The following is a 144,179-nucleotide window of genomic DNA, read 5'->3' as shown; positions in this document are numbered from 1 at the left end:
ACATATTAAAATAGGCCACAGGGGCGCCTGGGTGGCTCAGTCGGTTGAGCGTCCGGCTTCGGCTCAGGTCATGATCTCACAGTCTGTGAGTTCGAGCCCCGCGTCAGGCTCTGGGCTGACAGCTCAGAGCCTGGAGCCTGCTTCTGATTCTGTGTCTCCCTCTCTCTCTGCCTCTCCCCTGCTCATGCTCTGCCTCTCTCTGTCTCAAAAATAAATTAAAAAACATTAAAAAAAATTTAAAAAAAAATAGGCCACAAAACTAAAAGATTGAAAACAATGTGGTATGGTAGAGAAACAGACCAACAAATCAGCAAAACAGGATAGACAGTCCAGAAACATACCCAAGTACCTACAAATGTTAGATAGATATGTCATCATAAATCACCTCAAGCAAATGGTAGGAGGCACCTGAATAAAACTTTCGAGCAGAGGGAAGAACTTTATCCCTACCTTATACCATATATCAGCATAAATCTTAGACAAAGATGTAAATGTGTAAAATGAATTTATGAAATAAAAAGTAAACACACCTTATCTTGGTGAAAAGAAAAGCTTTATTAGCATGATGCCAAAGGCAAAAACCATAAAAGGAAGAAGACTGATCAAATATGATTAACATCTAAAGTATTTTTAAAATCTCTTCATAGGGAGAAAACAAACCTTAACCCAAGTTAAAAGATACATAAAAACTGGGTAAAATATTTCCAACATATATGGCAGTCCATCTATAAAATGTTTATACCAGGGGCGCCTGGGTGGCTCAGTCGGTTGAGCGTCCGACTTCAGCTCAGGTCACGATCTCGCGGTCCGTGAGTTCGAGCCCCACGTCGGGCTCTGGGCTGATGGCTCAGAGCCTGGAGCCTGCTTCCGATTCTGTCTCCCTCTCTCTCTGCCCCTCCCCCATTCATGCTCTGTCTCTCTCTGTCTCAAAAATAAATAAAACGTTAAAAAATAAAAAATAAATAAAATGTTTATACCAGTCATTAAAAAAAAATAGAAAGGGAGCATAAACATGTAACTGACAAAAGAAAACCATGCCAATGGTCAATAAATGGCATTCAACTTCATAAATAATGAAAGAGATGTGCTTTAGAGCCGTGACCAGGACTGATACACAACAGGTGTTGCTGGTAAAGCCATACTCTCTAGCCACACGGCATAATCCCTCCAGACTGCTTAATAAAGAGCTGCTGCCCAGAGCCCTGTGTTCCCCCACCACACTGGCTGCCCTGGCACCCTGTGTCACACCCCCATGACCCAGCAACTAAAGAGTTAAATGTGTGACCAACAGGAGACTCCACAACACTGCACCTTGTCACGGCTGACCTGACGTCTGCTCCTGATATCCCACCTCTAGTTCTGACATATTGCATAACTGAATTTGTAAATACATAATAGTGATAATAGCAATAATAATACCAGATGTTGGTTAGAGTTTGGGGAAGTGAGTATTCCCCTACTCTACTGAGGAAATGTAATTTGGCACCATAATAAAAGCCATAAAAATAGGTGTTTCCTTTGACTCAGAAATTTCACATCTAAGAATCGTCCTGAGGAAATAATGTAGGGCGTATATGAAAATATAACTGCAAAATGAGGTGCGCCTGGGTGGCTCGGTTAAGCATCCGACTTCAGCTCAGATCATGACCTCACGGTTCATGGGCTCAAGTCCCGCATCAGGCTCTGTTGCTGACAGCTCAGGGCCTGGAGCCTGCTTTGGATTCTGTCTCCCTCTCTCTCTCTGCCCCTCCCCCACTTGCACTCGGTCTCTCTCTCTCAAAAATAAATAAACATTAAAAAAAAAATTTTAGGGGTGCCTGGGTGGCTCCGTCGGTTAAGCGTCTGACTTCAGCTCAGGTCACGATCTCACAGTCCGTGAGTTCGAGCCCCACGTCAGGCTCTGTGCTGACAGCTCAGAGCCTGGAGCCTGCTTCAGATTCTGTGCCTCCCTCTCTCTCTGCCTCTCCCCTGCTCATGCTCTGTCTCTGTCTCAAAAATAAATAAAAACATTAAAAAAATTTTTTTTTAATTTTAAGAAAAACAAAAGAAAATATAACTGCAAAATGAAAACCAAACCCAATTGATTTGAAGATCAATCTCCAAAAGCTGAAGAAATGTATGTTAATATGACAGGGAGACACTGATTTTCCACTATCAAACTGTCAATTTTAGGCAGAAGGCCACCCATGGTGAGTGAGTGGGGAGCACAGAGCCTCTTACCTGAGCTGCTAGTAGAAATATGGATGGACACAAGTTGCCTAAAGAGCATAGGACATTGTTTTAAATGCATATTCAGGGGCCCCTGGGTGGCTCAGTCGGTTAAGCGTCCGACTTCAGCTCAGGTCAGGATCTCGCGGTCCGCACGTTTGAGCCCCGCGTCGGGCTCTGGGCTGACAGCTCAGAGCCTGGAGCCTGTTTCAGATTCTGTGTCTCCCTCTCTCTGACCCTCCCCCATTCATGCTCTGTCTCTCTGTGTCTCAAAAATAAATAAACGTTAAAAAAAAAAAATTAAAAAAAATGCATATCCAGCTATTCCTCTTCTAGACAATTATACTGAGGAAATCATGATGGATGTAGGAGAAATTTCACCTCGGAGGTTGTTCATCAAAGTGTTTCTAATAGATAAAAGCTAGAAACTACATCCAAAGGGAATTGGTTGAATAAATTATAATACATGAATATTATGGCTTTCTGTGAAGTCACTAAAATTGTGAGAGAGAAGAATACTTAATGACACAGACAAAATGTCCCAGTTATTTTGTTAAATGAAAAAGCAACTTACAAAGTAATATGTACTATGCAAATTTACCTTCATAAAATATTTATTTACACATTCCTGTATACAGCTTTTTATTTTTTTAATGTTTATTTATTTATTTTGAGAGAGAAAGAGAGTGGGGGAGGAGCAGAGAGAGAGGGAGATAGAGAGAATCCCAGGCAGGATCCTCATGATCAGTGCAGAGCTCAACTTGGGACTCGAACTCGAGAACCGTGAGATCATAACCTGAGCCAAAATCAAGAATCTGACTCTCAACCGACTGAGCCACCCAGGCATCCCATGTATTCAGATTTTTTAAATGAGATCATTACGTTAAAAAAAATTTTTTAAGGGGCACCTGGGTGGCTCAGTCAGTTAAGTGTCCAACTTTGGCTCAGGTCATGACCTCACGGTTCATGAGTTTGAGCCCCGCATTGGGCTCTGGCTGACAGCTCAGAGCCTGGAACCTGTTTGGGATTCTGTGTCTCCCTCTCTCTCTGCCCCTCCCCCACTCACACTCTGTCTCTCTCAAAAATAAGCATTAAAAAAAATTTTTTAGTAAAATAAAATAAAATGAGGTCATCATGTAAAGGAGTTAGAATAATAACTGGCATGTGGTAAGAATTCAATAAATTCAATAAATGGTAGCCATTATGTTTTAATCCTCACATCCACCCTATAGGAGAGATGCTATTACTACCCCCATTTTACAGATGTGGAAACAGAGGCCCAGGTTGATGAAGTCCTTGCTCAGCATCACACAACTTGAAAGGGTGGAGAATTAACATATGTGATGCACCAAGAAGAATGACCATAACATACAAAGTACCCCATTACTTTATAAATATTGCTGGAATCCTTTAAAAAAAAAAATACACATGTAACTGGGTATTACCTTTTTGTGAGAATTTATGAAAATATTTTTTAAAAAAGAGCATTCCTAGGGGCGCCTGGGTGGCTCGGTCGGTTAAGTGTCCGACTTCGGCTCAGGTCATGATCTCACGGTCCGTGGGTTCGAGCCCCGCGTCAGGCTCTGTGCTGACCGCTCAGAGCCTGGAGCCTGTTTCAGATTCTGTGTCTCCCTCTCTCTCTGCCCCTCCCCTGTTCATGCTCTGTCTCTCTGTGTCTCCAAAATAAATAAACGTTAAAAAAAATTTTTTTTTTAAAAATAAAAAAGAGCATTCCTACGCTTGACCACGGAGAAACCTACCTTTAATTCCTTTGTTTATTCCTGAGCCCTATATTCCTTTCTCTAAACTCTCCCCAGGACTAAGGTGACCTTTATTTTTCACAGAACAGAACCTCGTAAGAGTTATCTTTGAGAGCCCAGAGCCAGGGACTGGCTGACTCCAGTGAATGGTTATCTTCCCCTCCACTACCTATTGCTTGGCTCAGAGCCCAGTGTTGCTTTCTAGGGACAGTTAACTTTTCCCATAGGGTCCAAGCTAAATGAAAACCTGCCCACTGGTGTTTCTTTACACTCACTGATGCCTCTTTAAGGAACATTTTATGGGAATAGGATCTTAGAAGTTTGTCAACCATCAAAAGTCTCCTTCATATTTAAAAAGCAAATATAGATGGTTTAAATAGGAAGGCAGTTAGGAACATTCAAATGAAATAAACCAAATTAGAATATTTAAGAGAGAAGGCTTATTCAACATGAACCAGTGTATAAGTTTTATAATTAGGTCTTAAAAGTTGAAGACTGGGGAGAGACACTTGGAAACTTTGGATTTCTCACATTAATGCTAAGTTCTTTCAGGCCAGACCTGAAAGACCAAAACCCTGCAATCTTCTAATGGAATGTGCAGGATGATAAGCCAGGTTGCACAAGACTCCTCGCCACCTTCTCTCTCCCTATAGCTAAAGCACAGGATGTTGCTAGCACGCTGTCGCCCAGGGCTTTCCCTGCACTCAGAAAGAAAAGACACAGAATTATGTATATCAGCTATATGCATTTATACAAGTCAACAAATACTATATACATATAATGTAACATAGTCCATGGATCTCAGGCCATCCTAGCTTGAGATCACAGTAATGGAGACAACCCACCCCTACCTAGACAATCACTTAACCCTCCTCAGTTTCCTTTCTGGTTTGAGACGAGCCTTTCCTCGTACACTGCTCTCAGTGGTCACCTATCCCCCAGTGTCTCTCACTGTCCCTAAGGGGGCATCACTCCTGTTCTTTTGAGTTCCTTGGTATCAGCCATCTTGACTGAAAATGATTGTTGTCCCATTTTGATGATACCCAAGTGTGTGAGGGCCTGCATTCCAACCTATCAGAGCATTCATAGTGCCAAAATCCAGCAAAACCCCCTCCTGTCCTCTGGGTCAGACTCTGGGTGACCTTGGACTCCAGTCTATGGCAGCTCTAACCTGATCTTCCTGTTTCAGGCCTTTATTCCCAGGGCTCTAGCCTTTGACTCTCCCATTAGGTGAGATTTATCAGGCCTTCACAGTGACTAGCTCTGCCAGTCTTAAAATTATACATACTTTCAAATTCAGCTTAGGCCCTAGTTTAGGGATACTTGCTATTCAACACATCCTAAACAATTCCCATTACTTCTGGGCCAGATATTGGCTTCCAGGACCTCCTAGACATGACTTACTCTTCCATTTAGCTGAACCCAAGCATCAATATTTCTTGAGACTAATTAGGTCTTCCACATCAAGTTGCTCTATTCAGCATTTTTACCTTTAGGAATTTACTCTCCATCTATTCTGTTCGGGGTTTTTTTTTTTTCCTTTTTTTAACTTGAATTTTAGTTAATATATAGTGCAATACTGGTTTCATGAGTAGAATTCAGCGATTCATCACTTACATACAACACCCAGTGCTCATCATAACAAGTGCCCTCCTTAGTACCCACAACTCCCACCCACCTCTTTCCATCAACCCATAGTTTGTTCACTATCATTAAGAGTCTCTTGTGGTTTGTTTCCCTCTATTCTCTTTCCCACCCCCCCTTCCCAAATGTTCATCTGTTTTGTTTCTTAAATTCCACATATGAGTGAAATCATATGGTATTTGTCTTTCTCTGATTTACTTATTTCACTTAGCAAAATACATTCTAGCTCCATCCACATCATTGCAAATGGCAAGATGTCATTCTTTTTGATGACTAATATTCCATCATATATATATATATGTATATGTATATATACACACACATACATATGTGTGTGTATATATACATATAAATGTACATATATATATATATATATATATATATATATATATATATATATATCACATCTTCTTTATCCATTCATCAGTGGATGGACATTTAGGCTCTCTCCATAGTTGGGCTATTGTTGATAATGCTACTATAAACATTGGGGTGCATGTACCCCTGTGAATCTGTGTTTTTATATCCTTCAGGTAAATACCTAACAGTGCAATTGCTGGATCATAGGGTAGTTCTATTTTTAGTTTCTTGAGGAACCTCCATACTGTTCTCCAGAGTGGCTGCACCAGTTTGCATTCCCACCAACAGTGCAAGACAGTTCCCCTTTCTCCACATCCTCACCAACACCTGTTGTTTTTTTGTGTTGTTCATTTTAGCCATTCTGACACGTGTGAGGTGGTATCTCAATGTGGTTTTGATTTATATTTCCCTGATAATGAGTGATGCTGAGCATCTTTTCATGTGTCTGTTAGCCATCTGGATGTCTTCTTTGAAAAAGTATCTATTCATGTCTTCTGCCCATTTCTTACCTGGGTTATTTGTTTTTTGGGTGTTTAGTCTGATAGGTTCTTTATAGATTTTGGGTACTAACCTTTTTCAGATATGTCATTTACAAATATTTTCTCCCATTCCATAGGCTGCCTTTTAGTTTTGTTGATTGTTTCCTTTGCTGTGCAGAAGCCTTTATCTTGATGGAGTCCCAGTAGTTCGTGTTTGCTTTTGTTTCCCTTACCTCTGGAGATATGTCAAGTAAGAAGGTGCTGTGGCCAAGGTCAAAGAGGTTTCTGCCTGTGTTTTCCTGTAGGAGTTTGATGGTTTCCTATCTCACATTTAGGTCTTTCATCCATTCTGAATTTATATTTGTAAGGTGTAAGAATGTGGTCCAGTTTCATTCTTCTACATGTCGCCTTCCGGTTTTCCCAACACCATTTGTTGAAGAGACATTTTTTCCGTTGGATATTCTTTCCTGCTTCGTTGAAGATTAGTTGACCATATAGTTGTGGGTCTATTTCTGGGTTTTCTGTCCTGTTCCATTGATCTATGTGTCTGTTTTTGTGCCAGTACCATACTGTCTTGAGGATTACAGTGACCACAGCTTGAAATCTGGAATCGTGACGCCTCCAGTTCTGTGTTTCTTTTTCAGGATTGCTTTGGCTATTCGGGTTCTTTTGTGGTTCCGTACAAATTTTAGGATTGTTTGTTCTAGCTCTGCAAAAAAAATGCTGGTGGTATTTTGATAGGGATTGCGTTAAATGTGTAAATTGCTTCGGGTAGCATAGACATTTTAACAATATTCTTCCAATGGATGAGCATGGGATGTTTTTTTATTTCTTTGTGTCCTCTTCAATTTCTTTCACAAGTGTTCTATAGTTTTCAGAGTATAGATCTTTTATCTCTGTAGTTAGGCTTATTCCTAGGTATCTTATTGTTTTGGTACAATTGCAAATGGGATCATTTCCTTGATTTGTTTTTCTGCTTCTTCATTATTGGTGTATACAAATGCAACAGATTTCTGCACATTGATTTTATATCCTGCAACTTTGCTGAATTCATGTATTAATTCTAGCAATTTTTTGGTGGAGTCTTTTGGGTTTTTTAATACAGTATCATGTCATCTGCAAATAGTGAAAGTTTGACTTCTTCCTTGCTGATTTGCCTTTTATTTCTTTTTGTTGTCTGATTGCAGAGGCTAAGACTTCCAGTACTATGTTAAATAGTATCTTATTTTCAATACTGTTACCTAGGTGACGTGAAAAAGTTTCTTGTCACCAGTATGGTGATGTTAGTTTCACTGCAGCAATGCTTAAGTTATAGGAAATGATTTGGGTTCATTGTGTTTAAAGGGATGCTGATGAAAGGGACATTCCTTTTCCTCCTCATTCAAGACACAGAGATTTTTCTCTCTAGCATCATTGTTTTGAGTTGGGCGTAATCTGTTTGCATTTCTGCTCTCTGCTCCCCAGGGGAAGCAGAGTCAGGCGCTGCACCCGCCTCCTAAAAGTGCACTGGGACATCGCCCTGCCTCCTCCACCAGCCTCACCCCTCCCCCACACCAGCCCCACCCTCACCCCTCTGGCCCACCACCACTCAGCTTTCTCTACCTGGCAGTTTCCTCTTCCTTTCATCTCTGTGTTTCCAGTAACTGATTGTTTGCTTACTGGGCTGAAATGAACTTCAAATGCTTGTTTAAAATGATCTGTCAATAAAACATGTAGCTTGAAGCGCTTCATAAACTCTAAAAATTCATGCACAGGCAGCATCAGCCTTTTGATTCGTTTTTTTGGCCTCTTAACAACCACTCAAATCTGTGGCAACAGCTGAAAGAAGATTCCAGTTACCAAGCACCAGGGCTTCCTCTGGATTTGACTTCAGCCTGAGCTCTCTTGAAACGCAGATCTGCATCCCTTTTTCTGAGACAGGAAGGAACCTGAAGGAACTCTCTCAGTAAATTATTAATAACTCATCCAAGCTCCGCTGGGAACAAACCACTCTGAGAGCAGGCACTATTGTTATATGGGTGCAGACCGGCAGAGGTGTCAGCTGCAGGGCATTCCTACCTCATATTTCTTTGCCTCCACATCCTGGAATCCCCACAGGCCCTGGAGAAATGGTGAATGTCCAGGATGGAGCACGAACCAGTTCATATCCCATCCCACATAGCCTTCTTACAATGTAATATAACGTTGACACTCCTCCATCAAGAAATGGAGTCTCTGTTCCCTCCTCTTGAACTTAAGCAGAACTTTGTACTCCTTGAGCAATAGAATGGAGTGGATTGATGCTACACAACTTTTGGGACAAGGTCATAAAAGTTACCATGGTTTCCATCTTGCTCTCTTTCTCCAGACCTGCACTTTGGAGTCTGAGCTGACATGTAAGAAGTCCAACTACCCTGAAACTGCCCTACTGGAGAGACCAGATAGAGAGACACATGGAGAGAGAGGTTAGAGGAGCCCTCAGATCTTGAATCTTCCCAGCATCGACAAGCAAGCCTGTGAGTGGGTGAGCACGTGATGTTTCTTTCTTTTTTTTAATGTTTATTTATTTTTGAGAGACGGAGAGTGAGCAGGGGAGGAGCAGAGAGAGAGGGAGACACAGAATCCGAAGCAGGCTCCAGGCTCCAGGCTCCAAGCTGTCAGCTCAGAGCCTGACACAGGGCCTGAACTCATGAAGTATGAGATCATGACCTGAGCCAAAGTCGTACACTTAACCAACTGGGCCACCAAGGCACCCCGAGTGATATTTCAAATGATTCTAGCACCGGGCTTCAAGCTGCCCCACCAAGGTGAGTCTCCCCACTGTGCCCTGTCTGAATTCCTGACTCACAAAATCTGTGATCATTATAAATGGTAGTTTATATCACTAAATTTTGGAATAATTTGTTAAGCAGCCAAAGCAATTAGAATTCAGTTTGATCTCAAACTATAAAGTAGAACCTACTGTTACCAAGGTGACTGCAAATATCCAATTGATTCGTTATGAGCTGATTTTATTAATCCTTCTCTCAGAGTTATGGGACTCTCAAAAGATGCTGAATTCACCAACAAAGCCTTGGTTACCAGCTTGGGTCAGTTCATGATCTATATGCTCTTCACCTGAAAGGGGTTTCAGGCCTCCTAATTATTGTTATATATCACTAAGACTTCAAGCAAAATAAATAGGAGATGGCTATCCTGCCAGAGATGCTGGAAGAAGGCAACCCTTTTACAGAGGGACTTCCTTATAAAAAATTGTTTTGCTAGGTAATAATTGGATGCATGCATTTTAAATTTTTCCCTTAATCAATCAACTAGGAACCCATCATGTGCCCAGTATTGGGTGCTGTGAAGAACCTATCATTCCAGACCTCTGTATGAGGCTTAATGTTTTCAGTTATAAGAAATAGAAAACGCTATTACAAATGACTTTAAGCAAGAGGAAAATTTAACTTACACGACAAGAAGTCCAGAGGAGGGCAGCTCCAGAGTAGATTCATTCAGTGGCACAATGATGTCATCAAAGACCAACGTTACTTCCACCTTTCTGCTCTACTATCCTCGGTGGGTCCTGCTCAGGCTAACTTGCCTCATGGTCCCAATATAGCTGCCACAGTTCCAGGCATCAACAGGCATACAAGACAATGACCAGAAGGAGAAAAGGGACTATTTCTTTGGTATCTATTTCTTGACTTAAACTACTTATGGTTTACCCTGTGGAGCTGGACATGGGACCTCTCTGAAGACGTGGAAGGTGGACAGCAGGAAGTAGGACATAGGCCTCATCCAACAGTGTCTGTTCCAAACTCAATCTGGTTAGGGAAGATAGGACTAACAAATGAGACACCTAGACTCTAGTTACACTCTCTCACAGTACTTGAAGTTTCTCTCTGGCTGCTTCCTCCTTCCTGAGGATACCATAAGAGTGTCCATTCATAGTTCTTGCTACAATGTCCTCAGCTCCTTAGAGAAAATCCATGACTCAAAGAGCTCAAAATCTAAGTATCTTTCCTAACAATCACCTGCTGGAGTACATGAGCACCTTTTGTTCAGGACAAAATGCCTGGGGAAATAAAGTAGGATTCCTATCTTGATTGACACTCCTTGCGGGAAGAGCTGGTTTGCAGACCATTGCCTGTGGAGAAATGGGAAAGGCCAGGAAGGGGAAGTTGGGAAGGCGTCTGCCATTTCTCAAGCTGTGGAGAGAGGCTGCCACTCGTCTCTTGGAGGAGGGAACTGGAAGGCCAAATCCAGGCCACCACACTCTTGCATATGATGCACAAACGAAGAATGGTTTTTACATTTTTTTATCGCTGGAAAAAACCAAAAGAAGACTATTTCATGACAAGTGAAAATTGTGTAAAATTCCAATTTCAGTGGCCATAAATGAAGTTTTTTGGAACACAGCTGTTCCTGTGTATTTACATATTGCATATGGCTATTTTCCCACTACAACAGCAAAATTAAGTAGCTATGACTCAGACCAAATGGCCCCTGGAACATTAACATATTTACTGTCTGGCCCTTTGCATTAAAAGTGTGCTGTCCCCTAGGGCACCTGGGTGGCTCAATCAGTTAAGCATCCAACTTCAGCTCAGGTGGTGATCTTGCAGTTCGTGGGTTCAAGCTCTGCATGGAGCTCTCTGTGGTCAGTGTGGAGCCCGCTTTGGATCGTCGGTCTCCTTCTCTATCTGCCCCTCCCCTGCCTGCTCGCGCGCGCTCTCTCTCTCTCTCTCTCTCTCTCAAAAATAAATAAACATTTTTTAAAAAGTGTGCTCACCCCTGACTTGGAGTAAAAGTCCTGATGAGGCCCCCAGATGTGGGGGGGGGGGGGGGGGGGGGGTGGGGGCAGGGGAGAAGGGGTATGCCTAGAGCCTCCAGAGCTACCAGCCCTCTGCCCCTTTGCAGGCAAGGCTCTTTCTTCCCATTTGAGCAAGAAAGGAACATTCCATCTAATCCATTTAGAACAAGGTTCTCAGACTGGCTGCACATTAGAATCACCAAGGAGCTTTTTTTTTTAATGTTTATTTGTTTACTTTGTTTTTTTAAAAAAAAAAATTTAAATATTTGTTTATTTTTGAGAAAGAGAGAGAGAGAGAGTGAGAGCAGGAGAGGGGTGGAGAGAGGGAGACACAGAATCTGAAGCAGGCTCCAGGCTCTGAGTTGTCAGCACAGAGCCCGACATGGGGCTTAAACTCACGAGCTGTGAGATCATGACCTGAGACAAAGTCAGACGTTTAACCGACTGAGCCACCCAGGCACCCCTATTTATTTTGAAGGAAAGAGAGAGCACGGAGGAAGGGCAGAGAGAGAGGAGAGACAGAATCCCAAGCATGCTCTATGCTGTCAGTGCACAGCCTGATGCAGGGCTCGGTCTCATGAACTGCGAGGTCATGACCTGAACTGAAATCAAGTCGGACGCTTAACCGAGTGAGCCACCCAGGTGCCCCTCACCTAGAAGCCTTTTAAAAATACCAATCATGGTGCCCCCCTCCAAAACCAATTAAAGCAAAATCTCTGGGGATGGGCCCAGGTATCCATGTCTTTCAAAAAACTCCCACATGATTGCAAAGTGCAGTCAAGTTCGAGAACCATGGCTAGAGGCTTGTTTACCAAAATCAGGCCTAGTCTCTGGAGTTTTGTCCAAGCGCACCCGTCACCCACCCTTAGGCAGATGTTTTGGAAACAGCACAGGCCGCCATGCTAGGGTGAAGCAAGGCAATAAGACAAGGCAAAGCAAGCCGTGGTTAACCCCGTTTTTACAGGTGCACTGTCAAATGACCTCACCTGTGTACAGGTGAGTTCCACAGGTTTCCTGGGAGGAGGAGCCCTTGCCACCAGAGATCCCCACATATGACAGAAGACATACAGTGTCTTACCCTAACTGCCACTCACTGGTTTACTTTCCTCCACCTAAGAGGGGGCAAACAAGAGCCTGGTATCTGCCTCACCCAGGGACAGTGTGGATGCACGTCTTTCTCCATGACACCAGAGACCTCCCTTCTCCTTGGCATGTAGCTGAAGATGAACCACATGCCTTCTTTCCTTCATTCCCTCACTCAACAGCTATTTACAAGCACCAACACTTACTACACACTGAGGATTTTTCAAATACAGTGACGAATAAGCACCCCAAAAGAGCTCATAGACCAGGGGAAGAGAATCAGCCAAATTAACCCAAAGTAGGAAACGCTGGAAAAGAATCAGTTTGGGGAGGAGTCCTTAGTTCTGTTCTGGAAAGTTAACGTTTGAGATGGCTTATGGATATCCTGGTGAAGATGTCTCGTTTGTTTGTATGTTTGAATCTGGAGTTCAACGAAAAAGTCAAAGCTGAAGATATTAATTAGGGAGTCATCAGCATATTGGTGGCACTTGGTAATATGCAGATGAGACCAAGGGGACAGGGAAGGGGCTGCCAGAAGGTTTAAAAGCAAACCAGAAGAGGGCATATCAGGGAAGCTAAAAGGGGTGGTTATTTCCAGCAGGAGGAGGGAGGTAACCCTGTTGGATGCTGATAAACAGTCCAGTAAGAGGACAAACAGAAGAGTGACCACTGTGTTGGCAGCATGGACGTTATTGCCAACCCAGACACAGCTGCTTCAGTGAAACAGTAGAGGCAGAAGCCAGACAGAGGTGGGCTGAAGAGCAAATGTGAGGTGACCCAGCGAAGGCAGGGAGTATAGACAACTCCCTAGAAGGTTTTCACCAAGAGGGAGCAAAGAACTAGATGGCAGGAGGATGCATGGTCAAAATGAATATATTTTGTTTTGTTTTAAGGTGAGCTATATTAGAGGATGTTTATACTTTGGGAAACGGATCCAGGAGAAAGAAGACTGATGTGTTGAAAGAAGGTGAGTCAAGCACAGGAGTGAAGTTGCTGAGAAAGGGAGGAATCCAGGCAAAAATGGGTAGACTCCCCTCTGTGGTGAGAGGGAAGATGGATAATGTGAGTACGGGTCCGAAGAGGCCGGTAGATCAGATGGCAGAAAGATGTAGGAGTTTCTGTCCAAGTCCTTCAATTCTCTTTGAATTAAGAGGTAAGGTTCATCAGCAGAGGCAGTCAGGGGAAGACACAGAGGAGTTTTAAGAAAAGAGAAGAGACTATTCACCACCTTGGTGAATTTAAAAGCCACCATACTAGGGCAACATAATGGGGTATCTAGACTGCGGTGAATGCTCATTTAAGGTAAGGGGTCATGACATTGAAATGGGGGGAAAAATAACCCCATTGTATGATTCACCTACACGTTGCACTACATTCAGCTGCAACGAGGTGAATAGTTGGGTTCAACTACAGCTGTGATTGTGCAAGGAAAATGTAAGAGAAGAGAAGGAGTGGTTATGATCAACTGCTGATTCTAGAGTAGACAAGAAAGGAAGTGAGGCCAAAGGGAGAGAGGAATAATGACAGAACCATAGGGGCAATGGACGGGTGGTCCTGAGGGGATCAGGGAATTCTTCAGTGTGGGTGCCAGAGAGCCAGAGGAAGACTAGATCATTCTCAGAGAAGAGAATCCTTGAAACCAAATTTTAGACTAAGAGCAGTTCCTGGTGACGGTGTGATCTAGGTAACCAAGACAGTGGAAGGCGAAGCTGGGTTGCAGAAAGATTTTTGGAGGTGAGGTCAAGGAATGAAGAAGCCAGGGTGTTGGATGGATCATGCAAATAGATGCATTACCTTATTTTACCCCCACAACAACTCTCGAATTGTCCCAGTTGACAGATGAGGAAACAGCCCCAGAGATATGCAGCAATTTGCCCAATGTAACATGACTAATAACTTCCAGAGAACCTGGGCTCCCTTGACCTCTAGTTCAGGGCCCGCTCAGCTTCCTGTGTCACAGATCCAAAGCTCAGCAGAGCCAGCTCCCTAATTTTCACTTTGGATGAAAATCCAACTTTAAAGCTTTGGCAGGTATCGCTTTTCCTGACTCCTGGGCATTTGGCATTGGTTAGTGTATGTTTCCAGAGATACTTTTCTGCATGGAGGCTAAAAATGGGGAATATATTTCTGTTTGACTAAGAAACATGTAATCCCAAGGCCTCTATGCATTTTTTTAAGCTTCCAAATAACTGCGATCTATGCAAGTGGGAGAGACAGGAAAGCACTGAGTTGTTTGAAAACATGATCCCAAGAGGAGGAAAAAAGGATTTTCCAAGGCTCTCCCACACTGAGTGGAGCTCTGTATTTCAGAGGACCTGGGGGCCCTTATGTCTCACAAGTCAGAAGCTTTGCCCTGGAGTCCTGTGTGTGCACAGATAGGCACAGTGGAATCAGCCCTGGTGACCTTGAAAGCCACATTCAACATCAGCAGGGGTCTTTGCTGTGGCAAAGCCTTCAACACATGACTCTGGAGGAAAAGAAGATGTTCCATAGCCCTCATCACTATCAGAAATGACTTTGTTAATTGCTTACATGTAGGTACTTCTATGTATGTTCCATGGAGTCAAGGACATTGGTTACTGCTGGATCCCCAACTCTTACAACAGTGTCTGGCACACAGAAGGAGGTCAGTAAATATTCTTTGAGTGGATATAGTACAGTTTCCAAGTCAGACCTATTATGTTAGCTAGCAGCAAGACAAAGGGTACTGTCCTCTCATTGGTCATGGGGTAAGGAAAGCCAGGTAGCCAGCTTTAGTCAGCTACCCAGTGGCCAAAGGTTATTGCCATGTGGTCATAGAGGAGGTCAAGGGCATCTGCCCTATTCATATCTCTCCCCAGGGTTTTTGACATTTATTTGTTTGTTGTTAGTAATGAGTACTATAAAGAACTTCTTTGACAAATGGCCCATTTCATTAAAGTCACCAAATATCTTTTCTATCCAAATCTTATATAAGCAATAATTATTAGTAACGGCTATTATTTACTGATTGACCACAATGTGCCACACATATATTATCTCATCAAGTTCTTAAAACAACTTTTAGATCTGTACTATTATCCCTGTTTTACTGGTAAAGAAACTGAGGCTTGGAGAAGGTAAGAAACTTGGCCTAGGGCATATAGCTCTTAAGCAATGGACACAAGATGTGAGTCAAGTGAGCCCAAAGCCCATGCCCTTAACCACCATGCTGTACTGTCTCTCACAAGGTAACAAAATCAGTGAATTGCCTTTTTTTCCTCCTTATATCAACATTCCACAAGGAGGGACATCTAGCTCAAATCCTGTCATACCTGGATTACTCAGTTATTTGCTGGTAGGCAGCAAAACTGCCTTTCTGGGTTGACTGGGCCACAAAGGTCATCTCTTCCTGGTGTGCTAGTACATCAGACCGGAACTAAAGTGGTGACCAGCCATGGGAACACTTAACTGCCCAAGAATAACGCAGATGGAAGCAGCAGGGTGAAAGGAAATGTGTTTTCTATCCATTTGTGGTCTTCCCTCTATGGGTCTGCCTCCCCTTCTCGCACTTGTCTTGGAAGGAGATGGGCATAGGTGAATTAATTCACAGGAACGTTCCAGTGCTCTAGGAAGGTACTTTTCCAAGGCCTCTAAAACAATCATCTAAATCATCTTAATGACACCCTCATTAGGTCATGTGTCCATTCCACCACCTAAGAAAGACCAAGGCCCACCCAAATTCTTCTTGATGATATTTTCAGTAACAAAGTTACCTGTTACCAATGGCTCCTGGCATTCTCTAAGGAAGTGATTCTCCTGTCAGGGTAAAGAAGAAAAATCTGTTCTCTCCTGTTAAATTGCTGGTTTCCTATGATAGTTTGGTAGCTGTTGCCACATCCGGCATCCCTCTCTTCCCTTGAACCCTCAGACCTTACCAGGTAAACCAGCACATTAACTCCTACCAGTGCCATCCCTGTCCCACTGGAGGGCAATGAACTCTGGAATTCCCATCTGAAGGGAGTCAGAGTTCAGACTGATTTAGAAAGGATGAGGGTCTTTCAGTGTCCATTTTTTAGAAAAGGCTTTTGCAAATTCCACCCTCTCAGAAGACCCATCCCACACTGCTTTTTTAGTGGCCACCTCAGAGGAAGCCATGGAGTGGCCCTCCGCTTTCTGTCAGGGTTGACAGTCCAAAATCAATCTCTCATCTGCTCCACTGGCAGTGCACACAATTTTGGGTGCCAACAAAGTGGTAGTTTAGCTGAAGGGGTTCGAGCGGAAAGGAAAAGATACATAACTGCAGCTGTGCTGAGTCATGACATCAGGGTCTGGAAAGTGAAAAAGGTATGGAATGGAGAAAGGGGAAGGGTGTTTATTTGGAAACCATCTCACACAGTCCAAATTAAACAGGCTGCTTTTTCAAGTCCACTTTCCTTCTCTGGCCCTTCTCTCTGCTAGTTCTTACCTCTCCTAAGATCCCTCTCTCTTAATTCAACATCTCACTTTCATGAGTCCAGGGGGTTCTTCTGATCCTCCAAGGCCTGAGATGTCCGCATAAACTACTATCACTTGTCTCCTAAAATACCAAGAACAGATCAAGGCTCACATTTGCTCTTTGAAGTCTTTCCTAAAATTGCCGTCATCTCTAATTTCTCCCCTTTCTCCCCAGTCCTGAAACTTACTGACTCAATTATCAATTTGAGCACTTGAGCCTCTATTCAGCCTAACAGAGACTATTGCTCTTTTCATCTTGACCATTCTCAGATTGTTTCACGTATGTATCTTATCTTCCTGGGAAAACTGTAAGCTCTCTGGGGTCTAGGACTGCGTCATGTAGTCCTTTTGTATGTGACACTGTGTATCCTTGTGGTTCTCAATACATAGGAAGAACTTAAATTTATGAAGCTGCATTGAGCTAAACAGAATTAAAGAGGGGCACATTAGCAAAACAAGAAGCCACTGGACATTCATCAGGAAAATGGTTAGTGGCCTCCAATTTCAGGTGAATAAATCCTAGAATGAGCTCAAAGTGTGTGCCACAATGACACATGGGCCAGTACCTGTTATAACGGGTACAATAGGTAAGCTGATAAAGAGTTCCAAGGCTGGATTCAGTGGCTGCACACGGAATGGGGAAAAGGAGGAAGATCCATACTTCATTTGGACCAAGGCTCAACACCAAACCGTAGGCCAAGCCATACTGCCAAAATGGCAGAGCTTCCCTGGAGTAGGTGCTGGGTTCACAGGACTTGCTGCTCACAAATTGATTTTTGCACTATTTTAGATCTCCATGATCATCCAGTTTTCAAGGAACATTTAACCTCAACCATTGCCTATGTTGAAGAAAAAGTAATTCATCAATTTGTCTAATTGGGAATTTAACTGACAGCTCTAAGATTTGGGGTCTCCTCCCAGGAATTGGAACTATGACTCCTGGTTCTCTCACTAGCATATATGAGCTCTGAAAGGACCTTCTTTCTACTGGCCTCCCTTACAGATATTAGCAAGAAGGAATTTTCTAGCTACTTTATGATGGGAAGAAATCAGCAACCTGAGAAAAGGCAGAGCTCTCTAGAGTATCCAGTGAGGTTAATGGAAGACTTGGGAGTATCTTTCAGAGCTAGGGAAGGACTTTAGCAAGCACCGGCTCCACCACTGGTTTATAGGCCAGGAGTCTGAGGCCCTGGCACTTCTGTGACCTCCCCAAGGTCATAGCTTGACAACAATGTTCTTGGCTTCAGTCTTTTAACCTCCAGTCCCAGGTTTTCCCAGAACATCAGGAGGAAAAGAATGCGAAGAATAAAAAAGTGAGGTAAAACTCTGTGGCAAAATTTGATTGGCGAGATATGATTTCACTTAGATGTGGAATCTAAAAAGACAAAACAAACAAAAAACAACAACAAAAATGGACATGTAAACAAAGAACAAACAGATGGTTGCCAGAGGGGAAGGGTGGGCAGAGGAGGGAATGAGTGAAATAGATAAAGGGGATTAAGAGGTACAAACTTCCAGTTATGAAATAAATAAGTTATAGAGATGAAAAGAGCAGCATAGGGAATATAGTTAATAATATTGTAATAATGTTGTCTGGTGACAGATGGTGACTATACATGGCATGGTGGCATTGAGTAATATATAGAATTGTCGAATCAATACCTTGTACATCTGAAACTAATATAACATTGTATATCAATTATACTTCTATAATTAAAGAAAATAAAAACCGATGGGCGAGAAGAGCAATGTCCTTTGAGAGCTCACTGAGAACTGCAAAAGGAAACTTCCACAGAGCACCTAGAATTGGCTGAGAAGCTCATAGTAGCCAGAAAAAGGAGGAGCACTGGACCCAGTATGTTCGTTTTCTAGGGCTGTGCTATCAGCAATACCACAGGCTAGGTGTCTTAAACGAGAGAAATGTTATTTCCTTGCAGTTCTCGAGGCCAGAAGTCTGAGACTGAGGTGTCAGCAAAGTTGGTTTCTTCTGAGGCCTCTCTCCTCAGCTTGTGGATGGCCACATGCTCCCTGGGCCTTCACAAAGTCTTCCCCCTTGTGTGCAGCTGTGTCCTAATTTCCTCTTCTTATAAGGATACCAGTCACATTGGATTAGGACTCACTAAATCTCCTCATTTAAACTAAACTACTTCTGGGGCTCCTGGGTGGCTCAGTCGGTTAAGCACCCAACTTCAGCTCAGGTCATGATCTCGCGGTTCATGGGTTCAAGCCCCGTGTTGGGCTCTGTGCTGACAGCTTGAAGCCTGGAGCCTTCTTTGGATTCTGTGTCTCCTTCTCTCTCTCTCTGCCCGTCTCCTGCTTGTGCTCTATCTCTCTCTCTCTCTCAAAAACAAATTAAAAAAAAAAAAATTAAAAAAACTAAATAAACTGAACTACTTCTTTAAAGGTCCTGTCTCCAAATATAGTCACATTCTGAGGTACTAGGGGTTAGGACTTCAACAAAAGAATGGGGGGTGGGGAGGACACAATTCGGCCCATAACACCCAGTACGTTTTTTTCTGAATATACTAGTGGGGAGTTGTCTAAATTCTACAAAGGGAATTTGGGTGAGTCTGGTGGACATTGGCCTACAAGCCATAGTGGGGCTGGAGTCCCTTGAGTCCAGCAACCAGAGCAGGACTCCCCGAAGAGTCACAGGTCACCCTGCTCTGAACCATGCCACACAATCTTGTCAGATTCTCTTCACCAATCTCCACGATCTCCACGATCTCCACGTGCAAGTACAGAAGAAACAGAAGACTTTCTGAGGTCTCCCTCTAGTCCATCTACGTGGAACACAACTTCTGGGTTAAAGAGGAAGAGGCAGATACTAACAAGATGAAGGTTCTGCTGCAACCCTGGCCTGGGCCCAAATGAGCAGTGTGCCCTCAGGCCTTGAGGCTGTCAGGCCGCTGCCAACCCAACCAGCCTCTACCGAGCAGGCGAGGGGTGGGGGGGCCTCACTCCTCCTCCGGCTTCACACTTTCTTCATATTCTTCCCACATCTGCAGCAGCTTCCTGCAGACAACTCTGTCAGTGCCTGCCTGGGTTTGGAAAACCACAAAAGCAAAAAGCAAAACAGTATTCTAATTAGTAAGAAATACTGTTTTAAGTCTTGAAAACAGTCAATCTTGGGATGCCTGGGTGGCCCAGTTGGTTGAGCATCTGACCTCCGCTCAGGTCATGATCTCTTGGTTTGTGAGTTCGAGCCCCGTGTCCAGCTCTGTACTGACCACTCAGAGCCTGGAGCCTGCTTCCAATTCTGTGTTTCCTTCTCTGCCCCTCCCCCACTTGTGCATGCGTTTTCTCTCTCTCTCTCTCTCTCTCTCTCTCTCTCTCTCTCTCTCTCTCAAAAATAAATAAATAAACATTAAAAAATGTTTACAAAAAAAGAAAATCTTAAAGAATCTTATAATTCTATAAGAATTATATTATATTATATTATATAATTCTATAAGAATCTTAAATTCTATAAGAAACCAGCCATAAAGATAGCACAGAAATTATATCACACAGGGCAAAGTGCATGTTGATTTAAAAAAAAAAAAACATGCAGGCAGTAGGAACTATGTTATGAATTATGCCCCATATTTGGGGCACTGGGACAACAAAGTTCAAAGAAACACCAAAAATGCTACTCTAACCTTGCCTGGACTCACCTGACCATTCACAAGTGAGCCTGTCCACCTACAAATGTGCAGGTCACTATTAGATGAAACTTTGGTTACTTGTTTACCTAAAATCACACAGCCCTTTGGCCCACACTTGTCAGAAGGAATACATAATATTGGACACAAAGCAAAATGCCAAAAGCCACCCAAACCTTTTGTATTCACACTCCCTTAAAGTTACAGTGCTTTCCTTAACAAAGTCAGTGGGGCAGGCCAGTCACATGAGATATCCCCAAATTAGTTAAGGTGACTTCCCACTCACAGCTTCATGGCCCCTTTGCTTCCCACTGATAATTCAGCATTAGCCAGTCCCAGGGGGGTTTTATGGGCCTGGCACAAAGCACTGCCTTTATGGAAAACATGACATGTTCAAGGAATAGGAAACGGTTCCTCGTGCCTAGTAGCACCTCGGATGTGTTTTGCTTTGTAGAAAGTGAATTTTTCCTCTCAATGTCCAACTACACATGAATTCTAAGGAAGACCGGTTAACCAGGTGTGTGCTATATAGGAATTTAAAAATTAGAAAATCCAAAGTCCAGGGCGCCCTGGGTGGCTCTGCCGGTCAAGCATCTGACTCTTGATTTCGGCTCAGGTCATGATCTCACTGTCAGGATCAAGCTCCGTATCAGGCTCCATGCTAGGCATGGAACCTGCTTAAGATTCTCTCTCTCCCCCTCTCTCTGCCCCTCCCTCATTTGCTCTCTCAAAAAATAGTAATAATAAAATATGTATGTGTGTATATACATATGTATATATGCATATGTATGTATATGTATATGTGTGTATATATGTGTGTATATATATGTATACATATATATACACACATATATATGTATATATATATAAAAGATATACTATATATATATGTATATATAAAAGATATATCATACTATATATATATATATATATATATATATATATATATATATATATATATATGAAAATCCAAACTCCATGTGTGGAAAACAAATCATACCGATGGAAAATGTTGTCTTCTCATTTGTTAGTACTTAGCAGATGCACAAGAAAAAGTGAATGAATGAAGGATCCTGACCGTTTGGTCCCACACTGGTTCCCATCCTCAGTGAGAAAGAGAAATGTCCATGGGACCTTCATTCCCTTGCAGCTGGGTTCCCAGAGGCCACTCCATAAGCTGCCAGGGAGAGTGTAGGAAGTGAACACCCTATTTCTTAAATGTGTATTTTTTCTGCTGGAACATCAATGATAATAATTAATATCCACATTGGTTTAAAAAAAAGTGTTCATTTCCCCCCCCCATATAATCAAAATAAAAGTTGACACCAAAATAAAGAGCATCAAAAAGAGCTCCAGTATGTAAATGTAATTAGACATCCCCATGACATTCATGGCTTTCATAGCAACAGAATGTTAATTATTCTGCAAAAAGAGAACAAGGCAGGTAAGCATTCATTTGTGGTGATAATACAGTTTGGTTTTTTTATTCACTAGGGAAAGGCTGCCACTAGCCAAACTCTGACGTTATCCTAATCAGGGAAAAGGTCCAGCCCTGACATACTACAGCCTTAAGGAGAGCACAGGGCAGGATGAATCAACCCACCTATTAGGATAACAAATCGAAAAAGAGATTGGACGTAGGATAGGTTTAAATGTAGCCTCCAGAGCCTGGATGAGATGGGAAGTCCCAGCTCTGTACAGGAACTGGCTGTGGGCAGATGAGGAGAACAGTCTACCATGACCCCACCTCCTACTGTGCCTGGTGCCAGCCCAAACCCCCAGGGCATGCAGATGAGGTAGACAGTACAGCCCTGCCCTACCGTTGTGGAAGTGACAGTCCTTCTGGGAAGAGGAGACCGATGCCCATGGAATTATCAGGAAACAATCCAGTCCAGGTGCAAGGTGCTGGGTAGAGGCTCCAACCACGCAGAAAAGGGAGGGACGGATGGCCTGGGTTAGCCAGAGTAGGTTCTCAAAGGAGAAGGACTTAAACTGGGTGCCTAGGGAGACGAATGAGGGAAAGCATCTGGAATGGGGGGAAGAAAAAAAAAAGGTAGAAAGAGATTTCTTAATAAAATGGAGTCACATCTAAAGAGTTGTTGGGAGTTTTCTACATCATGGGTTATTAATTATGGAAAACTCATGAGAGCCTGGTTCTCTCTTTCTCTCTCTGTTTCTCTCTGTGTGTCTCTCTCCCTGTCTCTGTGTCTCTCTATCTGTTAATGTGCATTTTCTCCAGTTATGAAATCAGAAGACAGCATTCTGTAATCTGTACTTTCAAGAAAGTAGAGGCAGACCTCTGAGGTGGCTCAGAGTCATTTAAAAATTATCATTAGCTACTAAGGGTGACTCTCCACAACGCCCTGTAAGCGGGTAGATCAGGTAGGAGTGGGTCATGATTCATTCTTCCTCACACCAGAAACCAGGCACCCTGGTGGGGTAGGACGTGGCCCCTGACTTCTCTAGAGCCACTGACAGAGACTTTCTGGAGGGTTGGATGAGCTTGCTCAGCCCGCCTCTCCTGAAGGCTGCTGGGACTTACTGGAAAGGGCGCAGCTCAGGAAGGGAACACCACATCAAATCTGGGGAATTCAAGAATGAGGCATCATAGCCTGAATCCACTGCACCCTTCACCCACAGAACTTCTTTCCCTAAGCATCTCATAGGTTCAAAACATAGGTCCCAGAAGTTTGACCACAAGGATGGGCCTTATACATCATCTGCTTGCTTCACAAGCAAGGACATTAATCCTGAAGAGTTGAGAGATCTACCAGAAGTCACAGAGTTCATGCCTATCAGACTGGAGCCCAGGCTTCCTGGCTCTGAGTCAGGACTCCCTTGACAGTACTTGGTAATATTAACAACCAGAAGCCAGCAAACTATTTCTATAAAGGACTAGAAAATACTTTAGGCTTTGCAGCTATCACAGCTACTCAACTCTGCCTTTATAACTTGAAAGAACTCATATAAAATGTGTGAACACATGGATGTGGCTGTGTTCCAATAAAACTTTATTTATAATAACAGGAGGCTGACTGGATTTGGCCCACTATCCGCAATTTGCTGACATCTGAACAAGAGTATTGATCATTTATTGATTCCTTACAATGTTCCAGAGCCTGTGCCAAACATTTTGCAGGCATTCTCTCAATTCTCAACAGTCCTGTGAGATTGTTATTCCTACAGTTCCACAGATGTGAAAAGCAAGGCTCAGAATGATAGATAACTGGCCCAAAGTCTGGAAACTGTAACTAACAGAGTCAAAAGTCTCCCTAGGCCAAAAGTCTCCCTAGGTCTTAAACTCCAGGGTCTTAATTAATCATCAATAGACCATAGTACCTCCCAGATGCATTAAAACCTTTGGCTTCAGATATATAATGAAACTCCTTTGAAGATTGCTCCTATGTAGACATACTGAGAGAGTAAGCAACCCATTCCAGTTTGCCTGGGGCTAAGGGGCTTCCCAGGATGCAGGATTTTCCATGTAAAACTGGGATACTCTCAGGCAAACCAGCATGGTTGGCCACCCTACAGTCAGGCATTTTGAGGGTGCATTTGTGGCCTGCTCAACAGAACAAAGTAAACATTTGTGGCTACCTGAGGCAGGATTTGAACTGAGGCCCATTGCCCTGGGTAGAGCAGAATGCCATAGAATAAAGTCACATGACAGACCAAGGGAAGAGGGTTTCTGGGAAGAGAAGGATGACAAGGATGAGTAATTTCTCTCAAGAAGCCATGAGGAAGTCATATTTATGCTTCCTGGTTGGACTGAACCATTCTTTCTATTTCTCCTTAGACTTACTCAGTCCTCCAGGACCCTTGAAGGACTCCTGCTAGAGGTCTACACACTCCTATTTGCACAATAATCAAATAGGGAAGGAGAAATCACTGGAGCACTGGTCCTAGTAGAGGGCCAGTTGGGGCTTTGTATGTATCTGAAACACACTTGGGTCCCCTACCTACTTTCCAAGATGTCACAATCCAATCTGCTTCCTTTGAGAATCCTTTCCCCCTTTTGCTCTCCCAGTTTCCTCTCTGCTGTGTTCCTATATCACTCTGTACATCCCTCCCATAAACTGTGTTGCTGTCATGAGTGTATAATTATCAGTTTGGCTTGTCTATCTCCCTGATTAGACCTTGAGCACAGTGCTGGCCACTCCCATTCAGCACCATGTACCGGCTGCCTAGAAAAGAATATGTCAGAAAGAAGTTCTCAATAAGTGTCCATTGAAAAAGAAATGTATTAGTCCAAGGGAAGAACATTCCCATTAGACTTTTAGGATACCATAAATGCTCCACATTTGTTTTGTTTTTGATAAATGGATACATGTATGGTCACCAACTAGGACGCTGAGCACACAGTGCGTATCCTTTCAAGCTTCTCTCCAGAGGTTGGTCCAGTAAATTTTAGTCTTTCCAATCTCTTAACACACCATTTCTCAGGACAAAGGATAAGAAAAAGAAATTAAAAGTATCCGGATTGAAAGGAAGAAGTAAAACTATCTCTAGTCACAGATGATCTGATCTTGTATGTAAAAAATCCTAAGAAATCCACTAAAAATACTATTAGACCTGATAAACTAGATCAGCAAGATTGCAGGATACAAGATCAAAATACAAAAAATCAATTATATTTCTATGCATTTGCAATGAATAATCTGAAAATGAAATTAAGAAAACAAATCAAATGAGAAAGAAAGAAAAGAAAACAAATCCATTCACAATAGTATCAAAAAGTAAAATATTTAGGAATAAATTTAACAAAAGAAGTGCAAAATTTTATACTCTATTCTAAAGACTACAAAATGGTCTTGAAAGAAATTAAAGAATTTAAATAAATGGAAAACCATCCCATGTTCATGGATCAGTAGACTTAAAATTGGTAAGATGGCAAAGCTCCCCAAACTTACCTACAGATTCAACCAAAATACCTATCAGAATTCAGCTAACTTCCGTATAGAAATTGATCAGATAATTGTAAAATTCATATGGAATTTCAAGGGACCAGAATAATCAAACAGTCCTGTAAAAGAACAAAGTAGGATTCACACTTCCCAACTTCAAAATTTACTACAAACAACAGTAATCAAGACAGTGTGATACTTGCATAAGGATATACATATAAACCAATGGAATAAAAATAAGAGTCCAGAGGCGCGCCTGGATGGCTCAGGTGGTTAAGTGTCCGACTTCGGCTCAGGTCATGATCTCACAGCTCGTGGGTTCAAGCCCTCCGTCAGACTCTGTGCTGACAGCTCAGAGCCTGGAGCCTGCGTCAGATTCTGTGTCTCCCTCTCTCTCTGCCCCTCCCCCGTTCATGCTCTATCTCTCTCTCAAAAATAAAATAAAAACATTTAAAAAATTAAAAATATTAATAAGAGTCCAGAAATAAACCCATACATATATGGTCAATTGTTTTTCAACAAAGGGTGCCCAAACCATTAGATGGAGAACACTCTTTTCAACAAACGATGCTGGATAACCACATGCAAAAGAATAAAGTGGGAACCTTACCCCATACCATATTCAAAAATTAACTCAACGAGTCGTTAAGGAAATGCAAATCAAAATTACAATGAGATACCACTTAATAACCACAAGGATGGCTACTACAATATTAAAAAAAAAAATAACAAGTTTTTATGAGGATGTGGAGAAGTTGGAACTCTTCTGCATTGCTGGTAAGGATGTAAAATGATACAGCTGCTGTGGAAAATTGTTCCTCAAAGAGATAAACATAGAATTACCATATGACCCAGCAATTCCACTCCTGGATATTTACTCGAGAACTGAAAACATATGCCCACATAGAAACTTTTACATGGTTGTTTATAGCAGCATTATTTATAATCACCAAAAGGTAGAAACAACCTAAATGTCCATAAACTGATGAATGTGTAAACAAAAGCACCACATCCATACAATGGGATATTATTTAACCATAAAAAGGAATGAAATATTGAAACATGCTACAACATGGATGAACGTTGAAAACATTATGCTAAGTGAAAGAAGCCAATTACTAAGGACCACATATTATATGATTCCATTTATATGAAAGTCCAGAATAGGGAAATCTATAGAGGCAGAAAGTACATGGTTGTTTAGGCCTAGGGTGGGGTGGTAAGTTGGAGGTGGGAGGGTTGCTAAAAGGCACAGAGCTTCTTTTTCAAGTGATAAATGTTCTAAAATTAATTTTGGTGATGGTTGCACAATTCTGTGTGTATACTAAAGAGCAGGGAATTGTACACTTTAAATGGGTAAATTGTATGGTATGTGAATTATATCTCAATAAAGCTGTTCTTAAAAAAATGAAACTCTATTCCTCCCCCACACTTCCATACACCCACACAAAGCCATGCTGTCTCCAGATCTGTTCCTGGAACTTTTTAAAACTGGGTCAGCTCATTCCCTGACTTTAGGAAACTGATCCTTACTTGAGACTTCTGGGCCCTTTTGACAGTTTGAGATAATTGGCCATTTACGCACAAGGGCAAAGTAGTACCTGGATAATTACTAAAGCCACAGTCCTGAATCACAGGAGTTTGGAGTTTGGAAAAACACATCAACCAACTCAACAGCCAGGTTTCCATGAAAGGAGGCCTCAGCTTCTGATAACTCTCAAGTACATTCCTAACACACTCCACCCTTCTCTAGCTCCTCCTTTACCATTTTGGCAAATTTCCCTCTCCCTTCCCCCTTTCCCCACCCCAACAAACTCTTGACTGAGGAAAAGCAAGAACATTCCTGCCATCCCCTTTCCAACCGAACTCAACCGCCTCCAGCCCCCGGCTCACAGGCTCACACGTAAAGGCCAACTGAACTCTCTGATCTGAGTTAAAAGCTTTGTGTTGTGTGTGCTAACAAGCTGTGTGTGTGTGGGGGGGGGGGGGGGGGGTGCCTTTTTCCTCTAGCTTGGATTACCTAGCTTCCAAGTGGGCCAACTCTGGGAGAAACCCTCCCAATCAATGCCTTCAGTTGAGGTCTAAATGTCCATGCCTCTTACTCCAGAGGAATAAGAAACAGACCAGAGGAAAAACATGTTGCAACACAATTATTGCATTATTTCTCTATAACCAAGGTCTCCAGGTGGGGGGTGGGTGGGGGATGAAAGGTTTTCATACTTAATGAATAAATGCCTTGTAGTTCTCTTGGCTTTTCTTTAAAGAACTCCAAACACATCGCAAATGTTCTCTCAGTCTTCTGTATACCACCCCCTCATCAAGGAGAGAGCTGGAGAAATAAAGCCCATTTCACAGATCCAGAAATGAAGGCAGCAAATAACCTGATAACTTTACTGATCGCCAAACAAGTTCTCAGGCTACAACTCTCATCCTCAAATTAATTTCCCACATTCCTTCGAATGTTCCTCCTAGAGTCCCACTAGGCCAAACTCCCTTCTTCCATGATGTCACCACCAAAACCCAGTCCACGCTGATCCTTGCTTTTCTAGAGCACACAGTCACTAGTTATACTGTATCATATTCGCTAGTCTTTTTCATGTGGATGGGGTATCCTAGCAGAGTGGTGCCCTGCAAGAGATTAAATTTGTGGGGTTTTTTGTTTGTTTCTTCATTTTCTTTTTTGTAAAAGGAGAATTCCCTGCTTCTTCGAGGCATTGGCCATGATAGGAGATAAAATGGCCTAGAAAATTTTTATCTGAAAGAAACAAATATATAAGATTTTTAGGACATGACAAAGGAAGAACATCTGTTGAACTAAAAAATAAACTGAACTGAAACCCAATTCAATGGAAATGGAAAGGAATAACCAATATAGAGTGTTGGGATGGTTGGTTGGTTATTTATAAAATAATTTAGGGGTGCCTGGGTGGCTCCGTTGGTTAAGCGTCCAACTTCAGCTCAGGTCATGATCTCACTGTCTGTGGGTTCGAGCCCTGCGTCGGGCTCTGTACCATCATAACAGCTCAAAGCCTGGAGCCTATTTGGGATTCTGTGTCTCCCTCTCTCTCTGCCCCTCCCCAGCTCACGCTCTGTCTCTCTCAAAAATAAGCGTTAAAAAAATATTTTTAAAAATAAAATAAATTAATTTAGATTTTGACCTTACACTGTATATCAAAATCAATTCCAGGATAATTGAAAAGCTAAATGGAAAAAAAAAAAAAAAAACAGATCATAGCTGCTGTGATGGTTAGTTTTAGGTGTCAACTTGCCTGGGCCACAGGATGCCCAGATATTTGGTCAAATATCACTCTGGTTGTTTCCGTGAGGATGTTTTTAGATAGATTCTCATTTAAATTCATAGACTGAGTAAAACAGATTGCCCTTCATAATGTATCTGGGCCACACTTAATCAGTCAAAGACCTGACTAGAAGAAAAGATTGACCCTTTCTTGAGCAAATGGGAATTCTCCTGCCTGATGGATCTTTGACTTGGAACATTGTCTTTTCCGGGTTCTACAGTAGCCTGCACCCTTCAGACTCAAACTGGAACACCAGGTCTGAAGATCTGGGGCTTACCAGCCTCCATAATCACATGAGTCAATTCCTTATAATAAACCTCTTTATACACACACTCACACACACACATACACACACACACACGCGCACACACACACACACACACACACCCTGTTGGTTCTGTTTCTCTGGAGAACCCTGACTCATACACTGAGGGGGAAAAAAAAGTAGATTATAAACCTTGGATTTAGACAGGAATTTCTACTCTTAAAAATGATGATAGGAAGATTCTACTCCTGAAATTATTAATGCACTGTATGCTAACTAACTTGGATATAAATTTAAAAAGTAAGTAATAATAAAAGTTTTTAAAATGATAGGAAGGACCATATGGCAGAAATCCTCAAACCTCACCTCAATCTGTGCCTCAGAATTATCGAGGGTCCTGAGCCACTCCCAGGAGTCTAGTGGAATTCGTCTGGGACAACACTATGGCACTGGTATTTTGTTAATGCCTCTCAGTGATTCTAATACACAACCAGGCTGACAATCACTGCCTTAAGGAAAAAGACTAACATGTTTGACTGCATAAAATGTAATGCCTAGCAGGCTTCCAGATTTAAAGTCATGCACTAAAGGTATGCCTTCCTCCTTCTCGCAGAAATCATTTTTAAACAGTAAAAACGAGAACCAGAAATATAAACTCCACTTTTGATGAAATTAAGAGCCATCTAGAACCCATATCATAATCGTGCAAGTAGAAGAAGAGAAATGATGAGGCAGAGGAGAAACATAAGTACCTAAAGAAAGAGTACCAATGAGAAGCAAGATATTGCTAAGCAGAACTCCTAAGCCACTCAGAAACTGGAGGCACCCAGAAACACAGAAGAGAGAATAAGGTGTGGGGCTAAAACAGAATGATTGGTTGAAAGCCCATAAATGGAAACCTTTAAACCTACGGTGATCCCTTCCTCAGGCAAGCGAACAGGTGACAGCATTTTCCCCATCTCCAGGAAGTTTAGTCTCTGGAGAAAGTGAACCAGATAGACTCCAAATCCCAGGCACCACCAGGAAGGAGTGGATGAAATGCAGACCCCAAACCAGGAGCTAAACCAAAGTCTGCACGTTGAACCATAGTGAGAACCTTAGCCCCTTTTGCTTGAATGGCTACCAGAATGCTTACTACCTGATTTATAACCCCAGGCAGGGGGGTGATGGCTTGACCAAGTGTCTAACTTGGGGTATTAAAGGTAAGGGTGGGGAGCACGAGCTCTTCAATAGAAATGTCATTTGCGAGAAAGACAAGAGTCTGTACAACTTGCCCCATGAAGCTTCAGGTGCAGCAGGAGGAGCCCCTTTCCTTGCATGATGAGAAGTTACTAGAAGTGAGAGCCTCCACTGACTGGTGGCTTCAGAGCTATCTCAACTCCATTGAGCAGACTTCTAGAGGAGTGGGTTTATCCTCTGGGACAACTGTCAACACAGACAAAACTGGCCTTTACAGGAAAAAATGACTTCTTAAATGTTCCTGTATCAAGAAAGGAAAAATGAGGCTCGCTTCGGTCATAGGATAAAGTACTGAGAGCCTCAAAGCCCCTCCATGGTTTGACCCTGCAGCCCACCTCATTCCAGGGACCCTCACAGACTCCAACACTAGCCAGGTGGAGATCCTCTTAGCAACCCCCACATGCCAAGCTCTCCCCTGCCTCCCAGCTTTCATCAGCTCTTCTCTGTCCCTGGAACCCTCTCTCTACCCCCAGCTCCTACTTGCTCCAAATGGTCCAGAAGCAAAGATGCACTGCTTCCTCCATGATAAGATGTAGAGAAAGTTTAAGCAATGGTTCTTAGAAAACAGAACTTTGCGCGTCTAACTTCTGCACATCTTTCAGGTCTCACCCACTGAGAAGCTTTCACTGTCCTCTCTCCCTTACCCCTCAGAGCTTCTTTTTTTTTTTTAATATATTTTTTTAACATTTATTTATTTGTGAGACAGAGAGAGACAGAGCATGAACAGGGGAGGGGCAGAGAGAGAGAGGGAGACACAGAATCTGAAACAAGCTCCAGGCGGTCAGCACAGAGCCCAACGCTGGGCTCGAACTCACGGACCGTGAGATCATGACCTGAGCCGAAGTCGGACACTTAACCGACCGAGCCACCCAGGCGCCCCTACCCCTCAGAGCTTCTTTGAGGTACCACCAAGCAACTACTCCTCGTGTTAGAAAAGGAGCTCCTCCTACTGCCCCTGAAGCTTCATGGGGGAAGTTCCATAGGCTCTTGTCTTCCTCTCAGTTATGAATACCTATGTCCTCTAATGTACATGTAAGGAGATGTCCTGTAAGATGATGGGGAAAGGTTGGGGCAGATGGCATGAGCCACTTCACAGCCTTCTGGACACTGCAGAAACATTGGTGGAGCGCCTGGGTGGCTCAGTCAGTTAAGCATCTGACTTCGACTCAGGTCATGATGTCATAGTTGGTGAGTTAGAGCCCCGCTTCGGGCTCTCAGTGCAGAGCCCACTTTGGATCCTCTGTCTCCCTCTCTCTTTTCCCCTCCCCCACTTGTTCGCAAGCCCGCCCTGTCTCTCTCTCTCAAAAATAAATAAACATTTAAAAAGAAACATTGGTAAAGGACCTGAGAGACCAATTGCCCATCCCATTGGTTCCCATGGATGCAGAGAAATAGTTCCAAGGATGGAAGTGGCCCTGTAAAGGAAGGAGGAAGGACCTTTGGGTGTCCAATTGTCTTTCAGCCCCACTATTAAGCCCTTGGGTTCAGTAAGACAAAAAACAACAGAAAGTAAGTGGCAAGCTCTGATCACTAAGGAACTCAAGACTCCATCACTAATATTGCCTCACTTCCTCTTTTTTTTACAATTCAGAGTTTTCTAAAATTTTCAACAAATATTAGTTTGGGGGAGGCTATTTATCTATTTTTATTGTGGTAAAATACACGTAATGTATAATTTACCATTTTAACCATTTCACATCATACATCTCAATGGCATTTCATACATTCATCACCCCAATTCGTCAACATTTTCATCACCCCAAAAGGAAACCTCATACTTACTACACAGTCACTTCTCATTCGCCCCTCCTACTAGCCCCTGGAAATCATTCATCTACTTTCTATCTCAGTGAATTTGCCTATTCTGCATTTAAACTTTGTAAAAATGGAATCACCCAAAATTTGTCCTTCTGTATCTGGCTTCTTTCACTTGGCATGTTTTCTAGGTTCACGGTGCAGCATTTTTCAGTACTTCATTCCTTTTTATAGTTCAGCAATATTCCATTTTATGGATATACCTCATTTTATTTATCCATCCATCAGCTGAGTTTCCTCTAACAAGTATTACTTTTGCAATCAGGAAAAAAAAATAATACAGTTTTGGATTGTTGTTTGTTTTGTTTTACTTGGGTTACCAAATCCCTTCTGTTCATGAGGCAGGAGGAGATTCATGCTTTAGTTTTTCTCCAGCCACTGAACAAAGGCAAATACCATATTTTCTCAATTCTAAGGCTCATGGTGTGTGTTTTTGTTTTTTTGTTTTGAGAAAGACAGCGAGTGTAAGCAGAAGAGAAGCAGAAAGAGAGGGTGAGAGAGAATCCCAAGCACACTCAGCATGGAGCCTGATGCAGGGCTCAATCTCATGACCATGAGATCATGACCCACGCCAAAATCAAGAGTCGAATGCTTAACCAACTGAGCCACCCAGGAGCCCCCTAAGACTCATGGTTTTTGTTTGTTTCTCGGTTTTGATTTTTTTTTAATGTTTCTGAAATGTGAGTGCATCTTGTAATCTATTTACTTTTACCGGGGTGTCTCTTTCTCCTTTCTGTAAGGGTACTATGTTTAGACAATTTTAAAACACCATCAATAGTAAGAAGCACCATTTTTTTATGTACCAAAAAAGCAAAAACAATGGCAATTTATTACACAATGCTTTGCTACTCTTATAATGTATCTGAACTTATTAAAAGAAGAGTTCTTTTTATTGAACATGGATTTTTATCTTATTCCATCCTTGGGCTTACATTCAAAAGGAAAATTAACAATCAATTAAGATTTTCCTAGGGGCGCCTGGGTGGCTCAGTCGATTAAGCATGCAACTTTGCCTCAGTTCATGATCTTGCGGTTCACAAGTTCGAGCCCCGTATCAGGCTGTGTGCTAATGGCTCAGAGCCTGGAACCTGCTTCGGATTCTGTATCTCCCTCTATCTTTACCCCTCCCCCACTCGTGCCTCTCTCTCTCTCTCTCTCTCTCTCTCTCTCTCAAAAATAAATAAAAACATTAAAAAATTAATTTAAAAAAAGATTTTCCTAAACTTTCTACACATTCAGAGTCCAATCCTTCAGAATCACTTTTCAACTCAGAGTCCTCGATGTTCTCTTATTGGTTACGTACATACTCTCTTCTGTGGTCCCAAAGCTGTTGGTGACACAAACCTTCTACAAGGAGAGTTTCATCATCTTCCAAGCCACTGCCACCCATTCTTCATGGATTAAAACTGACATTTCCAGAAGTTAATAGAAGGTTTTCAGATAATAACCAAAGAGTCTTATTCCTTCCTTAAATGATTTGCTGACTAAAAGGTCTAAGAGTGGAAGCTGCCCATTCAAGCCAACAGGAATAACAATCAAATGAACATGTGTGCGTGCATGCACCATGAACACCACATCATGATTACCACCTGCTCAAAAGCCCTCCTAAGGCATCATCTTTTGCAAGAAAACCCCCAATTAAAGAGTTGTTTAAAAATTGTTTCAGGGGCACCTGGGTGGCTCAGCTGGTTAAGCGGCCAACTCTTGATCTCAGCTCAGGTCTTGATCTCAGGGTCATGAGTTCGAGCCCCACTCTGGGCTCTGCAATAGGTGTGAAACCTACTTAAAAAAATTTTTTTTAATTGTTTTAATTTTAGAATCCATGGAATGTGATGTTAAATCTATGAGGCTCTAGAATCAAATTCATTCCAGCCTGTATGATCTTGCTGAAAAGACTAAGAATAGAAATACACAAAGAAATAGCTATGCATCCCACGTGGACCTTTACCTTGAAGTAATTGGGGGAGCTGTGGACATCAGAGCTTCAGAAAAGACTTTCAGAAACCATCCAAGCTATCCTCTCGCTACAGATGAAAACCCTGAGGGCCCCAAGAGGCTCAACGGCTCGCTGCATCTGTCTCAGATGGAAGAAAGCCAGTCCTCCTGTCATACATGCCAACATATAGGCGCACCACACACAGTCCTAACGGCTAAGTAAACTCATATTACATCTTGCCGGGAAAAATTGTAGGAGGCTTTCAGAGGGCCAAAAAAGATTATGAGGGCCTTTCATTGTCTGTGAATAAGGTGTAGAAACAGATAAAAATGGGAATTCCTTGTATCCTTAGAAATGCAAATGAATTATATCTAGTGGAATGTGTATCACCCTCCGGATAGTCCGGTTTAGCATCTACTTGTAAATTCATTCCAGCATCCCTTATTGTCTGTATCTCTGTAGTTCTTTCAATTCCCCTTTGAACGAGTTGCAGCATTTTCTGGGTCCCTTATTCATTAATGATTTAAATAAAATCTCTGGTGTGCTCATTTTACACTTGTATGAGAGTCGTACTTTTACCTTTGAAAAATTATCCAATAACTGTCTCTAAGACAGAATGTCAGTCAGCCACTAAAAATTATGTTTACAGAGTTTTTAGCTTGAATGACAACAAAACTGTATAAGAAATAATGTCAGGTGAAGAAAACAAGATATAATATTGAAAAATACAATGTGATTCAACTATGGCAAAAATATAAAGAAAATCAAATGGAAAGAAATAAGACAAACTATAAATAGGAATTGCCAATACTTAGTACTTAGGTACTAGGAGCATGAGTGGGGTTTTTGTTCCTACTTCATTTTTTTAAGTTTATTTATTTATTTTGAGACAGAGAGAAAGAGAGAGAGAATGAGCAGGAGAGGGGCAGAAAGAGAGAAAAAGAGTCCTAAGCAGGCTCTGAGTTGCCAGTGTAGAGCCCAACAGGGGGCTCAATCTCACAAACCACAGGATTTTGACCTGAGCCAAAATCAAGAGTCAGATGCTTAACCGACTGAGCTATCCAGATGCCCCTGTTCCTGCTTCTTTTTTTTTTTTTTTTTTTAAGTTTATTTGTTTATTTTGAGAGAGAGAGAGTAAGAAAGCACAAGTGGGGTAGGGGCAAAGAGGAGAGAGAGAGAAAATTCCAAGCAGGCTCAGCACCATCAGCACAGAGTCCAATGTGGGGCTCAAACTCTCAAACCATACATCATGACCTAAGCGGAGATCAAGAGTTGGATACTTAACTGACTGAGCCACTCAGGCACCCCTGTTCCCGCTTCTTTATATCATTCTGCACTTGACACATTTTTACAGTGAACATGAATTCATGAATTGCTTTTACAGTCTCTCTCTCTCTCTCTCTCTGTCTCTGTCTCTGTCTCTCTCTCACACACACACACATACACACACACACACACACACACACACACACACACACACATCTTTGAAGAGGAAAAAATAAAACATATTCTATACTCAAAGCAATACCTAAGACACTGAGAAACAGGTAGAGCAGGGATTAGGAAACAAACGGCACCTGCAAGACAACAAATGACCAAGTGCCTCCACAGGGGAGATGGAACTGGCACTTTGCCAAGAACTGGAAGGGCCTCTTGCATTTCATGGATATTTTATTTTTCCTTTTAACAATGGAAATATGCATGGTTCAGTGTTTGCTCCTAAGAAAACAACTTCTAGACTAATCAGTGTAAAATAAATAAAGATTTAAATTTAAATTATATGTATAGCCTGGAAAAAACACCTACTCAGACTTTAATCTCCACCAAGATGCTCATTAGGCAGTTTAGTGAATGCTTATTACCTGTCCCTGTCAGAGATAGTACCAGGGCCTTTTCTTTTCATCAGGAGACCTACCAGAACCACATTCTGGACCCTTCCAGAATTACATAAACCAGAAAAACACTCCAAAACTTTGTGCTTAACAGAGTCCAGTTACTGGTGCAAAAAGACACATGCCACATAAGGATGAAGTTCAATGCTCAAATACGGTAATGAGTTTGTTTATAACCATTTTTATATCTTCCTTTATAATAGCAGTGTATTTGTATGTTCATCAGATGCCTTTCTTAGGCCAAAGCTCAGCTCCCTCCCACCCCCCCCCCCCCACTTTCCCTGGGTCTGATTCTCTGACAGTTGCTACCACATTAAGAAAGGAGAAAAGGCATGGTGACCCTGTGTAGTTAACTGGTAGCTCAAGCCCTCCATTAACCCCCCAAGTTCTCCTCCCTCTGGGAAGGGAGAGGAGGGTTAGCCATGGAATCCATCATGATCCATTTGTGGACAATGAAAGTGACTCCTTCCTCACTCTTGCCTGAGTAAAAATAAATTCACAGAGGGGCACCTGGGTGGCTCAGTTGGTTGGGCATCTGACTTCGGCTCAGGTCATGATCTCACGGTCCGTGAGTTCAAGCCCCACATCGGGCTCTGTGCTGACAGCTCAGAGCCTGAAACCTGTTTCAGATTCTGTGTCTCCCTCTCTCTCTGACCCTCCCCCATTCATGCTCTGTCTCTCTGTGTCTCAAAAATAAATAAACGTTAAAAAGAAATTTTTTTTTAATAAAAATAAATACATAAATAAATAAATAAATAAATAAATAAATTCACAGAGAGATGGAGAGGACCCGAAGTGGGGTGTGCAGTAAGAAGGCTTAGAGAAGAAGAGATTTGCAAGAATCGGCAGTTCTGAGCAAAGCCCCCAGCTGCTGAGAGAAAGGGCTCGTTTCTCTGACCATTTCTCATCTGGGGCTACACTTGGGATATTCATGTTTATTATTTGCACCACCTGCTATGGACTAAATTGTGTCCCCCCAAAATTCATATGTCGAAGCCCTGACCCCCAATGTGACTGTGGAGATGGGGCCTTTAGGAGGTAATTAAGGTTGAATGAGGTCACAAGGATGGGGCCCTGATTCTACAGGATTAGTGTTCTTATAAGAAAAGACACTGGAGAAGTCACTTTCTTTCTCCTTGTAAATACTCAGAGGGAAGGCCTTGTGAGGACAAAACAGCCATCTACCACCGGTAAGAGAGGCCTCATCAGAAACCCACCATCCTAGACCTTGATCTTGAAATTCTCAACCCCCAGAACAGTGAGAAAATTAACTTCTGTCATATTTTGTGATGGTGGCCTGAGTAGACTAAGATATCACCCCTTATGTTCTTAAAGAACCTGTGACTTTTTCTTAAAAAATTGTACATCTATCCTTATTTCATTTAAAAACATTATGTGGGTTGGGGCGGCTGGGTGGCTGGGTTGGTTAAGTGTCTGACTCTTGGTTTCAGCTCAGGTCATGATCTCACGGTTTGTGAGTTCAAGCCCCACATCAGGCTCTGTGCTGACAGTGCGGAGCCTGCTTGGGATTCTCTCTCTCCCTCTCCCTCTCTGCCCCTCCCTGACTCACTCTCTCTGTCTCTCTCCCAAAAATAAATAAATTTTAAAACATTTTTTAAATAAAAATAAAAACTTTATATGGGTCCTTTCAAGAGCAACAGTTTTTAATTATTTGATTTTATAAAATCAAATAAACTAAGACATTTTTTTAAGCACTTACTATGTGCCAGATACATTATGTGAAGCTCTGGAGGCATAAAGATAAATAAGACACAGCCTCTGGCTCAGACAGCTTATCATCTGGTGCTGGGAGGACCAGTGTTCTCAAATAGGGGCTAATGCCTGAGCTAGGTCCTAGGCTGACCCAGCCAAAGTCTGGGGAGCTGAGGCTCAGCAAAATGAGCCTTGATTTAGAACAGTCTGGAAATTCAGTTTCTGATAATTCTGCTCCTAGAAATGTCAGGGCTGCCCTGGGAGCCTCTATTGGCAGGTTTGGGAAATGTGGAGCCCAGGAAGAGAGGAGAGGGCAGTCAGTGGCCATCAAAGATTTAGAAAACCTTTCTGCTTCTCACACATCCATTCACTCTGTGCCCCAGCAGGTGAGTAGGACCACCCACACCAAACCCACACCCTCTTGGCCACCCAGCGCCTTCCTCTGGCTCCCTCTGTTCTGCCCACCTCCAGAAACCATCTGTGCCCAGAAGCACGTTCCCTGGGATTTTTAAACCTAGTTTGCATTTCAAGAGGAAGTTAAGTTGCATTCCTCGATTGACTTTATATTTACCTCTTCCACTGGCTGGCGCCAAGCTGCTGGAGCCCTCTGGACAATAAGCCTCTTCTCTTTGAAACAGGAAGTGTCATTTGACCCAGCCTAAAAGAGTGGTCCTTCTTGGAGCCTCCTGGAGGAGTGCCACCCAGGATTGGCTCTGGTGCCTCCGTCTGCCTCCTCCACCCCCTCCTTGGGCTGAGGGGGCCATAGGGTGGGATCAGGTAGTCTCTGAGGAAGCAGGGGATGGGGACCCAGGAGTAATCCTTACTTAAAACTTTCCTATAGCTAGAAATGGAAAAACTGGGTCATGTTTGCTAGAGAAAGACCAGTGTTTTGGTCTCTACCACTTTTAATCTAAAATAAAGTAAATGATAATGGGGCACCTCTGTGGCTCAGTTGGTGAAGTGTCCAACTTTTAAATTCGGTTCAGGTCATGATCTCACAGTTTGTAAGTTCAAGCCTCACATCCAGGCTCTGCGCTGATGGCATGGAGCCTGCTTGGGTCTCTCTCTCTCTCTCTCTCTCTCTCTCTCCCTCTCCCTCTCTCCCTCTCTCCCTCCCTCTCTCCCTCTCTCCCTCTCTCCCTCTCTCCCTCTCTCTCTGCCCCTCCTCCACTCACACTCTCTCTTGCTCTCTCTCTTAAAATAAATAATAATTTTTTAACTTAAAAAAAAATAAAACAAATGATAAAATTATTGTAATGTAATTATAGATTGTCTGTTCCCCAAGCTGTGAGTTTTTCCAGGACAGCAACCAGGTCTTACTCATTTCGAATCTCCAAGGACAGAATTCTGAGTGCCCTGGAGAATGAATATATTAAGGCAGGAAGGAAAGATGGAAGGAAGGGAGGAAGGGAGGGAGGAAAGATTCAGTGTGGCAACTTCTTTCCATTTCTCTAAATAATTTTAAGTTATGATAGACTGAGAATTTAGATGTTCTTCTATCCAGTCCAGGTTACACAATGCCCTGGGACATACATGCAAAGTTACTTGGCTAAAGTACAGAATATTTATATTATTTCCCCAGGGGTGCCCAAGGCAAGGTTGCAGAACTGAGATAAGAAAATTCAGAAAGACACCTCAAAGCTGTCAGTTCTCACCACTGTTAGTTTGCTCCTGAAATCAGATTGACAGGAAAAGATCAGTGAAGTTGGCTTTGTTTCATTGAACAGGTTGCTCAGTACAAACAGACTATTTCACATAAAATGGTCTAATTACATTTCAATGAACCTTCTATGACATATTCAAGCAGCCCAATTTGCCTTCTCTCTTGGGAAGGTATTATATATGAAAACAGTTTTGTCAGATTGTAATGCTCTATAAAAATGTCAGCTAATTAATTTTTCTTTTTAGTGTATTTTTTTTACATTGTAGACAAGGCTAGAGTCCATGTGCAATATAGAACAGTAGGTAGTTTCAAGTATCTTTGAAGTCACACAGATCTTAGGTTCAAATCCAGACTCTACCTTAATCGCCATGTGACCCTAAGCTAGTTAATTTCTATGAGCTTTAATTTCTTCTTCTGTAAAATGACGTCACAAGAGGTAGTGGGCAGCAGACATAACACATGTAAGTTCCCAACAGAGCACCTGGCCCAAAGTAACTGCTCAAAAACATCAGCTAATTAATAATAAATAATAACAATTAATAATAAAAACATAATAAGTATTAGCTATTACTAATCAGTTTATTACATGTAGGGAAGTTAAACTCTTTTGAGGAAGATAAGATGTCTGATCCTTTCACCCAGACAAGCTGGGGCCTGGGATATTGAACAAAGTTGTAGCTTTGTGTCCACCCCCCCCCCCATCCATCCCCCAACCCAGAAAATCTACTGCCAGGCAGCCTCTCCAGGAGATTCAGCAACCCAAAGACATTGTACAGAGAGGAGGAGACTCTGAGTTTGAGAAGGCTGAAGGGATACCATCAGAACCAGATGAACTCAAAAGCGTCCAAGTAGAAAGTAGAAGAAGAAGAAGAAGAAGAAGAAGAAGAAGAAGAAGAAGAAGAAGAAGAAGAAGAAGATGATTAAGGAAATTTGAGACCCCAGAAGAAAGGTTGCAACTTTCTCTTACTTCCTTTTACTACTAGAGTCTTCATTTACCTGTGGCTAGGAATTCATAAAAGCACCACCAGGGCCCAGATCTCTTCCCCATCTTTCTCTAACCCAGTGTTGTACTAGTAAGTGTTTAACAACCAGCTTGGGTGGGATGGCCTTTGGCATATAAATTTTACTGATATAAAGGATGTCTAGTACATAATTTACAAATAATAGTAAAATATACAATACTCTTGATTGTGAATACCATAGAGCCAAAGGCTTTCACTGATTTTTAACAACCTCTTGTATGGATAGACAACCTAAGATCACAGTTGGCAAATGAGTATAGATCTGAATAATTGTGGGTTCATATTTCATTTATAGTAACAAGTGAGTTGTTCATTATAATACTAGAAGAATATTTCCTCATTTGTGTGCCATTCCCAATATAACAGCTACAGATATGATACACTTGTAAATTCAATCTTTATCATTAATATTTTCTCCATCACCTCAAGTTCCAGAATCATTGTATTTGTATCTTCACTGAGAATATTCTTTCCTCAGATATCCACATGGCCAGCCCCCTCACTTCCTTTACACCTTTACTGAAAAGTAACTTTTTTAATATAGCCTTCACTGTCAACCCTACTAAGATTGCAATATCCCATATTCAAGCATACATAGATATGTTCAATCCTCCTTCTAGGCTTTATTGTTCTTCTTAGCATGTACCACTTCCTAACATTCTCTATATTTCACTTGCATATGTTAGTTATTCTGTCTCCTTTACTATACTATACTATAAGCTCCACAAGGATAAGGATTTTTGTCTGTTTTGTTCACTGTTGAGTCCCCAGTGCCTTGAACAGTGCCTGGTGCATAATAGGTGTCAGTAAATATTTGCCGAGCAAATGAAAGAATGTAAGAACTCACACATCTAATCAATCTAATGAATCATCTGGCCTCACTGGTTCTACCTTCTAATAACATTCTTATTCATCCTCTGGTCTCTATCTCACTGCCTCCACACCACTGCAGCGGGCTAGACATGGAGATGCACCACGTAGACCCCTCTTCAAGAAAGGACTTGTCCTGCCAACAGCTCCATATCAGCTGAAGAGAGCCACCATCCTAAGGCAGCCCAAACCCAAAGACTGACCAAGACAGGGGTGTAAATTCCTGGCTTTTCCATGCTAATGAAGGACATCTGTCAAGCCAAATATACTCCAGAGCTTCCAGTGGGGTTGGCCATGGCTTTGTCATGCTGTAGAGGGGAGGAAAACTTCTCCCTTCTTCCCTTCTAGAGTCTTTGGCTGATCTAATAATTAAATTGACATAAGACAGGTTAAGAAGAAAAAAATTGGGGGGCACCTGGGTGGCTCAGTCGGTTGGGCATCCAACTTCAGCTCAGGTCATGGTCTGACAGTTTGTGGGTTCAAGCCCCACATCAGGCTCTGTGCTGACAGCTCGGAGCCTGGAGCCTGCTTCAGATTCTGTCTCCCTCTCTCTCTGCCCCTCCCCTGCTCGTTCTCTGTCTCTCTCTGTCCCAAAAATAAATATACATTTTAAAAAAAACTAAAAAAAAAAAAGAAGAAAAAAATTTAATTTCATATGTACAGGAACCCCAAACATATGAGGCTAAAGACAGTCAGACGCTTGAGACTCATATGCTATCCTGAGCTAAAGAGAAGGGGGTGGGATTTGTGACTTCAGGTGAGACAGATCAGAAGCATTCGGGGTGTTATGGCCATAGTCAGGGAGGGTCTGGGACTTCAAAGGGGAGGAAGGCAATTCACAGGAAAATGGGAAGGGCAAAAGTTTGGTAAACAAATGTTTGCCATACCATGCAGATAAGTCTTTTTGATATAAAAGTTATCTCTGGTATTAGCCCTTTTCCTGGTACAGGCTCTCTATTTAAATTCCTTTAAGTGGTTAAGGGAGAAGTGAAAAAAAAATAACAAACTCTCCCTGAGTCAACTGGGCCTTGATAACCTTCAGCTTACAACATCCACGTGCCACCATGGCATGTTTTGGGTCACATATTTTGCTCCCCCTCACCTGCATTGCAGTTTGTCTTCTCTCTGCCCACTCCTGCTTTCTCTACTCTCCTCCTTATGAAAGAATAAATGCCCTGCCCACCAAACTCATCCTAGAGTTTTCTTCTGGGAACCCAAAAGGCAGCAAACAACTACTGTCTCTCACTAGCGTAGCCCATTAACTGCCTCTCTGGTCTCCCCAGTAAGTCTTCCCTTCCAACCAATCCCCCACCCCCACTGCAGCCAAAGAGATCTTTTTTAAACCCAACTCGACCCCATGCTTAAAACCTTCAGCAGTTTCCCATTGCTCTTAGCACACAGAAGCAAAACATAACCCAGAAGGCCAGGCATGGTCGAGCTCCTGCCCACCTCACCTGCCTCAGCCCCTGCCACTGTCCTGGCACTTGGTGCTCCATCCAGATAAGCCACTTTCTGATGTATCATAACCCTTCCCACTTCTGGATTTTACTCATGTGATTACCCCTGCCTAGGCCAAGTGTTCTCAACTCTGGCTTCACGTTAAATCCCCTGCATGCTAAATCTGCCTTTCTTTAAATCTCAATGCTCAGGCCACATCTAAGACCAAGCAGATCAGAATCTCTGAAGAAGCACCCAGGCTTCAGTATTTTTCAAACCTCCCAGATGATTTCACAAAGCAGCCAAGATTAAGAACCACTGGCATAGAACCCTGCTACTCAAAATGAGGTTCCCAGGCCAATAGCTTTGTCATGTGGGAGCTTTTTAGAAATGCAGAAATGTGGGCCCCATTCCAAAACCAAGATGTCTAAAAGACTGGGTGCACAGTAAAGTCAAGTGCTGGCCTAGAGCACAACCTCCCACCCTCACCTCACTTCACCTACTGACTCACACTCACCCTCTCAGTCTTACTTTCCCAGTGAAGCCTTCTCTCACTTTCCCATCCTGACACAGTCGAGTCCCTGGGTGCTTTCCTGGCGCCCTGTGCTGCTTCATGGCTTTTATCACCACTGAGCTGCAGTCATTATGTAATGATTCTATGGATGTCTGGGTCCCCTGGTAGAAGGTGAGTTCCATTAAAGCAGGAATCAGTTCCACTTTGTCCATTATTATGCCGCCAGCACCAAGAAAGGTGCCCGACACATAGTAAGTCTTCAGTAAACATTTGTTAAATCTTTAAGTAGCTTCCAAGTCAGCTGGAGATCTCCCAAGTATTGCCCACTGATGGAGGAGGAGGTGAAGAAGTGGCAGGGGTGAAAGCTTATTTGCTATGAAGAGAGGTGTTCTGAGGCTATGTGAGAAACTGCTTGGCAGCCCCTGGAGGCTGCGAATCTCACTGATAAATAGGTTGGTGCCAGACCTGAAGGACACAGGAGGTGTGAGGGATATAACGTATCATCTGGATGAGGCAGAATAGAAGTGGGTAAAGGAGGAAAGAGATGAAATCTAGAATAGTAGAGGATCAAGAGTGTTCACAGACCAAGAGAAGATGAAGCACAGACAAGTACTAGTAGATGTTAGACATACTGGACACTCCATCTTAGTATATTCATTAATCTCAGAATTTTATTCTCTCTCTCTCTCTCTCTCTCTCTCTCTCTCTCTCTCTCTCTCTCACACACACACACACACACACACACACACACACACCCTTTTGCACTGATAGAGTTCAGCATCCTCATCGCTCTCAGAATAGAAAGCTCTTGTTTTAGCAAAACCTGAGTCAAGCTGCAGAAATGTACCATCCTGAACCAGTGAAGACCCTGTGTTATAGTGGAGAAGTAGAACGTGACGTGCCACTTATCTCAGGCATGGATGGAAAACAGAGCTCCTGAGCATAGAGTTCCCAGCTCCTTGGATGTCAGCAAAGTGGTGGGTACAGGGAATGAGCCAAAGGGGTCTCTCAAGCCTCTGGTAAGAGTAGGCTATCAGTGGTGGCCTCGAGATGGTGGTAATGGGCCTCCAAATGAGCTTCCCTTCTCCAATAAGGATTATTAGTTTGGAAAAACTGAAGGGTTGGAAGCAGTCGGCTATATCAAGCAGGGCTTCTGAACACCATGTCCACTGATCAGTTCATCCCACGCAAACTTCTAGACAAGAGGCTGGAATCCCACAGCATAGTAGCCACTAACCTCATCTTTACCCTCCCAATCACCCTCAGGTTAAAGATTCACTCATGATTTATTCACTTATTTAGCAAATATTTGCTCAGTGTCTGTTATGCACACTGTGCTAACTCTGGGGACACAGTAGTGAAATTAAAGATCCTCCCCACTGTCTCAGAACTCAGAGAAAAGGGAGATGGTTTTCAGACATTATTGAGAAGAGCCATCAACCATATCATCATATATAGACATATAATTTTGGTTTGTTTTTATTTACATAGCTGTGATCATACCATATGTACAAATATATTATTATACTTACTATTATTATACCTTATAATATGCATGTCCTTTGTTATTTTGAATTTTTATGAACATCACTTTTACGACACATAATTTGCCACACAGTGGACTTTTTATTTGGTCATCCTCTGAGTACAAGACATTCTGTCAATTTCAACTTATAATATTATATATAATATTTATAAAATATCTTTTGAGGCACCTGGGTGGCTCAGTCAGTTAAGCGACTGATTCCTGATTTCAGCTCAAGTCATTATTTCACCATGGTGAGATCGAGCCCCATGTGGGGCTCTGTGCTGGGTGTGGAGCCTGCTCAAGATTCTCTCTGTCCCTCCACCCTTCTCCCCTGTTTGCACTCTCTCTCTCCCTCTCTCTCTCTGTCTCTCTCTGTCTCTCTCTGTCTCTCTCTCTCTGATTGATAAATAAACAAACAAACAAACAAACAAACAAATAAATAAATATCTTTGTGCATAAAACTTCACTTAGATTTCCAGATTCGGGTTTGGGGTCAAAGGAGGAGAAAGAAAAAAAGTAACACTTGGGGAAGCTCATGGTAGTCTTTTTTTTAAACATTTTTTAAATTTAAATTCTAGTTAATTAACATACAGGGCAATATTGGTTTCAGAAGTAGAATTCAGTGATTCATCACAATTACATATAACACCCAGTGCTCACCATAACAAGTGCCCTCCTTAATACCCATCACCCATCTAGCCCATCCCCCACCTCCCTCCTTCTATGAAAGTTCACGGTATTCTTAAATCTGCTGACATACTTTAGGACACAGCACAATTCCTCAAATTTTAGAAGACCACACCTTTGTAGGAGGCACATTTCATTCCCCAACCTGCCCCTGGAGTTTCTGGAGGAATTGCCACACCCACAGACAGTGGAAGGGGCAGATCCCCCCTCTGCCTCAAGCAGACAAGTTGATTGGATCAGGTTTGAACACATGACTCAAAATCAGCCAGTCCATTGGCTGGCTAGAAACCAAACATATTTTTATCCTCATAAATACTAAACTAGGAGACCCAGACATCATAGAAAATCAATGGTAGGTATTTATGGAAAAAAGACATTAAATTAAAGTTAAGATGGCCAGTCTAGACCAGATACGAGATATATGAGCAGAAGCACTTGGTCGGAACGAAAAGGGAGAAAAGAGGGAGATGAGCCTAGAAGAGCAGAGAGAATGAAGGAGAGAGAGTGACCTTTGTTTCTGCCAGCATTCCAGTTCTTATCCCAGCCCGGCTCTATTTTCCACCTTATGTTCTGGGAGATACCCCTGATCTCCCCCTCCACCCCCAAATAAATCCCACTTATCACTTGATCTAGCTTGAGTAGGTTTCTGTTCTTTTCAACCAAAAGATCATTGATTAAACAAACAACGTCAGTATTTCTTGCAGTCAGAGAGTATCAGAACTGGAAAGAGTCATACACAATAAACAAAGCCCTCCTCTACTCAGCAGTAGTCATGAGGACTGTGGGACTGACCCAGTCCCCAGATCCAAGAGCAGTCTGTAAGCCAGTCAGGCGAATCCCACTTACCTTCCCCGCAGTGGTAGATTCTCATATCTCCTAACAGTGATAGGCTCAGAAATGGGCATGTCACTTAAGATGGTCCAATGAAAGCAAATAGTCCTCCTCTATTTGCTTGGGCCTGCTTTAACAACAAGAAGAGGGAGGAAGAGTAAGAGAAGAAGAGAACACCCTTCAATATTATGAAAGTAGCACATGTTTCCTGAGGAAAAAATTAAGTTCAGGAAAGGATGAAGAAATAAATAAAAATAGCCTCACTGGTAATCGGGAAAAGGCCAAAGAAAACCAATGAGACATCACTTTTCATTCATCAGACCCGCAATTTTTTCCTTATGATCAAGTGTTAATAAAGTAGTGGAAAGCGGATACTTTAATACTGTAATGGGAATATCAATTATTACAGCCTGAATGGAGGGCAAGTTTCAAGTACCTAATGAAATTTAAGATCTTAGGACTCAGTGTTCTATATATCTGCCTAGAGGAGACTATTGTTCCTGTGCCCAAGGAGTTGTGTTTAAGGATGTTGACTAAAGCATTGTTTGCAATAGTGGAAAATTAGAAAAAAACCTACATATCCATGAAGAAGGGACTAGCTACATCAATATAATAAAGCCATACTATTGACTAGCATGCTGTAATTAAGAGTGAAGCAGATCAATGTGTCATAATAACCAAGACATGTTGTTGAGTGAAAAATACAAGTTGAGGAAAGAAATGTGCAGTCCAATGTCATTCATGTTTTTACATAAGCCACCAACACAAAACAACCTGATTCTCATCTGTGTGTTCCTATATGTGTATGAATGCACAAAAAAAGCCCTAAAAGGAGCAATGGCCAAAGGGGACTTTGTTACTCTTACCATAAAGTAGTAATTTTGTTCAAGAATGCAATAACATGTTAACTGTGTGATTTTACATTAATAAAATTAACGTTTTAAAAATCTGTGTGCATATACATATACACAAAAGAAAACCTGGAAAACACACAATGAACAAAGAAGCAAATAAAATAATCTCTAATCCCACTGTAACTGCTAACCCTCCGGAGCCCTTTTGGAAAGCGTCAGGGATCTGCTCAGTCCACTCAAAGCATGCCCAGCAGGCCATCAGCTGCCCTTCTGCCCACAAGGGAGCCTGGCACCATTCAATCCAGACTTCCTAATCCAAATAGCACCCTAGACTCTGCAAAGGTCACGGTGCCCACCCACCATTTGTAATTCAAATACACAGCACAAAATAAAATTCTGAATTTTCTCATGACTACTTCAGTGCTTTTTTTTTTTTAAGCAGTGAATATCAAAATGTCTCCAAACCAATGCTCTCCCCTCCCTTTCTTTGTTTGGGTATGTGTTTTGTGTCCCTGCTTCTTGGTGCCCTGAACCCACTCACAGTGGGCCTGTTGACTAATCCCACACTGCTCCTCTCCCCACCCCCAAGAAGGCTGTGTTTGCAAAGACACACCCAGGTTGCCTGCCCCCACCCCACCCCACATCTATCCCTCCTGTTTCAGTCTTGCCATTGTGTCCCAGGCAAGTTGCAGAACAATGAATTCTTAGCAGATGATGATGTTGCCCTGTCTCCACGTTCTGAGCCAACCCCAGTTATGCCTGGCATCTGGAAGTCAGCATTTTGTAGGCTTCTGTGACATTTGAGAGTTCACATCCCACTTCTTCCAGCATTTGGAGAAGAGAAGGAAGGACAGAGGGCTGCTCTTGTCACCACCAATGAGCTCATCCTTCTCGGAGAAGCAATTAGAAAGCTGAATTTCACCCTATGAATCAGGAAGCTTGAACTCAGGAAAAAGCACACATTCCCCAGCTGCCTGACCCACCCGGCTGACCTTTCTATAAAAAGGAGAACTAGACTGAGGCCTCCTCCCTAGAATGAGATAAGTGACTAAACAAGGAAAGACAGTTTTGACAGAAACAAACCCTTCATGCCATCCACCTGAATCCTTTGATTTCTGTGTTCCTTCCAACCTCATTCTTTGGGTTGTGGCTCAAGTCACATATCTCTAGGAATGTTCCAAACTTCAATGCTGGGGGCAATCTAACACTGCAGGGTTTCAGTTTCTCAACCTGCAAACTCTGTGATCCTAGGGCAAAATGTCCCTAAGCATTACCATCTCAAAAGCATGGCTATACAACTACTGCTAGATAAATGGCCCAAGGGGTCTGACTTGACCCCTCATCCATATTCACTCCAGACTGAAGCCATTGAGTTGCCATCCATAGTCTTACAGGATAGTGGCCTGGTTGTCCTACCACAGGCTCCTCAGAACGGAAAAGTCTCCATGTTGTTAGCCATCTGGTCTTTCAAACTCAGCTAACCATGACAAGCCTTCAGGGCAACTATCCTCCCATCCTTTAACAGGGCGAGACTGCTCCTGTTTTCTTACTAAATTATTGCTTTACATTTACTCAAGCATATCTCTGACTTTGCTTTTACTTTCCTCGGTGGGAATTTTGAAGACTTTGGCACCAGGTCTACAGGTTCTTCTCTCCCGGTTGGCCAGCAGCCATGGCCCTCCCCCTCTCTGCAAGGTGTCTGATTCATCCTTTGAGGCTTCATGAGACAGTTGTGAAGATTTTGCACTGATTCAGGTTCTGAGTTTGATTCAGGCTTAGAGTTTGCACCCCTGAGTGCAATAGCCTCTTTGCAGCTTTATAACAAATGGTCTGTGTTATTGTAAAGCACGGCATTGGCACACATTAATTCTAAATGATCCTCTGGCTCTTCTGTGGACTGGTGGTCGTTGTTCCATATATCCTCTTTTATGGTACTAAAATCACTAGTGTTTGATAATATTAGAATATTCAAAAATCACAAGGAACAAAAAGAAAGTTCTTGGGTTCTTGCTCTGTAATTGACTCTATTGATTTAAAGCTTGTGGAAGGAAAGGCAACACTATGAAGACAATAAAAAGGTCAGTGGTTGCCAGGGATGAAGAAGGGGGGAAGAGATGAATAAGCAGCACACAGAGAATTTTAAGGGCATTGAAAATACTCTGGATGATAATATAATGATAGGTATATATCATTATACATGTGTCCAAACCCATAGAATGTACAACACCATGAGTGAACCTTAATTCACTTGGGTGATTATGATGTGTCAAGGTAGACTTACCCTTGGTAAAAAATGTACTACTCAGATTAGTGATGTTGATAACAGGCAAGACTATCCCTGAGTAAAGACAGGAACATATGGGAAATCTCTACATTCCTCTCAATCCTATTGTAAACTTAAAACCACTCTAGAAATACTTGGGTGGCTCAGTCGGTTAAGCCACCAACTTCAGCTCCGATCATGATCTCACAGCTTGTGAGTTTGAGCCCCACATCGGGCTCTGTGCTGATAGCTCAGAGCCTGGAACCTGCTTCGGATTCTGTGTCTCCCTCTCTCTCTGCCCCTCCCCCATTCACACTCTGTCTCTCTCTCAAAAATAAATAAACATCAAAAAAATTTTTTAACTCTAAAAAAATTAAGGCTTAAAAAGAAAAAAGAAAGAAGAAAAAAAAAACTCTGGAAGAGATGTCTGCTGTCCATCTTGGCTTAGCTAAAGAGCTTCCAGGAGGCTGCTCAGAGGTATAAATTCCAAACTTCTAGGAACCTGACCTCAGAGGCATTCTCCTTCATTCTCCATAAGGTCTTCATTTTGCTTCTTTTAATCTCCCTTTACTCTTCTTTGATTACCTTCACCCCTTTTTCTTCACTGGGACCCACTTTTCTCCTTTCTTTCTCTTTTCATTTTTCTGCCCTTATTTGTCATGAACATTTTTGTCCTCAAAGAGGCTTAAATTATGTCCCAGCCTATATACTAGATTAGGATGGACCCTAAATCCAATGACTAATGTCCTTATGAGAAGAGGAGAGAACACACAGAGACACAGAAGAGAAGGGCATGTGAAGATGGAGGCACACCCAATGAAGACTGGAGTGATGCAGCCATGAGCCAAGGATACCAAGGATGGTCAGCAGCTACCAGAAGTAGGAGAGAGATATATAACAGATTTTTCCTCAGGGTTTCCAGAAGGAACCAACCCTGTCATCACCTTGATTTCTGACTTCTGGCTTCTCTAGAAAAGAATAAATTTCTGGGGCACCTGGGTGGCTCAGTTGGTTGAGTGCCCAACTCTTGATTTCAGCTCAAGTCATGATCGCACAGTGGTGAGATAAAGCCCTGTGTGGGGGTCAGGCACTGGGTGAGGAACCTGCTTAAGATTCTCCCTCTCTCTCTGCCCCTCCTCAACTCGTGTGCATGCACACATGCACGCTCACTCTCTCTCAAAAAAAAAAAAGAAAAAGAAAAAGAGAAAGAATAAATTTCCATTGTTTTAAGCCAAAAAAAAAATCAAATAAAGTCAACAGTGATTGATTAGGGTAATGGTTGCTCAACTTCGTGAATATACTAAAAAACATTGAAATGTATACTTCAAATGGATGAGTTATATAGTATGTGAACTATATCTCAATAAAGCTGCTATTGTTTTAGCTATTATTTTTTTTTAGTTTATTGATTTATTTTGAGAGAGACAGAAACAGTGCAAGTGAGGGAGGGGCAGAGAGAGAGAGAGACAAAGAATCCCAAGCAGGCTCCTCACTATCAGCATGGAGCCTGACATGGGGCTCAACCTCACAAAATCATGAGATCATGACCTAAGCCTAAACCAAGAGACGCTTAATGGATTGAGACAACCTGGTGCCCCATAGCTATTTTTTTAATGTGTCCTGACCCACCAGTAGCCTCCTTTTCTCCCACTTTCAGGACCAGTTTCAGAGGCTTCTGTATACATTCCTCATAGAGGTGTTTGCTCCACTCATGCTACTTGGGCTTCTACATCAATCCCAGTCCTAGGGCCTTCCCACCACATCCACTACCCCACCTACCCCAGCCAGGCAGAAAGAGAGAGAGAGAGAAGCAGAGACAGAGGAGGAGGAAGAAGAGGAGGAGGAAGAGGAGGAGGAGGCAGTGGATGGGGAAGAAACTGTTCAAAGAGAAAATACAGAAAATAATATAGCACATACCTACTGAGGAACATTTAGGTTGTTCCCACTTTTCCCCTCTACAAAGAAGCACAATGGCCACTCTTGTGCACTAATGTGAGAGTGTCTCTAGGGCATAGACTAGAGTGAAAATGTTGGGTTATAAGGTATACATTCAACTCCCCTAGACACTGATAAGTTATTCTTCAAAACAGTTGAAATAACTTACATTCCTACCAGCAATATGTAAGAATTCCCATTTACCCATATCCTCACCAGCCCTTAGTAGAGCAGACTTTTTTTTTCTCAGCATGATGATTATAAAATATTATTTTAGGGGGGCCTGGCTGCCTCGGGTAGAGAATGTGACTCTTGAGCTCAGGTTTGTGAGTTCGAGCTCCATGTTGGACATGGAGCCTACTTAAAAAAAAAATTTTTTTTAGGGGCACCTGGGTAGCTCAGTAGGTTAAGCATCCAACTTTGGCCCAGGTCGTGATCTCATGGTCCATGGGTTCGAGACCCACATCAGGCTCTGTGCTGATAGCTCAGAGCCTGGAGCCTGCTTCAGATTCTGTATCTCCCTCTCTCTCGGCCCCTCCCCTGCTTCCCCACTTGTTCTCTCTCTCTTTCTCTCTCTCTCAAAAATAAATAAATGTTAAAAAAATTTTCAAGGGTATAAAAATTTTTTTAATAAAATAAAATGTTATCTTATTCTAGTGGCTATTTCTATGATTACCAGTGGAGTTAAGCATCTGTTAAAAAGATTATGGATATTCAGGTTCTTTCTCTATGAATCACCCATTTATATCCACTGCCAATTTTCTGCTGCATTATCTGTCTTTTACTTACTCATTTACAAATCTCTATATATCCTGGTTACTTATTATGTGTCATTATATGCATTGCTGACATCTTCACTCAGTCTATAGCTTGTCTTTTAACTTTGGTTATGTTTCAGTATTTGCCAGGTTTTAATTTTAATATTATCAAATTGGTTCATGGGAGTTTTGGGATTTATTTGAGAAATCTATCTCTATTCTACAAAAGTATTCTTCTGTGTTTCTTTTTAAAGTTTTACACATTTCTTTTACATTGGTCTTTATATGGGATTTACCTTGTATGTGCTATGAGGAAGGGATTTAATTTTATTTTTCTCAACGGAGAACCATTATAGAGAGAATCTGAGCATATTTATTGAATAGTCCATTATTCCCTATAATTCATAATACTTCACCATTAAATTCAAGTTCCCATATATAGATGGAGACCTCAGAAACTCATCCTTCTCCAAAACTTGCAATTTTAATTTCTATAGATTTATGATAAGTCTTAGTAACTTAGGGCCAATATTCCCACCATATTTTTCTTCAAAATTCTTAGTTTGTCTTGATTCTTTAACTCTTTAATATTAATTTTGTTGAATTTCATGAAAATCCTACTCAAAGATCGACTTGAATTACATTAAATTTGTAATTTATTATTTGGAAGAAAATTCTTCTCCTTCATGAATGTAGTGTATCTCTCTGTGTTGGTCTAGTTTCCCTCAAAAAACAGAAAAACGGTGTGTGTGTGTGTGTGTGTGTGTGTGTGTGTATACAGAGATTACTTTTAAGTAATTAGCTCATACAATTGTAGGGTCTGGCAAGCCCAAAATCTGCAGGGCAGGCCAGCTGGAAATGCCAGCAGGAGTTGATGTCTTAAGTCCTAAGGCAGCCTGACGACAGAATTCCTTCCTCCACTGGGACCTCAATCTCGCCTCTTTTTTTTTTTGTTTTTTTGTTTTTTTGGTTTTTTTTTTTGTTTTTTTGTTTTTTATTTGAGAGAGAGAGAGAGCATGAGAGAACAGGGGAGAGGGGCAGAGGAGAGAGATAGAGAGAAAGAATCTTAAGCAGGCTCCATGCTCAGCACGGAGCCCAACACAGAGCTTGATCCCATGGCCCTGGGATCATAACCTGAGCCAAAATCAAGTCAGATGCTCAACTGACTGAGCCACCCAGGTGCCCCTCTTTTTTTTTTCCCAAGTAAGCTCTACGCCCAATATAGTGCTTGAACTCATGATCCTGAAATCAAGAGTCGCATGCTTTACCAACTGAACCAGCCAGGCACCCCCTCAGTCCCTTCTCTTAAGGTCTTCAACTGATTAGATGAGGCCCACCCATATTATGGAAAGTAATGTGCTTTACTCAAAGTCTACTGACTTAAATGTTAATCTCATCTAAAAAACACCTTCACAGTAACATCTAGACTGCTGTTTGACCAGTTAGGTACCATAGTCTAACCAAATTGACACAGAAAATTAACCTTTATACTTTCTGTATTTTTAGGTCTTCTTTTATGCTCTTCATAAAGGTTTTGCATATCTGTTTATTAGATCTATTCCTGGACTTAAAGTTTTTGTTACTGTTGGAAATAGCATAAATATTTTTGAACATTGAATTGAAGCATAGCGTTCATATGATAAAGAGCACAAACCATAAATGTACAACTTGTTGAATTTTCACAAACTTAATACATATATAAAACTAGCAAACAGAAAACACAGAACTTTATCAGCATCCTAGAAGCCTACTCTCTCCCAGGAGCTATCCACCCCCTTCCCAAGAGGGACCACTGTTCTGACTTCTTTCTTTTTATTCAAGTATAATTAACATAGTATTAGTTTCAGATGTACTATATGATTCAACATTTCTACACATTAGTGAGTGCTCATCACAACAAATGTACTTTTAATCCCCATCACCTATTTCACTCATCCCCCTACCCTCCTCCCCTCTGGCAACCACCAGTTTGTCTCTATATTTAAGAGCCTGTTTTCTTGTTTGTCCCTTTTTCATTTTGTTCTTCTTCTTCTTTTTAATGTAGTAAGCTCTATGCCCACCATGGGGCTTGTACTCATCACCCTGAGATCAAGAGTTGCATGCTCTACCAATTGAGCAAGCCAGGTCCCCCTGTTTTTTTTTTTAATGTTTATTTATTTTTGAGAGAGAGAGAGAGAGAGCAAGCAGGAGAGGGGCAGAGAGAGAGGGAGACACAGAATCTGAAGCAGGCTCCAAACTCTGAGCTGTCAGCACAGAACCCAACATGGTACTCAAACTCACAAACCATGAGATCATGATCTGAGCTGAAGTCAGATGCTTAACCAACTGAGCCACCCAGGGGCTCCCCTGTTTTGTTTTTTAAATTCCACACATGAGTAAAATCATATGGTATTTGTCTTTCTTTGACTTATTTCACTTAACATTATACCTTCTAGATCTTTCCATGTTGTTGCAAATGGCAAAATTTATTTTCCGATGGCCGAGTTTTATATGTATAAATATCACATCTTCTTTATCCATTCATCTATCAAGAGTCCACTGTCCTGACTTCTTTTTATTTTTATTTTTTTTTAATGTTTACTTATATATTTTTGGGAGAGAGAGAGAGAGCACAAGTGGGGGAAGGGGCAGAGAGAGAGCGGGACACTGAATCTGAAGCAGACTCCAGGCTCTGAGCTGTCAGCACAGAACCCGACACAGGGCTCGAACCCATGAACTGTGAGATCATGACCTGAGCTGGAGTTGGACACTTAAACCAACAGAGCCACCCAGGCGCCCCCCCACTCTCCTGACTTCTAACACCATAATTAGTTTTACCTGGGTTGGGGCTTTGTCTGAATCATATAAAGTATGCTATTTTTAATAACTGATATCTTTATCTTAACATTATATCCTATTGTGACTCTTGTTCTAAAGGGGTTTGGACCCTCAGAACAGACTGGAACACCTATTCATCACCTTTTGATTCCAGAACATATGCCTGGGCTTTTTGAGGAAGACCCTCCAATGACAGGATTTTAGGTCTTTTGGATGGGAGGAATACAGGGCAACGTGAGTAATAAGGGAGGGGGGGGCGCTGCATAATTGCTTACAAAACCTCATTCTCCCACTCTCATGTTTCTAGGGCCCCCAGGGAAGGTCAGGGAAGGAATTCTTGGAGAACTCAGCAACATCTGAGGGACCCTCTAGGACTCCTAAAGCTGAGCAAGACATTTATAAAACTAGGACTAAGGCACAAAGGACTCAAAGGAAGAGTCTGAACTTAAAAGTGGGGGTATACCCAGCAGTATAATTGAGGAGAGTGTAATAAAGAGATGAGTACCAATGATGTGAACAAAGGTAGGAGTACTGACAACACTGACTCCATCTTTGAGCTTCCACTGTTCATGTCCGCATAATGACCTCCCTCAGGGCTCCGTGTTCTAGGTCCCCTGCAGGTTAAGTATGCCCTGCCCAGAACATGAATGTCTTGTTTCCATCTTCCCTAAAGTGACACACAGAAGGCTTCACTTTAGATAACCAGTAGAGATGGGGCGTCTGGGTTGCTCAGTCAGTTAAGCATCTGACACTTGGTTTTGGCTCAGATCACAATCTCACAGTGAGTTCGAGCCCCACATTGGGCTCTGTGCTGACAGCACAGAGCATGCTTGGGATTCTCTCTCTCTCTCTCTCTCTCTCTCTGCCCCTCCCCTGCTCACTCTCTCTCAAAAATAAATAGACATTAAGAAAAATACTTTGCATAGCCAGTAGAGATGACTGGTACACAGAAGGTCCCACTTTAGATAACTACCCTGTGACCTCACTACCATGCCCCTTGCTCTATAAAAGCTGAGGATTAAGATCTGGACTTGGTGGAGAATAGCTGTGTACCATCTGGATTTCCCATCCAATTCCCCTGTCAATAAGCTACCCTGAATAAAATTCTGTAAATCGTATAGGAGGGCTTGCTTGTTTTGCTTTTCAGTCTTAAAGGGCCTTCTCAGTCTGGATGATACTTGATACGGACCTTCCTGCACCTTCAGACAAGATTAAAGGAAAGCAACAATCTTGTGCTTCACCCTGTAACTAGCAATTATGGGGAGCTGTTGTTGTCTCTAGACCTAGAGGAGAACAGGAGGGATGGTTGCTAGAATCAGAGAGATCCACAGCTATGGGAGAGAACTATCCAATGGGATCCCCAGCCTTCAGTAGAGAGAAGCAGCCATTGCCAACCCATGGCCCAGCCAGTCCCATTAAGCATTTAGCACCCTGCTCCTTTTTTTTTTCTTTTTTTTTTATTTGGGGCACAGCACAAGTGGGGGAGGGGCATAAAGAGGGGGTCAGAGGATCTGAAGCACGCTCCATGCTATCTCACAAACCTCGAGATCATGACCTGGCCAAAGTCAGACACTCAACTGACTGACCCACCCAGGTGCCCCTAGCACCCTGCTTCTTAAAGCAGAGGCCCATTGATTGAAATAAACAAAGTAAAAATCACAAAGGGCCCTCTACGTCTTTTTTTTCTTAAGTTTATTTATTTATTTTTGAGAGAGACAGATTGACCGTGAGCAGGGAAGGGGCAGAGAGAGAGGGAGAGAGAGAGAATCCCAAGCAGGCTCCACACTATTAGCATGGAGCCCAACTCAGGGCTCAAACCCATGAAACTGTGAGATCGTGACCTGAGCTAAAACCAAGAGTCAGATGCTTAACTCACTGAGCTACCCAAGTGCCCAAGGGCCCTCTACTTCTTGACCCCATCCCTTGGTCCTAAGATTGGTTGAGTTCTTCTTACAGCCAAGGCAATCTGCAGGCTTATGTTCATTGGCCCACAGAGCTGTTTCAGTCATTTGTCCTGAGCAAGGCAAGGAAGAGCTAGGTTGGGTCCGACCTTGGTGTTCCTGGATCAGATGAAAGAGGCCATCAAAATCTCCCCACCTGTCCTCACTCAAGCAGTTCTTGACTGATGAGCGATGCAAGTAAGGTGAGCACAGAGGGGTGCATACGGTGATCAGGGTAAACGCAGGAGCAACAAGGAAACACAGAACCAAACCATCTGGACGGCCATCCAGCCTCTAGGCAGTGCAGGTGACACACTGGTGGGAAGTGTTAAGGAAGCCCTCCCTTTGGATATGACATACTGTGGGCTGCCTCGCCTGGGTCTCCTCCCGGGCCTGCCTTTCAGCTGGGCGCTAAGACCCCTCCTGGACACTGCAGTCCCCTTTTCACCCAGCAGCAAGCCCTCTCCCTACAGCTGCAGCCACATTGGCCTCTGGTTCTCCTCCCAGCTTTCCCGAATTGAAGTGATGGAGTAAGACACCATTTCCCTGACTCCCTTTTTGTATCACTCCCCAGAGATGAAATACCCGGGAATCTTGATTTTAAGAATTTAACTGCTAATCATTATAGGATAAGAGGGAATACAAAAAATGATAAAAATGGGTATATGTTAAAAATATTCCAGAGTTAAACCACGTTCTTGAAGTCCTGGGGTTGAGACAGGAATTCTGACGATCTCCAAGATGGAAATAATAATAACAATATAGCAGATATGGGTGTTTAGGATTAGCAGGTACTTTGCATTCCATAAGTGCACAGAGTCAGTAGAATTAATCCTTTTTGGCAGATGAAAAAACAGAGGTTCAGTGTTATGTTCCTTGTTTAAGAGTACAAAGCTAGTTGGGGCACCTGGCTGGCTCAGGCAGAGGAGTATGCAACTCTTGATCTCAGGGTTGTAAGTTTGAGCCCCACATGGGATATAGAGATTACTTGAATAGATAAAACTTTAAAGGAAAGGGAGTACAAAGCTAGTAAGAACCGAGCACAAGGGCCACACTGTTTGCACTGCACTGCCCTGCCTTGGTGGACTTCACCTTCCACATTTACACATTTACTCCTGAAAAGGCAGATTTCACTATTTGCTCCTCTCCCCTTTAACTAGACCCTGAGCAAATGTCATCAGAACCCTTTCCTTCACACTGGTTCCTCTTCCTGGACTCAAAACAGAAACATGGTGGCTCTGTCTTGTCTCAAATAGGCAATTTGCCTTGCCAAGGGTCCCTGAGCTAAGTGATACCCCTTCTGTGAGCTCCTGGATGGACCTGGAATAAGCACATCCCTCTTTGCCTCACAGCCATATTCTTTCCATGTATAGGTGAAGCAAGGAGCTCACCAAAGAAGAGGATAAAGCCTGCAAAAGGAATGATGGTCTATTTCACATATTATTGGAAGGATAGAGTAATTTCTGTGAAAACTCTTAACGCAGAATAGGTCCTAATTATGTGTGAGTTGAAACCAAACAGGCTTTTTGCTCATCTCTGACTGAAAACTCCCCCAAGCCACCATCTACCCCTTCCTCACTGCTCACTCTGGAAACAGAGGCTGTTTGAACCAGCTCAGCTAACCACCCCTTATCCCTCAACCTTGACCTCTTTCCTGTTTTATCAGTTTCTCCTTGTCTCTCTTGCTCTTTCTCTCAGAAGCAAGGGCCACCTTACTCTTCCAAGGCTAACCCTCCATCTGGACCTTGACTCCATCCCCTCTGGGCCAGATGTATCAATTACTCCTTTTTAGGCTGATTTCTCCTCACCTGTTTCCTTTCCCCACCTATGTACAAACTTAGTCTTGCCCAAGATTAGAAAGAAAGAAAGAAAAAGAGAGGAGAGAAGGACAGAAAGGGAAGAAGGAAGGAAGGAAGGAAGGAAGGAAGGAAGGAAGGAAGGAAGAAAGGAAGGAAGAACATCTTGACTCTGTCTCCCTCTCAAGTTTCTCCCCTTTACTCCTCCCTCCCATTACCACTGAATTCCTTATAACATCCTGCTCACTCCATTTCCTGCCAATGTCATCAGAAAAGTCACCGACAATTGCCATGTTGCCAAATCTGATGGCCTTTTGATTTTGCTGCCACACTAGACCCATAGTGCCACTCCTTCTTCCTGGCAAGTCTGCCCCAGCCCCTGTCACCATTCATTCCATTCTCCTTCTGCCCCTCTGACCGTCTCTCATCTTCTGAGTCTCCTTTGCTGCTTCCTCTTCTCTTTAAATGCTAAATTTGCTTAGTTTCCTCTCCTTGGGCCCTTTCTCTTCACACTTTATATGCTGTCCTGGGACAAGCTTACAATATTCTTCATTATTCCTCCAAATCATCATGTCTAGTCCCTGAGTACTAGAGGCATGGAGCCAGCCATGCTTTATTGAGAATAGTGGGTTCCATGAGGGTTCTAGGGGTGGCACTATCATACCCATAGCTTGGGCTTATGCCTGGTGACGTGCAAGCACTTTATACTTAGCTGGCAAAGCAGACCATGCACAAGGCCTTCTGCTAGGCACTGGGGTAAATGCGCACAGACCTGAAACCTTGCACGCAGGTCACCAGCTCTCCTCCTCCTTCTTTGCTGGGTTCCTTTACCCTGGGGTATCCACAAGGCCATACACACCCATCCTGGCCATCACATGTTCTATGCAACAGAAAGAATGATCAGTTCAAAAAGGATAAGCTGCTCCACTTTTGCCAACACTCAAATTCCTTTTTCTCTCTTCCCAACATCCCACCCATCCTCCAAAGTGAAACAGATCGAACGTCACATGACAACAGTGCCCTCTAGAGGAATGCTTTTCAAATTGCAATGGTGCCCTCTATGTGGTATTGGCAGCACCAGTACCTTCCATCACACTGGCTCTTCCTCCAACGTGACTTCGTCACTGCACCCATCAACAGGTGGAGTTCATGTTCTTTCATCGGCAGTTGGGGTGGGCTTGTGATTATGGAGGAAGTGACGTTATGTGACTAAGCTATCTTCTCCCTGGCTCTCAGCCTTGGAGCCCTGAGCTACCTGTAATGTAATCAGTTCAACTGCCCTGAAGCTGCCACGCTGGGAGGAAGCCCACACTAGCCCATGGGGAGACTACATGAGAAAGAGTCCAGCCCTACCCTCTCCCCGTCCAGTCACTAATTGACTACAACCACTTAGAGACCTAAGTCAGAACAGCCCTGCCAAGCCCTTCTCAAACTCCTGTACCACAGAAAACATGAGAGGTAATAAAACCATTGGTGCTGTTTTAAAACACTAACTTTTGGGGTAACTTGTTATGCAGCAATAGATCAACTAGAATAGTGGGTCATGAATTCAATTTGGTGTGTCATGACCGGTATGTCTAAAAACTAAGTAGAAGAGAACAGAACAGAACAGAACAGAAAATATAATAATAAAGGTCTAAGTATTGAGAAATTTTTTTTCAATAACCGTATGTGTTTGTATATGTTATACTGGATCAAGAAATAAAATGTATTTGTTTCCATGAGTCATATAAAATGCTTCAAGTCTTGAAAATCCAGACTATTAGTGCAATCCCAGAGGTTACAAAGACCAAAGCCCAATCAAGCTGATGTGATTGCAGTGAGTCAAGAGCATGAGAGTTCTACGATCTTATGAGCACGTTACAGGTGGGCCCATTTAGCTTTACCACCCAGACTGGAAAGAGGTGATTCCCAAGAAAAGGGTGTTTTAGGTGGTTCTCACATGTTTTTTCTAGAATACTTAGTACCTTGATTCTCTCAGTAAATATTCTATTACATCAATAGGATATCTGAAACAGTATGATGACAGTTTCTCCACGAAATTCCTGTATCAGATTCACTTGAGGGCTTGTAAAAATTCAGGTCCCTAGGCCTCTGTTGCAACAGACAGGATCAGAGGTTTGAGGCCCAAGACTGCACCTCAACCCAGCTCTGCAGAGAATCATCTGCATACGAAAGTTTGAGATGTACTAAGTCACAGGGAGGATTGTCAGCGACATATTTGAAATTCAAATTCCCTAGCAAATGAATTCCCGTATCACGCAAAGGCCTTTAAGCTAATCAGAGTACTGAGAGGTCTCACTGTACCATGGAAGTAACTGGAAACGGCCCTGGTTATCAAGAAACCTCCTCTAAAATTCCTTTCAAGGGAGGGCCAAGCCTGGAACATCTTCATCTTTTAAAGAAGAGATTGTATGGGGAAGGGAGGGCGGGAGGAAGTGGAATAAAATACTATTTTTACTGCCCCTGAATTTAAAAATTCTAAAAAGACTGTCTCTGTGTGTCTGTCTAGGTGTGTTCTGTAACATATATTACAATATATATACAACATATATTACAATATATATTACATACATTGCTATTACATGTTATGTACATTACAAAACACACTCAAACACACCCAGATATATTATAATAAATACTCTTTTCTGTACATTATGATGTTTTGACATCTTTCAAAAATCTTCCCTGCCGAGGAGAGACTGCCTTTCCCTGTGGCCCAGCCAGGAGCATACACTTGATATGGAAACTGAGCAATCAGAGCCAGGCCTTACCTCCTCTGTCTGGCTGGAAGCAATACTCCTGTTCCTTAATCATTCCAGAACCAGGTACAAAAAAATTGTCCTCCCACCCCAAGTAAGAGCAGATTTGGATTGATAAACTTTGCAAGGGTCGCTGTGCTTCAGCTCGAGAAGAGTAGGTCTTACAAGTTTTATCAGACTGTCCAGCGTGCGCCAGCATCTAGGGACCACCCCCTATAGCTTAGAGCGACTGAAACTATTCAAAGTAGCCAAAACTGTTTACCCTGCTCTGCCTTACCTTTCCCAAGGAAACCCCAATAAAGGCCCTGGGCTAAGTGCTTCCTTTGCTCCGGTCTCCTGACCACATCGATGTCTTTCCCATGAGACCCGGTAGGGTGTGCCGTGCTTCCTGTCTCTAGGACCTGTGAGTATAATCAGCTGTTTTCCCGAGACTTTCCTGTGTCCTCTTATGGCTGCACCTGATGGACTGTAGTCTCATAAAAGAATACAGTTCTGAGGCACCTGGGTGGCTCAGTCGATTAAGCATCCGACTTCAGCTCAGGTCATTATCTCACTGCTTGTGAGTTCAAGCTGAGCCCTACGTCAGGCTCTGTGATGACAGCTCGGAGCCTGAAGCCTACTTCAGATTCTGTCTCCGTCTCTCTACCCCTCCCCTGTTCTCTAGCTCTCTCTCTCTCTCTCTCAAATATAAAAAGTCAAAAAACCAAAACCAAAAAAAATTTTTAAAAAGGAATACAAAACAGTGTTTGCATGTGTCTCTGTGCCTATGCCTGAGTGTGTCCACACACACACACACACACACGCTTTACTTCATCTGATCTCAAGGTTCCCACTGGAGGGGAACCTATACCTTTTTTTCTTCTTTCATTCCCAGAGTTCCATCCCTACTAATATAGATTCACTGGCCTGAAAGAAAATTTAGAGATCCTCCAACCCCGTGCTTCCTTAAGAACTTTAACAATAAAATGCTCTTTTTTAAATCATCATCCATTGACAGGGGCTCCTGGGTGGCTCAGTTGGCTGAGCGCCTGACTTCAGCTCAGGTCATGACTTCAGCTCAGGTCATGATCTCACAGTTCGTGGGTTCGAGCCCCGCATCGGGTTCCGTGCCGACAGCTCAGAGCCTGGAGCCTTCAGGCTTTGTATTCCCTATCTCCCTCTCTCTCTGCCCCTTCCCTGCTGACACTTTATCTCTCTCTTAAAAAAAATAAATAAACATTAAAAAAAATTTTTTTTAAAGAACATGATGAAAGCTCATTTTTAAAAAATTAAAAATAAATAGGGGCGCCTGGGTGGCTCCGACTTCGGTTCAGGTCACAATCTCGCGGTCCGTGAGTTCGAGCCCTGCGTGGGGCTCTGTGCTGACTGCTCGGAGCCTGGAGCCTGTTTCAGATTCTGTGTCTCCCTCTCTCTCTGACCCTCCCCCGTTCATGCTCTATCTTTCTCTGTCTCAAAGATAATAAAAAATAAATTAAATAAATAAATAAATAAATAAAAATAAATAAATAAAAATAAATAAATAAATAAAAATAAATTAAAAATGTAAAAAAAAATTAAAAATAAATAAATAAATAAATAAATAAATAAATAAATAAATCATCCATTGACAGAATGTGAGCAGGATCACTTGACTTCAACTAAGCAGCCAAAATGGTCCCACAGGGAAGTTAAGTGCTATACAAAACGATTCAAAGTGTATTTATATGCTGTTTTATCTTATAATAGAGTGAAAATGTTAAATCATTTTTATTGCATGAAGAACAAAAAGCACAAACTCTGACCAAATTGTGTAATGATTACAGGAGGCCTGACAGGGCAGCGATCATCCAGGAGATGGCAGACCTCCACCCCCACCAGTGTTGGTCATCACTGCCTGTCCCTGCAGCATACCCCCCACCTCTGGGTCCCAGGCCTGGGTCACCACCCTTCAAAGATAGCCTATTACAGAATCATACCCACCATGTGTGTGTGTGTGTGTTTCTATCCTATTGCATGTTTTTAAATACATGTTTTAATGTTTGTTTATTTATTTATTTTAATTTTTTTAATGTTTATCCATTTTTGAGAGACAGAGCATAAGCAGGGGAGGGGCAGAGAGAGAGGGAGACACAGAATCCAAAGCAGGCTCCAGGCTGCTTCAGTCAGCACAGAGCCTGATGCGGGGCTCAAATTCACCAACTGTGAAATCATGACCTGAGCTGAAGTCGGACGCTTAACCGACTGAGCCACCCAGGCGCCCCTGTTTTTAAATACATTTTTTTTTAAATACCTGCATTGTTTTGACAGTTTGGTTTTCATTGATTTTAGGAATTGGGGAATCATCTCACAGAAGAGAAATTTATTAACACTGATTTAACCTTATTTTTGGTTGGGAAAACTGAGTCCAAGAAGAGGAAATGATCTCCTCAAGGTGGTAGATTATTCTTGGTTTCAGACTCTTAAGAGGAAAAAAGATTTAGAGAAGATTCGCAGGCATGCTAAGGACATCTCCTGATCTCCATCCTGAGGGGAGTCTGGGGCCCCCGAAGGACTGGTGGGCTGCTGGCAGTCGTGGGGAGAATCAGAAGAACTGGAGCTATTTTTTTTTAATTTTTTTTTAACATTTACTTATTTTTGAGACAGAGAGAGACAGAGCATGAACGGGGGAGGGGCAGAGAGAGAGAGAGAAGGAGACACAGAATCCGAAACAGGCTCCAGGCTCTGAGCTGTCAGCACAGAGCCCGACGCGGGGCTCAAACTCACGGGCTGTGACATCATGACCTGAGCCGAAGTTGGCCGCTTAACCGACTGAGCCACCCAGGTGCCCCATTGCTGGAATTTTCAAGATGTTGAGTAGTTAAAACAGAGATTTGGTCCTTGGGCCTTATTTGGATATTTTATTATTTTCTTAATATGTATAACCATCTAAAGAGTTTATAAATAAGTCTAAAATGGATGAGTCTAATTTGCCTGTGTGTCCTTAGTCCCAGCAAGACTCTACTCCCACACTCTGTTGACAATGCTGGCAGAAGCCACGATGACATTAGATCCATTCAGCTCCGCTGTGACAGTGACATCATTATACAGACCTCACGGGATAAACTGGCTCTAAGCTGCCCTGATTTCCCTTGAGTTCACAGGAGAAAACTGATGGAGAAAAAAAAAAAAAAAAAAAAAAAAATCTGCCACCTGGTTACAACTTTTCGTGTAGTGACACCTGCTGCCAGGACCTGGAGACGCAACGTGAAAACCTTGGTGCCTATTTTGGGAGAGGCTCTGGACCTTCTGTTCTTGTTCCAAAGGTCTTGCCCAAGCCCTCACTCACCCACAGCAAAGCCCATGGATTGGAAGCAGGTGTTTATGCAGATTCCAGTTGTGGATGAGGAGGTGACACTACAGAAGAGCCTATGAAGCAAGGGATGGCTGGAGAGGCTTCAAAGTGGGCACAAGCACTCGAAGGAACCTCCTGGCACAGGAAGTGGTCTCAGAGCAATCTCAAACAGTTATGTTGAAACTTGAAGAATGTGTAGCCTTCTTTTGAGGAGGAAACTTCCAGGCATGAGATTGTTTTTGCAGACTTGTCCACTGACCTACCCAAGGTTATAGTTAGAGAAAATACTTCAATATTTAAGTTAAAAAAAAAACATTTTGGAGTATGATTTAGTGCCAATGTGATGGTAAACAGATACAAACATCGGTCCTGAAATCATATGGGAGAATCTATACAAGATTTGGTCATCCAGATAGTCTAAGACATGCTTGTACTTTTTTAAAGATTATCAGCAAAATATAAATCAATATTAAAATTTTGTACAGAATGAACAAACTCTAAGAATACTCTGAGGCCCCCAGTGGTTCATGGAGAAATATTGGGTAGACCCAGTTTGGACTTGGATGGATGGCTGTGATCAAGAGAATCAAGGTGGGCGTGCAAGGCTCAGAGGGCAGTTGGGCTCTGGTTAAAAAAATTGTCCCTCCACCCCAAGTAAGAGCAGATTTGGACCGATCAACAATGCAGATGTCCCTGGGCCTCACCTCTGGATGACTGAACCTTGAAAGTTTTACCAGACCGCCCAACCTGCTCCATCAGTCATAAGGGGGTCACCTAGAGTCAAGAGGAAGTTACTGGAAAATGCGGAGGGGGTCAAGGGGCAGAAGAACAGCTACCCATCTTTAAGTGGACTCAAGACGACTGGGGTCAAGGCTGAGCTTGTCCTAAATAAGGGACAAATGGGATGGGTCCCTGGGGTCAGAGACACAAGCTGAAGCAAGACCCCAAAAAGTCACCATCCAAGTCACAGCACAGAGGCAGAAGGTTGGAGACATAGTGATAATTGGACTAGCCTTTCCATTGATACAGCAACCACTGATTGACCAAACACTGGTTAGTGCAATATAATCAGAGACTTCCTCCTCCAAACTCATTTAAATGTAGGCTATAGAAAAGGGAAAGATTCCAAAATCTTACATAATGTGGAATCCAACATCAAGAAAAGTACAAGGCAAAAAAACTACAGACCATTCTCCTTTCTTTCTTTTTCTTTTTTAAAATTTAGATATCATTGACATAGAACATTATATTAGTTTCATTTGTACAACATAATGATTCGATATCTGAGGTTTTTTAATGTTTGTATATTTTACAAAATGATCACCCCACAGTAAGTCAAGTTAACATTCATCATCATACATTGTCACAAAATTGTTTTTCTCGTGACGATAACTTTTAAGATCTACCCAGCAACTTTCAAATATGCAATACAGTACTATCAGCTATAGTCATCATGCCATATATTACGTCTCCATGAGGCCACTCATTTACAAACAATAGTTTTTAATCCTAAATAAAACATCAGCAAATTGAAGCCAGCAGTATTAAAAAGAATTACATACCACAACCAAGAGTGATTTAGCTGAAGAAGGTAAAGACAATTCTACATTATAAATATTAGTAACACAATTTATTACATTTAATAGGTTGAGGGGAAAAAAGCCATGTGATCATCTTAATAAATGCAGAAAAATAATTTTGTAAAATTCAGTACCCATTCTTGGGAATGGATCTTGCTTATCCTGTCAAACTAGGCAGAAAGCCAAGAGAAATTGGCCTGGGTATGGGTGTGGGGCCATGAGCTAGCAGAGGACAGGGAAGGGTTGGTAGCCTGCAACCTCTCAGGCTGTGACCTGCTTGAGGAAAAGGTCTGCACCAGGGGTGGAAGCTCCACATCTGACATCTCTGGACCTCAGCCCTCAGCCCAGGGAGTTTTCCAGTCAGGGCTCTCTTTTTTCTTACCACATTAAAATTTTTTTTAATGTTTATTTATTTTTGAGAGAGAGACAGAGCAAGAGCAGGGGAGGATTAGAGAGAGACAGAGACACAGAATCTGAAGCAGGCGCCGGGTTCCAAGCCCGACACAGGGCTGGAACTCACAAACCGTGAGATCGTGACCTGAGCCAAAGTCGAATGCTTACCAACTGAGCCACCCAGGCGCCCCTTTCTTACCACATTTACGAAAGCAGTACATGATCCTTAAAGAAAACTTCACAAAATACTGAAAAGTAGAAAGACGAACACAATTATAACTATTTCCACCTTCAAAACAACTTTGCAAATGTGTCAATGTATCTTAAACTGTTACAAAATTTGCAAGTTTGTGGAAGTGTCTTTATTAACATAGTTACAGTGATTGGATCAAATATGCTTGGTGGTCCCAAAGTCATACAATGAGGACAGGCACTGTTGCATTTAGAATAAATTCAAAGCTCCTTTACACATCCTGCAGGCTGACGTGGGATGGCCCTGCCTGCCTCTCCCACTCCTTCCTCATCCCCTGACCCTGCTAATAAGATTCAGTCTCTTTCCTGCTTCTCTGCTTCAGCTGCAAGATAAACAGTCCTCTCTGCTCCCACTCAGCCTGACCCCAAAACAGCCACCTGAACCTGGCCCCAGAAGTGCCTGAAGAGTTCATCCTGCCCCTAGAAGCAGGCGTATCCAGTGACATCAAGCTTAAACTATAAGTTTCTACCGGCACCTCTGGGCTGGGGGAGCAGGCAGCAACCTAATACCGGTGCCTGGACAACAGGGTGCCGAGGAGAGAGAGCTCCGCTCTGAGCCTTGTCAACCAAATGCTGGAGGCCAAGGCAGGGCCTGCCCCCAGGGCCCAAGCTGCAGCCTCTTGGAACATAGATGCCTTGCTTGAGATGTTCTCTAGCTGCCTAGCTGAGCACTCAAACCTTCTTAGGCACTTCTGAATCTTCATAAGCAGAAGTCCACTATCGTGGGTAAGGCAAAGTATAATCTATTCTCATTATTCACATAGTTGTATAAATTTGCCATGAGCACTGAATTAGCGAATACTGAGCTGCTCCAAGGGAAAGTACAGGGAAACAGGGAGATACAGGGTTCCTGCAAACCTGTGGTCACATTTTTATCAACTGATTAACACACAACCTTTTGTGCATAAATGAACTATTTACTACCCAATAGGTGCCAGGGCCAATCACGTGGTTATTTCATTTACTCCTCAGAACAGCCCAGAAAGGGCACCGTTTTTGGAGAAATGAAACAAGTAACCCAAGGTCTTTGAACATGCTCTTTGGGACCAAAGTGGTTATTAGGCAAATACCAAGTATTCAGTAAATGTCACTTCTCTCTTCAGAAAGTCAATGGTCACTAAGGAACAAAAAATACAATGCAGGACCCACCCTCATTGAGAGGCTTAGGCTCCAATCACAGATCTCTCCTTAAGAGGAAAAGCAACTCCAGAGGCGCCTGGGTGGCTCAGTTGGTTAAGTGTCATGATCTCAGCTCAGGTCATGATCTTGTGGTTCATGGGTTTGAGCCATGCATCAAGCTCTGCACTGGTGGTGCAGAACCTGCTTGGGATTCTCTCTCTCTCTCTCTGCCCCTTCCCCACTTGTGCTTTCTCTCTCTCTCAAAATAAATAAACTTAAAAAAAGAGGAAAAGTGACTCCAATGTCCATCCTTAAACTTTTCTTTTTTTTTAATGTTTATTGGCTTTTGAGAGAGAGAGAGACAGAGCTCAAGAGGGGAATGGCCAGACAGAGAGGGAGACACAGGCTCCCAGTTCGAAGCAGGCTCCAGGCTCTGAAATGTCATCACAGAGCCCGACGCGGGGCTCAAACTCACGAACCGTGAGATCATGACCTGAGCCGAAATCGGACGCTTAACCAACTGAGCCACCCAGGTGCCCCAATCCTTAAACTTCTTTTCCACTTCATTGTTGTGCTCAAAAGAATCAAGTGAAAAGTGAACCAAAAGTATCCCTGGTAACAAAGTAACAATTATAGAACACTATACACTCTAGACAGTGCATGTGTGTGTATATTTGCATGTGAGTTTATGTGCATGTGTGCACACATATATATGGAGAGATTAACAGCAGATCCTCATGATTAACTACTATAAACATGTTACCAGGATACTTCTATCAGAAATACTTTGTGTACTCTAGCAATCCCATTAAACCTGCCACACACCAGTTTACCTGCTTTCCTAAACTTACAGACAGAAAGATAATTGTTAAGCCTTAGAGAGCTTTACATGGGCAGGAGAGCAGAAGTGAGTTAGGAGAGTGTTTTCTTCAAGTTGAAGTTGCTGAGAAGAAAACGAAAAAAAAAAAAATCCCATGGTAGCAATCAGATTGTTGGTACCAAAGATGAGTGACCCAGGGCGGGTCCCCAGCAAGCAGGTACTAAACTAGGATGGGCCACGCCCTCGAGAATCAGAATAGCATTCTATGATCAGAGGAGGCAGGAATGCATCTGCTCAGGAAGTGGGGCAAGGCAAGGCTGTTATTAAGGCAATCTGGGCACAGCGGTGATTATAGGCGGGCCAACCTGTCAGAATGAAAAGAGAAATGCATAGCACCAGCTCCTGCCATGTAGCGAGCTTTTGCATGCTGACTTGTGTCCAAATAATATTATCTGGGCAGTTACATGGCCTTAAGTCTTTGTGGGGAAAGCACCTAATAGTAAAAATAATATTTTTTTAAATGTTTATTCATTTTTTGAGAGACAGAGAAAGACCCAGCATGAGTGGGGGAGGGGCAGAGAGCGAGGAAGACAGAATCCCAAGCAGGCTCCAGGCTCTGAGTTGTCAGCACAGAGCCTGATGCAGGACTCAAACTCACAAACCCGGACATCATAACCTGAGCCAAAGTCAGATGCTTAACCGACTGACCCAGCCAGGCGTCCCTAAAGTACTTACCATTTGAAAACAAGATATCATAGTACTGGATATATATTTTATTACTCCAGTGTTTAAGAAAAATATATCCACATAGGGAAAAAGACTGGAAAGTAATCAAACAAGACCATGTGGGGGAGGGTGTGGCCCTTAGAGATGATGGAGCAACAGAACTGAACTGAAGTCATGGAGCTGCCATATGAGGCCTAGCCTGCTTACCTTCAGCTGATCTATGTTTATCATGTTTAATCCAAAAACTTTAAGAAAAATGCCAACAATGGCATTTAAAATAGTGAGGTAGTATTTATGGACTTAAAGTTTTTAGTTTATTATTGCTTTTGTCTGGTTTCCAAATATTTTTCATTAATTACTTCCATAATGGAATAAATGTATTCATTCAGGGGCGCCTGGGTGGCGCAGTCGGTTGAGCGTCCGACTTCAGCCAGGTCACGATCTCGCGGTCCGTGAGTTCGAGCCCCGCATCAGGCTCTGGGCTGATGGCTCGGAGCCTGGAGCCTGTTTCCGATTCTGTGTCTCCCTCTCTCTCTGCCCCTCCCCCGTTCATGCTCTGTCTCTCTCTGTCCCAAAAATAAATTAAAAAACAAAAAAACAAAAAAAAAAACAAAACGTTGAAAGAAATAAATGTATTCATTCATTAGACAAACCTTTACAAAGGGGTTAGTATGCACCAGATACTAAGCAAAGATCTTTATAAAGATAAACATGGTCCCTGTCCTCCTAGAGGTCTTAATCTAGCAAAAGAAATGAACACAGGGGGGCGCCTGGGTGGCTCAGTTGGTTAAGCGGCCGACTTCGGCTCAGGTCATGATCTCGTGGCCCGTGAGCTGAAGCCCCGCGTCGGGCTCTGTGCTGACAGCTCAGAGCCTGGAGCCTGTTTCGGATTCTGTGTCTCTCTCTCTCTGACCCTCCCCTGTTCATGCTTTGTCTCTCTCTGTCTCAAAAATAAATAAATGTTTAAAAAAATTTTTTGTAAGAAATGAACACAGGACAAGTGAGCAGTAGTCACAGACAAGTACAGGATGCTAAGAGAATGCATGACAGAGGAGCATATGGTGTGGGGAAGGATGCAGTTAGACAAGTCTTTCTGATGCCATAAAGCAAGTTTCAACAAATTTCAAAAGATGGAAAATATACAGAGCATGTTTGCTAACCACAATACAGTCACCTCTCCAAATGATAGGAAAAAGTTACCTTAAAAATAGCTGGGTGGCTCCGTTAGAGGAGCATGTAATTTGACCTCCAGATCATGAGTTCAGGCCCCATGTGGGGTGGAGAGATTACTTAAATAAATAAAATTTAAAAATAAATTTTTACCAAAAAATCCATATGCTTGGAAATTAAGAGATACATTTCTAAATAATCCCCAAATCAAAGAAGAATTCAAAGTAGAAATTAGAAAATGTTTGAACAAAAAAAGTAGGGGTCAGGGGGTGCCTGGGTGGGTCAGTCAGTTAAGCAGCCAGGTCTTGATTTCAGCTCAGGTCATGATCCCAGGATGGTGAGATCCAGTCCTGCCTCAATCTGTGCTGAGCATGGAGCCTGCTTGGGATTCTCACTCTCTCTCTCTCTCTTTTTCTCTCTCTCTCTGCCCCCCTTCCCTGTTCACATGCTCTCTCTCTCAAAAAAAAAAAAAAAAAATGGGGGGAGGGTAGGAATATTTTTTAAAATGCTTGAACAAAAATACCATATATCAAACTTGGAGTGGGGCACCTGGGTGGCTCGGTCGGTTGGGTGTCCGACTTCAGCTCAGGTCACGATCTCGCGGTCCGTGGGTTCGAGCCCCGCGTCGGGCTCTGTGCTGACAGCTCAGAGCCTGGAGCCTGTTTCGGATTCTGTATCTCCCTCTCTCTGACCTTCCCCCATTCATGCTCTGTCTCTCTCTGTCTCAAAAATGAATAAACGTTAAAAAATTTTAAAAAAAAGCAGTATAAGAAGTACACATGTACAGCTGACACCTGAACAACATGGGTTTGAACTGCATCAGTCCACTTATAGAGGGATTTTTTTCAGTAAATACAGTACTATAAATGTATTTTCACTTCCTTATGATTTTCCTAACAACACTGTCTTTTCTCTAGCTTACTTTACTATAATATAGCATAGAATACATTTAATATTCAAAATATGTGTTAATTGACTGTTTATGTTATCAGTAAGGCTTCTGGTCAACAGTAGGCTATTTATTAGTTTTAAAGTCAAAAGTTATATGGGCATGGGGGGGGGGGGGGGGCAGATGGTCAGGATCCCTAATGCCACATTAATCCCACATTGTCCAAAGGTCAACTGTGTGTGTGTGTGTGTGTGTGTGTGTGTGTGTGTGTGTATGAAATTCCAGAAAGATAAAATTCATCTGTACTAACAGAACCCAGATCAGTGTTTGCCTGGGGTCAGGGTGGTGGTTAGGAGGAGACAGGGTGGAGACTGACTAGACCGTGCAAGGTTTGTTAAAATTCCTCAAACTGTTCATCTAAAATTTGCGCTTTGATCTGGATGTTAATTATATTAAATATTTTTTAAGACTCCGAAGGAAGACAGGGAAAGAGGGAGGAGCGGGGAGGGGAAGGAGACAGGGAGCCCCAGCGTTCCCACGAACCCGCTAGGGATCAGGCTCAGCACCGCACAAGAGGCGCGGGGTCGCAAGCCGAGGTCAGTCGAGGTCGCACTGGGATTGCAGGCGGGTGGCGTGCAGTTCCTCTTCTCCGACGCCAGGCGGCGGCGTAGGCCGGGAAGAGCGACAGTGACCCTGGAAGAGGCGGCGAGGAGGCGGGTCTGAGCGCCGGAGTCCATGTGGGTGTAGCGCGGGGTCGCCATGGCGGAGCTGCAGCAGCTGCGGGTGCAGGAGGCAGTGGACTCCATGGTGAAGAGTCTGGAGAGAGAGAACATCCGGAAGATGCAGGTAGCGGGCGGGGGCCATGGCGGAGAGTTCCAGCGGTTCGCAGTTCCCTTCCCGCAGCCGCGACGCGCTGCTGCCCGCCTTCCCGCAGACTCGAGTCGGGGTGTCCCTGGGGTCGCCGCGGCGTCCTCAGAAGCACCTCTTAGTCTCAGAACTCCTGGAGCTTCCGCCGAGAGGTTGAAATCTGTGATCCCTCACCACGCGCAAGGCCGTTCCCCCCCTCCCTCCCCTCCCCCGCCCCAGGCCAGCTCGAGGGAGCTGGTGTTAGACCCCGGACCAGGGTTAGAAAGTTCCCTGGGTGAAGCGTTCTGCCTACCCCGCTTGTCTGTCTTGAACGGCCCCTTCCTCAGGTGACGAGGCCGAGACCCAGAAAGGGCACGGCCAAGGTGAAACACCGGAAAGGCAGAAGCGCTTGGCCTCCTCCGTGGCCGGGTGATACCTGCTTCTGTGTCGCTCCACACAGCTCTGGTTTATATGCATTTCTGCTTTGATCCCCTAAATGTATGTGGCTGTTAGTCCTGCCTCCCTTACTGAATTGTGGGTTTCTCTTGTAGTGCTCTGGAGTCATTGATTAATGGATCAGTGGCCCCCTTGTGGAATGTAGATTTCTAGGTTACTGACCTCTGAACCCTGTGATATAGGTACGGGGTTTTCAGAACTTGGCTTCAACTTGACCAACCGCCACCTTCTTCGTCCACCTAGCCATCTGTGCAACAAGTGCCAATGAGCTAGAAGCAAGAAGACCACGAAACACTCTGCTAGGCTTCGAGGATAATTTTCCCATTTGTGGTTTTAGGTTGTTGATGTCTGTTAGAAGGAGAGGTGCAAATGTAGGCGCTCCTCTGTTGCACTCCATGGTTATCTCTGCCCCAGAGGCTTTCCTACCTAACTTCACTCTGCCCACCCTCCCCAGGGCCTCATGTTCCGGTGCAGTGCCAACTGTTGTGAAGACAGCCAGGCGTCCATGCAGCAGGTGCACCAGTGCATTGAACGCTGCCATGCACCTCTGGCCCAAGCCCAGGCCCTGGTGACCACTGAGCTGGAGAAGTTCCAGGTGAGGAAAGCCCAAACAGAAGACTCCGGTCCTTGATATTGCTCTTTTGCAGGAGATGATAAGTGTTTGGTTTTAATGTCTTGGTTCTTTTAACATTTGAACAGTCCTGTGGCCAGCCAGTCTTCACAGGGTTTGAAATTTGTGAAAAACTCCTGGAGGTTGAGTGCTATAAGTATTTCCCATAGAAACAGTGTTGTAAAAGGGAGTTCATGATCAAAAGCCTTTTTCCCCCATAGACAAAAAATATAATACATATAGTATAAAGCTTTCTAAAACATGTATTAATTCATTCTTAAAATAGTACAATCCCCAGGAAAGTGAAGTAGGCTAGTCTTAAAGAGGTGCAGATTAGGGGCGCCTGGGTGGCTCAGTCGGTTAAGCGTCCGACTTCAGCTCAGGTCACGATCTCACGGTCGGTGAGTTCGAGCCCCGCGTCGGGCTCTGGGCTGATGGCTCAGAGCCTGGAGCCTGCTTCCAATTCTGTGTCTCCCTCTCTCTCTGCCCTTCCCCCATTCATGCTCTGTCTCTCTCTGTCTCAAAAATAAATAAACGTCAAAAAAAAAAAAAAAAAAAAGAGGTGCAGATTAGAGCAATATCCTGCCATCATTTTGTGGATTTGCCCACCCAGAACCCCCCCCCCCCCGGTTGCTATACCCAAAGGGCAGCTCCTGTGTCACTGAAGAGCAGTCATTTATATGAAGCATTAGTATTGCTGACTCATTGATGCCCTCCTCACAAGCCCTTCTGAGGTCGCTAAGAGCAAAAGGTATCCACTGTATCTGTCTCTGGAGAAAAGGGTAGCCACAACTTCATTTTATTCCCTTCCTATGACTATACTTTCCTGCAGGTTGGAAAAGCAGAGCCCCCTTCTGAACCAGTTTTTCATAGCCTGAGATTCTGTCTGCATGGGAAAAATTGTATCTAGTATACAATTTTTACATTCTGCTATACAGAATTCTTCAAAATGACTGACACTGTGAGGAATAACTTAGTCCAAGGTCCCGAACTACAGCTAATTTTGTAGATAGGCTCTTTGAAATTTTGATTCTTGAATTGCTGTGTAACTTTCTCCTTCCGTTAGTCCTCTACAATTAGATTTACTCTTAGATTTACTAATTAGATTAGATTTACTCTTCTACTCTGCCAGAACTGCTCTGGCCACTCCCCTCTATGGAGCTAAATCCAGTAGTCCTTTCAAATCCCTCATCTTACTCAACCTGTCTGCATCACTGACACAGTGATCACTCCCCTCCTCCTTGAAATAGTTTGTTCAGTTGGGCACCAAGACACCTCTGTCTGGTTTTCCACCTGTCTCCCTGCCCATCCTTTCTTGGCCTCCTTTCCTGCCTTTCCCCTCTCCAGCATGTGAGCATGAGAGTGCCTAGGGCTGTCCTTGGACCTTTTCTCTTTTGGATCTAGTTCTCTAGTCTCATAGCTATAAATATCTGCTATAAATATCATATATAGCCTGACAATTCCTACATTCATTCATATCTCTAGACCAACTTCACTCCTGATCTCCAGATTCATATATCCAACCTCCACTTATTTTGTCTATCTTCCCTCACTGAAATATAAGTTCAATGAGGGCAAGAACTTTATCTGTTTTACTCATTGCTATAGTCACCAGCATTAGAAGAGTACCTGGCACATAGTAAATACTCAATAAATACTTGTTGAGTGTTTTTCTGTTACAAGGACAGATATTAAAGAATCAAAATATTTCTAAGTCTTTGTTTTTAATTTTTTATTAATGTCTGTTTATTTTGAGAGAGATTGCACCAAAGCAGGGGAGGGGAGGAGAGAAAGGGAGAGAGAGAATCCCAAGCACGCTCCAAGCTGTCAGCACAGAACCCACTAGAGGCTCCATCTCACCAACCATGAGATTATGACCTGAGCCAAAATCAAGAGTCGGGCACTTAACCAACTGAGCCACCCAGGCACCCCAAACTGTTTGTAAGTCTTAACTATAGCTGACTAACAGTAGCCACTGGGTACTTCTCATTTCCTGGGAGGGGCTTCTGTATAATTTATTCTGTCTTGTAATGCTTTGTCTGGACCCTCCCATGCTACCCTCCATTTCAGTCAGGATAATCTTGGTTAATTGCACTATAGTGTCCCTTTAATTGATCAAGATTATATTTGTCAAGCCAAAATATGTAGCAGAGGGCCTAGCACATGGTATGCACTTGGTAAATGAAGGCCAGCCTTTCAACCTTCTCTACCATCTTCCTTCTTGCCACAGGACCGCCTGGCCCGGTGTACCATGCATTGCAATGACAAAGCCAAAGATTCAATAGATGCGGGAAGTAAAGAGCTTCAGGTGAAGCGGCAGCTGGAGAGTTGTGTGACCAAGTGTGTGGATGACCACATGCACCTCATCCCGACCATGACCAAGAAGATGAAGGAGTCTCTCTTGTCCATTGGGAAATAGAAGTCTTTGCAACTGGCCATCTGGGCTGACAGCAGGAATCTATTTAAAAAGAGAAATGGGAGTTTTGGTCTTTAAAATGAAGTTTATGAAGAAATTAAGGATGGCAGCAAGTTTGAGGCATGTGTCACTTGCCTCTGGACACTGGTTCCTTTATGTTTCAACCCTGGAAAGTGAAATGAAAAAAAACTGGTGCTAAAATTTGGGTCGGAGATAGCACAGGAGAGTTTTTGGTAACCTAAATTTCACATGCTTGTCCTGGCACTAGGGATCTCCCTTGTACTAAGCCAGAGCCCTCCAAGGTACCAGATTCTCTTTAGCATACAGGTACCAACAGGCTGGCAGGTTCCTGTTAACTTTTCTGTGATCTGGTGGTATGAGCAGAGGTGTTTCTGTTTGTTGCCAACCTCCTGTTCACCAGAAGGGTCACTAAATCGTTTTCCATAAGCTGTAAAACAAAGTCCGTGAGGTCACTAATTTAGAAGGGAAAAAAGGTTTCTGAGTCTTTGTTTTGCTTGGTTTTATTTTATATACAAGGGCATGAAATTGATTTAAGATGTGGCATTGGGAGAGGTAGTTTGGATAAGAACTTTGAACAGTTCTTATGGATATCTGTTTCTGCCAACGAGGATGTGGATATGCATTTCTCGAAAGATGCATTAGGTCTTTCAGCTGGAGGACCCTGCAAAAACATGAGAGGCGATGTTACGCTGGGTATGGAGAGACCTTCCGTCTCACTGGCTGCCATGGTGGGCCCTGAGACTGTCTGCAGCAGAGTGACAGGAAAATCTTACAGTGATACTCTCCCTTGAAGGGAAGTGGGGGGGTTGATTGCACTATATACCGGTATCCAGGAATGAACATTGAAGGAGGAACTGTTGCCTTCTTAATTAAGAGAAATATTAAGTACTGGATATGGAAAAACATGGTTTTTACAGAACAGAATGGAACGAAATCCTAAACTCAGCATTGCTTGTCTCTCCCCCTGAAATAACAGAGCCATATCGAGACAATCTCTTGGCAACAGGAAGGTCAAAGGAGAAAAAGTAATCAACTCAGGGGTGAGTTGTGATTCCTTTAAAGCAAAAGAGGGGCAAACCCCGCCCCTATTACCAAATACCACTTTTGCCTGGGGCCTTTACAGCAAGCAGTGTTCCTGCCCCAGCTCTAGCACCTTTTCATTTTGATAAGGACCTTATTGTCTTTTTACCATCTTATTACTTAAAATGATAATATAGCCTGTGTTTGGTGTTTCAAGGCTGTGATATATTTTCCTAGTGGTTCAGTTTTAAAAAATAAATAAGGTTTAGTTTTTCCTCCACTACTGTGTTTCTTGACATATATCTGGGCAATGAATATATAACTTTCTTAGGATGCTTCTCCTTGTAATGTGAAATAAGTTTCTTCAAATGTCATGAAGAGTGAAGATTTGTTATGAGTTATGGTTCAAATGCAGGACTGGTTCATTGTAAATGGGAGAAACTTTGAGGACAGGCACTATGACTTAAAGTCCGTTAATGTAAAAAGAAACTGTCTATAAGGCTAAAAAAAAGAAAGTCGATATGCATTTCAGGTCTCTAGCTTCAACTTAACAGTAACAGCAAGAGGTAGAGGGGTAGTTAAGGAACCCTCTTGAGAAAATGCAATGTCTAGGATTTTGAGTACCAAGAATACAAACTATGTGATGAGTTTAACTAAGTCTTTACTATCATTAGTATTAAAATAGATCCATTCCTGAAAATTAGGAATGAATTGAATTTTGGACAATCATCCCCTCCCCTACTTAGAATCACCAAGGCTTTACTATTTTGGCCTAAGTCTTATGTAATACCAATTTTATTTATCCATAAATGTGTATTCCTCTGTTTTGGATAACCTAACTGGGAGCAAGTCAGAGATCACTTTTTACATTTGAATTGATTTTTAAGTCAAGAGTGTCTCAGAGATTACTCATGTTTTTTATATAGGAGCAAGGTACATTAAGTGGGGTTCTGGAGACATTGTTACAAGAATTGCAGGACTGTCAGGGAATACACTTCCACGCTATAGATTAAAGTTCTTAGAAACTGAGGCCAATCACCCAACTTCTCTGGTGTCCAGAGGTCTCTAATTGATGTTACTGAACCCTAAATTTACCATGACAATATGTAGGAATATACGCCAAAGAAATATTAAGGGCCTGCTCCTCCAGAACCTAGATTCACTTAGTATATTGAAGAAGATAACCGAAACAATGCACAAAGAAGGGGATTAAGTGGTTTCGCCTAAAAGCTAGAAACTGAACCATTAAGCCAATCTTACACACGAGGAAACGGAATTGAGACGCGAACTTGAGGCCCCACCCCCTCACCCCTTCTTGGCCAATCGCTGGCGATGCAACCGAAAGCTCGAGCCTGATAGGCGAGTTAAGGCCGCCCCCTAAGCCGTAAGTATCGCGAGGTAAAATGTGAAATCCGCCAACAATGGATTGGCTGACGGGATTGGTGACGTCAGACGCAAAACGCCGGGCCTAACGCGGGAGCGTGAAGGACTCCACGAATTCCGTTTGGAGGCATCTTTGAGCTCGCCGAGTAAGCATCATGAGCAAAGCTCACCCTCCCGAGTTGAAAAAGTAAGTATGTGAGAGGCCTGCGTCTAAGTAGTAGCTTCTTTCCGTGCTTCGAGTTACTTAGGTCCTTCTCCATTTCCTCCAGTGTGCCTGGCGTGCGTATTCGGGCCGAGGCCGCAGAGAGCCTGGGAGCGTCTCGCGCCTGTGCCTGAAGCCCGCGCAGACATCTCGTTTAGGCTTGGTCTGCATGGTTTGGTTACCACTGACGGACAAGGCGCCTCTGTACTGTCTTCTCGCCTCTCTAGCTGGATCTTCCGAGCCCACGTCTCCCAACGCACTCTCATGCTCTTTCTCCTTTGCTTGGAGATCTGGGGTGCCATTCTTTGTTGAACATCTTGAATAGCGTTAAGTTCTAGATAAGGTGGCTGGAGAGTAATTTATATATAAAGAACTAAGATGGGCAGAATGGACGTGCTTAATAGTGTATGAGGAGTCAAAAGTAACTTTTTTTAAGTTTATTTTGAGAGAGTGAGCACGGGGGTGGGGGGCAGAAAGAAAGGGAGAGAATCCCTCCTAGCAGGCTCTGCACTTTCATAGTCAGAGGCCGGGCCTCCACCTCACCAACCCTAGTATCATGACCTGAGCTGAAACGAAGAGTGAGATGCTTAGCTTACTGAGCCACCCAGGCATGCCCTATAAAGCCACTTTAGTTTTTTAGTTTATAGCTGTCTCTGAGGTTTTGTTTTGTTTGAGAGAGTTGTAAGCAGGAGAGGGGCAGAGGGGGAAAGGTTCTCAAGCAGACTCCAGCACCAAGGAGCCTGCTGGGCTTCATCTTAGGAGACTGAGATCATGACCTGAGTAGAAATCAAGAGTCCCACGCATAACCGACTGGGCCACTCAGGTGCCTCAACTTTGAGCTTTAATTTGGAAATCCTATTCCTTTCTTTTGCTTTCTTGTGCTTAAGTTAAATGTGAATGTCATTTGATACCTGGCTCTGTTACCATTTGTGTGAGAACCTTCCTTGTTTTGTTTTGTTTGTTTTTTCCTGTCAGAGAAGACTAGGGTTTTGGGGTTTTTTCCTGCACCCAGTAAAATCAACTCCAAACAGGATATTCCTACTTAAGATAGACGCAGTTTAAAGTTTTAACCTCTTCAAACAACGCCTGACTGAACTTAACATGTTCCATGCCTCCTAAGTATGTCTCTATCCTGTTTAGACCATGTAATGCCAGGATTCTTGCAGGTAGTAGTTGGATAACACAACAGATACAAAATTGTTTCAGGGATCAATTTGGGAGAAAGCCATCTGGCCTCTGTATAGTTCCAGCTCCATAAAGAAGTCAGACTTAATTGAAAGTCATATTTACATTTAAATGCACATTTGTATCAAAGCCATTTTGTGCAAAAATTATAAGCCTAACTTTAAGAAAAATCAAAATTATTGTGAAAACGCTAATCTGAAACTTACTGTTTTATTGATGAGCTGATAAAATCTTACAGGTATCCTGGATTTATCAAGAACTGGTAAAATGGTGATTATTTTTTAACAAAAGAGTCGTTCTCTACGTGTAATGTTAGATTTCCTATTTGAGAATTTCAGAGGATGAAACTAGCTTTAATATTTTTCTCATCTCTACATTTCATGTGTTGTGAAATCCTTTGAGACCTACCTTGAAAATGACCTTAAATTTTTTTTTTCCTTTACCGTCTCATAAATACCATCTTTTACTCTTTTATGCCCTCCTCCTGGTTTAGCCTAACTCAGTAGTTCTTAACTAGGGGCTAGGAATTCGGGTTCTGTCAGCAGGCATCTAGTGAGTAGAGGCCAGGGATGTTGTTCAACATTGTACAATGCACTGGACATCCTTCAACAAAGAATTATCTGGCCCCAGATGTTAACGTGGAGGTCAAGATACCGAGGCCTAACCCAGTTCTCCCTCCCACCTCTTAAAAATTGCTGCCACAGTAGTCTTGCCAAAGACTGGACTCTGTTTTACTAATTTATCACTGTCTGCATGGTAAAGTCCAGAGTTCTTGACCCGGCATTCAAGCTCCTCCATCTGAAATCCAAGCACCAAATATTACACACACTAATATTTGCCCTATTCTCCAGCCAAAATGAACCATTTGTATTTGCTTAAACTGTCTCACCTGCTCTGTGACCTTGGGCAATTTACTTAACCTTTCTGAGACTCAGTTCCTCATCTATATAGTGGTGGTAATAACAATATATAACTTTATATAGTCATCATAAAGATTAAGTAATTTGTGTTATGTTGCATTGTATATATCATATTAAAATAAAATTACCATACTAAATATTTTTATTTGTGTGTCTTCTCACACCTTTTGTCAGGCCTGTCTTAATTTATATTTTTTTTTTTATTTTTTTTTTTTTTTTTAACGTTTATTTTTATTTTTGAGACAGAGAGAGACAGAGCATGAACAGGGGAGGGTCAGAGAGAGAGGGAGACAGAGAATCCGAAACAGGCTCCAGGCTCTGAGCTGTCAGCACAGAGCCCGACGCGGGGCTCGAACTCACAGACCGCGAGATCATGACCTGAGCCGAAGTCGGCCGCTTAACCGACTGAGCCACCCAGGCGCCCCTGTGTTAATTTATATTTAAATTCTCCCATGATGTGTTCTGCATTAAAATTGCATGAAATTTCATATTTTGTAGCCTGTAACTGGAAGAGGGAAAAACTGGTTTGACTACATAGCTTAGTATTCTCATAATATCCTGCTGAGATGGAATTTCCCTGTTTAATCCAGATTTTTTTTAAAGCTTCAAGATATGTATTTATTTTGCTAAAAAATACTTAAGTGTTGAGGAATATCTTGAACACTTAAGATTGATGCTTAATATTAAATAAAAGAACGCTCCTTATTATCTCAAATATAAAATAGCTATTGATTTGGATATAGTTTTATTACCTTCTAGTTTTCTCACAGCTTTGGTTTTGCTAATAACCAAAATCTAAACACATCTTTGTTTTTGTTATGGCTATAAAATCCAGTCATCAAGGGGCACCAGACTGGCTCAGTTGGTAGAGCATGCAACACCTGATCTTGGAGTTGTGAGTTAGAGCCCCATGTTGGGCTCTAAAACTTAAAATTTTTTTTAATGTTTATTTATTTTTGAGCGGGGAGGGGAACAGAGGATCCAAAGCTTAGGCTTCATGCTGACACCCATGAGCCTGATACAGGGCTTGAACTCACAAACCATGAGATCATGACCTGACCCAAAGTCAGACACGCTCATTCCACTGAGCCACCCAGGTGCCCCAAAAATAATTTTGAAATCTTTAAATATAGTAAAGTCCAGTCATCAAAAATTAGGTCAGTATTGAACAACAAGAATGTTTTTGTAATTCGTATCAGGATAAAGGCTCATTTGATGTACATTAATATATTCTAAATCCATTCCATTTTTATTATCTTGCCCCTTCCTAAATTCTATTTCTCTGTGTAAGTGCTAAATGAGGTACCCCTTTATTCCTGCCTCCTTTACAGCAGTACAAGGTGTTTGCTATTTTAAATTTCATTATTTTTATTGTCCAATTTTAACAAATTATATTGACTGTACCTACTTTTGTGCTTATTTATGCTTAAATTTTTTTAATCATTTATATAATTTTACCCCTTTTTGCTTTTTCAGATTTATGGACAAGAAATTATCATGTAAGTTTTTTGGGGGTCTTTTGTTTCGTTTTTAGTTAGTTGCTTTCTGCATGTGTCTTGGCAATATAATGTTTGGAGCAACTTTATAAAGATTTACAGCACACAGGACCTCTAATTCACATCCATTAATTAAGCAGGTTTATTGAAATCCTACACAAGCAATTTTGTTATCTAATCTTTTTTAATGTTTGTCTTTTTATTTTGAGAGAGAGAGTGCATAGGGGAGTGGCAAAGAGAAGAAGAGAGAAAATCCCAAGCAGGTTCCGCACTGTCAGTGCAGAGCCCATTGTGGGGCTCAATCCCATGAACCGTGAGATCATGACCTGAGCCAAAATCGAGTCAGACACTTAACTGTCTGAGCCACCCAAGCACCCCCCTAATTTCTGATAGTTAACAGATTGCACAGTACTATTTCCTAGAAGCCCTCCCTCACTTAGACAAAATTAATGGGATTTTCCTATTTTGTGATATTTAAAAATTTATCAACCTTTTTTCCTTTAAAGCAAAGGACTTGGACTAGGACTAAAAATCTGACCTGTACAGTACTTGAAGTATATAGGAGTTAAGACCAGGGCTTCAAAGGCAAGCAGCCTTCCCTTTGAATTCCAGTTCTAGCCCACAGTACTTATAAAACCTTGAACCAGTTTCTTAAGAAGCTCTATACTTCATTTCCCTCATAAAAAGTTATGATAATTCTACTGGATAGGATTTTCGTAAGTTTTTTTTTCTTTAAAATTTTATTTTAATTCCAAAATAGTTAACATACAGTGTTATATTGGTTTCAGGTGTACAGTATAGTGATTCAGCACTTCCATGCATTATCCTGTGTTCATCATGGCAAGTGCACTCCTTAATCCCCATCGTCTATTTCACCCATTCCCGTACCTGGATTTTTGGGGGGGTTTGTTGTTGTTGTTATTTTTGAGAGAGACCAAGTGTGATTGGGGGAGAGGCAGAGAGGGAGACACAGAATCTGAAGCAGGCTCCAGGCTCTGAGCCGTAAGCACAGAGCCTGACGCGGGGCTTAAACTCACGAACTATGAGATCGTCACCTGAGCCAAAGTCGGACACAACCGATTGAGCCATCCAGGTGCCCCCCCCCCCTTTTTTTTTTTTTTTGGTAAGTTTAAACATGGAATTAAACGTGAAATGTTTAGCTCACTGCTTGGTAGATAATAAGGATAATGGATTATATATCTCAGGTACCTGAGTTTTATTCCACTTAATTTTTAATAAACGGTTGATATCTAATGGTCAGTTTTATTAAACTTCTTTTTCCCATTTTATAGTGAAATTAAATGGTGGCAGACATGTCCAAGGAATATTGCGGGGGTTCGATCCCTTTATGAATCTTGTGATAGATGAATGTGTGGAGATGGCAACTAGTGGGCAACAGAACAATATTGGAATGGTGGTAAGTAAAGATAGAAGGTTTCTCTTAGAGATTTTGTATTTATCTTGGAATAAGGATTAATTTCCCTTCTATTAAAGTCTTGGGGTAAAATGGAATTAGGAAAATAACAGGCAAGATTAAACTTTCCATCTCCCATTTAGTTGGACATTGGACATATGGCAGTCATTCAGCTGTGATGTAATCTCCATTCCTGTAGGTTAGATCTGAATCTTACGCAGAACACTCTGAAGTTCTTGGATTGAAACAATAGTAAGAAGTCATTTTTGACTTTGCTTTAGCAAAGTCTTTATAATAGAGGCCAAAGTCAGTCCTTCGTTATAGTCAATTTTAACATGCTTATGAATTCCCAGAAAATCTTCTTATGCATGTTCTGTTGAGGCGCCTGGCTGGCTCAGCCAGAAAAGCATGTGACTCTTGATCTCGGGGTTGTGAGTTTGCTCCCCACGTTGGGTGTAGAGATTACATAGAATCTACATTTTTGTTTTTTAAGATTTTATCTAACAAGTGCCCATGTGATCCAAATCTGCCAGGCCAAATTATACTTTTTGATTTTAATTGTATGTATAATTAAACCCAGATTTTCTGATTTGTCACACCCAAATTTAAAGGTGGCCTTCAGGGTAGGGGCACCTGGTTGGCTCAGTTGGCTAAGCGTCTGAGGTCATGATCTCCTGGTCTGTGAGTTCAGGCCCCATATTGGACTCTGCTGACAGCTCGGAGCCTGAAGCCTGCTTTGGATTCTGTGTCTCCCTCTGGCCCTCCCTGACTCACACTCATGTCTCTCAAAAATGAATAAATGTTTAAAAAAAAGATTTTTTTTTTTTTAAAAAGTGGCCAAGGTAAAAGTTGCAAGGGATGATCACAGTGACAGCCATTCACATGAAAGAAAATAGGAAAAAAACCCAGAAACAATTATAGGAGTAAACATTTCTGTATTCATTAGGGCATGGTGGTATGGCTACTGAGAAAGTTTTTGATGTTTGTCAACAAAACCCAGACTTTGAACTCTACTCTTTGTCCAGCACAGGACAATATACCCAGTAAGTGGTAAGCCCCAGGTTTCTTGGGAAAAGTAAATTAAAAAGGACAACTTCTACTTTAGCAAATTACTGAACATAAAGATCTCTAAAAGGTGGTAAAAGTTCATAATTGTTAGCCTTGCCTTTTTTTTTAAGTTTATTTATTTATTTATTTATTTATTTATTTATTTATTTATTTATTTATTTATTTATTTTGAGAGAGAGCACGTATGGGCACACCAGAGCAGGGAAGAAGCAGAGAGAGAAGGAGGAAAGAGAGAGAGAGGGAGGGAGAGGGAGAGAGAAGGAAGGGGAGGGAGGGGGAGGGAGAGAGAGAGAAAAGAGAAACCCAAGCAGGCTCTGCACTGCAGAAATCAGGGTCAGACACTTACCCAACTGAACCACTCAAGTGCCCCATGCCTCACAATTTTTAATCACTCTTTCCAAAGTGTATGTTAGTGCTTCTTGCAAATGCTTTTCCATTTGAAAAACATTGATGGTCAGGGCTGGAAAAACAGCTTAGAGTCAGTCTCTAGATAGGGACGGGGGAGACTCCCCTCCCCCTCCAAGTTTTATGCAAACTGACCTTCCTTTTAAGGTACATTTTCCTTGAACTTCTATTGAAAATGAATAAAACTGTGGACAAATCATTAGCACCTAGTTTCTTCTAAAAACAGTTCTTAAATAGTCCCAAGATTTTTCTCTAGCCCTTCCTCTTACAAATTCAGAAATATTGATTCTAAGAGGGTAGTTTTGATTTTTAGTTCATATCTCCACAGATTTGTTAGATTCAATAACGATTTTGATGTTTAAAAGTCAGTTCTGGGGCACGTGGCTGACTCAGTCGATTAACTCTTGGTTTCAGCTCAGGTCATGATCTCACGATTCGTTAGTCCAGGCCTCAAGTCAGTCTCTGCTCTGTCTTCTTGGGACTTTCTCTCCCTCTGTCTCTGCCCCCCTGCCCCCCCGCCCCCCCCCCCATCTCTGTCTCAAATAAATAAGTAAATAAAACTTTTTAGAAGTCTGCTCTAATTTGGGAAGACAAGGTTTCAGAGATTTGTGTGACACTTCTTGGAATTTTATCAGAGAAGGAATCGAACCTAGATCATGCATCTGTCTCAAAATTTTCCCCCTGAATTTTTAAATTTTTTTTAACGTTTATTTATTATTGAGAGATGGAGCATGAGCATGGGAGGGGCAGAGAGAGGAGGAGACACAGAATCCAAAGCAGGCTCCAGGCTAGCACAGAGCCCGGACGTGGGGCTTGAACTCCTAAACTATAAGATCATGACCTGAGCCGAAGTCGTATGCTTAACCGACTGAGCCACCCAGGCACCCCTCCCCCTAAATTTTGATGGCCTTAATTGTTACACAGAAATTGGTTAAAAGCAGTGCCATCTTGAAGTCATTCAGATAATGAGTACCTACTTACTGTGTTAGGCAATCAGCTCTTCCACCTCTGATGCTTGTTGTGTGACCAAAAACATGTTTGTGTTAGTAGGCAATACTTGCAGCTGATTAGCACTTGGAAAGTGAAATAATGATAACCTATCAGTTGTCCTTAATAAAAAAACATTCTAAAGAAAATGCAAGGATGGCTTTTCTGAGGTTGAAAGAAGGGAAACAAATAGGTTAGTTTTGTTTTTACAAGTTGTTTGGCAAAGCCAAACATTGCCTTTGTTATTCCCTTGTTCAAGTCATTGACCCATCGAGGCCATTGAAATGACTTTATACTATTATATTTAGAGAAGTGTGTGTTCAGGGCACTTGGGTGGCTCAGTCAATTAAGTGTCCGACTCTTGATTTCGGCTCAGGTCATGATCTCACAGTTCGTGGGTTTGAGCCCCGCATTGGGCTCTGTGCTGACAAAGCTGAGCCTGCTTGGGATTCTGTCTTTCCTTCTCTCTGCCCCTCCCATACTTGTGCTCTTTCTCTCCCTCTCTCAAAATAAACAAATAAACTTAAAAGAAATGTGTGTGTTCTGAAGGGGAGGTAATCTGTATCTGTTAACTGGATAATTACCTAATGATGTCTCAACTAGCCTCTTCTGAGATATCCCCAGAGTTGTCAGTGGCCTCACTTCTGTCTTCAAGATTCCACTCCATCCCTAGAGTTCCCCTAAGAGTGTAGTAAAAATTCTATATTAAGATGCTGCATAGTTCAAGAGTTCCTACTAGCTTTGTGGTTCTATAGCTCCATTTTAGGTTTGTATTCTTTATTAGATAGCTCTGCCCTTTCAAGAGACAAAGAGCCTTTGCAACACTTCGCAAAAACTAGCCTTGAAGCACACAAGGAGCACTATGGAATTCTAGACCTGATGGTTCCAGTTTGATTTGGAGAATGAGGCCTAAACACAATGAGAAAAGAGGAGAATTACTATATAACAAAGGTGTCCACTCACTAGCCTTATTTCGTGTACTACGTGAGAGGACAAAGAAGTGTGCAATACCTACCATTTTAGAAAATGTTGATGAGAGTGACACAGTGTTATTTTGTTTTTTAATAATGCCCCCAAAAGCCTCTGATCTGAACGTTTGAGTTATATGAAATAACTTCTCTGCCATCCTCCCCTTCTAGGGAAAGGGGTCAGCAGAAATGGATACATTTAGCAGAGAGCAAAGAAAGCTAGTAGTTTTTCATGCTTTGATCAGTGAGATCTGATTTTCACCATCTGTTGCAAATAACCCAGGAATTAAAACTCTGAGAACTAAATAAGCATATTGTTTAGATTTTTATCCCTAACTTAGGAGTATAGGCTCCTTCAGTCCCTATTTTCAGGACATTGTTCTTTTTTCATGCTGCTCTTTATTTCTTTGCCACCTTCTCATCATGCTCATTGCTGTTTGTATCTACCAGGCTCCAAGACACTTTCCCACCTCCAAGACATTGTTCCTTTCCGATCTGTCAGCTGCAGTAATCACATGCAAGTTTGTTTTTTTTAATTTTTTTTTTTTTAACGTTTATTTTATTTTTGAGACAGGAGGAGACAGCATGAACGGGGGAGGGTCAGAGAGAGAGGGAGACACAGAATCTGAAACAGGCTCTAGGCTCTGAGCTGTCAGCACAGAGCCCGACGCAGGGCTCGAACTCACAGAACGCGAGATCATGACCTGAGCCGAAGTCGGATGCTTAACCGACTGAGCCACCCAGGCACCCCGCAAGTTTGTTTATTTAACAGGGACTTACTGAGCCCTCTCTGTGCCTGCTACCGCTTTAGGCACTGGGGATACTGCAGCTGCCCTCATAGAAATGACATTTTCAGAGCCCCTGGGTGGCTCAAAGTGTCCGACTTTGGCTCAGGTCATGATCACGCAGTTTGTGGGTTCGAGCTCTGCATCGGGCTCTGTGCTGGCAGCTCAGAGCCTGGAGCCTGCTTCAGAGTCTGTCACCCTCGCTCTCTGCCCCTCCCCCACTCACGCTCACTCTCTTTCTCTTTCAAAAGTAAACATTAAAAATTTTTTAAAAATAAAATTTTCCCGAGGAAGACCATAACAATGTATATGATAAATAAAGCAAATAGAATGAGGGGAGAAAAGAACAAGTTACAGCTATTTTTACTTCAGCTGCCTATAGGCATAGCTCCACTTTTAATCCTAATCAGAATGCTTCCATTTCTAGTATTTCCTCTCATCCCCCTCCTGTCTTTTCACCTCACCAGCTCTACTGGACCTGATCTGTGATTGCAGTGTGATCTACAGTCCACCAGGGGCTCCTTATTTTCAAAGTCCCCTTGCCTTCTAGTTTGACGTATTTTTCTGACCCTTGTATTCTAACTCTCTTGAACTGTTACTGGCCATTTCACCTATGCTCATAAATATCCTTCCTTATCTTCGTTTGCAGAATGATTACTGATTAAGCACTGTGCTCTTTATAACTTCTCTTCCTGCCTCTAAGCTCCAATTCTTTTATTGCCAGAACAGTGGTTATTCCCTCAACTGTGAAACTTCACTGTCTTACATGGTTTTATGATGTCCTCCAAGTATCCTAACATTGGTGTTTGAAGTCTTCTAAGATTTGAGTGCAGACTGTCTTTGTTTCGCATTGCCTGTCATAACCTTTTACTGCATTCAAATTAGAGTCTTTCCTTATCCCCCTATACTTTTTCATCTTGGTTTTGTCTAGAATTTCTGGTCTTCCTGTCAAAAATCTACCCCATTTTCAAGACCCAACTAAATGCCATCTTCATAAAGCATATTTTTCACAACTTCCATCCTGGTTTCTTCCCTAAATAATCTTGTACCCCTAAACTGACATATTCTGTACATTTATCCTGTTGACTTAACAGATTCCTTGGGACCGAGAGGAACATGTTGAGTACTGCAGTTTAGAAGATGAAATGAGTCATGGGGACTTGACATCTCAAAAGAGTACTTGTTACTCTTATTAAATCTAGAAAACGTACATCTTTTTTACAAAGGGCTTAGTAGCTTCTTGTCATAATTAAGATTTATGTAATAATAACCCTGTGGCTTGAAAACAAGGCCTCACAAACTGATTTTTAATACTGAAAAACCATTAATTTTGTGAAAATTCTTTCATCAGTATGTCAAATAAACTGTGTTTTTTTGGTTTTTTTTTTTTCAGGTAATTCGAGGAAATAGTATCATCATGTTAGAAGCCTTGGAACGAGTATAAACAATGGGTGTGTTCACCAGAAGAAACCAACTGCTTCCACGTGTCCCCTTCATAGCACCTGTTTTACTACAATATAAAAATCAGGTCATGCATTTTCATATTGAACTTTTTTGTTAAATAAACTTTTTTAATAGTCAAAAAATGCTTTCTCAGACATTCCGAACGTGGAAAATTGAATGTTAGCTTTTACTCTAGTTTTTTCTAACACAAACTGTTCCTGGTTGAGACTGATTTATTCCAAAGCTTTTATGCATTAATATTGAAGAATCTGATTAAATGTGAAGCATGGCTAGGATGGCTTTTTTTCATCTTTTAATGGAAAGATAAAGAACCTGCAAACCTGAGCAGATTTCTTCTGAAACATTAAGTGTAATTTTCAAAACTCTTGTAGTAGTTTTGATGTACTCTTGACTTTTCCAAGTACATCTACATTCCAAGTATACTGCAATTGAAGTAAAACACAGGAAGTAACGATATAGTTGTTTATTTTGAACATAAACGGAAGATTTTTTGAATACAAGAATAGAAATAGAACTCTAGAGAAAAACATTCCAGTGTTTTGTGGTTCTTTGTAGAGTATAAAGAATAGAAATAATGCTGCCCATAATATATTCATCTAGGTCATAAATTTTATGGCGCACAAACTCAGATGAAAAGATACATTACAGATGGTTATATCATAAACCTAACTTCAAGAAACCTACCAAGCAGATGCTGTACTTTTTGTGATCTGGTAAAAAAGCCTGCAAATCTTAAATCACTTTAACACTGTATAAAATGTATATTCGGGTGAGTATGTAAGATATTTGCAAACCACAACATAATGGATGGCTTATATGTATCTCTAAAATGTTTTTTCTGGTTTATAAAAAAATGTTTACAACAAAATAGAGCGATCAAACCAACTTAATCCCAGTAAGGGGAACTGATGTCAAGTCTAGTACATTTTTACTCTTCTCTGGCAGCGCTTTAAATTTTCACTGATATGGACAGGCATTTTTTGCAACCACATAGAGCTAAATTATAGAACTGGTTGTACTAAGCATGCTTCCTAGACCAAGAGCATCACGTAGGAACTTAACAGAGATGCGTATTTTCATCTTATGCTTGATATGTTGATAATATGTTTTGCTCTTGGAGGAAGCAATTTCCAGTGCCCTTTTGGAAAACAATCAGATACAACAGCAACGTTTTAAATTGGGGTTCTGGTAAGTAAATACAGATATCACAAAATAAGTCTGTGAGTAATAGAAATGAACTATTACCAGTTTTTATTCACCAGTCTTTGACATATATATAACACAATATTACATTCTCTACAATATTGTCTTCATTAAAACCACAGGGGAAAAAAATGTGACTGCGTCTTAACAAGTAAAATTTTTAAAAAGCTGACCTTTTGACAGAGCATAGATTTAATCACCGCCTTTACATCAAATATATCTTGGCAGTTTTATCAGCATATTAATATTCACAATTATAGTAGAGACAAAATCATTTTAAGTAAGAATCAATATTTTGCTGAATATCTACTGCCATAATCTGGCGATGGACTTTTTTTTTCTCAACGATACTTATTTCTGTTATAGTTACTTTTAGAATTCACAAGCTTTTACTTGTTTTGTCCTACTAGTGACTAGAGAGACAGCCATTCATGATCTTTGTATGATAGATGTAGAACTGGTTCTTAAGTTTGGTTGCATATTAGAATCATTTGAGAAGCTTTAAACTCTTACAGATTATTCCAGTGTGCAGCCAAAGTTGAGAACTGCCTTAAAAACAAGATTTCAGCAACCGGTTTCTCACCCCAAATGCTACAGTAGTTTTAGAAGCATTTAAGTTTGAACATAATGCTGGATTTGACCAACTGTGGTGTCATTCTGGATCTCCTAGTGTCAACTGCTCTGGAGAAATCTAAGTTGCCTCTTGTCTGTCAGTGCTTACTATCAAGATTACTACTAGAGTTCTTATTGAGAGAAATGATTCTTCACAAAAATGAACCTGCTTTGATAATGCATTCAGTTTCTTGGGACTTTTAAGGCACTAAAAACCCTTTGGAGACATCTTAAACCCCCACATTAGTGATTCTCAACCCAGGTTGCACCTTAGAAACTTTTTACCCTTTGGAGACATCTTAAACCCCCACATTAGTGATTCTCAACCCAGGTTGCACCTTAGAAACTTTTTAGCTACAATGCTGAGATCCTATCCTCAATCCATTAGATCAGAATCTCTGGTTGCATGGGGGTCTTTCAATATTTCTTAAAGTTCCATAGGTGAGGATTTGATAATAGACTGCCAATTTCTTAAATCAATAGCCTGTATTTGCTTTCATTTTACTTGAGATTTTTGTATGACAAAGTTCTACTCCTAAGGCTTCTGAATTTCACCCCTAATAAAATCAGGGGGGAAGGAATCCAAAGAATATTCAGAAAGTCCAGGCTTCTAGCATGGGCACATCTACTTTGAAAAAAAGGTATAAATTAAAGCCAAGCATAGGATACCAGCTCTAATAGTTAAGTTTTAACTATCTGACTGAAGGTCACTTCCAGCTGTGAAGCGCAAATGAACTAGTCCCCAACTAAAAGTTAACATCTTTAAATTCTTTCTCAAGTGCTCAGCTTGAAATAAATTCAGGGCCCCCACCCACCAGACCTAGTGAATCAGAATCTCCAGAGGAGCTAGAGAAACCACATGCTTAACAAACTTCAGGTGATTCTATACTGTTGGCAGATATTAAAAGAAGAGTTAAGAAATTTTGGAGATGGTATAAAGATAGTAGTTAACTCCTTCATGCTTAATTAGAAACCTGTTATTTTCTCATGACTCGCTGGGATTACTTTTGTTAAACAGTACTAATATATGGCAAAATATCAGATTCAAAATCATCTCTGCTCAGATTGTGTTCTCTTTTGCCAGTGATATTCCATTTGGAACCAGGAGGGGGAAAAGAAAGTGATCAGTATCATTTCATAGTTCAGTTTTAAGTTTCTCATATAAGTCCTCTTGGTCAATCATGTCTGTGTGCCCATTCCAGCGATGATAAGCAAGGAGAGCGGCATTGTGGGCTGCAATGGCACTCATCTCCATGGCACTTGCTGCACACTCTATGCCATTGAGGTAGTAAAGTCTATCGTGGAGTATGATGGAGGGGCATTTCTCTGGAGGCTTATAGCGAGGATATGCAAGCCATGGCTGCTTCACAGCATAATCATAAGACAAAAAGAGCTTTAATATTTGTTCTTTAGTGAGGATTTCTTGAGAAAAGATCTTCCAAACATGCGCCCTTTCTGTTGATGGTTGAGGATTATCATTTTCTGTTACAGAGGACACAATCCCAATGCTATTAATGAACAAATCTGAATTATCAGTGGTTAAGATTGTACTGAGATCAAATTTGTCTAAGGCTCTAGAGCTAAAAAGAGTTGAATTCAGTTGCCCTTTAATTAAAGTTGTCACTATATGTTGGTAGTACTGATGGAATTCCTCAATTGGAGGATCAAAGTTGAGAAAAGTTATGTTGGACATTTTTCGATTCAATGGAGTGGCCACCAAGACGATATCATAGAAGTCTGAACGTGTCTCAGATCCAATTTGGTAGACCACTTCATACATCTTTGTGGGATTTCCTAGAGGAAAGAAGCATTCATGTTAGTCTTTCTAGCACACTATACTTTATACCTTCCAAAAATAATTATGTTAATAGTTTATAAAGTAGAAAATAGTTAAGGTATAATTCTAAGGAATTAAAAAGACTTTTAGGGGCACGGGGGTGGCTCAGTCAGTTAAGTGTCTGACTCTTGAATACCTTGTCAGGAAGTAAAAAATACGGAATTTTTACTTTTAAGAATGAGATTATTCTTTAATTCCAAGGAGACATGCCACTGTACTTGAGTGCATTTGGGAATATTTCTATGTGGCACAACATACACACAATTTATAATTCCATCATTTGGAAATGAGTACAAGATGACAGAAGAGTGGTTTTTCTCCCTGAGCAATTATTTTCTAGAGGGGAAATCAGGAACAATAAAATAGAATTTCAGGCTCACCTGTCCACTTGGTCCTTGTTTTCTCCTCTATGTACATTACTGAGCCAGTTATAAGGTTGCTTTTGGATGCACGAAGGAGCCCTGAGCAAACAAGTTTATTTCCACCTTCTACTGCCCAAAGGCCAGAATCCGCACAGGACATTGATACTGCCCCTGTCAGTGGTAGGAAAAAAAAAAAAATGTATTTTAATTCTGACTCTGTAAAAGTCCCTCTACCTACTTTCTCTTCCCAATTCAGGTGAGTTCTACTCCAAATGTCTCCAGACATTGCCAAATAGCCCCTGAGGGCAAAATCTCTATGAAAGCTAAGGACTCTCTCCCCCTAAAAATGCACAGATCTACATATACACAATTTTGCCAACAATGTCTGAGGTTTCAGAAAAAGGTAAGTCTTCTCTAATTCATAGCCTAAAGTAAGGAGTCACCATACATCAGGTAAGCCCTTTTGTGAGCTAATATCCATAATATTCCAAGCCTGGGCTTACCCACAAAGCCATTGATGTTCATGCTTTGGCCATAATTGACCCTCATGACAGGAGCAACAATTTCATTGAGGAATTTCTCAGAGAAGCCTGCTTTCTGCAAGGTTTCAAGAAGTGTTCGGTTAAGCATTCCAAGGAATTCGTCCCCTCCAAGAGAATGTAGTAACTTTTCTACGCTACTGAAGGCATAGTCATGAGACTGGTAGCGGTAGATCCTTTTGAAAAGAAGAGGAATAGCCATTAAACACCAAACAAGATGGGAAGGGAAACTGCATCATAAGATTCAAACTTTTCATATCTCCTTCTACTGAACTTCTACCTATCATGTAAGATGCACCTCAGTCACCATCTTCCCTGGGTATCCCAGAAGTTCTTATCCCCATCCCTACTCCCACCTCCTCTGGAAGTACACTGTCCTTGTGTACTCTTCTGCATTAATAAGGTCACTGCGAGCACTTTTAAAGAAGTGGGTATGTCATATGTCTCCTTCAACTTTTTATCTTCCAGCAGCAGTTAAACATTTCTAAAATTAAACTTTTATCTTTCCACCAGGCTTGATCCTCTCCACCCACTCCCTATCCCAGCCAAAATGTAGGCTGGGATGTTAGTTCACTGCTAACATCCCACAAGTCATCCTCAGTTCGTTCATTTAATTCCAAATTTAAATATTTTCACTTCTGCTTCTCCCATCAAAAAAGAAAACCTTTCCAGTCTTCCCAACATCTCTCTTCATTCTCATTTCCCTGATCTTAACTCAGGATTTATATTCAGACTACCAAGCTGAATAACTGACCTACCTACCTGCTTCCAGTTTTGTTTCTTTGAAACGTTTATGAATCTCTCAGAAACCTAAAACACATCTTTTGTCATCAGCTTATGCAAAAAACAACTTGTGGGGTGCCTGGGTGGCTCAGTTGGTTAAGCATTCGTCTTTAGCTCAGGTCACAAACTTGCGGTTTGTGGGTCCAAGCCCCACTTCAGGCTCTGTGCTGACAGCTCAGAGCCTGGAGCCTGCTTCAGATTCTGTGTCTCCCTCTCTGGTCCTCCCCCGCTTGTACTCTGTCTCTTTCTCTCATAAATAAAGATTTAAAATTTTTTTAACTTCTTACTGCTGCTTAGTAAATAAACTCCTGACCAAAAAAAAGGAATGGATTTTAGAGCCAAATTCATCAAGTCTAACTGCCTTTGCTCTAACTGCAGACAGAGAAACAAGTAAAAGAACTCTGAAAGTCTCATGACAAGTAGAAGGCTCAAGCACAAGCTGCCCCCTCTGCCCTCAACCACACACTTACCCTCCACTGAACAAACCTGACCCATTCACTGATACCTGAAAATGCTCTGCATGTTGCTCCAACACTACATTAGCTCTTCTCTCCAACCAGAACACACTACTTTCAGCTTGAACCCCACCTGCTCTGCAAAGTTTTGCCCAACTTCCCAGTTCACAGTACCCATGCCACTCATTCAGCACTATTACTTAATTTTTAGAAAATCCCACCTGATATTTTCTTGAACTTCACGGACTTAAAAGAATATCCACATAAATTAGTTGATGCTGACTTCAAAATGTTATTTTTCAAGTGAAAAAATGAGAAAAGTTATTTTTCAAGTGATACAAAAATGAGAAAGACCGGATTCCTCTCCCTCAAGGAGCTTACAGTTAGGTATAGGTAATAAGGCATATGCACAGATAAGTAATGAAACAAAGGAGGAAATAGGTGCCAAAGAAAGAGCTCTCTCAGTGATCCCAGGAGGAGAATTTTTACAATTTTCTTCTCTCAAAGTTGTAAAGTTTTTGAGCAGGGAAATGTCACATCCATTTCAGTATTACCTCCTATCTACCAGTGAGTATAGTATATAAAACATTGAATACATTTTTGTGGGAAAAATTGATACCAGTGCCCAAACTGAGGAACAACTCACTCCTTCCAACCATATCAATCCCTAGGAACTTAAAAAAAGTAGAGGGTGAAAACATTGAGTTCTCACTTGACAAAACAGACTGAGAGAAAAAGGGATTCTCAATAAGATTTAACAGCTACTTACTCATCAGAAACCATGAAGGCCAGAAAGTAGTGGGTCAAGGTGTTGGTAAGGCTGGTTCCTTCTGGAATTTCTGATGGAAGATTCCATTTTCTTGCCTTTTTCAGTTTCTATAAACCACCTGCATTCCTTGGCTTGTGACATCTTCCTAGCATCATTCCAACCTCTTGTTTCCATCATCACATTTCCTACTACTCTGATCCCCCTGCTTCCCTCTTACAAGGACTCTTGTGATTACACTAGGCCCACTTAAATAAGTGAGAATGATCTCCCCATTTCAAGATCCCCAACGAAACCATTTCTGCAAAGTCCCTTTTATCATGAAAGGTAACACATTCACAGATTCCAGGGATTAGGGTATAGACATCTTGCAGGGGCAGGGAGGCATTATTCAGCCTACCACAGGGGGCTACTCCATCGATACAAACAAGAGTTAATAGTGCCTTGCATCAAAGTGTAGCAGTGATGTTAGTGAGAAGTGGTGGAATTCTACATACATTTTAAAAACTGATAGGATTAGGGGACCTGGGTGGCTCAGTCAGTTGAGTGTCTTGACTTCAGCTCAGGTCATGATCTTGTAGTTCACGGGTTCGAGCCCCACATTGGGCTCGCTGCTGTCAGCAGAGCCCACTTTGGATCCTCTGTCCCCCTCTCTTATGCCCCTACCCCACCTGCTCACTCTCTCTCAAAAAATAAACATTAAAAAAAAATTAATAAAATTTAAAAACTGATAGGATTAAAGACTGGATTTGGGAAAGGAGAGAGAGAGAAGAGTAAAACATTCAAAATATTTGTTAGGAGTAAGTGAAAGGATCAGTCTCAGATCAAGAAATGTTAAGGGGCACCTGGGTAGCTCAGTCAGTTATGCATCTGACTCTTGATTTCCCCTCAGGTCACGATCTCCCAGTGTCTGAGATTGAGCCCCACGTTGGGCTCTGTGCTCTCCCTCTCTCAAAAAGTAAACATTATGTTCTTGATTTATTGGAAGAAACAAATGTAGGATGCATGGCCCTTTGAACAACATAAGGATCAGTGCTATATATTTGATGTGTAAGCAAATACTAAAGACCAGAGAGAGGCAGTAATTCAAGGAAGTTTGGTAATTGTTTTCTAAATTTGAAAATAGTAGGGGTGCCTGGCTGGCTCAGTCCATAGATGATGTGACTTGATCTCTGGGGTCAGGAGTTAGGGCCCCACACTGGGTGTAGAGTTTACTTAAACAACAACAAAAAAGTATAATCTATGTATCCCATCACTGGGTCTTTTTCACAGTACTATAATATCCAGAATTCACTTTAAAAGTGATTTCTTAATTTCTCCCAGGGCAATTCTCTACATGCCAAGCAAGCCACTGGTAAGAAAACTAACAGATATAGGCAGGTCTGCATCTGGTGCCATCTGAACTTGATTTTCCTGTAGAGCATGCAGCAACATGCCACCTACCTTCTCTACAAAGTTACTGGCTATTTCCACCCAAGTCCTATATATTTTCTTAGTTACTGGTTTATTGCTTGTCTCTCTACTAGAACGTATATTCTTTGAGGACAGGGATGTGTTCTAGGTTCTACATCCACAGGATCCAGAATAGTGCCTGGCACATAATTAGGCGGTCAATATTTGGTGAATGAATGAAAGATTACTACTTTTTTTTTTTTTTTTTTTTAATTTTTTTTTTTTTTCCAACGTTTATTTTATTTTTGGGACAGAGAGAGACAGAGCATGAACGGGGGAGGGACAGAGAGAGAGGGAGACACAGAATTGGAAACAGGCTCCAGGCTCCGAGCCATCAGCCCAGAGCCCGACGCGGGGCTCGAACTCACGGACCGTGAGATCGTGACCTGGCTGAAGTCGGACGCTTAACCGACTGCGCCACCCAGGCGCCCCGAAAGATTACTACTTTAAAATAATCTGCACTGTAGCTGACCTTAATGTGCCCACTGGAAAGGTGTTCAAGGAATCATCCCAACAGTGATGTTTAGAAAGAGAAATCCCCAGGGTGCCTGGGTGGCTCAGTCGGTTGAGCTTCCGACTTCGGCTCAGATCATGATCTCGCAGTCTGTGAGTTCGAGCCCTGCGTGGGGCTCTGTGCTGACAGCTCAGAGCCTGGAGCTGCTTCAGATTCCGTATCTCCCTCTCTCTCTGCCCCTCCCCCATTCATGTTCTGTCTCAAAAATAAACACTAAAGGAAGAAAGAAATCCCCAACTACCCTAAGTTAAAAAGCTAGAGTGTGTTTATCCTACTCAACCCTTAAATCTGTCCTTGTCAGTACTTAATCATATGACATGTAATTTTACCTTTTTTAACAATTAATTTTACTACATTGAAACATTCATAGTAATGAAATATCCTTAGCACTTACAAGCTGAATTTCTCCAGCATCTAAAATTGTCAACAAGCGTAAAAATTAGCACAGGCCAATGGCCTTGGGAAAAGTAAAAAAAAAAAAAAAAAGAAAAAGAAAAAAAAGGCTGCGTCTTTCAAAGTTAGACCAGTTATTTTATTTTTCCTAATTACCAAAACAATATACACAGAAAAGTTTGAAAATACAGAAACACTTAAGAAAAAGTGGAGGGGCACCTGCGTGGCTCAGTGGGTTAAGCGTCCGACTTCGGCTCAGGTCATGATCTCATGGTTCAGGAGTTTGAGCCCCGCATCGGGTTCTGTGCTGATAGCTCAGAGCCTGGAGCCTGCTTCAGATTCTGTGTCTCCCTCTCTCTCTGCCCCTCCCCTATTTGTGCCGTCTCTCTCTCTCAAATATAAATAAAAATATTTTTAAAAGGGGGGGGGTGGGGAGTGCCACCTGTATTCTCACTACCTGAAACAGTGCTGGAATTTTTAAATTCTTGGGGCACACAGCTGATACTCTGCCTCAGGCTACTGGCTCACTGAAACATCATGTCACAATTAAAGTTCATTTAAGTTTTGTGGTCCTTTCTACCAGCTCTTTCACACATTACCTCATTCATCCATACAATGTCAGCACAGTGCAGAGATTAAGTGTGAGAACTCTGGAGCCAGAATGCCTGGGTAGGAACTCCAGTTCCACCACTCACTAGGTGAGTGTACTTGCACACTTGAAACCTCTGTGCCTCCACCTTCCATATCTGTAAGAAGCTAATAACTATACCTGAGAGAGGTGTCATAAGAATTCAAAGCATTAACATTTGTAGAGGATTTAAGAGTGTGTGGCAGAACTAAATAAGTATTTGCAAAATATAGTCAGAAGCAAAAATTACTCTCTTAATTTTCAAGTGGATAAACAGTCTGCATACTTTATATAAACCATTTGTCTAACAATCTTACAAACAGACCTTAAAATTAGGTAGAGAACTGTTTCAAGAAATTAGAATTTCTAAAGACCATCTAACTAAAAGGTCTTAGGTTAAATGGAAGGGGAAAAAATTACCTCATAAACTTGTCCAATATATCCTCTACCCACATGTGCATTCGGAGGGACTGAAATCCATAGTGCCAAATTAGTTTAATCATGTTAATTATGAACCAGCTGCTCTCCTCAAACACCAGAGTCTCTCCATTATACACCCCCATTAGGCCACCAAAGCCCTGAACAGTAGACAGACCTGCAAAAACAGAAAGGGTTGGCTAAGTCAGTGGTTTCTGTGTTGACCAAAAGAAAGAAGGTAATCTGAAGCTATCAGGGATACTCTGAAGTCAGTGAATTCCAGGTTTCCCCCAGTTCTCAGAAAACATATTAAAGGAGCTCTATCTTTAGAACAGCATGTAATACACTGCTCATTCATTATACTGTCCAAAAGCAGATATCTAAACGATGGGTCAGATGCTCATGCAGATATGTCAAAATTAGACTGGCTATTTTTAGTTGCAAAAGACTAAAAAGTGAAAGGAAAATGCCAGAATACCAACTGAATTCAACTTCCAAACAAATGTTAGACAGGAGTATGACCAGCATTAGTTGCTCCTGGCATACATTTGTCCTCAGGAAGGAAAGAGACCACAGGAGATGTGGAAGGCAGCAAAGGGAAAGGAGGCATCCCCATTCCTGTGCAAATCCTATTGTGCATAATTGGGTATTTCAAATAACTAAAAGGAGGTATAAATTACACAATATTCCCTGAGCAAAGGGCCTGCAGAGGCCTGCTAGCCTTTCCTCACAACCTGTCTAGCTCCTCTGGTGGCAGGGAAGTAGTCATATGTTCCAGGTTCTAGGCACACGTCTGCACCCATGCCTGTGTGAGTGACTTTAAGCCAGACATTTCAAACTTTGGGCCTCATTTCCCCAGCTGTAAAATGAGTACACAAGGTTTCTACGGACTCAAACCATTCTTTGATTCTTCAGCTTGAACCCAGAGGTTTAAGAACTAAGAACAGCAACCATCCCCACCCACCCCACCCCCAACCCCCGCCCCCGCCCAATGGCTGTAATTCCAGATAACTGAAGATACAGATAACTAGTGTCCCATTACGGGGAAAGTGGCTCCTAACTAAGCTTGTACTTGTACTAATTGCTAGCAGCAAAGTGAGGAAAATAGTTTTGCCAACTTCTCTGTAAAAAACAATTAACTAAGCAGAAAAACTTCAGATCCCTATCTGATAAAAATATCCATGGATGGTCACACAGAAATCCACTTAGCTCTTAAGACCAAATGACATACCCAGGTCCTTGACAAAACGCTTCATGTGCAGATTTAAAGGATGGATGACAGAACCTCCTGCCTCGTATTCTTGCCCTCGCACAGTCATGGTGGCCAGGCGGCCTCCCACCTCTCCTCTTTCAAACAGGTCAATCTTCACATCTTTCCCAAATTTCTGCCGCAGATAATAGGCTGCTGAAGTGCCACCAATTCCAGCTCCAATAATTGCTATGGGTGGGGGAAAAAAAAAAAAGGAACAGTTTCTTTCCCTCTCACCCAGCTATGTGGGTTTTGTTTTTGAATAACAGATGTTACTTAAGGCTATAATCACCAATTTAGGGAAGCTGGGCACGGGAGGCAAGTCACAGTTGCTGTGAAGCTAAAACTCTGAATCTAGGCAGACGCTGCCCACCCCCCCTCCCCGACAAAAGTGGTATTACATTCACGTGCAAATGGACATTAGAATTTTTTTTTTTTTTTGCCAGATCCCCAAGGGTTCTCACAGTTCTTTGTCAAGGCACCACTGGATCTGCACACCCTTCTTTGTGTCCAGCGCATGGGAACAGAGGAGGTGGGCCTTTCCAGCACGTATTTCCAATAAAGTGGCCGCCATTTTTACTAAGATTTGTTCTGTCTCATTAATATAGATAGGTTAATGTTCCCACAAAACAAAGCTTTACCGGGAATAAAAAAAGCAAAACAAACGCAGCAAAAACCATGAATGAAACTTTAGAGTGGATTATTGCTGCTGTGTAGTAGTCCTAGATAGGGAAATTGTGCAAGCTAGGGCCTCTAGGAGCAGGCCCACCTCGGCAAAGCAGGTGATGGAAATGGGGTTCCAGTTCAGCCTATCAAGGGAAGCAAACAGGGTCAGCTTGTTGGCACTGCTCGGTGTGCTACGGCCGCGTGCGCCTGTCATCTGCACAGCGAGGTGGCTCGTAGTTCCAGAACAAACCAGAAGACTGGCCTCCCAAAGGTGAAGCAAGGGAATGAGGAGAGGGGCCTCCCCCTCCCCAGCCCCCAGGCCTCCAGAACAAGGGGCTGCAGGGACGCCTGGCTGCCCTCCGCCCACCCCAAGGCCCCCTCCATGGCCCGTTCCCCAAGTGGGCACATCGACACGCCCGGGAAGACGCGGTCCCTGGGGCATCGACAGTGGCGAGCCGAGAAGACTATGACCTCCGAGAAGGATTCGGAGCGCGTGGCCTGGCGGGCTTCGCAGCCGACGGGCCTGGTGCACTGCGCAGCGGCCGCCCGGCGCCGGGCGCGCTCCAGCAACCCTCCCGCGCCGCCCCACCCCTCACCTACCGATCTTCTCCGGCGGGGCCCGCAGCTCGGCGCTCCCAGGGCACCCCCAGCTGCCTATCAGCAGCCACAGCCCCAGAAGCGACGAGCCGAGCTGCCCAGCCGTGCGCCCCATGGCCACCGGAGCGCAGCAGTCAGCTCCGAGCGTCCCACCGTCGGCCAGTTGCTGCGAGTCTGCGCGCTCTGCACGCCCCGCCCCCGGCCGGCCTTGCCCCTCCGAGCCCCGCCCAGGTCCCTTCCTGCCGGCGCGGGCTCCAGCATCCCAGTTCGGCGCGGGCTCCAGCATCCCAGTTCTGCGCGTCGCTCCAGGAGCTCCCAAGCGTGGTCAGCCCGGTGCCCAGGCAGGCCTCGCCCCTCCGAAACGCACCCTGCTTCAGGGACATAACAAAGGCACCAGGGGCGGAGGCTCACCCAAGTTCGCCGCCTTACTCCCCATCTATTCAGGTGAAGCACCTTACTTCTTCACTACCGCCCTCTTCTGTCCCTTGAACCTCTCCCTGTCAAAGAATGCACAAAGCAAATCTCTGTCAAGAACAGAACTGTGGAGCAACAAATGCTTACTGAGTGGTCACTGTGTTTCGGGACTGTTGGGCATAAGCATAAAATGAATGGTTAAATAGTGGTAGGTGAAAGGGAAAATGAGGGAGACCAGGGATGGGGTCTTCCAAGGTGAAAAGTAGTGACAGACATGTGTGCCCATATCACACGATGCAACATTATGCAAGTATTAAAAAGAATGTAGGATCCGGGTGCCTGGGTGGCTCAGTCTGTTAAGAGCTGGACTTTGGCTCAGCTTATGATCTCCGGGTTCAGTTTGTGGGTTGGAGCCGGTCTGTGCTGACAGCAAGGAGCCTGAAGCCTGCTTCAGATTCTGTGTCTCCCTCTCTCTCTGCACCTCCCCTGCTCACACTGTGTGTGTGTGTCTCTCTCTCTCTCTCTCAAAAATAAACATTTAAAAAAATTTAAATAGGTGAGAAAAACTAGTGACTGAGTGAGTGATGGGTTTATAAGATCCCTTTCTGTAATTAAAATTACACCATCTCCACTCTTCACCTCCCCTCCAAAAAAGAAAACAAAACAAAAACCCAGTATATGAATATGTAGAATAGTATGGATGGAAGGAAAATAAGTTGAATAGAAAGAAAGATTGAACTTGGAAATAGGGAGTGTAAAATCCAATGCAAAGAGCATTCATTCATTGGACAAATTTTTTTGAGTTCCGAGTGGCAAGCGATGTTCTAGGTGCTTGAGAAAAATCAGTAAACAAAACAGATTTTTTAAAAAGTTTTATTTTAATGAAGCTGGCATTCTACTGGAGGGAGATATGATCATTAGAATAAGTAAATTATACATTGTATAGAGTGGGGTAAGAGGAATGAGGAATGGGTTGCAATTTTAGGATGGTCCTGGTAGGCCTCATTGAGCAGGATAGCATTTGAGCAAAATGTTGCAGGAAGTGATGGAGTAGATCAGGCAAGTATATGGGGAAAGAGCTTTCTAGGTAAGGAAAACACCTGGCATGTTTGAGGAACAGCAAGGAGGCAAGTAAAGCAGAAGAAGAAGAGGACAGCAAAGGTGTTAATAGAACAAGATGCAAATTATACAAGAAATAAACACTTCTAGTTAAGAACATAAAAATATGAAGATTAAGCCTCATTTTTCACTACATCTAGAAGTTACAAAGAAAGCACTACACTCTGTGTGTCTTTTAATTTCCTTTTTCCAAACTACATTATTCCCACAACACCTTAGTGTGTTAAGCCTACTAGGCCTTCAATGAATATGTGTTCATTAGAATTGACCATGTTAGTGACCTTGATATGGGTGTCATATTTGGAAACTTTCACTGCTGCTGATGAAACCTTGGGAAAGAGTTGACTGAAAGAACTCTCAGTGAAGAGACGGTGTAAAGGACTTGCAAAGTGGAAGGTGGGTCAAAGGCTTTCTCATTCTTCACTCTTACTCTTTCAAAATAACACTGCCACTGAAACCCCAAAATATTTTTTAAAAGGCCATGGAGGAAAACTGTTACCACATATACGAAGAGTAATAATAAGGTTATATAACAAACATTCATTCAACAGAGTACTGTTCAAGAAAGCTGTCACCCTAGTAGGCTAAACACTGACTAAGGTTTTCTCCTTGACCAAACTCCAGCCAAGCTCCTCTGAGCAATCTTCTCAACTAGACAGGCCTCAACCTTGGCTTATTAAGACTCGAACAAAACACTAACATTTTCTAACAGCTCAAAGCTATGTCCTTAGGACGACCCTAGCTACCTTTAAACTGTCTGCCTGAGAAAACTCAAGGCTGACAAAAGACTTTACTGCTTGTTCCAGCCAACACATGAAGATAGAGCCCCTGTCTCATAGCCTCTTGGGAGGGTAGGGGCCTAACTGAGAAAGTTACCACCCTTTCTCTCAACTTTTGTAATTTTTCACTTCCTGGACTCTACTGTGCCCCTGCTCATCCCCATCCCTATTCTCCCTTCAAAATGCCAGGTTACATCTGTACAAATCAAAGTTGAGTTCAGTTTACTATGGACTCTTCCCTATTGCAATAGTATATTACTGATTAAAGGTAAAACTTTAGTGCTGGCTTTGCTTATTTTTTGACAACACTTAAATCTATAATTCTGCCACTGCTCCATGTTTTTTTAACTTTTTTGAAAATACCTTGAAAAAATTCATTTTCATACCTTCTTCCTTCCTCACATCTAACTTTTTTCTTATTCTACATAACCTAAATAATATTTACTATCTGTTAGGGAAGACAGGAAATTCAGAAGCAATATAAGAAAAGATCAACATATTTGTCAGATGGCAAAAGATAGAATTTTAAAAGTTAAAAAAAATAATACATGAGAAAAATAGCTGTCACTAATATGACAGTCAAGATTGTCAAGAGCAAACAAAAAGAGCTCTACAAATTGGTAAGAGGTAAACAACTCAATATAAATACAGCCTATATAAATAGGCATTTCACAAAAGACAAAGCAAGTGCCAATGATTAAAAAAAAAAACAAAACACATGTATGCAAATGTGGAGGCGTGGAGTCAGTGGGAAATCTCTATCTTCCTCTCAATTTTTTTTTAAATGTCCATTTATATTTGAGAGAGAGAGAGAGACCAGAGCATGAGCAGGGAAGGGGCAGAGAGACAGAGAGACACAGAATCCGAAGCAGGCTCCAGGCTCTGAGCTGTCAGCACAGAGCTCCACACAGGGTTCAAACCCACAAACCGTGAGATGATAACTGGAGCCACCCAGGCACCCCCCCAATTTTTTTTAATAAAGTTCTTCAAAAAATGAAATACATGTAAAGAGATACTCAACCTCAGTAGTAGTTTAAAAATGCAAATTAAAACCAACATGTACAATTTTTCATCTATCATATTAGCAAAAATTAATAAGACTAATACCTCAATGAAAGAGAAAACAGAGTGGAATGGATGAGCTCTCCGGAACTGACTTTTAAACATTGTTGATGGGGGTGTCAATAACTAAAACCTGTTAAACACAGTTATCTGTTTTATAAATATATATATGTGTATATATATATTATATGTGTAATATACGTATATATGTTATACGTATATATACGTATGATATATAATATATTATACGTATATAATATTATATGTATAATATATGTATATATAAATATACCATCTAATTCAAAAATCCCACATTTGGGAAACTATTCTAAAGAAATAAAAGAATCAGTTATAAGGATATAGGTACTAGGATGCTTACTGCAACATTGTAGTAGAAAAACAAGACAAAACAAAAGCAGGAGTAACCTATTATATGTATTTTATATATAAATTTATATTTATATAATATATAAATTAACAAATATATATTTATATGACATATACAAATATATACTCATATAACACATAATATATAATAATTTAAAACTTACAAAACAACATAATAAATTTTTCATAAAGGTTTTAAAGTTTAAAAGATACTTGTGCTATATCCATACAATGGCATATTATTTGGCCAAAAAACAAATGAAGTATTGATACACGCTACAACTTGTATGAACCGTAAAAAGCATTGTGAAAGAAGCCAGTCACGAAGAACCACATGTTGTATGATTCCATTTATATGATATTCCCAGGATAGGCAAATCTGTAGCAATAGATTAGTGAGTAGGAAGTTGGATGGGGTGGGGGATAGAGAGTGATAGCTAATTTATAAGAATTTTGTTTTTGGAGTAATGAAAGTGTTCTAAAATTGATTATAGTAATGGTTGCACATCTTTGTGAATAAACTAAAACCACTGAACCGTATACTTCAAATGGGTGAATTATATCACAAAAAGCTATTTTAAAAATACTACCCACTATTAACTCTTGTCTTATTCATCTTCAAAAGACTAATATTTAATATCTTTGTGTAAAATGAAGAATGTGCCACGGATTCGAAAGACAATTCCAAAAATGTAAATCTTAGGGTGTAGCCTAAAGAAACTATTCTAAAGAGGATACCACGTTTTTGGATGTGTACATTCTCCTATGTTTAAAAATATTTCACAAAAATAAACAAATATAAAAATATTTCACATAATTTATAAAATGCAACACGAAATGTTTAGTGACTACACTGAACCACATCTCAGAGTCCTAATTTTTCCGCCTCCTTCGAGGAGGACTAAAATTTATATATCTTCAGATTCATTTGGTTCTAGGATTATTTGACCGATTTGCATTAAGTAAATCTTTCTTAAGTATTTTCCAAAGTGCATTGAATATACCAGGGAAATGAAAATATCTGAAAATATTTTCCTGGTTCTCAAAAATTTGGTTAACATCAAGACAAATTATTTCTAATGCGCATTTAATGAACAATAATTTAATGGAAATAGGAATCCCACTCAACTGTATTGGGATGAGAGAAGACAATATCCTTTTTTATAACGATGAAAAATAGCAGACTGTAGACCCTTATTATTATTTTTGAATGAATAAACATCCTCATGTAGGAACAAATGCTTGCTTGTAGAAAGTTCTAAAATACTTCAGCAAGGTAGATGATCACCAGCGCCGCTGGTGTAGTGGTATCATGCAAGATTCCCATTCTTGCGACCCGGGTTCGATTCCCGGGCGGCGCACACAGCTTTTTGCTATGAGATGATTTGAACACTGTCACTCTTTTCTTCCTCGGGAAACACTTAGAATTTTTAATTTCCAAGAAGATTTCTCTTTATTATAACTCACTGTTGAAACATTCAAATTTGGAACCGTATGACAAAAAACTACACAAGTCCCGAAATAGTTAATCCTTACGCCTGCGCAGTCTGAGACATCCCTAGTGTCGGCTAGAAGAGCGGCTGCGCAACAAGTGAACCTATGGATTGAGGGAGGTTGAAAGTGCAAGATTATTCTGCGCCTGCGCGGCCCGGGTCACTTCGCTGGCTGCTCCTAAACTCCCGGCTCGCCGCCATCTTGTATCGGGGCTTCATTGTTCGCGTTGCGCCAGGGGGTTTAGTGTAATTGCCGCGGAAGGAGTAGACGGAGTAGCCTCCGGTCAGCCGAGAAACCCCGCTATTCCGCAACCATAGCCGCTCAAAAGATTTGGGAGGTAGTAAAGGATAGGGAGCTGGACCCGGAGGCGCCGCCGCGACAGCAGCAGCCATGGAGGACGAGATGCCCAAGACTCTGTGAGTCTGGGGCAGCGATGAGGGGGGCGGGATGGTGGTCGTCCCGGAGGGAGGCCTCGGCTCGGCGCGCTCCCCAGCCTATTGTTCTCTGTGGACTCCCAGATATCACGGCTCTTCTCCGTAGCGCACACCTGGATGGTTAGAGACCCAGCCCCGGGCTGTGAAAGGACAAGGTGGAGGGAGAGGGGCTCAGCCCTCTGAATTAATCGCATCGCCTGAGCTACACCATAGCGTGGCCTTTGGCCCCGCCACGGGCCGTCTGTGGTCGTAGGCCTGGAGAAAAGACTTTTTCATTCAAACCTTTTTTCAGAACTCCGTGAACCTTTCTCTTTGTCCCATGCTTTCCTTCTCTGTTTTTCCCGCTCCCCCCACCTTCTTCATTAACCTCTTTTGATCTCTATAGCCGTCTCTCTTTCATTTCACTTTGATTTCCTCCAGAAACTCTCCTCTTCTTTTCATTTGCTTCTTGTTGATCGCTTTTCTCTTGAGGCTACTTGTGCTCAATTTTTAGTGAGATAAACTTTATTGTTGCAGTTGCCAGTTGGAAAAAAGCCAAATAGTTTTCTTTAACCTCTCTTTGGCTTTCCTTTTGTAGTGCCCCTCCCCCGACCATAAAGCCGAAAACCCAACACCGTAAGGATTTGGAAACTGCTTTTTTTGAAATGGAAATCTCACCCGGAGGTGTATATAGCTCTCGACTGAGGGGAAATGGATTTAATGCATTTTTATCATCGCTTGCTACTTTGTGATTGACATGTTGGCTGAACAAGCGGGCAGATTTTTTGAAGCAACAGTTGATAAATACCTTAACAGATTTAGTCACCTCTGAGATTTGTTAGTGTTAAATGATCTCAGCTGGGGATATTTTCTTTGTCACGTTGCTTCCCCCACAGCGTTCTCCTTTGTTTTTCAAAGTATTCTCTGAAGAGGTGATTTTGCCTTTGTTGCTTTTCCCGAAAAGAAGAAAAGGCCTGATGAATTTTTGACCTGGCTTTTTGTTTTTATTTTTAGAATACTGGCGATTTGAGAACTCCATGCGTTAAAAATACAATTTCAGGTTTCTTTCTGAAACTTTGTAGATGTTACAGTTGTGACGAAAATTGATCGATTATTTTTTCGCCACCAAAAGTGTTTCCGTTTTTAATCTGTGAGAACTATAGTTACACTCGTTTTCTTAAGAGATCAGTACACTTTTTGCTAGTTTATCTGGTAATCTGTTACTTTGAATATCTTCTTAATATGATGCAAGAATTATTGCAAAAAGCAAGGGTGTCCCTTGTTTTTTGAAAGATTGTAGATTAATATTCCTTAAAAAACTATTAGCCTCATAGGCTTTATGGAAACCGTTTTTTCCTCCTGCCTCTTTGCTAGAAGTATGATAGCCAGCAGCATATTGGATTAAGCACTGCTCATCTTTTATAATGTCTTTAAATTTAAGATTCTTACATTATTTTGAAATTTTTAATTTCAGAAACTGCCAGAAATATCTGGGAACTTAACCTTTTTATTACGTTGATTTGGGAATATCAAATAATGAAGACAACTTCAGCTTTCTCAGGCCAGTCTACAAAAGCAGGTAGTTAAATTGTACTAGTATGGGGACAGGGGACCAACCATTGCAGGAGAAATAATGAAGGAAATTTTATTCAAATACTTACTGAGTGCATATGATTGCTAGGTTCTTTGTTAAATGCTTTATATGCTTGTTTAATCTTCATCAGAACTGCAGTAAAAAGTCCATTTTTGCAGCTGAGGAAGAGCTAAGCTTAAAATTTAAGTAACTCACCCAGGGTCATATACCTTTTTGTTCATCATTCTGCATCTCTACTGTCCTCAACTCTTAACTCTTACTGCTAAGTGTGCTTTGTATTATTTACTAGAACACTCCATCCAAGAATCTTTTCCCTAAAGTAGTCCATGCTCTAACATTGCCTGTTATCTCCCTGGTTTCTACCTCCTCAACCAAAACTCCCCATTCTTCCAGTAAGACCAGTCTTGATTAAACATGAGTAAGTTAGTTAAATGCACAAGTTTTCCCAGCAGTGTTTTTACTCTTTATATAAAATGTTTGTTTTAATGATCCTGCAAGTCAGGGTCTTTTTAATATGTTCTTAGCACAGTATCTAGTCTGTGGTAAGTGATCACTACATTTGTTTTAAAAGCTGGTATAATTCCAAGCAATGAATCAAGATTTTCATTCTTGAGGAAAAAGTAGTCTAAATCTCAGTGTCATCTGTGTACCTAAGTGGCTCAGAGGAAATACCTTCATTTGCCGCAGATGAGCGTTCATCATTGTTAACTTAGAGATTGCCTGCCAGTGTTCAGTTTCTTGTCAGCAGTACCTAGGAGACATTGTGAGAAGTGGTTTGATTTGGGGTATATTTTGAAAGTAGAGCAACAGGAATTACCAAGAGACTGGAAGTGGGGTGTGAGAATGAAGTCAAAAATTAGTAGGTTTGTTTACAAATGTGTAATATCAGTCATCTAAAAAGTTTGGGGGCAGCTGGGTGGTTCAGTTAAGCGTCGTCTTGATTTTGGCCCAGGTCACGATCTCAACAGTTCGTGGGATTGAGCCCCATGTGGGCTCTGCACTGAGAGTGTGGAACCTGCTTGGGATTCTCTCCCTCTCTCCCAAAACAAATGAACTTTTAAAAAGTTAATTAAAAATGTTAGTTTGTGACACACCTGGTTGGCTCAGTTGGTAGAGCATGTGGACTCTTGATCTCTGGGTTGAAAATTCCAGCCCCACTGGGGTGTAGAGATTACTTTAAAATCTTAAAAAATGTTAGTTTGTTGCAAAATGTAAAAATGAGAACAGTCTTGAGAGCATGGGGTCTTAGGATGTCTTGAGGCACAGCTTTAGATACATTTATTCAGGCTGGTTTAGGTATATGGTCTGAACTCCCAAGTGAAGGAAGTGCCAGCTACTAAGAGGTCCAGGTATCAGAAAAGTGACAATTGTTAAGTAATAGGTTATGAAGCTGATGTATATGTACAAGCGTTTGCTGTTCTACGTGATTTCATAATTAGTAAAAGACACACACATTTCCTTCTGAATCAGCGTAACTCAGGCAAAATGGGATAATTATCTAGCAAATTGGAAATGTTCGATAGTAATTCTGAGAGTATACAGTTATCTCTTTGACAGATATTTACAGAGTACTTAAAATGTTCCAGGTAGGGCTCTCAACACTAGATATATACTATGAATAAAAATGAGAATCTCTACTCTTAAGGAATTTGCTATTAGATAAAAACTTATTCATGTTTTTAACTCATTTACAGAAGCATCCTAGCAAATTCTGCACTTCGATACAATGTTTGCATGTCAAACCCAATACAGCATTCTGCTTTGTAAATTTTTACTGTAGGTTAAATTTTCTAGAGCTATACTAATAAAAATGAGTATTTTAAACATTTTGGATTCCAGTTTTGTAACTATTTGAACTTTATCAGCTTCGAAAATGTATATTAATTAAATTGGTGTGAAATCCTATCCCTGGCAGAACTGTTTAGTGTTAATTGGTAGCATTGATGACTTTTTCCATTGATTCTTCTCGAGCAGTTTTTCATTTTGAAAAACTTAAAACCCACAGAAAAGTAAAAAAAAAAAAATACTACGTTGAGGACGTAGGTACCTTTTTTGTGGATTTACCAGTTGCTAATAGCCAAATTTGTCTTATCCAAGTATATTTTTTGGATGAACCATTTGAAAAGACCTGACATTTCAGGCCTAAATGCTTTGCCATGTATTTCCTAAGAACAAGGGCATTGTCTTACATAGCCACAATACAATTTTCATATTAAAGAAACTATTTTGGTACACTATTGTTAGCTAATACATACAGTTCCTATTCATATCTATCCAGTTGCCCCAGGAAGACATTTTTTAGTCCATGGAAGTCTGTTTGCCATAACAGCTCTACACAGGATTGGCACATAATCTCAATGTTGGTATAATAAATATCAACATGGGATACTTCAGTCTACGCTGTTAACGAGAAATCCATGGAACAGCTAAAAAGGGATAGTTTAATGTTTAAAAAAAAGCATTTGAAAAATAAAAACTTATATAAATGTAAGAAAATTACATTTTTGTTTAGTGGTCTAATAGACATGACAGAGAACCTTGGCTTACTGCTGCTCCGGTATCAATTTTTGTATCAGTTGGGATTTTTTTTAATGCAAGGAGCAAAAAATTTAAGCAGTAAAAGAATTTATAAAAACAAGCTATTGGATACTCCCACATTTGCAGGAAGGTTATGGAACCTGACTTAGAAAATGTTCAGGAAAGAGAGACTGCTGTCAGGCCACAAACTCTCAGGATGCTACTATCACATCCACTGAGAACCAGATACCACAGCCTCCACTTTCACTGGACATGGGACTCCACTGCTGTTTGCCACCAAAATGGATTTTCTTCAGTCTCTGCTTCTTTGTCTTCTGTTTGTCTATCTTTGTCTTCTGTTCTCAGGACTAGTTACTCTAATCAACCTCGCCTAGATCACATGCAGGGGAGACTACAAAACCATATCAAGACTTTCCGGCTTCTATAGAGAAGTGAGCCTCTGCCATAGAATGAGGATTTCTCTAAAACTAGGAAGCAAGATGTTTGGCAGCGCTCCCCAAAAAATAAGTAACCAACTACACATGTAACTTAAATCTGTGCTGTTAATTGGAAATCCTCTTGGCTTCAGTAACAGAGTAGTATGTGACAAAGTATGGAACAGCTAAAGAAACTAAATGAGAATGAATTTTGTAAAGTATGGCGTGTTCTACAAACTATAAGAAACTTGTTTATTTTTCCATTGAAAGTATCATGAGTATAAAAAGGGTCTGCAGATTTTAAATTTGGGCTTTCTGTTTCAGATTAATACTTATTTAGCAAATAGATTTGGAAACATTAAGCTGCTAAAAATTTGAAGTAGGTAGGTATTATTTTAACTTATTGTTAAGAAGCAAAACTAATATGGGTTATTTTTATTTGCATGAGGAAGAAAAATATTTTGCTGTTTGATTTGTTTGATATGAAAATGTTATATATGTTACTTGCAGTTTATTTTAATGGTGTTGAAGATTGAGAGCAAGTTGTTTGTGTAACTTCTCCTAAAAAGCATTTCTCTAAACAGGTGTATGTAAAATTTATATGTAAGAGGCTCCTGGAGCTTACAGTAAGCAGCAGTCCGCATTAAATAAACAATTGTAAAGCAATACAAATCCCAGTGCTTTTTAAAGTAACTTTTTAAAAAAATTACGTATCTTCAAAGTAGGTAATATCACTCAGAATATATCTCAGAAAATTGGACAATTTTGGGAAGAGTAGATGATAGCATTTTGGTTCCCTAAATACTGCCCACTTGTCACTAGATTATCTAGCTTTAGGAGAATAGATGGTAGAATTAAATTTTCGGAAGAGCCATTTTTTTTTTTTCATTTAGACATATGCAATCCTAAGATTTTCTTATAGCTATGAGTCAGGTGAAAATAGGCATAGAAGAGTTGAAAAGATGGTACAGAGTTCTCACATAACCTTCACCCGGCCTCCTTTAATGTAGAAATCTTACAAAACTATGGTATAGTTATCAAAACTAAGAAATTGGCGTTGGTACAATACTGTTATTAACTACAAGGTTTATTCCAGTTTCCTCAGTTTTTCTACTAATGTCCTTTTTCTATTCCAGGATCCAATCCAGGATACTACATTGCATATAGTCGTCTCATCTCTTCACTCTCCTTTAATATGTGAGGAGGAGATGTCTTTCATGACTGTGGCATTCTTGAGAGGGTTTCTCCCACTATACAGTGACTACTTTTTTTTTTTTAAAACACTATTCATTAGAATTGAGTCACTAAGACTAGCCTACACTCAAGAAGAGTGAAATTAAGCTTCACTTCATAGAGGGAGATGTGGATATACATTAAGAGAACCGATTCATTGGTTAGAACCAATCATTAAATATTTCAGAGGAGATACTTTGAGGCTCTACACATATTCTATTTCTACTTAAAATTTTCATCAAGTAAAAGATCCATGGGTGGATCTTGCCAATAGCAGTTATTACTGTAGTGGTTTAGTGGTGATTTCCCTCATTCCTTCTACATTTATTGATTAGAATTCTGCAAGAAAAAGCTAACCCTCCTCCCCAAATCTAGGTTACAGTCAAGGATTAGTCACTGTATTTGGTTGTCCGTGTCTTTCAAAAAAAAATTTTTGTAGCCAGCATATTCATCAGGGAGAGGGGCAGAGGAAGGAGAGAGAGAATCTTAAGTAGGCTCCATGCTTAGTGTGGAGCCTGACATGGGTTTGATTCCATGACCCTGAGATTATGACCTGAACTGAAATCAAGAGTCCCGACACTCAACTGACTGAGCCATCCAGGTGCCCCTCAAGTTTCTTTTCATCAAGAACAGCCCACTCTTTTTAATATTTTTAGGACTATTTATTTATATATTTTTTAAGAGTCAGACACTTAACTGAGCCACCCATGCACCCCTAGGACAATTTTTAAATTATTATCATTGTTTATTTTTTGAGAGAGGATGCACGTGTGCACGAGTTGGGGAGGGAAAGAGAGAGAGACAGGGTCTGAAGCAGGCTGTGTGGCGTTAGGGCACAAGCCATGAGATCTTGACCTGAACCAAAGTCAGATGCTTAACCAACTGAGCCAAGTGGGCACCCCAGGACAACTTTTTTTTTAAAAGAGATCAAACGGGCACCGGGGGACTCAGTTTAAGTGTCCGACTCTTGATTTCCACTCAGGTCTCATGTCCGCACAGGTCATGATCCTGGGGTCATGGGATCGAGAGCCCTGCATTGGGCTCAGCACTGAGCATGGATCCTGCTTAAGATTTCTCTCTCTCTCTCCCTTTGCCTCTCCCCCATGCTCATATGCGTGTGGTCTCTCTCTTTCCCTCTCTCTCTCAAATAATAAATAGATCAAACAAGCTGTCTTATATAATACTTCATATCTGAATTTGTATAATTGTTTTATATGTCCAGTGTTCTATAAACTTAGGTCTGAATTTAACCTTGACTAGATTCAAGTTAGTTTATTTGAATACTTCATAGGTGATACTGTGTAATTTATATTGTACAACACAACACAATTTCTCGTCCATCCATAAAATGATTTAAAGTTTTGATCACTGGCCCTCAGTGGTGAAACAGCCAAAGCTCTCTCTTAGGGTAGAGTTTTCCCTTTACAATGTTAAGTAATCTGTGTTATAACTTTGGGACCCTGCAAATACCCATTTTCACACCATCCTTTCATGTAATGGTTTTGCATCCATTAATGATTCTTGCCTGACTTAATCATTTCAGTAGGGCTTACGCATTGTTTACTAATTTAATTCTCTCTACACTTATTGACCAGCATTTTTCTGTAAATGAGAGTTTCACCCTCATCAACTAGAGCTATTAGATTATACCACACTGGAGTTTCTACTCAGGGCAAGATGAATGCTTAATTCCTTCCCTTTAATTACCGATGTTCAGGAAAAGGACCTGATGTAATAGCCTCTGATACTGGAAAAATTGTTGTTGGGTATAGATGTTGCTGTTGATTTTTGAGTATCATTACCTGATCTTTAAATGTTGTTCATTGTTTCTGAGGACTCAGTCCTTCTCCCTTTGCCATTTTAACCTATTCCAATGCTTTTGTGGTAAGCACTGAATACATGTCTATTGAACGAGTAAATGGAAGGAAGGAATTGAATCTATACTTTCTGGCATGTGTGGATGTTTATTTTTCTGGGGAGAAAAATGAGCAATTACAGTTGTTGGGAGACGCTTTCTGATTTCAGAAGTGATAGACCTCCAACTCTTAACATATCTAGAAGTAATCTCATTTCAAAATCCCATTTTTAAAATTTCTTTAAACCCTTTAAAGATTATCCCAGTCATGTGGTCTTGTAATACACCATTTACATTAATTACATTTGTTAGTCACCAAGGCATATTATCTGTTAAAAGTCTCCTGGAATCCTCCTCCCTCTATACTTCACTGATTAGTAATATTCATTGGAAGATTTCCCATCCCTTCGTGACCATGTGCAACAGGTGCTAAGTGATTTACCCATGATTTTTCTTTTTTTTTTTTTTTTTTCTTTTTTTTTTTTTTTTATTTATTTTTGGGACAGAGAGAGACAGAGCATGAACGGGGGAGGGGCAGAGAGAGAGGGAGACACAGAATCGGAAACAGGCTCCAGGCTCCGAGCCATCAGCCCAGAGCCTGACGCGGGGCTCGAACTCACGGGCCGCGAGATCGTGACCTGGCTGAAGTCGAACGCTCAACCGACTGCGCCACCCAGGCGCCCCTACCCATGATTTTTCAAAAATATATTGTGTAAACCAAAGTATTGGTTGGACAGTATAAGGGGAATTGTGTGAATTAAAAATTGAGGAAATTTTAATGTTCTCAGTAATACTGTAGAAGTAGAACTAACTGCAAAGCTTCCCAAAATCAATTGTATAAAATATTCTACACATCTAATAATTCATTTGAGATTTTTTAAAGTGTATCTTCCTAAGGTAAGCCTACAAACTTAGAAACAAAGAACAGGTTTAATTTGCGAAACCTTGACTAAGCACACATACATAAGATTCTCCTCTACTAGTGGTGTCAATGTATTTACAAGTAACATGTCATACATCTGCTTTGAAAGAAAATTTGAAGTTCTCACAAACTTAGAATCTCTTCCTAATAGTGTAGTTTAAAGCAGAGATCTACCTATTCTCCAAATTTCTTTTTCAGTAAGCAACTTTAGAAACCGATGCAAAAGAAGCAAATTTAAAATGGTAAGTTGTTTTTCTTTGTGTTTCAGATATGTCGGCAACCTTTCCAGAGATGTGACAGAAGCTCTAATTCTCCAGCTCTTTAGCCAGATTGGACCTTGTAAAAACTGCAAAATGATTATGGATGTAAGGGTATTTTACTTAGTTAACTCTCTTCTTTTTTATTTTTTTATTTTTATTTTATTTTTTTAATGTATGTTTATTTTTGAGAGACAGAGTATGAGCGAGGGCAGAGAGAGAGGGAGACACATAATCTGAAGCAGGCTCCAGGCTCCGAGCTATCAGAACAGAGCCTAACGTGGGGCTCGAACTCAAGAACAGTGAGATCATGATCTGAGCCAAAGTCGGACGCTCAACCAACTGAGCAACCCAGGCACCCCAGCTTTCTTCTTTTTTAATACATAATTTAAACCCATGACTTCCAGGAATTTTTTTTAAAGAATAGTTTTATTTTTATATTTTTAAATACGCTCTATATCCAACATGGGACTCTTGAACTCACAACCCCAAGGTCAAGAGTCACATATTCACCCAACTAAGCCAGCCAGGTGCCCCTCCTCCATGAACTTAGTTTATACAAAGGTGCCTGATTGGCTGAGAAGAACATGCAACTCTTGATCTCAGGGTTGTGAGTTTGAGCCCCACATTGGGTATAGAGATTACTTAAAAAAAATAAACTTAAAAAATAAAACCTGCAAGGTCATTAAAAAAGAGGCACCTGGCTGGCTCAGAAGAGCACAAAACTCTTGGTCTTGGGGTTGTGAGTTCAAGCCCCACATGTGGTGTAGAGATTACTTAAATGAAACTTGAGGAAAAAAATTAGGTCGTATAGTCTAAATTCCTAGTAACTTTAATATCTTTGAATCAGTCTTAGCTAATGAGTTTAATTTGTTTTACTAATAAATAAAGGAAGAAGAGAATGGAACTAATCATTTCCTGAGCAGATGACAACTATAGTAGGTTCTTGTTTTAATGTGCACTGATGCATCAGCATTGTTTTATATGTGGTGTCATTGGCTAATCTGGAAAATCAGTTATTACAATTACATTGAGAAATTAGGTCAAAAATAATAGGTTGTGAAAGTGGGTTTTTTTGTTTTTTTATGAAAGTATTTTTAACTTTTAAAATGTCATGATTCAAGCTTTTCTTGCATGGTGGCAGTTCCCATCGATCAGACCATAACGTATAGAAAAAAACATTGAATTCATTCATCTGTGATTGCTGTTAACCCTGAAGCGTATGCATAAAAAGGCAAGTCTGGGGCACATGGTTGGCTCCATCACTTGAGCATAAAACTTGATTTCGGCTCAGGTCATGATCCCAGGGTCATGGGATTAAGTCCCACTTTGGGCTCCACGCTCAGTATGGAGCCTGCTTATGATTCTCTCTCTCCTGCCCTTCTCCGCTACTCTCGAGTTCTCTCTCTAAAATTAAAAAAAAAGACTGAATTCCAGTCTATTCACACTGTTGGACGGGTGTTCATATTTATGAATGTTATAGTCTTTGGAATATGAAGGCTGATAGTGTGAATGCTTAGGTTCTTTTTATGTAAGAAATACAGTTTTTTCTGGGTACAGATTAAGTAAAATGAAGATACTTTTTCATTTGATTACACTTAAATGTAAGCTGTTTTTTCTGATCACATTCTGATGCCTGACAACACTGACCTTTCTAATAGAATTACCATTAAGTGTAGCATTAGTTTGAATTATGCAATTTTTAAAACATTTTTATATTCTCTGATTTTTTTTTAAGTTTTATTTATTTTGAGAGTGAGAGAAATGCGGCGTGGAGGGGCAGAGAGAGGGAGACAGAGAGAGAGAGAGAGAGAGAGAGAGAGAGAGAGAGAGAGAGAGAATCCCAAGCAGGCTCAGCCTTGTCAGCACAGAGCCCGATGCAGGGCTCAAACCCACGAACTGTGAGATCATGACCTGAGCCAAAACCAAGAGTCAGACGCTTAACCGGCCACCCTGATGTTTTTAAAAAGTCAGAGCCACCCTGATGTTTTTAAAATAAAATAATGATTGTCTTGTGGTTGCCTCCTTACTCTAACGTTTTTACAAATCCTTGCCAATCACTTGTTTAAAAAATTAATTGTGCTTGAAACAAAATAGTATATTTCTTTAGTGTCATTCTGGTCTTTTGAATTAGTTTCCTATTTTAACAATTATACTTAGATTATGGAAATAATTAAAAAATGGACTCTAAAGTCATATTTTCCAGATAGGTATAAAATAGGGGTGTTTTTCTGCCGCTTTAATTTACAGTAAAGCATCCAAGCTTCACCTATTATCAGACCTCAGATACTTGAAACATCAGAAAAGAAGAGAATTTTTAAAAGACTTGTAAGCAGGCAAAAAATTGTCAAAAAGTCCACATTCTTTTTGTTTTTTTGTTTTTTAAGTTTATTTATTTTGAGAGAGAGTGAGAAAGAGCAGGGGAGAGGCAGAGAGAAGGGGATAGAGTATCCAAAGCAGGTTCCATGCTGGCAGCAGAGAGCTCAATGCAGGGCTCGAACTCCCGAACGGTGAGATCATGACTTGAGCCAAAGTTGGACACTTAACCAACTAAGCCACCCAGACGTCCCCCACCCTTTTTTTTTTTCATAGAGGGAGAGCATGCAAGCTGGGGAGAGGGGCAGAGAGAGAGAGAGAGAGAGAGAGAGAGAGAGAGAGAGAGAGAGAGAATCTCAAATAGGCTCCACACTCAGCACAGAGCCCAACTCAAGGCTTGATCCTGCAACCCTGGGATCATGACCTAAGCCAAAAGCAAGTCAGATACTCAACCGACTGAGCCACCCAGGCACCCCAGAAAGTCCATCCACATTCTAAGATCTCAAAACTTCCTTTACCAGAAAACCTCTTTAGTTTTCAGAGCCCGAAACAGGTTTAAAAAGGTTGGGTGAGATTTTCTACTTAGCAAATTAGAAGTAGTAAGGATATATGTGTGTTTATAGCAATAAAAGGTAACACATAACAGGGAAGGGAGAGAAAAGATCATTAAAAGCCAGCACTGAGAAACCATGGGTCTGGTCAAACTTAACTAATGTCTGTAGCATAAAAAAATAATTATATGATAAGAAATGTGTGTTTAGCTTATATATCCATCCATCCGTAAGTAGGACACTTAATCATTAATACAAAATTCAATTCTACGTAGTAGTATAGTATAACCTGTTGAAGAAGATAATTTGTTTTGTTTTGTTTTGTTTTAATGTTTATTTTTGAGGGGGTGCCTGGGTGGCTCAGTTGGTTAAGCATCCGATTGACTCAGGTCATGATCTTGTGGTTCATGAATTCAAGCCCCATATTGGGCTCGTGCTGACAGCTCAGAGCCTGGAGCCTGCTTCCGATTATGTGTCTCCCTCTCTCTCTGCTCATCCACTGCTTACTTGCTCCCTCTCTGTCTTTTTCAAAAATAAATAAACACTAAAAAGAGAAGGTTTATTGCGGGGGGGTGTGGGCTCACATTGAGAAGGGACAGAGAAAGAGGCAGAGGATCTAAAGTAGGCTCTGTGCTCAGTGCATAGCTGGATGTGGGGCTCGAACTCACAAACTGAGATCATGATGTGAGCCAAAGTCAGAGGCTTAACCAACTGAGCCACCCAGGTGCCCCAAAGAAGATAATGTTCTATAAAATTACTATATTTCATTTTTTAAATGTTTACTTCCTTATCTGAAGGTTTACTTATAGAATGGACCCTTCATTTTCCTTGGCTAATTATTGAGATATACAAAACTTTACGTAATTCCAAGGTAATAAGAGTGTACAACTTAAATTTGACTTTTGTGTTTCTTCAACAGACAGCTGGAAATGATCCGTATTGTTTTGTGGAGTTTTATGAGCATCGTCATGCAGCTGCAGCGCTAGCTGCTATGAATGGGCGGAAGATAATGGGTAAGGTAAGCTGTCATAATTAAAGAAGGTGACTTGAGGGATGTCTTGGTGGCTCAGTTGAGCGTCTGACTCCTGATTTTGGCTCAGGTCATGATCCCAGGGTTGTGGGGTTGAGCCCTGTGTCCAGCTCCTTACTGAGCATGGAGCCTGCTTGGGATTCTCCCTCTCTCTCTCTCTCTCTCTGTCTCTCTGTCTCTCTCTCTGTCTCTCTCTCTTTCTCTCTCTGCCCTCTCCCCCACTTGTTTTCCCTCTCTCTCAAAGTGAATGAATGAATGTGACTTGAAAATTTTTATTGCATGCACTTTTGTTTATCTTTTGGAAGTGCTATATTCACATTATAGCAAAAGGTCACATTTAATATTTGAAAGATGGGATTAAGCTTTTAGAGGACATGTTTATGTTGGTATTCTTCATGGTGCCTCACACATGGTACATACTAAAATATTCGTTGAATTACTCAAGCTTGGATGAAACGTCTAGAACTTTGGATAGTAATAGGGAAGAATAAAAGGAAAGAATTTATTGTTACTTTAGATAAGAAAGGTTAGTTGAATGTTAACAGAAGTACGTAAGATTAGGATTTGCCAACATTTGCGCAAGTATAGGTTAAAAGATAAGTATTAAAACTGACCAGAACTGGTATCCCCTTGAATGTTTCATCTACAACATATACTTTTCTATGTGTTTATAGATATAAATCTTGTTAATAACTGATTTTGAGCTTTATTTTTATGGAGTATAAATGTTGAAAATTTTTTTTAGGAAGTCAAAGTGAATTGGGCAACAACCCCCAGCAGTCAAAAGAAAGATACAAGCAGTAAGCATATTTTATACTCTTTGAACGTTTGTTTTTATTGTACACAGTAGTTTTATTATAAAGCATATAAACATCATACATGTTTGCAGTAATGTTTTGATCGTTATCCTAAGATATGATTGAATGTGTTTGTGTTAATAAATTTAAGAACAAATCTAATCTTTGTCATCAGGTAGTACCGTTGTCAGCACACAGCGTTCACAAGGTAATTGTATCTTCTTAAACATAAAATGAAATCTCTTGAAAGGGTATTCACTAACCACTTGAAGTTTTTTTGTTTGATACCGGGGGGAGGTGGGAGGGAGGAGGTCATATTTCTGTTTGTCTCTCAGGCAATATTTTTCCCCCTTCTTCCCAGTGTTGACCAAGTGTGGCTTGTCCACTACTTTGGTGCTATTTCAAGCTCTCTGACCCCCTTGGTAGCAGCTGATGCCTTAGAAATACTTTCACCAACTAAAGGGCAAGATACCCTGCTTCCTTGAGGTCATGGTCTGTGCTTCATACCCAGATCTTCTGATTGCTTGAGTTGCTCCTGAAACTGTGTTTCCCAAATGGCAATCCAATATGTTGCTTAAGGCCTGCCAAATGGGGGTAACTTTTCTTTCCAAATATACTTTGTCAAAGTTGATGTATGTGTTCCTTTAAAGTGTTGATCCAACTATTTTGTATTTTTAAAATGTTTCCTTTTTTGTGAACATTGTCTTTAAAAAAAAAAAAACTTCACATATGGGATCGTTATTTCTCTCCAATGCTTTTTTAATGGTTCTGATATAAAGTGAAGGGATTACTGTTTTCATTCTGTTGCCTTCAGTCTTAGTTCACTTGCACATGGATTCACATAAACTGAATGGTGTAATGTCTGGGCAACCAAAACTGTTGGCTTTTGAGAAAACTGTCAAATACTTTAACATCAAACTGTTGCAATGCAAGGTATTTCTTTGATTGTTCTTCACAAAATATGGTTAAACCAAGTATATCATGTAGTTAGCTTCAGCAGATTGTCTTAACTGAGGCAAATCTAGTCTACGTATCTCACAGTACCACTATTTTATTTTAATTTTAAAACTTTAATGTAGTGGTAAACTGGATAAATGTAAATAATTACTATTAGAATGGTAATTAAGTCATTAAATTTTTTTGCAAAACTTATACTAGTTTATTGTCTTAGACCAGTGTAGTCATTGGCTGTAAGTAGAAATAGAATTGTCAGTTTCCAGTTAGATATGTCACAGTCTTTAAGAGAATCTTTCCTATATTATGACCTTGATTCATTATGTGTAAAATTGATAGAATTTGTATAGACATAGGATAGTGTTAAACTTTTCTATAATCCATAAATTAAGATTACTTTATTGAATAAATTTTAATATATTTTAAATTCTAAAATTTTATTTTTCTTTTCACTTCCCCTTCCTTCCCTTTTATAAGATCATTTCCATGTCTTTGTTGGTGATCTCAGTCCTGAAATTACAACTGAAGATATAAAAGCTGCTTTTGCACCATTTGGAAGAATATCGTAAGTAACAGAAGATAAACTTAAACTGATTTTAATTAGAAACAGTCTTATGTAGAAGTAATTTGAAAATCTGTTATGAATTTTGGACATTAATTTTTTAACATTTGAATATAATACATTTCGTTTAGAGACTATTTAAGCAGTTTATAGCCCAAGACTGTTTTCCCATTGATAAATAAATCTTCGGTCTTCAATTATTTTAAAATCCTTTTTCAGTTAGCATGAGCTCTTAAGAGACAAATTTGCTATTGTACACATTGTTTCTTTTATATAGTGTCTTGCTAACTTGGTCATAATCTTTAGTAACCTTGTGCTGTGACTAAGGTATTTGGACCGTTGGGGCACTTCTATGATACCATGCATTTTGTGTCAATAAATATATTTTAACAAAAAGAAACCTTAACAATTGACCCTAAAAAGCAGTTGTTAAATGTTAATCCCCAGGTATCTACTCTTTTGTGGTTGTTGTTACTGTTAATAATAATGCCTTTATGTATTTTGTGTAGCACTGTCTTGCTTGCATTTGTTATTAATCATACAGTTTAGGCCCTTTGTAAATAGCTCACTGAAGGTAGTGTTCATCATAAGAGAACTTCAGTATTTTGAAAAGCATGCCATAATACAGTAAGAATAAGTTGATTACAGTATTTACTTATAGGTACTTGTTGAATTTAGAAAACAGATTTTTGGGATTTCTCGTTGCTTTATTATTTTTCTAGCTAGAAAGAGTAGTAAAAAGGGCATGTTAGCTTTGGTTTAGTTTGAGAAACAGACCAACAGCAGAGATGAAAAAGATGAGGAGACTGGAAAATAAATGCCAATAGTATTGGTGGTAGATTTGGAGAGTTTTCATTTGAAGAGTTGTAGTTCATTGGTAGGATGAAAATCAACAGTGAACATGGAATGGCCGGAAGATTAGGGTTTATAAATGGACTCTTCTGTTAGGCAACATTTTTCTTTGTGAGAACTGATTAGGAAAATAAGTAAAGTTCTAATTTACTGATTGTTCCTTTTAACCTATCTTAGGGTTTTCATGATGGTTAGCTTGCTTTCAAATATCTAGACTGGAAGGTCTTAACCTGTGGCCTCTCAAAAGCTCTATAAATCTCTGTATACAAAATTTTGTGTTTGTTTTCATTTTGGTATGGAGTATCTTTGTAAGTTTTATCCTATTTTCAGAGTAGTCACAGGACCATAAAAGGATTAAAGAAGGATTAAAGAACCCTGATCTAGATCTTTGCTGCTTCTTCCTTAGAGAATCCTTTCAGAAATAAGTAAGACTTAAATATATTTCAAGGCTAACATATCCTGAAACTTAACTTTAAGAAGAAAAAAATTTTCTAACATTTTAACAGATTCAAACAGCTATTTTATTAAATGCTTTGATTTTGGTTGAAGTAGCTTCTGTGAAAACATGGGGATTTTAGTTTGGGATTAGATAAAGATTGTTTAACAATCAGTGATTTTCAGTTAAATGACATTCAAATTTTAATAATTTCATGACTTTAATCATGTATCAGTAATTTCTTTTTGTTAAATATGTTGGTATAATAATTATAGTCTAGATTTTCTTATGATTAACCATAATTATTGATGTGTGTGTGTGTGTGTGTGTGTGTGTATACATATATATATATATATTTTTTTTTTTTTTTTTGTAAGTCCTTTCTTTATAACTTGTAGACGATAATTTTAATTTGAGGTAACATATAATGTTTAAGTTTTAGGCTACCCAAGGAGTTAGTGTTCCTAAATTTAAAAGAACCATTCTCAGTTGGTAGCATCATTTCCTTTTTCTGTTAAAGGAGATAAATATATATTGAAAGGTTCTCGTCGTGATAGTCAGGGATTCTCTGTAGAAATCCTCAACAGTGCTCAGTTTATAGATGGTGTGTAGTAAGTGGTGGCCTATTAGAATATGTAGTATAAAAGATATAGTACTTTTGTGCCCTAATTTATACAGTTTATATTCCTTGAGTTTAGAGTAGTTTAACAAATTTTGCTATAGAAGTGAATCAGCTACCAAATTAAATGCATGTGTACCATACCGATAATTTAATATAAGTGTTTTTTCATATTGAGAAGTGACTTGCATTAGTTTTCCCTTTCACCACCACCTCTTTGTCATTTTGACTCTAAACACTTAATAAATCACTTCTAAATTGATCGAAATGTGCTTATGTATACTTTAATATAAAATTATATTGCATGGCTTTCTGACTTGGGTTTTTGTTGTGAAAGTGCCTGTTTTGTTCATGTGTCCTGAGAGAACAAGCATTGTGACATACCTGGCTAACTTAAAAGCAGATTGCCTGTGAAGCACAATTTGAGTCCAATTTTTTGAGGTATGGAGTTTTAGCTATCATGGCTGGGTTTTTTTACTCAATCTCAAATAATAGGGCTCTGGTTATTTTGCAGAGTATCTCTGAAGAATGGACAGAATTGCCCTGGCTAACTACAAGCTACGGTTCACAGTGGATAAATGTTGGCGTGCTTTTTTACTTTCTGACTTTTTAAAATTTTGCTTTTATATCTTGTAGTTTCCAATCAATCTTATATGATTGCTATTTTAAAATTCAGTATAAAATCTTTTCTTATATAGTTTAAAACTAAAGTGTGTGTCTACTGTTTTTCTTCAATGATTTAGCATTTCTGAAAACATCAAGTTCTCAAAATTTACCCATAGTCCAAAAGGGGGGTGTCAATTGATCTGAGAAAATGAAGTAATTTAATTAATTTAGGAAATATACAGCTTTTCATTCTTTCAGTTTCCAGTTTTATATTTTAATTTTTTAATGATTAGGTAGTATGTGGTATCAAATAGAAAATTATAAATTGCATGGTTAAAGAAAGCCATTCATCTAATGTGCCTGTGAACCCTATAAATGGTTAAGCAATTTCATATGAATAGCTGCTTTTACCATGCTTAAGATTTGAAAGTTTAAAAACTTTTTGAAGTGGGAGGCAGTTTTTGTACAGTATATACATATATGTTTAAGTAGTTATTGATTTGCATGTTTATAAAGCCTCATTTGCTAATACATGATAAATGTTATAGAATAAAAAGGTGAATATTCATTAAAGGTTCATTTTAATGAAGATGAAACATAAAAATGAGTTGTGTATGACATTCTCACTTGATACACAGAGGAGAGTGTGTAAACCTAAACTTCTGATTATTTCTGATTTCAGAGATGCCAGAGTGGTAAAAGACATGGCAACAGGGAAGTCTAAAGGATATGGCTTTGTCTCCTTTTTCAACAAATGGGTGAGCTCAATTAAAAAGTGCATGTGCGGTCCTTTAAGAGTAAAGAATAAAAGTACTCATTTTGTTTTAATGATTTTATTTCATCTGCCATTTGCTCATTTCACTGATAATTAATGCCTTCACAAGAGGGTATCTTTTTTTTCCTGTTTGGTCATTTATTCAGCATTTATTTAGCACCTGATATATGCGAAGTACTGATAAAATGTTTTCAGAATGTAGAAAGTAGAGACGTTTAAATTATCAGCCAAAGGTAGATATTGAAAATCTCATTTACTTAGTTAATTCATTATCTCCCTGTTTTGTATTCTCATGATAATTTAAAAGTAACTAATAACGTTTTCTGTGTTTGCTTCATATATATGAATATGTATAGCTTTTGGTTATTATAAATGATTTTTATATATGTTATTTTACTGATTTCTCTTAGTTGTAGTAATTTTCCATTGGTTCTTGTGGGTTTTTTTTGTTTTTTATGAATTTCTAAAATGTAAAATTCTATTATCTGCAAATACATACAATTTTATCTAAAAAAGGTAACTCATTAGGGCACCTGGCTGGCTCAGTCAGAAAGCCAGGGGAGGAGTTTGAGCCCCACATTGAGTACAGAGATTACTAAATAAATAAATAAATAAATAAATAAATAAATAAAATGCTCCAGTTGGTGGGAACTTTTAAAAAATTATATATTAATGTACTTGAAAATGTCTTCTCATTTCTTTCATTTAACAATCATTTACTGAGCACCAATTTGCATGCACTTGAAATTTTCAGGTTTTGTGGAAAAGGAAGGATAGTGCAGTTTGTCAAATGAGAGACAAGGGTAGGGTAAAGGGAAACCCTTTAGTGTGACAGCTGGAAGAAATCTTTGACATATCCTACATACAATGTAATCATGTGCTGTTGTTTTTAAAAATAATACACACACACACACACACCATGGAAATCTTTCCGTAACCAGTAATTATAGAACAATATAAAGAAGCTCTATAATTACTAATTATGGAAAGATTTCCCTGGTAAATTAGATGAAGTTTCATTTGTGTTAAAACAAAAAAACATGTATTTGTTGGGTATCTGTTCTAGCAGGGATAAACAAAAAACTTGCTGCAGAGTTTCCTATTTGGTGGTAGGAAGTAAGAGGCAAATGGAGGGCAGAGTGGGAAGCTTCTCACATTATACTGTTTGAATATTGAACCTTGTAAATAGATTATAAATTCAAATAAATGATTTACCTATTTTAGTGTAATAACTCAAGATTCAAAATAAATGCCAGAGATATCACACTTCAGAAATACAGGGGTGAATCGTGGGAGAATATATATGCACTGGAATATATGCTAAGATTTCATTAATTTTAGATCTTAGTGTGTTGCTTTTATGTTACAACTGTCATTCCGAAGATAAATAACAGAAACACTACTTTCTGTATAAGAACGCCTTAGGGAGTTAAAAAAAAAAAAAAAAAAGAATGTCTTAGAAAATGAGCAAGCAGGGGCTCCTGGCTGGCTCAGTCTGGAGCATGTGACTCTTAATCTCATGCAAGATTAAGTGAGTTCGAGCCCAATGTTGGGCATAAAGTTTACTTTAAAAAAAGTTTGAAGGAAATGAACCATTAAGAGTTTTTGATAGGGGCGCGTGAGTGGCTCAGTCTGTTAAACGTTCAACTTCAGCTCAGGTCTTGATCTCACGGTTCGTGGGTTCGAGCCCCGCGTTGGGCTCTGTGTTGACAGCTCACAGCCTGGATGGAGCCTGCTTCGGATTCTGTCTTCCTCTCTCACTGCCCCTCCCCTGCTTGCACTCTGTCTCTTTCTCTCTCAAAAATAAATAAACATTAAAAAAATAAAAGTTTTTGATAGTATGCAATGTATTTTAGAAATATTTTTCTTTAATAAACGAGTTATATGAAATAGATACTATATCATTTCTTAATGGCTTCCGGTCAGGTTTATGACCATGTTACTGTGCCAGTTTCTTCTGGGTTTTAAAAAATACATCTGTTTGCAGTTATGCCAAATATTGTCAAACTTTCTAGTTACTCTGCCTGCTTACAGTGGAACTAATGTCTGGTTATTCCTCACAATGAATTCTTACTATCCAGATATTTTCTATAACAGCTTGCAACCATTTTGCCCAGAATTTATTTTCTAAATCAGAAATCTGCCTTAACAATGTTTACATGGCTTGCAAGTTTGGGTAAGAGAATGTAGAATGTACTGCAATTGTATCTCAGCTATTCATAGTAACATCATATTTTGGGATATGTTCAAATGTGTTATGCAGTGTAGCTGTCATCTTCCTTTCATGAAGTGAAAATGTCTTCTAAGAAAGTAGGTAAACCTGTGAAGAAAGTGAGTAAGCCTGAGAGGTCAGGGAAAACCCATGTATTAGAAGATAACTTGAAAATGGTAAAGCAGGGGCGCCTGGGTGGCTCAGTCGGTTAAGCGTCTGACTTCAGCTCAGGTCACGATCTCGCGGTCCGTGAGTTCGAGCCCCGTGTCGGGCTCTGAGCTGATGGCTCAGAGCCTAGAGCCTGCTTCCGATTCTGTGTCTCCCTCTCTCGCTCTGCCCCTCCCCCGTTCATGCTCTGTCTCTCTCTGTCTCAAAAATAAAAACACGTTAAAAAAAAAAAAAAAAAAAGAAAATGGTAAAGCATATTGAGAGGTAAAAAGATAAAAGTTCTGCCATATGCATATGTTACCTACCAAATTTAAGAAGTTTTTTATGTAAGATGAGAAAATAACAACCAAGAGTGTTGTTGGTTTCGAAAGCTTTACTGTTTTGTTGTTGTTGAATTTTTTTTGTTAACGTTTATTTATTTTTGAGAGACAGAAACAGAGCTTGAGCGGGGAAGGAGCAGAGAGAGGGAGACACAGAATCCAAAGCAGGCTCCAGGCTCTGAGCTGTCTGTACAGAGCCCAACGTGGGGCTCGAACTCATGAACTGCGAGATCATGACCTGGGCTGAAGTCGGATGCTTAACCAACTGAGCCACCCAGGCGCCCCCCTCAAAAGCTTTACTGTTAATCATAGCATCATATTTAGGAAAGGTAGAAAAATACTTGATACCATGTGTTGATAGCCACAATTAGTATGAGTTCCTTGGAGGATTGATACATAGGATTTTAATATTTTGTGCTATTTTGGGGAAATAGGTTGAGGGCTTTGGTGGACTAGGAACTAATTTTTTCCATTTGAGATTATGGCATATAAACCCCTACTATGTAAAAATCACTAATCATATTTAAAATAAAAGAGAGTCAGAATATCTATATATGGCCTCTGGAGTCAGCCAGAGATGGATTTGTATCCTAATAGCCATTCCTATGGTATGTTAATTTTGAGGAAATAATTTCATTTCCTAAGTTAGTATTTCAGCTTCTGTAAAATTTGTGTTATGTGATTGGCAGTGCTCTGGTGTTGTGAAGTGCCACAGCCCTAATTGCAGTTACCCCCAACTCCTTTGCCTCTCTTCTTATGTTGGATGTTTTAGGGACAATTGCCAATACCGATGGAATGTAGCTTTTCTGCCTACTCCGAAGTAACTAAATACTGCTAAAGAAAAATTGAGTCCACTGGTTTTACTTCTAATTTAACACTGAACACATTTTAAGTGAGTGCATGGTACTATCTTTGTAAACCTGTTCTTTAGTTTGACTTCCCATTGTTTGCTGTCTCTTCCTGTCTCCTCAAATATTCCTTCCCCTTCTCCATCATCACCCAAGCCAATGACTTTATGTTTCACTGAAAAAATAGAAACTATCATACAGGAATTCCCTCAGCTTTCAACCACCAAACCTACATAGAATTTATCCACCTTCCTTTTCCTCTATTACAGTAGAAGATATGTCCTCCCTGTAAAAGGCCAAATCCCTCACAGTTGGGATCCTGCCTCTCTCGCCTTTTCAGGGACTTTGTTCCTATGCTTATTCTTTTGTTTTCCTACTATAGCTTTATTGAGGTATAAGTCACATACCATAAAATCTACTTGTTTATTGTGTATAATTCAGTGGTTTTTAGAATATTCACAAAATTATGCAACTATCACAATTTTAGAATATTTTCAATACCCCAAAAAGAAACCGTCGCTGTCCTTTTCCCTCTATGTTCTCACTTCCTCAGCCCTGAACAACTTTTTTTTTTTTTTTTTTAAGTTTGTTTATTTTGAGAGCGAGTGCTAGCAGGGGAGGGGCAGAGAGAGAGGGAGAGATCCCAAGCAGGCTCTTCACTGCCAGCAGAGTCCAACACAAGACTCCCAACTCATGGACCATGAGATCATGACCAAGCCAAAATCCAGAATCAGATGCTTAACTGACTGAGCTACCCAGGTGCCCCAGCCCTGAGCAACTATTAATCTACTTTCTATGTATATAGATTTCTCTGTTTCGAACGTTTTCTGTAAACAGAATTGTATAATATGTTCTTTGCTATACTCTTGTCCTTTGTCATCAATCTTTCCCTTTGTTAGATCATTCCCATCGACCAGAAAACATGTTCTAGTATATATTAATCAAAACCACACTTGGGGCACCTGGCTGGTTCAGTCGGTAGAGCGTGGGTCTCTTGATCTCAGGGTCATGAGTTCGAGCTCCATGTTGGGTGTGGAGCCTACTTGAAAAAAAAAAAACAAACTTGATTCCATATCCCTTTTCCTGCTGTGTCTCTATTTCTCTGCCGTAATTTAGAATCAAACTTCTCAAAAGATTTGTTTCCATACTGCTTTCACTTCATCTCCCATTCACAACTGTCTACACAAACACATGCACATGCCATAAAAAGTTTCTTCCTTCTCTTATGAGTAGTTTTGTTTGTTTTCTAGGGCTGCTGTATCAAAGTACCATAAGCCGAATGACTTAAAGCAACCAAAATTTACTTTCTCAAAAGTTTTGGAGGTAGAAGTCCAAAACCAATGCTGTTGTCATGGCTATGCTCCCTTTTAAGACTCTGTGGAAGAACATTCTCTTCTTAGTTTCTAACAGTTGCCAGCAATCCTTAGTATCCTTGGCTTGTAAATACGAAAGTCCAGCCTCTGCCTTTGTCTTCACATAGCCCTTTTAAGTTTATTTTGAGAGAGAGCATCCAAGCGAGAGGCAGAGAGAGAGTGAGAAAATCCCCAAGCGGGACTCAGTCCCATGAGATCATGACCTGAGCCAAAATCCAGAGTCAGATGCTTACTGACTGAGCCACCCAGGCACACTAAACATTTTTTTTTTTTAAGTTTATTTATTTATTTTAAGAAAGAGAATCACAAGCAGGCTCCTGTTATCAGCATGGAGCCTGATGTGGGGCTCAAACTACAAACCATGAGATCTTGACCTGAGCCGAAACCAAGAGTCAGATGCTTAACCATCTGAACCACCCAGATGCCCCTGTCTTCTCCTCTTCTGTTTTTAAATTTTTTTAAATGTTTGTTTATTTGAGAGAGGGGGGGAAAAAAACAGGAGTGGGGGAGGGGCAGAGAGAGAGAGAGGGAGACACAGAATCCAAAGGAGGCCCCAGGCTCTGAGCTGTCAGTACAGAGTCCAATGTGGGGCATGAGCTCACGAGCCATTAGATCATAACCTGAGCTGAAATTGGATGCTTAACCGACTGAGCCACTCAGGCACTCCTCTCCTCTTCTTGTAAGGACATCAGTCATACTGTATTTAGGACCCACCCTGATCCAGGATGATCTCATCTTAACTAATTCGTCTGCAAAGACCCTATTTCCAGTTTTGATCACCTTCACAGTTGGGGGAGCAGATGGTAGTTAGGACTTTATATCAATTAAAGGGACACAGTTCAACCCACAACAGTTAGCATTTCATGAATTGCAAACTGGTAAGTGTGGTAAACAATGTGTGTTTCTTTTTAAGAATATGCATTTCCTTTTCATGTATCTCAAGAATAGCCTTTAGCCTTGAATCTGTTTCTTCTTTCATGGTAGATAAAGCCTACTTTTGACATAACAGATAAGAATTGTACCCCATTTACTTTTCAGTCCACTGTAAGCTGGCTTTTGTTCTCATTCTGTACCAACAGTACTCTTTTCAGATTTACTGCTAGATTTCTATGTCTTTGGCTCTGTGACAGTACACTTTTGTCAGTTTCTTCCTTTCATCACTGGGAACTTCTTAATCGCCTTAGCTAGTAATTTTTTCTTTACCTAGTTTTCAGATTTTGTTGTTTCTCAGGGCTCTGTCCCAGGATGCCTTCTTTTTTCTTTCTGGTCTTTCTTCATGACTCTGAATTTCATATCTCCAGTTCAGCAGTTTACTTTTTTGTGCACCATGCTTACTAACAAATAGTTTTAATTTAGATGTCCTACATCTCAAACATAATGTGTCCTTTTTTTTTTTTTTTTTTTTTTTAGTTTATTTTGAGAGAGAGAAACCGTCAGGGGAAGGGCAAAGACAGGGGACAGAGGATCAAAAGCTGGCTCCCTCCACCCTGACAGCAGGGAGCCTGATGCAGGCTCACCATTCACAAACCTGTGAGATCATGACCTGAGCCTGCCTAAGTTGGATGCTTAACTGAGCTACCCTGGTGCCCCATCAAACTTAATGTGTCTTAAATGGAGCTCTTTGTTTCTTCCTCAAACTGTTTTCCTCCTCCCTCCTAGGTTTCTTATTTCAGTAAATGCTAACTAACACTGTCCTCCCTACTGCCCATGCAGGAACATAGGTTATCTTTGATTCCTCCCCTTTTACTTACTGTGCATCACCACAGTTCTGTTGAGTCTTCCTGTAGATATATGCACTGCTACTGCACTAATCCTAGTCACCAGCTTTTTTTTTTTACTGTAGGTATTGAGTTAGTTTCAGAGTGTCTTTTTCCTATTACTACCCATGTCTGTAAGCCATTCTCTTCCTAGTGCTAAGAATGGCCCTGTTAAAACATGAATCAGATCATGACACTCTCCTACTTAAAATCTTTTAATATTTTCCTCTGGTACCTGTTTTTGCTCACTAGATTCCACTAAAACTAGTTGCCTTTAACATGCCTTTTTATTCCAAACATACTAAACTGTTTCCTGCTATAACATACTTTGCAGTGCTTTTCCCTCCACCAGGGCTTTCTTCCCTGACGTTTTGACTTGGCTAGCTCCTGTTCCTCTCAATTTCAGTGTAAATGTTATATTTCAGAGAGACCTTCCCTAATCATGCTGTCTAAAGTAGATCCCAAAGCCCATATTCTCTATCCCATCCTTTTGCCTCTGTCATGGCATTTACCACAATTTGTGATAATTTAATTTGTGGCCCCAAAAGAATGTCTGCTCTGAGGCAGCAGAGACCATGTCTGTCTCATTAACCAGCGAATCCCTAGCACTTAATCTGATGCCTACCTAGAACATGGTAGATGTTCAGTGTTTACTTGTTAGATGAATGAGAAATGAAATACTGTCATTAAGAAGCTTGTTGGATTGTGTAAAGTGAGATTTTCATCCACAGTCTGAGTTATTAATGAACTTTATAAGGGGCTTTGAACTTTTTTAGGGAATTAACATTCCCAGAGTCTGATATCCAAATAAAAGAAAGATAATTTAAAAGCACCATTACATTTTAAGAAACCTATCATATATTGTGTATTTTTAAAATTTACTTATTTAAATGCAAGTTAACTATTGTGTATTTTATAAATAAAGCATTTTCATTCAGAAAACCATTGTGAAAACAGCTGAATTTTCTCTACTGCTTGTAGTCACTCAACATCAATTAATAGTGGCTTCTTTGTCATTTCTAATGTGCGGAACAGGATGCCGAAAATGCCATTCAGCAGATGGGTGGCCAGTGGCTTGGTGGAAGACAAATCAGAACTAACTGGGCAACCCGAAAGCCTCCAGCTCCAAAGAGTACATATGAGTGTAGGTGTATTGGAGAAGAAAAGGAAATGTGGAATTTTGGAGGAAAATACGCTAGATTTTAAATGTTAGAGCTGTTCCTGGAGACTTATTGCAGAAATAGATGAGAAGCAAATCAAGACTACTGTCGAAAATGTACTTAGTTTTCATTTTTGTGATTTTAAATAATAAATGATATTATTTCTAATGTCAAGTCTCCTATTAAAGAGAGAATATTGAGTAATTTTTTTTAGATAATCTTGGGCGGGGGGATTAATCCTCAAGCAAATGTAGTATGTATTCTATACGCATTTTGGTCAGGGTAAAATTTACCACTATAGTAGTGTAGTCAATGTTACTTTTCTCTTTCTGAACATTTCATTTCATGAGTTTAAAATACTAAACTTTTCCCTCCCCAGCAAACACCAAACAGCTGTCGTATGATGAAGTTGTAAATCAGTCTAGTCCAAGCAACTGTACTGTATACTGTGGAGGTGTCACTTCTGGACTGACAGGTATGGGAAATTTACTTGTGTGTCATCTTGAGGTTAATGTTTTTACTGAAAAGCTTAATATCTGTATAGGATTTTATATAACTTAGTGTGGTTTGTTTTTTGTCTAATAGAACAACTAATGCGTCAGACTTTTTCACCATTTGGACAAATAATGGAAATTCGAGTCTTTCCAGATAAAGGATATTCATTTGTTCGGTATGGGTGGTTTATTCGAAAAAAAAATTTTTCTCCCAAAAAATGTTTGAATGTTTAACTTAGTAGTTTTCTTAAAAATTTACCTTGGTTAGAGAAATAGAAATTTCTCTAGCATTTAGCAGTATTTGCCACTGTTTTTTAATTGGTTCCCTCCCTGTTACCACAAGGCCAATAAAACATTATCTATTAAGAAGTTTCTCCAAAACTATAAGACTTTTGAAAAAAAAATATAGCAAAGAAAATAAACAATCGTATTCTTTTGTATGAACTACCTGTTTTATGTCAAGCTCAGTTTGATTTTTAAAAATAGACTTTGTTCATAAGTACTTTAAACAGTTAATATTGGTGATTCTTAGTATTATTTCCAATAGGTTCAATTCACATGAAAGTGCAGCACATGCAATCGTTTCTGTTAATGGAACTACCATTGAAGGCCATGTTGTGAAATGCTACTGGGGCAAAGAAACTCTTGACATGATAAATCCTGTGCAACAGGTGAGAGGGTTCTTGACTTTTCAGGTAATTGCTGGGCTAACAATAGGTTATTTTAAAATGAAATTGTTGGAGGGATGCCTGGGGCCGAGTCGGTTAAGTGGCTTACTCTTGATTTTGGCTCAGGTCATGATCTCACAGTTCATGAGATCAAGCCCTAAGATGGGCTCTGTGCTGCATTCCAGAGCCTACTTGGGATTTTCTCTCTCCCTCTCTCTCTGCCCCTCCCCAGCTCATGTACGTGCTCTCACATGCTCGCTCGCTCGCTCGCTCTCTCAAAAAAATTTTTAAAAAATGAAATTGTTGATAGTCCTTGTTTCTAGCTAAAGTGATTATCTATAAGGGCTCTTGTTACATGTATTACAGTTCTAGAGTGGTAGTTTACCTGGCAGGGTATTCAATTTTTTCTTAACACTTGGTAGATCTATTCACATACTATTTGGAGAACTCACAAGCATGTTTGACTTAGTTGAAACAAAACCTATAAACATATTTAGAGCTTTGGCATTTTCTTCTAGATTTTTGCTGCTTTTGTTTTTCCAGGCAGCTTTAGTGGTTTCAAATGTAATCCCATAAAAATTTCTGTGAGGAAACTGTAAATGGAGCACCAAGACAAGAGTAGGAAAATCCTAAACTATGTACGTTTCTTAGGTAAACTGAATATAGGAATAAGTAATTTTTAAATCTTCCCTATCTAGTTTACAAAACATTTAAACATTATACTGGGTGTTTAATATTTATTACTAGGGCCTTACCTGCTACCTTACAGAATGTGCCATTCAGAGCATCATGTAGAGTTACAGCACTATAACTTCACTTCTTTTTCTTTTTTAGCATTCATTTTATAAGCTTTTGTTTATCCTTTATTTTTTTTCTTTTTTAAATGTTTTTGAGAGAGAGGGCACGTGCGTTCGAGTTGGGGGAGGGACAGAGAGTGGGAGACAAGATCTTAAGCGGGCTAACCCCTTAGAGCCCAGTGTGGGGCTCGAATTCACAAGATCATGATCTGAACCAATGTTGGATGGTTAACTGATTGAGTCACCCAGGTGCCCGTCCTTTCATTTTAATTGTAATGATGGCCCTATGTATTATGGCTATATATTTGTGGTATATTAGGACTGTATGTGTACATACAACTTCAAATAATACTAAATTACCTGTTAAAATTTTAATAGCAGAATCAGATTGGATATCCACAAGCTTATGGCCAGTGGGGCCAGTGGTATGGAAATGCACAACAAATTGGCCAGTATATGCCTAATGGTTGGCAAGTACCTGCATATGGAATGTATGGCCAGGCGTGGAATCAACAGGGATTTAAGTAAGCATACCTGCTCTTTTCCTTTATTATTAGCCTTTGAAAAAGTCAAGAACTTAGGAAGAGATTTTAAGTAATTAATAAGTAATGTGGTCCTCAGTCTAAAGCAAGGACTTAGTTTAGAGTGGTTTTTAATGTATAGTTTTAAGTGTATTTCTTTAAAAATTTGTCTGGAAATGTGCTGCCTTGAGGTATAACCAGTGTTATAAGATTTTTGGTAATGCTTGATAATGAATCAACTAATATTTAAGAAAATGAGAGCTTAATATTTACTAAGCTTTTTATGTGACTAAAGATCATTTAGCCATTCTTGCATACAGTTATTTTGATGCTAGTTGTTTTATTCATTATGCCTTTATTTTTCTGTGCAAAAGGATTTATGCACACACTGTTATATGGATGCCTCTTTATACACCCTGAATTATTAAATTTTATTTAAATTTTTGAAACACTGAAAATTAAAATAGTTCTTAGTTTCTATTTTAAAATAATCTTACATTTTTGGGGTGCCTGGCTGGCTCAGCCATTAGAGCATGTGACTCGATCTCAGGGTTGTAAATTCACACCCATGTTGTTGTGTAGAGATTACTTAGAAACAAAATCTTCTAAAAAGTAAAAATAAAAAGAGTCCTGTGTTTGTAATGTTGAAAAAAATTGAGTTTACATATGCTAATAATTGTTTTAATTTCTTCTTTGAATAATAAAAATGCTAGTCCTTACTGTACCAAATGATTGTTTCTTTCGAGTAGTTGTTTGTTCAGTGTATGTCCAACCCAGGTGGACAGTTTTCCTTTTTGAGATTAGAAATGAATTTTTTCTGAATTCAAAGGGGATAAATGTTTACAGGTAAAGGGTATTTTTTTTTTGTAACTGTATTAAACTAACAAAATTAAACTGCATAAATTAAACCTGTGACGATGCTTGGTTTTTTTGGCTTTTTTTATTTCATTTTGAGAGCGATTGGGAGTGAGCAGGGGAGGGGCAGAGAGACCAGGAAAGACAGAGGATCCAAAGTGGGCTCTGCGCTGATAGCAGAGAGCCCATTTCGGGGCTGGAACTCACAAACTGTGAAATCATAACCTGAGCTAAAGTCAGACACTTAACTGACTGAGCCACCCAGCACCCCAGGATGCTTGTTTTTAGGAAAAATAGCTTTTGCCTTTGCTTTCTCTGGCATAACCATTACTCTTATATTTGGGCTTAAGGAAAGTGTATTTTCTTTGTATATGTTACTTCTTGGCATTACATTTTATTTTAATCAGTGGATTTCCCCTCTTTGCTCCTTTCATGTTTTCTACCAGTCAGACACAGTCTTCGGCACCATGGATGGGACCCAATTACGGAGTGCAGCCACCTCCAGGACAGAATGGCAGCATGTTGCCTAATCAGCCTGCAGGGTATCGAGTGGCAGGGTATGAAACCCAGTAAAAAAGGACTCCATAATCTAAAGCCAGTGGCTTGAGGCTACAGGGAGTGTAGTAAAGCCGTTGTTTACTTAAAAGATTTATCAAATCAGTCAGTGCAAATGTCAGATACAATGTATTTATTTAAAAGATTCATTTTTTTAATCATGAAATTACTTATCATCCACATTGTTTTAAAAAGAAACAAGATGCTGGATGTCTGCCAATTTTTGCCTTCATTACCTTTTTTGATAAAGTTTCTCAGATCCTTGTTTCAAATACAAATGCAGGGATTGCTGCCACTTTTTTAAAATTAAGAGGCAGAAAATTGCACAATGTTGAACTTTTTTCCACTAAAGTAGTGTGCAGTTCTAGTTTGCATTCCTGATATGATTTAAAACATGTAATATAAAGATGTTAAAAAAAAAATGAAGAACCAAAACTGTGCAGAGTCTAGAAGTTCTTTGTAATCTTCAGCTTGTGCACAATTCTGTTTTAGGGGTTTTTGTTTTGTTTTTTGTTTTTAAGGCATTGTTTGAACTCTCCCATCTCCACTGTTTTCCCTTGGGGTTTTTTAAATATAAATTATTAGTTTACATCATTTTTGTAACTACATTTTTCACAAATTTGTCTTGCCTTATTAAATTTCTGTAAAATATACTTAAATGGAAAAAAATGATGTTCACTTAGTTTGAAAACTTTTCTCAGATGGATTGATAATTGCATTCATTTTGTGTTTTATATGAGAAGGTGCCTCAAGAATTCCCTCTTGGATTTGTTTAAAAGGATTTTTATCTTCTGTGATATACTTTGCTGTGTACCAGGAAATATAAAAACAAAAACTTGCTACTAAAGAAAATCTCTGAAATGTGATAAGTTCTTATGAGCCCGTGTTAATTCCATGTGTCAACTTCTACATTTACATGTACTGTTTCATTCTGTAAAATGTTTTAGCAGTTTAATATTTTGCACAATTAGCAAGCTTTGTAGGTCATTTCCTTCTTAAAGGCATCCTGCAGAGTTGACAGGAGATTTATAAGGTTCTAAGTTGTTTGCATGTGAATATCAAATACACACTTTGGTAGTCTTTGAATACAAAGTCATCTGCTCTTGTTTTTCAAGAATTTTGAGACACAAAGTTGTATGTAAAGGAAGATATTAATTTGCCATTTTCTAGTTATATTTACTCAAAAAGAGTGAATCAATTTGTACAAATGATAGCTGTGAAACTGTAGAATATCCTACATCAGGCTTGGGGTTCATTTTGAACTTCAAAATTAGCCTGAAGGACCAGCCGGGCAAAGTGTTTTTTAAATGTTCAGAGGCCAAAAGATAAACAAACAAAAAAAAACCTTAAAATCCTACCTCCTTAAACAGCCTTCAAAGAGGAGAATCCTCAGTGCAATCATTATTTTGATTCTTTTGGTACCTGTTTTCCTGGAGTTCCCAATTTTATTATTTTGGGGTGGCTCCGAGCATTAAGAGGTTTAATCTTTGATGGCATTATTCTAGTTTTGAAATTTCTAGTACATTTCAGAGTGTCGTCAAAGAGTTGTGGGAGATTTTGTTTTGTTTTCAGTGAAAGTCACAAACTTCATTCTTCCTTGACTCACAAAGGGGAAGAGTCCCCAGTATACATATTTGGATGGTTCCGTTGTTTTTAAGACCTTCAGAGAGCTCCTAGTATTTAGCAACAGATAAAAGCCTGTGAAATCTTGGTTTCCTGAACTGTCTTTTCCAGGTAGGAGCAAATTAAGGTGGTCTCTAAAGCCAATACTCATGTAAACCAGAGCCCAGGAAAGACAACTCATAAGTGTATAATTCTCTGGAGCTCAATTCTATGCAGTTGTACTGATGTTTCATTAAGTCACTGTGTATTTTTAAGTGTTGATACATTAAAAGTTGCTTTATGGAAGATGAGTAAATTTTTTAAATACTTGGGAATTTTATTTCCTTGTTAAATTTTACAGATCAGGGCATGCAACCAGAAGCAGCTTAAATGAAATACTCAAAAAAATAAATAAATAAATTATCAGGAAACTATTTTTAGATTCTTCTGGCTTATGTTTCTATTTTAGGACCCTCGTTATTTTTCTTACTCAAAAATACTTTATTTCCTGTACACCTGTGGACTGCAGGGTAAATTATTTGGGCATAAGTAATTTAAACAAAAGTATAATTTTTCTTTCATTTTGACTATCTTAATAATACTTTTTACTAGTCAGTATATTTTCTTATTGCACAAGTCTTAAAGTGTACATTGACTACTTTTTGAGAAGAAAGTGGTATTTCTCAAAAAGTTACTACTGAACAAATTGACATTTCAAGAACATTGCTAACTTTGGTTTAAATCTTACTCCTAGTGTTGAATCATTTAAAGATTTTTTAGCCTAAAAATCATACTGGTATTAGTATCAGGTAAGGAAATTAAAGTTTTAAAAATGGCTTCATTGTCTGCAATATTCATTCAGATTACTATAAAATACATCTGGTACTGTAAAGAACCTGAAGTGATACACATTGAATGGGTCATTAATCCAGTATTCTTTGCCCTGACTGTTTGGATATTAAAGTTCCTTTATGTTTTCTATAACCTGTGGGATCTTCTTGCAGTGATTATTGTGTGTGAAAGATTTTTTTGGTCTAGCGATATTGTTATATTCACTCAGGTATTTTTTTTTTTTTTAATCTTATTCCAGAAACCATGGTTTTCATTGGGTTACTGTTTAATACCACAAAGAATTGGCATTACATAGATTTAACTCATTATGAAACCAGGATCTCATTTTCCTTGTTGATATTATCTCCCTGTTGAAAATGAGTTCCACATTCCAGTTTTATTCTCCTGTTCTGTCCCTGTGCTTGGCTTGTCTTCCTTTTGTATGTGTTAGAGTTCAGTTGACATTTGAGAAGGCAGTTGGCAGGGACTAGATTACATATACAAAGAAAGTTACATTCGCTATGTGCTGTGGAGTGCTCTTTAGGTTACAGTTACATTGGAAAAGTAAAGTGTGCTTGTAGGAATTAAAAAGCAAATCCTCACTGGCTCAGTCGGTAGAACATGTGACACTTGATCTCAGGGTCATGAGTTCAAGCTCCATGTTGGGTATAGAAATTACTTAAAAAAAAAAAAAAATCTTTTGAATGGAAGAGCAATGATTTCTAAAAATAAAATCACTTTTTTGTAAGGGTTATTCCATTTTTTCCAATCACTGCATTTTTACTTTTGGGTTTAGAACTGGAAGAACTTATCTCCAAAACAACACATTTTAATTTAACAGCCTTAATAAAATGTATGTAAATATGTCTCAGTTGAATAGGATTTTATATTATGGTCTCCATCGTTGGAGGCAGCTGAAGCTGTTCTGATAGTAATTCAACTAAAAAAGGAAAAAGTTTTAGACATCTGACTCAGGATTACTAGGCTAGGAATAGGGATTAAATACGATTTTACTAATACTGGGTAAATGAGATTCAAAGCTGCTTATCCTTTTTCAGTTCTAAAGTACCAACAGCCATGGTTATATATACCATGCAGGATTTGGAGGATCTTTATATGGAAAAAATAAACAACTCTTGAAAGAAAAGACAGATGCTGACATTTGAAGGTCCCTACCAAAAAGCCAACTGGCCACAAATCCCTTTACAGTGGAGAATGCCAATCAGTAAGTCCTGCCTATGTACACAAGTCTTCCAAACAGATGTTTAGTGCTTCACTTTTTTTTTTTTTTTAAGTTTATTAAGCAATCTGTACACCCAATGTGGGGCTTGAACTCATGACCCCAAGATCAAGAGTCACATGCTCTTCTAACTGAGCCAGCGCTCATACTTTTTTTTTTAATACATTTATTTTGAGGGAGAAGAAGTGAGAGAATCTCAAGCAGGCTCCATGTTCCCAGCGTAGAGCCTGACAAAGGGCTCGATCCCATGACCGGGAGATCATGACCTGAACTGAAACCGAGAATTGGACACTAAACAAACTAAGCCACCCAGGTGCCCCCCGCAATGCTTCACTTTTAAATAAAGACTGCTAAAGATCACCAGAAATTGAGGAAAAACTTTTTGAAAGGTCTAAACAAAAAGCAATTGTTAGGAATGTGAAAAACTTCAAAGTGTAATAACCTCAGATAAAAGAGGATACTCTAAGAAATTGGAAGAGATACTTAGTAAAATGTCAGAAATTAAAATAATACATTTAGTGAGAATATTAAAAAACAAGGAAGTGTTCTAGAACAGCAATCAAAAGTGGAGGGGGAAAAATAAATAGGGATAAATTCAGAAGTTTAAATACAACCAATAGGTGTTCTAAGGAAGAGAACTGAGAAAATAAGGCAGTGGTTGAAATTTATTAGAAAATAAAATTTCCTTGATAAAGTGATGAGTTTCAGGATTGAAAAAAGGCTATTATTAAATTAGCACAATAAATAATAAAGACCCGTCAGAAAGCATACCACCATGAAATTTTAGGACATGAAACATAAAGAGAATAAAGTTTACCATAGATCAAAAGAATCGAGAATAGTAACAGTAACATTGGAAACTAGGGATCCATGGGGTAGTGTCTTCAAAAGTTTGAGTTCTGTATCCAATGATATTTTATACACACGTGCTATCATGGGTGACCATAGAATAGACATTTTTGACCTGCAACTTCTCAAAAGATTTTCTTCCTGAATTCGCTGATTCTCAGTTACTAGATAAATTCCATTAAAATGAGAGCAAATAAAAAAATACATGTCTAGGAATGGGATCCAGTATGGGAATCCTGGATAGCAGCTGTGAAGCAACTTGGCAGCCAGTCCAGATTAATGGTGAGAGGGCTCAACTTGATTATCTGATAGATCGGGCAACGTAGATAATCCAGAGTGAGCCATTGGTGGAGGATGTGAGAAGACTTTAATGTTGGGAGGAAATCCTACCTGAAAGGAAATATTCCCTTTCTGGGCCAAATACATGTACTAAGATGTTTTGAAAGTTTTCCTAACTTACATTCATAAATAATTGTACTACTCCACTGCTTAGGATATCGTATATTGGATCTCCTCTGCTTGTCATCTGTTTACATCATTTGTTCTTAATTGTTTTTATCTTTTTGTTTGCTTTTCTCATTTCTAATCTCTGTTCCTTGAACATGCTTCCTGTGCTATCCAGACTCACTTGTGCTCCTTTTAATTTAGTCTTCATTTCTGAAATGGTTTTGTCATGTTTTGTGTCCTAGGTTAATACCAATTTCTGTTTTACCTCAGGGACATAACTTCCCTGAATTCTTCTTTTTTTTTTTTTTTAATTCCAGTATAGTTAGCATACGGTGATAGTAGTTTCAGATGTACAGTAGTGATTCAACAGTTCTATGCATTACTAGTGCTCATCAAGATAGATGTACTCTTCTATTTTTTTTTTTTTTAATATTGTATCTGAGAGAGAGAGAGTACGCGAGCAGGGGATCCGAAGCAGGCTGTGTGCTGACTGCAGTGGGCCCATTGTGGAGCTGGAACTCACAAACCAAACTGAAATCGTGACCTGAACTGAAGTCAGACGCTCACCCAAGTGCTCCAAGATGAAGTGTACTCTTAATCCCCTTCACCTATTTAACCCATCATCTCCTCCCACCCCATCCAACTCCCCTCCAGTAGCCCTCAATTTGTTCTCCATAGTTAAGAGTCTGGCTGTTTTTGGTTTCACTATTTTTTCTTTGGTTCATTTATTTTTTTCTCAAATTCCACATATAAGTCAAGTCATTTGTCTTTCATTTCACTTAGCATTGTACTCTCTAGATCCGTCCATGTTGTTGCAAGTGGCAATATATTTTTTTTTATGGCTGAGTTATGTACACACACTGCATCTTTATCCATTTGGCTGTCGGCGGGCACTTGGGCTGCTGCCATAATTTGGCTATTAGTGCTGCAATAAACATAGTGCACATATTTCTTTGAATTAATGTTTTTGTATTCTTTGGATAAATTCCTAATAGTAGAATTACTGGATCATATGGTATTCTATTTTCAGTTTTTTAGGAATTTCCATTCTGTTTTCTGCAGTGGCTGTACCAGTTTGCATTCCCACCAACAGTTCACAAGGATTCCTTTTTCTATACATCCTCACCAACACATTCTGTTTCTTGTGTTTTTTATCTTAGCCATCCTGAAAGGTGTGAGAATTCTAGTATTTCTTAGCTGCATTTGCTTTGTTTTTTAAATTCACATTAGAATGTTATATTGGCAGCTGCTTTGTGGGAACATTTTTCTTGTGTGTTTACTCCAGGGAAACTCTAAGTAAGCTTGGCTACTCTTATTTTTAGAGTGTCTGCACAAGGGCTGTGTTTATTCCTTTCTATTTATTTGTATTTGAAACCTTTGGATTTTCATAGACAAAGTACCAGCAGGAGAATAAAAGAGAGGGACCCCATTTAGGTTTCTCACTTCCTCCTTAGGCTACAATAAATTGTCTCTCTTGGGATGTGACCTTGCTCGGGACTTTTGTGCAGGCTCTCAGCTACCTGAGTTCCTTCATCCGCTACATTAAGGAACCTAATTCCTGCCTTTCAAAGAGCTCCCGTAACTTGCTTTCTAAAAGACCTCTGGAACCCCGGGTACTTCACGTATCTCTCAGCACTCCCACATTTGTCCAGTCCTCACAGCAGACTCTATGCAGGGTGTGGCTCTTCTCAGAGTGAATATTTGCTGGCAATTTCTGAGATGTGCCACCAGCCCACTTCTCACCCCATTCTTCCCGACTGTTCTCTGTTGACCTCCCATCCAATACCACTCAATGTGGAATTTGTAAGTTTCTCTGCCTCCTTAGTTTCACTTAAGATATTGTTTGTGGGTCTGTGGTCATATGTTTTCCTTGTTGGTCTATGTTCTACAAGGAGTGGAAAGATCTAGATCCAGGCTGCTAACATGTTTCTACAGAATCAGAAGCCCAAAAGAATCTTTTAAACAAGTAAATC

General features: G+C 40.6%; 4 protein-coding genes, 1 non-coding gene and 1 pseudogene across 24 annotated transcripts; 4 read left to right on the top strand and 2 right to left on the bottom strand.

Moving 5' to 3' along the window:
• The window catches only part of LOC109277348 (ARL14 effector protein-like), a 61,249-nt pseudogene extending 18,058 nt beyond the window's left edge, over positions 1 to 43,191 (bottom strand).
• A 28,898-nt stretch (positions 43,192 to 72,089) lies between these two features.
• On the top strand, positions 72,090 to 77,058 carry FAM136A (family with sequence similarity 136 member A). The gene is made up of 3 exons (XM_019441117.2): positions 72,090 to 72,255; positions 73,166 to 73,306; positions 75,552 to 77,058. Exons 1-3 carry the CDS (start codon positions 72,169 to 72,171, stop codon positions 75,738 to 75,740), a joined length of 417 nt encoding a protein of 138 aa, XP_019296662.1. The 5' UTR covers positions 72,090 to 72,168; the 3' UTR covers positions 75,741 to 77,058.
• A 1,158-nt stretch (positions 77,059 to 78,216) lies between these two features.
• Positions 78,217 to 89,330, top strand: SNRPG (small nuclear ribonucleoprotein polypeptide G). The gene is made up of 4 exons (XM_019441129.2): positions 78,217 to 78,348; positions 81,945 to 81,967; positions 83,257 to 83,381; positions 88,985 to 89,330. The coding sequence occupies exons 1-4, from the start codon at positions 78,317 to 78,319 to the stop codon at positions 89,033 to 89,035; spliced, it is 231 nt and encodes a 76-aa protein (XP_019296674.1). The 5' UTR covers positions 78,217 to 78,316; the 3' UTR covers positions 89,036 to 89,330.
• A 173-nt stretch (positions 89,331 to 89,503) lies between these two features.
• PCYOX1 (prenylcysteine oxidase 1) lies at positions 89,504 to 101,699 on the bottom strand. Its single transcript, XM_019441103.2, has 7 exons — positions 101,532 to 101,699; positions 100,248 to 100,454; positions 99,020 to 99,194; positions 93,573 to 93,784; positions 93,088 to 93,240; positions 91,209 to 92,664; positions 89,504 to 91,139 (listed from the first exon to the last, which is right to left on the bottom strand). The coding sequence occupies exons 1-6, from the start codon at positions 101,641 to 101,643 to the stop codon at positions 92,006 to 92,008; spliced, it is 1,518 nt and encodes a 505-aa protein (XP_019296648.1). The 5' UTR covers positions 101,644 to 101,699; the 3' UTR covers positions 89,504 to 91,139; positions 91,209 to 92,005.
• Positions 101,700 to 106,579: 4,880 nt separating this feature from the next.
• On the top strand, positions 106,580 to 106,650 carry TRNAG-CCC (transfer RNA glycine (anticodon CCC)). The gene has a single exon. It is a non-coding gene; the product is annotated as a tRNA-Gly (tRNA).
• A 258-nt stretch (positions 106,651 to 106,908) lies between these two features.
• Positions 106,909 to 139,823, top strand: TIA1 (TIA1 cytotoxic granule associated RNA binding protein). 20 transcript variants are annotated; one of them, XM_019441072.2, is made up of 14 exons: positions 106,937 to 107,199; positions 108,671 to 108,775; positions 116,023 to 116,125; positions 119,798 to 119,896; positions 120,654 to 120,708; positions 120,881 to 120,913; positions 122,137 to 122,224; positions 125,417 to 125,492; positions 133,223 to 133,331; positions 133,727 to 133,822; positions 133,933 to 134,017; positions 134,389 to 134,512; positions 135,685 to 135,830; positions 137,129 to 139,823. In XM_019441072.2, the coding sequence occupies exons 3-14, from the start codon at positions 116,108 to 116,110 to the stop codon at positions 137,253 to 137,255; spliced, it is 1,056 nt and encodes a 351-aa protein (XP_019296617.1). In that variant the 5' UTR covers positions 106,937 to 107,199; positions 108,671 to 108,775; positions 116,023 to 116,107; the 3' UTR covers positions 137,256 to 139,823. The 20 variants fall into 20 exon arrangements, 18 of the variants coding, with proteins under 18 accessions (XP_053746749.1, XP_053746747.1, XP_053746746.1 ...); XM_019441082.2 differs by having other exon boundaries at positions 106,939 to 107,199; positions 116,023 to 116,119; XM_019441036.2 differs by lacking the exon at positions 108,671 to 108,775 and having other exon boundaries at positions 106,935 to 107,199; positions 135,688 to 135,830.
• The last annotated feature ends 4,356 nt before the right edge of the window (positions 139,824 to 144,179 follow it).

Source organism: Panthera pardus, unplaced genomic scaffold, assembly GCF_024362965.1.
Source record: "Panthera pardus isolate Hobbes unplaced genomic scaffold, ASM2436296v1 HiC_scaffold_25, whole genome shotgun sequence".
Lineage (NCBI taxonomy): Eukaryota > Metazoa > Chordata > Mammalia > Carnivora > Felidae > Panthera > Panthera pardus.
The sequence above is the reverse complement of the archived record's forward strand: the minus strand, read 5'-3'. Positions and strand labels throughout refer to the sequence as shown.

What these genes read in the sequence shown, in the direction of transcription:
- FAM136A (XM_019441117.2), top strand. Translation starts at nt 72,169, where the DNA reads ATGGCGGAGCTGCAGCAGCTGCGGGTGCAGGAGGCAGTGGACTCCATG. An exon ending in AGAACATCCGGAAGATGCAG is followed by an intron (nt 72,256 to 73,165) that starts GTAGCGGGCGGG and finishes CACCCTCCCCAG; the next exon opens with GGCCTCATGTTCCGGTGCAG. An exon ending in CTGAGCTGGAGAAGTTCCAG is followed by an intron (nt 73,307 to 75,551) that starts GTGAGGAAAGCC and finishes TTCTTGCCACAG; the next exon opens with GACCGCCTGGCCCGGTGTAC.
- SNRPG (XM_019441129.2), top strand. Translation starts at nt 78,317, where the DNA reads ATGAGCAAAGCTCACCCTCCCGAGTTGAAAAA. An exon ending in CACCCTCCCGAGTTGAAAAA is followed by an intron (nt 78,349 to 81,944) that starts GTAAGTATGTGA and finishes TTGCTTTTTCAG; the next exon opens with ATTTATGGACAAGAAATTAT. An exon ending in AGAACAATATTGGAATGGTG is followed by an intron (nt 83,382 to 88,984) that starts GTAAGTAAAGAT and finishes TTTTTTTTTCAG; the next exon opens with GTAATTCGAGGAAATAGTAT.
- PCYOX1 (XM_019441103.2), bottom strand. Translation starts at nt 101,643, where the DNA reads ATGGGGCGCACGGCTGGGCAGCTCGGCTCGTCGCTTCTGGGGCTGTGG. An exon ending in GGCCCCGCCGGAGAAGATCG is followed by an intron (nt 100,455 to 101,531) that starts GTAGGTGAGGGG and finishes CCCCACCCATAG; the next exon opens with CAATTATTGGAGCTGGAATT. An exon ending in GCGTTTTGTCAAGGACCTGG is followed by an intron (nt 99,195 to 100,247) that starts GTATGTCATTTG and finishes CTGTTTTTGCAG; the next exon opens with GTCTGTCTACTGTTCAGGGC.
- TIA1 (XM_019441027.2), top strand. Translation starts at nt 107,174, where the DNA reads ATGGAGGACGAGATGCCCAAGACTCT. An exon ending in AAATGATTATGGATGTAAGG is followed by an intron (nt 116,126 to 119,797) that starts GTATTTTACTTA and finishes TTTCTTCAACAG; the next exon opens with ACAGCTGGAAATGATCCGTA. An exon ending in GGCGGAAGATAATGGGTAAG is followed by an intron (nt 119,897 to 120,653) that starts GTAAGCTGTCAT and finishes AATTTTTTTTAG; the next exon opens with GAAGTCAAAGTGAATTGGGC.